General features: G+C 42.9%; 3 protein-coding genes and 1 pseudogene across 4 annotated transcripts in view; 1 reads left to right on the top strand and 3 right to left on the bottom strand.

The window, feature by feature from the left end:
- Positions 1–408: 408 nt before the first annotated feature.
- Positions 409–47,900, bottom strand: LOC129830042 (H(+)/Cl(-) exchange transporter 6-like; annotated as a pseudogene).
- A 2,064-nt stretch (positions 47,901–49,964) lies between these two features.
- LOC129830041 (methylenetetrahydrofolate reductase (NADPH)-like) lies at positions 49,965–62,244 on the top strand. Of its 2 annotated transcripts, none has more exons than XM_055892210.1 (12): positions 49,965–50,185; positions 50,440–50,691; positions 50,822–51,060; positions 53,283–53,393; positions 55,337–55,530; positions 55,995–56,245; positions 56,558–56,692; positions 56,914–57,094; positions 57,264–57,446; positions 57,892–57,993; positions 58,090–58,209; positions 58,676–62,244. In XM_055892210.1, the coding sequence occupies exons 2-12, from the start codon at positions 50,441–50,443 to the stop codon at positions 58,925–58,927; spliced, it is 2,019 nt and encodes a 672-aa protein (XP_055748185.1). In that variant the 5' UTR covers positions 49,965–50,185; position 50,440; the 3' UTR covers positions 58,928–62,244. The 2 variants fall into 2 exon arrangements, with proteins under 2 accessions (XP_055748185.1, XP_055748184.1); XM_055892209.1 differs by having other exon boundaries at positions 49,968–50,185; positions 50,437–50,691.
- Positions 62,245–85,315: 23,071 nt separating this feature from the next.
- Positions 85,316–108,429, bottom strand: LOC129830043 (tyrosine-protein kinase HCK-like). Its single transcript, XM_055892211.1, has 13 exons — positions 108,189–108,429; positions 100,620–100,753; positions 98,723–98,762; positions 98,079–98,175; positions 97,729–97,824; positions 97,535–97,638; positions 97,293–97,442; positions 95,995–96,147; positions 95,662–95,844; positions 95,470–95,546; positions 89,797–89,950; positions 89,341–89,472; positions 85,316–89,218 (listed from the first exon to the last, which is right to left on the bottom strand). Exons 2-13 carry the CDS (start codon positions 100,740–100,742, stop codon positions 89,016–89,018), a joined length of 1,512 nt encoding a protein of 503 aa, XP_055748186.1. The 5' UTR covers positions 100,743–100,753; positions 108,189–108,429; the 3' UTR covers positions 85,316–89,015.
- An 18,881-nt stretch (positions 108,430–127,310) lies between these two features.
- LOC129830044 (uncharacterized) overlaps positions 127,311–144,179 on the bottom strand; it is a 20,191-nt gene continuing 3,322 nt past the window's right edge. The window contains exons 2-15 of the mRNA XM_055892213.1: positions 139,721–139,869; positions 137,821–137,863; positions 137,641–137,736; positions 137,327–137,439; positions 137,119–137,194; positions 134,673–134,860; positions 134,493–134,545; positions 134,293–134,384; positions 133,427–134,177; positions 131,834–131,942; positions 129,168–129,226; positions 128,947–129,070; positions 128,689–128,790; positions 127,311–128,375 (exon numbers count right to left, since the gene is read on the bottom strand). Coding sequence (XP_055748188.1) covers positions 128,699–128,790; positions 128,947–129,070; positions 129,168–129,226; positions 131,834–131,942; positions 133,427–134,177; positions 134,293–134,384; positions 134,493–134,545; positions 134,673–134,860; positions 137,119–137,194; positions 137,327–137,439; positions 137,641–137,736; positions 137,821–137,863; positions 139,721–139,787 — 1,863 coding nt within the window. The 5' untranslated portion in view covers positions 139,788–139,869 and the 3' untranslated portion in view covers positions 127,311–128,375; positions 128,689–128,698. The remainder of the gene's footprint in view (positions 128,376–128,688; positions 128,791–128,946; positions 129,071–129,167; positions 129,227–131,833; positions 131,943–133,426; positions 134,178–134,292; positions 134,385–134,492; positions 134,546–134,672; positions 134,861–137,118; positions 137,195–137,326; positions 137,440–137,640; positions 137,737–137,820; positions 137,864–139,720; positions 139,870–144,179) is intronic.

Here is a 144,179-nt window from a genome sequence, read left to right on the forward strand (position 1 = left end):
CAATCAGTTACGTCACTTGCTCTGAGACTTAAGTAGGGTTTCCCCTTGCTCTGCAAGGGCCTCGGCCTTTGTGGAGCGATGGCTAACGACGCTTCGTGGGTGTCAGTTGTTGATGTGTGCAGAGGGTCCCTGGTTCGCGCCCGGGTCGGGGCGAGGGGACGACGTAAAGTTATACTGTTACACCGGCATGGGCATGGTTGTAGGCCTGCTGTGCTTCCTGGGGGTCTGTGAAAGGTGTCAGGAGAAAAGGCTGGCAGCCATACCCCCTGTCTCCCAGCAACACACCAGAGAATTCACCTGTCAACACAAAATCTCATCATTACTACCTCATAAACACAGTGATATTCTTGACACAGCCATGATGGTTATAAATAGGGGTTGTGTGGCTTACCTTGTGATAGGCACTGATAGATTTCAGAGGCCCGAAAGATTCTGGAGTCATGGACTGAGCCAGGCCATTTTGCCACAACATTGCTGATCACACAGTCAGCATTGCAGACCATCTGAAATCATAAGATGAGGAATATTACACCAATCAATGCACATCACTGGCAATGCAGAGTGTTCGTCAATGGACAATATCAAAAAGTTATGTTCACCTGAACATTAATGCTGTGAAAGGATTTCCTATTCACAAAATCGGCCTCATGGGCACCTGAGGGGGCTTTTATCCTTATGTGTGTGCAGTCCACTGCACCAATGACATTGGGGAAACCTGTCACACAAAGTAATGAGTATCCTACTATGTGTTAACAGTTGTCCTGTAATTTGTAGATCCTCTTACCTGCAATCCTATAGAACTCCTCTTTGATGTCACAGAGTCTTCTGTGGCCAGGGAAGGAGATGAAGACATCTGCTAATGCTTTGATAGCCAGACACACACTCCTTATTGTGCGGCAAATTGTGGCCTTGTTCAGCTGTTCTGCATCCCCCACTGAGTACAGGAAGGCTCCACTAGCAAAAAAGCGCAAGGCCACACAAACCATTTGCTCCACACTCAGTGCATGGCTCCGTGCAGTGCGGTGCTTAATCCTGGGACCCAGTAGTCTGCATAGATACCTGATGCCATCTGCAGAAAACCTGTATCTTTCATATAGATGGTCATCAGGGAAGGCCAGTGGGTCCAACCGGTCCCTGAAGACCCTTTCTCACCTGAAGGCTCTCCTCAGCACAAGTGCTTCTTCATCCACCACATCTCGCACGAATGGGCATGCCATTGTCAGAGCAGAAAGGAACACACAATTTTGGGCCTTCATATAGGCTAGTGGCCACACCTGGTGCTGGGGGGGTGGGCAAAAGAGGGCGATGCCTTATAACGATGACTTGGTTGTACTGATTGCTGGGGAAATAAAAAAAACCTTAGAAAGATGCCACCGTCCTGTGTGCTCACAATAAGAGCTCATATGTCATGGCTCACTTGACTTTACGAGAATATACCTAATTTTTATTTTGAGCTGTGTCATCTTCTTGGAGCTGGGGGAGGAAAGAAAAATAATGATTAATACATTTGTGTTACAGTTAGCATACAGTGTACATTGAAGGCATATCTCACCTCCCTCTCAAGTTTTTTTATTTCAAGGTCCAGTTTCCTAATTGTCCTCTTTTTTAGAGTGCAAGATTTTCCATCTTTTTCTTCTTGTACTGAATGTCTATGTCTGCCAGTTCTATTTGGCGCCGGAGGTGGTTGCCATACAACTTTCTGATAGCTTGTGAGCTCTGTGAACACAATACAATTAGCGCAGCTGGAATTTGGCAGGATGTGGTGTCCTTTTATTAATACGCACTATGTTGCCAGGCTGGTTTTCCCACTGTATAGCATCTGGGTCCTGTAAAATAAATTAGATTTTTTGATTTTGATGAGGACTCCTCACCATTGTAGAGTAAATAGTACTTTCACAGTCTTAACATGATACCTCATGCCTTCTGGAATCCAGAGAGATGGTCTCCTCCTCATCATCGTCTCCATCATGTGCTGTTGCTGCTGCACTGGGGCCTTCACCCTATCACATTTAATTGGATTCATATTGAAGCTAGTAGACAAGACATGCCAGGCCTACAGTATGCCTTTGATGGAGTACTCACTGGATCAGCATCGTCTGGTGCTTGTGCTGGTGGCTCTAACAGGAACACAGTGCTGCCAGACACTGCAAGGCAATAGGTAAACCAAAGTCAGACAGTCCAAATTGATTCAATATGAATGTGGTTGTATCCCATGTAGAGATGGAAGGACATACCTTGAATGAAGCGGGTGGCATCTTGGGAGGAACCTATGCTCGTCTCTTTCCCCCCAGGGATCCCCTCTAAGACGGGCCTGCCTTTATTTAGCTCCAAGGCCATGTCCTCTGCTGGGGTAAGGTCAGCCTTTGGTGACCCACCACCCGTGCCTTGTCTGTGGGTATTCTTTTTCACTGCTAAAACAGTACAGACAATGTGTGAGCAGGCACCTTCTGGGTACAATATATGCTTGTGCTTTGTTAAATATTAGTCAGGGACCATACCATTCTGCAGAATGTTCTTGTATTTGATTTTGACCTGCTGCCATGTCCGTTTTGGCCCGTTCATGTTTAATCTACACACACACACACACACACACACACACACACACACACACACACACACATTTAATGGAGTCACACTGCAAAAAATTACTTGGTATTTTTGTCTTGTTTTCAGTAAAAACATCAAAAAATGTATCATAGCTTTATACAGTGTGATGGAGTTACTCTACACAATTTCACTCATATCTGCAGTGCATTTCAATTAAAAATTTAACCGTTTCATAATTACAGTACAACTGCATTTTTGGAGATGTGAATTAAATATTTGAATTGTAATTGTGATGTTTCAGCGGAGCGGTGACTGTGTAATTGTGCACTACTTACGCATTCAGGCGGTCTGCAATACTTTGCCACGCTTTTTCTCTTTGCTTTATTACTGTGGCGGTGTTGCCTTTCTTCTTAATTATATCTTTTACCTCCTCATATGCCTCCATGAGGATTTGTGCTTCCGACGGGGAAAAGTACGCGGCTCTAGTTGCCATGGTAAATCAGTTAATCTGTGATCTGTGGCGGGGTCTATTTGAGTGAGCCGTGAGCGCGCACCTATCCAGGATTGGTTTCACCTGGCTTAATGAATCCGTGTCTGCTCATCCTGGCTTGGTCTTTGTGCAACCAATTAAGCCTGGACGCACATGTTTTGGCTTCATTGAGTTCAGCTGAGTCATTTATCCCGGATGTCTTAATTCTACTTTTGTGCAACAGGCCCCTGTCCATCATTTATTGTTGTGCTTTGAGCTGTCCTTTGAGTTGCGCTATTTTGTTGTTTCTGAGGTTGCTTTGTGGCGGATATGTTTTGTGCCAACAAAAAATGGTGGTACTTTAAAGGTGGGCATGGTGTGACTGGAAATGTCGCTCTAAATTTGCTCGTTTAAAACAATTGACTACCTTCTGGCAAATAAAACAAAGTGAGCTAGTCCCATCATGCAGTACAAAAAAATACTTGTCTGCCCATTTCTCTTGGAACTTTCTGTGTTCTTCTTGAATCGAACATATCCTCCTCTTAGCCACCGGAGCCGCGTTTGCCAGGTTAGCTACGTTAGCTAGCTGCATTTTCCCGCCGACATCTTCCTGGTTTTCCTGAATCTCCGGTGGCTGTTCGTTCATAGCTCTCACATTGTTCTCCAGCTCTTCCCCCTCATTTTCATTGTCAATAGATTTACATTTCTTTTTTTACAATAAATCGATCCATGTCAACCAGTCTGCGAAATTAGCCAGTAGCAAACTGATATGTGTTGTTCACTGTAGCTGAGCAGCTGCGTTCTATTTCGGCAAACGTTCTATTTCGGCCTTTCTGTTCAACAGCTGTGCTATACTGCCATCTATCTGCCGTCCAGAGAACAATAGATATATTCAATGAAGTTATTCAGGCCTGCATTAAACACATTTAATTGAAATTGTATCAATGTTATGTATTATGCATCAAATATAAGAAAATCACAGCGAGCCACAAATTAAGGGCATGCAGCCCGCGGGCCTTGCAATGAGTACCACTGCCATACACAGTGGGGCAACTTCCTACTTACACACATCAACTTAACAAGACAGCCATTACTGGCTTATCCCAATTTACACCATCCCTTGAGTCATGTGATGATGTCATATTGCGGATTCTACCTTTAAAGTACCACCATTTTTTGTTGGCACAAAACTACTTCCATTCATTTGTATGAGTTACCTTCAGACGATTCCCGTGACACTGTGGTTGGGTCGTAGAGCAAAACGGAGAACACCATAGTGTTTGTGAGAATTTGTAGGCCAAACCATTCGGACGCTATAGACGTTTTCGTGAGAATACCGATTTTCAGGATGTCTCATGGTCTGACAAACACAGCTGTAGCTCGGCCACCTTCAACCGCAGATGCGGAACGCCTGACATAGGCGGGTGTGGTGGATTGTTACGCACCCCATGCAAAAACACAGATATCTCTAGCTTAACCTGACAGATTTTGATGGGATATTTGTGTTATGTTACTTAGATTGACGCACGGGTGCGCCAATAGACTATTAACGATTAATACTGACAACCAAGCGTCCACCCTTTTCTGTCTAGAAAATATGCTGAGCCTTCCTTAGCCCAGCATATTTAGTCAAAATAACAAAAATAAAATGAATAAACTTTTGTCGATTCCATTCCACTCTCATAACCTTGTTGCCTGAATATTTGTGAGAACAACTGTTTGTTGTTAAGCTTTACATATGCAAGTGAAATGATGCATTTTCGTGTTAATGTAGCTCCAAACATATCCATTGATTAGAAATGGTCCCTAATCTTGATCTCTTGATAAGCCTACTTTGATCGAAACCCTGGCAGAACAGTGAAATGGTTTTAATGCAAATATATAGAATAGTACATTTAAAGATACAGTAAACATAAAATAAAAAAATACAGTCAGAAATCTAAACAAAAGTGCTACAGTGATAATGATGATAAATCGTTGGTTGGTTGGTAAAGCACGGAAATTTGTTGGGACACGGAGGATGTCTTTGGGTGATGGAAGGCTCCTCAGCAGACAAAAGTCACCAGCTTTCATTACAAGGGGTGTGTGCCTATTATCTCATACAGAGAATGGATGCCGTGCGGTTGGGTGTGTGTAATGGATAAGACATGGAAAAGCATGGTACAGGTCCAGTTAAAGGGGGGATTGTGTCCCAAGGACAGCAAGACGCAGGCGGCTCTTGTCGGCTTTAAAGGCTGGACTCTGGAGCTCAAATGGTGATGTAGGGCTGTCTGAGTTTCACCAAAAGGAACTCGTGGGTTAAATTGTGTCGTGTGATTATTCCCACAATCTGAAAGAGAAGGTACAGGCAGCGACATCATGGAGCAAATTGCTTCCTCTACTCTAGACAGACTCTCAAAAAGAATTCATTAGCTACAGTAGTTCATTAAGAAAGCAATTTCTCTGCTTAGCGCTTCTATGCAAAATAAAATTCTAGAGCTCGTTTTGACGGATAAAATAAGTTGAGTTACTCACTTGAAGCTGCGTTTATGTCAGAGAGAATGTTGATAATTCATGCCAGTTTAAATTTGAACAATATGGACATTTAATACATACTGTGTCAAGCACTTGGAAAGAGTCTATGGTGTGTCTGTCTTTATGATGGACCAACAGAGACATGTTGTGATTTTAATGGTTGTTATTATAAATCTGGGTTGTATTCATTAGGCACCAAACAGAAGGAAACAAAGGGGGGACTACTTGAACTTGTCCAAAAAGAAACACTCCTTTCTCGTTTCCATTGCAAACCGTTTGGCTACAGTGTTCACTGATGAATACAACCCTGTCCACAGAGAGTAAACAGGAAGTTGAGGAATGGGTCTTATTAACCCTTTGCAGTAACACTCACCTCTCCTACGGCATTGACCACAGGCAGGTGTCGGAGGCCAATGGTTCTGAACAGGTTAAAAACTTGGGACACATGAGTTTTTGGGGACACTGTGTAGGGGCATGGGTTCATGTACAGGGTGACGTCATGAAAGGGAAAGATGAAAAATAATTGTCCCTTTTTCGCATTGTCCATTGTATTGACTCGATAAAGAGATGTCACACATCCATAATGATTGGCTGGGTCGTACCACTATAATGTGGGGTTGTAAGTGCAGTGTTAGCTGTAGATGTAGTATTTTATTAGGATCCCCATAAGCTGTTGCCAAGGCAACAAATACTCTTACTGGGGTCCAAACAGAGATAAAACATATCAAACAAAACATTGTGCATAATACAAATTTACATCGCTATATTATTACATTACAATATTACAATAATACATTACTAAGAAGAGTGTGTGGGTGTTGCGTGTGGGTGTCTGTCTCTTCACAGTCCACGCTGTGCAGTGAAGTGTTTTATCAGTTTTTTAATTTTTTTATCTGGATTTTACTGCTAGCTTGAGTTACGTGGAAGAGAGTTCCATGTAGTTATGGCTCTACAGTTGAAGTCGGAAGTTTACATACACTTAGGTTGGAGTCATTAAAACTTGTTTTTCAACCACTCCACAAATGTCTTGTTAACAAACTATACTTTTGGCAAGTCGGTTAGGACATCTACTTTGTGCATGACACAAGTAATTCTTCCAACAATTGTTTACAGACAGATTGTTTCACTTTTAAACTCACTGTGTCACAATTCCAGTGGGTCAGAAGTTTACATACACAAAGTTGACTGTGCCTTTAAACAGCTTGGAAAATTCCAGAAAACGATGTCATCGCTTTAGAAGCTTCTGATAGGCTAATGGACATCATTTGAGTCAATTGGAAGTGTACCTGTGGATGTAATTCAAGGCCTACCTTCAAACTCAGTGCCTCTTTGCTTGACATCATGGCAAATCAAAAGATATCAGACAAAGACCTCAGAAAAAATGTTGGTTCATCCTTGGGAGCAATTTCCAAACGCCTGAAGGTACCACGTTCATCTGTACAAACAATAGTACGCAAGTATAAACAGCATGGGACCATGCAGCCATACGAAAAGCGCAAATCAATCGCAGAACAACAGCAAAGGACCTTGTGAAGATGCTGGAGGAAACACGTACAAAAGTATATATATCCACAGTAAAACGAGTCCTGTATTGACATAACCTGAAAGGCCGCTCAACAAGGAAGAAGCCACTGCTCCAAAACCGCCATAAAAAAAGCCAGACTACGGTTTGCAACTGCACATGGGGACAAAGATTGTACTTTTGGGGGAAATGTCCTATGGTCTGATGAAACAAAAATAGAACTGTTTGGTCATAATCACCATCGTTATGTTTGGAGGAAAAAGGGGGAGGCTTGCAAGCCGAAGAACACCATCCCAACCGTGAAGCACGGGGGTGGCAGCATCATGTTGTGGGGGTGCTTTGCTGCAAGAGGGACTGGTGCACTTCACAAAATAGATGGCATCATGAGGTAGAAAAATTATGTGGATATATTGAAGCAACATCTAAGGACATCATTCAAGAAGTTAAAGCTTGGTCGCAAATGGGTCTTCCAAATGAACAATGACCCCAAGCATACATCCCAAGTTGTGGCAAAATGGCTTGAGGACAACAAAGTCAAGGTATTGGAGTGGCCATCACAAAGCCCTGACCTCAATCCTATAGAAAATGTGTGGGTAGAACTGAAAAAGCGTGTGCGAGCAAGGAGGCCTACAAACCTGACTCAGTTACACCAGCTCTGTCAGGGGGAATGGGCCAAAATTCACCCAACTTATTGTGGGAAGCTTGTGGAAGGCTTCCCGAAACATTTGACCCAAGTTAAACAATTTAAAGGCAATGCTACCAAATACTAATTGAGTGTATGTAAACTTCTGACCCACTGGGAATGTAGTGAAAGAAATAAAAGCTGAAATAAATCATTCTCTCTACTATTATTCTGACATTTTACATCCTTAAAATAAAGTGGTGATCCTAACTGACCTAAGACAGGGAATTTTTATTTGGATAAAATGTCAGGAATTGTAAAAAACTGAGTTTAAATGGATTTGGCTAAGGTGTATGTAAAATTCCGACTTCAACTGTATATAGTACTGTGCGTTTGCTAGCCTCTGTTCTGGGCTAGGGGACTATGAAGAGACCTCTGGTGGCATGTCTTGTGGGGTATGTATAAGTGTCTGAGCTGTGTGTTAACCGATTTAACAGAGAGTTCAGTACTTTTAACACGTCAATACCTCTCACAAAGACCAGTAGTCAATCTCTCCTCTACTTTGAGCCACGAGAGATTAATATGCATGTTGTTGATATTAGTCTTCTGTGTACATTTAAGGGCCAGACATTCTGCTCTGTTCTGGGTCAACTGTATTTGCCTATGTCCCTCTTTACAGCACTTGACCATATAATGGCGCCGAAGGAGATGGACGCCGTTTTACGAACCTGTAACCAATTGTACTATTGTGTATATTTTTTCATGTTATTTGTAACTTATTTTGTACATAATGTTTCTGCCACCGTGTCTTATGACCGAAAATAGCTTCTTGATATCAGGGCAGCGATTACTCACCCGTACTGAAGGAATCCTTCCTTCCTTCAACGAGTCGGACGGGAAGGATTTACTCTAGACACCCGACAAGACCTTCCTCCCCGGCATTCGCAGGAGGAAAAGACGGCGATCCGGGTGCCTTGTAAGGATCTGTCGCCGAAAGGGTAATCTACCTTTACCATCGGTCCTATTAGCCAATGTACAATCAATCGATAATAAAATAGACGAACTAAAAGCACGTATATCCTACAAACGGGACATTAAAAACTGTAATATCTTATGTTTCACAGAGTCGTGGCTGAACGATGACATGATTAACATACAGCTGCCGGGTTTTAAGCTTTTTCGGCAGGATAGAACAGTAGCCTCTGGTAAGACAAGGGGCGGCGACCTATGTATATTTGTGAACAACAGCTGGTGCACAAAATCTAAGGAAGTCTCAAGGTTTTGATCAACTGAGTTAGAGTATCTCATGATAAGCTCTAGCCCACACTATTCAACAAGAGAATTTACATCTATATTCTTCGTAGCTGTCTATATACCACCGCAGACCGATGCTGGAAATAAGACCGCACTCAATCAGCTGTATACGGCCATAAGCAAACAGGAAAACGCTCATCCAGAGGCGGCGCTCCTAGTGGCCGGGGACTTTAATGCAGGGAAACTCAAATCAGTTTTACCTAATTTCTATCAGCATGTTAAATGTGCAACCAGAGGGGAAAAAAACTCTAGACCACCTTTACTCCACACACAGAGATGCGTACAAAGCTCTCCCTTGCCCTCCATTTGGCAAATCTGACCATAATTCTATCCTCCTGATTCCTGCTTACAAGAAAAAACTAAAGCAGGAAGTACCAGTGACTTGGTCAATAAGAAAGTGGTCAGATGAAGCAGATGCTAAACTACAGGACTGTTTTTCTAGCACAGACTGGAATATGTTCCGGGATTCTTCCGATGGCATTGAGGAGTACACCACATCAGACACTGGCTTCATCAAGATGTGCATCGATGACGTCCCCCCCACAGTGACCGTACATATATTCCCCAACCAGAAGCCATGGACTCAGGCAACATCGGCACTGAGCTAAAGGGTAGAGCTGCTGCTTTCAAGTAGTGGGACTCTAACCCGGAAGTTTATAAGAAATCCCGCTATGCCCTCCGACAAACCATCAAACAGGCAAAGCTTCAATACAGGACTAAGATTGAACCGTACTACACCGGCGCTGATGCTCGTCGGATGTGGCAAGGCTTGCAAACTATTACAGACTACAAAGGGAAGCACAGCCACGAGCTGCCAAGGGACATGAACGTACCAGACGAGCTAAATTACTTCTATGCTCGCTTCGAGGCATGCAACACTGAAACATGCATGAGAGCACCAGCTGTTCCGGACGACTGTGTGATCACATTATTCACAACTAGATTTAGATGAGGTTCAGGGTTTAACAAATTATTTGTCCCAAATACAATGCTTTTAGTTTTCGATATATTACTAGCCACCCATTCTAAAAATGACTGCAGATCTTTGTTAGGGGTTGCAGTGATTTACTTGCTGTGGTAGCTGACGTGTATAATGTTGAGTCATCGGCGTACATAGACACACATGCTTTATTCAATGCTAGTAGTAGGTTATTAGTAAAAAAGGAGAACAGTAGAGGGCTAAGACAGCTGCCTTGAAGAACAACCACACTCTACCTGGTTTACATTAGAGAGGCTTCCATTAAAGAAAACCCTCTGTGTTCTATTAGATAGGTAGCTCTCAATCCACGATATGGCAGATAACACATATGTTTTTTCAGCAACAGATTATGATCAATAATATAAGAAGCTGCATTGAAGTCTAACAACACAGCTCCTGTGTGATGGACTGGGTCGTACCACTATCATGTGGGTGCAGTAGTAGCTATAGATGTGTGATGGACTGGGTCGTACCACTATCATGCAGGGGTTGAGGAGGGCCAGGTCCAAGTTGTGGATGTCTGGGAAACAGCGGTAGTCCTCAGTCATCTCAGTGTATGACAGTCTGGGCTGCGTGGCACTCTGTGTGGACGCACAGACATACAGTCAAAGAGTACAGTGCACAAACACAGACACGCCTTCCCTTCCTTTCTCCCATAGACACACTGACTAACTCCTAGGTCATATTCATTAGTGTATAGTGCAAAACGTAGCAAAACGTTTTGCAATAGAGAACAAAAATGAGAGTGAAGGTAGTTCCTCCACGGTTTCTTCCATTTGGTGCCTAATGAACACTAGGGCTGGGAATTGCCAGGGACCTCACAATATGATATTATCACGATACTTAGGTGGGATACTATATGTATTGAGATTCTTTATGTCACACTATTTTATATATTGCCAATCGATACTCTGATTTTATTTTTGATTCGATGTTCAAACATACTGCTCACTATATGTCTGCTGCAAAGGAACAAAAGAGCCACGAGTAAACAAGTTTTGAGCAGTCATGGAAATAAAAGTGCTAAAAACATGTTGGCTCAACATATAAAAAGAAGATTAAAATCAAGATAAGATTAAGATAATCTTGCAATAATCTATTGTATAAATGTTTTCCCCCCATCACTAACTAATACGACCCTCATGAGGAGTGGGTTGGAACACTAACCGACTGGTTCTCTGTGTAGCAGACGCCACGGATGAGCAGGTTGACCAACTGGGACCGCAAGATGATGCCGTGGAAGGTCAGAGGTCGGAAGCACTCTTCCATGGTCCACTCCTCGCTAGGGGACTGGTCTGGATAAAGGATAGGGTAGGGCACGTGTCTGGAAAGATACACACAGAAAAACACGTCAGCACAACATTTCCTCCAAATAAAAAACACCAGACTGGCTCATCACAGTTAATGGGAACTATCTATGTTTGACCTGCTTCTCCTTCTAAACATGCTTGCTAATTAAATAGAGGATGGGTCATTACCTGGTTTATGACTGCAGTAATGGGGTAAAGACATCAGTGCTGAGATCTGGTTATGACTTCAGTGGTTAGAACATACCATAGTATCTGTTTGAACACATCACCTAGTAGTCAAGCATTGTGTGTCTGCTACGTAGGTAACTGCAGTCTTCTTAGGAACAGGAAGGTATGGGCATCTTCACACTTCTCACGGGAAATTAAGCAGAGATGTAAAGATGTATACATCAAGACTTGGTCAATATGTAAACATATGGCTTCTAAGACAAAGTAATCATATGAGTTTTTTTCCAAAAATGTGGTGTCTTTTCAGAATTGGAAGTTGGCAACAAAAAAAAAATCTAACTTGATTTCACCTAATTTTAACATTCTGTCATAAAGAGCACATGTTCAACTTCATAAAAAAACACATTTTCCCATCTACAAAATGACTATAGTAGTTTCAAGTTCAATTTGTCACATGCACAAGTACAGTGAAATGCTTAACTTTCAAGCCCTTCCCAAAAGTGCAGTATTCAATATCAAAATAGTATAACAAAAATAAAACAGAACAAGTAAGAGAAAGAAAAAAACACAACTAGACTTTATACAGGGTCAGAGCCAGTGCCACATGTACAATGTGCAGGGATACTGGAGTGTTTGAGATAGTATGTACATGTAGGCAGGGATTAGGAGAAAGTGACTGGTAGCAGGATCAATAATGATAATAATAACAGTAAACAGTATGGCAGCAGCATAAGTGGTGGGTGGGTGGTGTTGAGTGTGTGTATGTGTGTGGGTGTTGATGAATCAACAATCATTTTAGCAGAAGCGTAAGTGTGTGGCGTCAGTAATGACTGTGTGACTGAGGGTGTACAGTATGTGAGTGTGCGCATGTGAGTAAGAGTGACAGTGAAGGTGTGTTAGAGTTGTGGCAGTCATGACATTTTGTCAGCCGGTTATTGTCATGCAACAGAATGTCGGTCTCAAGGTAATTGACCGTTAATGAACATAAACACACATTTAGCATCTCCAGGCCTTCAAGCATACAAGCTACATACAAGACGCTGATGCGCACCTTTGGAACACCTACATTTAAAAAAAAAGTATAATAAATCAATTTCATATACACCATCACAATAAATCCATTGTTTATTTTAGTCAGGTCTAAAGAAACATTATAGTATGAGGAAAATGTATTTTCCCAAATAACAGAATATGAGTTGGCCTACTGTTTAGTATCTGGCTATGATCCATGCCATAGGCTGTAGGCTTGTTCATTTCGCTGACAAGATATGCTTATAAGTCCTGTGCCATTATTTTATACTATATGATTTTACTTGAATAAAGATGACTTGAAACTGAATAAAATAGAAAGGATATTTTTCCCATTCTGGAGCGAGTGTGCATATGACGTGGCTATGTTGAGCTAAAAGTGATCATTTGAAACAGGTCCTACATGCTAGATTTAGAGTTATTTGGCAACCTTAGTTGTGAATGATACAAACCTTAGAATGTTTTAGAAATCCAAACATAAATGGGCTGCATGATGCGACTATAGGATATTGATGATTTGAGAAGGTCACAAAAAAAGCTTGCGCTATGTTCCTTGCCTCAGGCTGCACACACTGTTCTCTCACCAAGTGATCATATTTTCACCCATCCGACTATTCTCAATGTAATCTTGACTTTACTAATATGTAAAATCGGTTTCGATTTAGAATGGTCCATTATCAAATGGACAGGAACAGGGGGGAAAATACATGTAAGCTGTATGTACTCAAATAGCGAATGGAGGCCATGTGTTTTCCCACCAGTCCGTTTTTCAATAATGCCTGGTAGGCTTCTTCAGTTTTATAGCAGACCTGTGCTTCATATGAGCAGCTGAGAAATAAATATAACTACCCTTATTTCACTCGACGCGTCAACCACTGTTTGAGGAGCATGCTCTCGCTGCTGGACAGGTGATATTCTGCCCAAACTCTCTATGCCATGGACTCTCCAACCCTGTTCCTGCAGCTACCCAGCACTTAATTTGGGAAACCAAGTGAAATCTGTTTGGGAACAGCGATAGTAACATGTTTATCTCAACAAAACATATTTCACTAAACTGTTGACAGCCCCTCTGCATGCTCAAGAAAGGAATAAAGGAAAGGATATGGAAACGCAGAGATATTCTGTAAAGCTAAAGTTAATGTGCCACCCAATTAATTATGAAAATATAGAAAAATCCCTATTAATAGGCTATTCAAAATCAAATACAAATTCACTATAATTGTAGACTACCTGTAAGCCGCCCTGCACCATCAATGAACCAACAGCATCGCCTCGGGCTGTATGTACGCACGGTAATCTACTTTCATGCACCCTGGGCATGCTTTTTAAAGATTTACTGCGGTAATGACTCATGACTGACAGTGTGGCGGTAATACGGTCACCGCAACAGCCTTAAGGTGTGTGCGTCTGAGTGGGTAGAGACCTGTGGTTGGGCATAGAGTCAGTGTGGTTAGTTTGTGGGAGAGCAGTAGTTGTTATCCATTTAACAGTCTTATGACCAGGAGATAAGTTGTTTAGGAGTCTGTTGGTCTGAGCCTTGATACACTGGTACCACCTGCCGGAAGGGAGCATGAAGAACAGTCCGTGTCTGAGGTGGCTGGAGTCTTAGGTAATTTTTGAGGCCATTTTCAGACACCGCATGGAATGTACGTCCTGGATGGCTGGGAGCTCACCACCAGTGATGCGCTGTGCCATCTACACCACTCTCTTCCCGTCGAGAGTGGTGCAGTTGCCATAACAGACGGTTATACAACCAGTCAGGATGGTGCAGCTGTAAAAGTTCCTAAGGATCTGAGGGGCCATGCCAAATCGTTTCAGCCTACTGAAGGCGAAGAGGCACTGCCATGCCTTCTTCACGACTGTGCTGGTGCCAATTCCTCAGTGATGAGGACACAGAGAAACTTGACCCTCTCCACTGTAGACCCATCAATGTGGATGAGGGTATGCACCCCCCCATTTCTTGTATTCCACGATAAGCTCGTTGTAAATGGCTATTAAGTGCCAAATAAAGTAAAAGTCCAATGCAGTTGTTTTTATCTCAATAGCAAATTATTTCTGGGTAACAATTAAGTATATTACTGTGATTGTTTGCAATTAAAATTGTAAAAAAAAAAATATATATATTTGCTTCACAGCAGAAAGCAATTTCTCAAGCAAGGAATTAGCTACAGTAGGACTGTCTGGGATTAGTCTGAGTGAGGAGGGGAAAACTGAAAACTAGCTATTATTTGGAACTCTTTCTTATAGAGGGTTGCCAGGTTGCGTATGACGCCTCCTAGAAGCCATGTTGGAAGATCACCACGTCAATTCTTCCAACAACAACAGCTGAGTGGCTACCCCAAGCTGCATGATAACAGTGCCTAAAACTAGTTGATTCATCACCATGGTAAATTTCTGTTCAGTATTTGGCTGCTCTAACAAGGCAGGAAAGACAACGGGGAAAAAATATTTTTTACAGATTACCTGCAATCATGAAACACCAAGGAGATAAGACTCAAGAACTGTCTGAAAAACAAATAAACCTTTTTGTCAGTCAAGACCTGAACCCAGACAACTGTCAGTACAGGATCTGTTCCGACCATTTCATCACTGGTTAGTCTGATCAATTTATAGTTTAGTTTAGATTTTATGCTAACCAGGTGATGACAACAAGACTAAGTTAGCCAACATTAGCTACCTAATAGCGTGTAGTCTAGCTATTAGCATGCGTCTCTCTCATAGCCTGCGCATGAGGTTCAGGTTTTGGGAAAGCAATTTTTTCCACCATAAAAATGTAGCTTTATAATAAAGCATTGCATGCATCTATCAACGCATTTGCAGACTAATGTCAGCCTACTATTCCTAATGTGATGATTGGATAGTCATAATTTATTTGGATATTAATATAACTCAATCTAATCCTTGTGCATGGCTGAGCGTGTAGTGGCTTAGGTAAAATAAAAAAACGTTAAAATAAATAAATAAGCCTATAGGCTATATCAAAGATGTTTCTTTTCTTTCCTTTGCACAGGGAAAATGTGGCCTTTGATCAACACATTTCATGCAATTCTACTACACTTTATATGACTGGAGACATTAGCAGAAACTTTTTTAATACGACAAATTACAGGGTAGCCTAGACCTTCTCTGCTGACACTGACAAACAGATCAATAAAAAAACGACCATGTCTTGAATGCAACTAATCTAAGCCATTTAGCCGGGAGGAGGACATTATTGTCCAAAATTTCAGTGGCACTGACACAATGATCACTTTTTTATTTAACTAGGCAAATCAGTTAAGAACAAATTCTTATTTACAATGACGGCCTACCGGGGAACAGAGGGTTAACTGCCTTGTTCAGGGGCAGAACGACAGATTTTTACATTGTCAGCTTGGGGATGCAATCCAGCAACCTTTCGGTTACTGGCCCAACATTCTAACCACTAGACTACCTGCTGCCCCATTTGTTGAGAACTCTATTCATAAAGTGGGACAATGTATGGCCATTACAGCCTAGAACTAAGGCCTCAATGGGATAGGACAACCTGCTATGTTGACTTTTGGTTCTTCCAGCCCAACAATAGATTTCATCTCTGTATGACACTAAATCCCCTCTATGAATTAAACACAACCAATCAAGAGCGCTGATGCTGTAGGTTAATCAGCTATCAAGACGCCCATGTCGACTGGATTCCCTCTGTGAAGATGAGCAATGCTGCAGCAGCATCAGTTTCTACTTCTACTATTTCGCCCTTTTCCAGATGTGAAAGGAGATATCCCTCAGTTAGACAAAATGGCTGGTCAATCTGAATGATTCTGAATGATAATGAAGGGTGTAGCAATAACTGCTGATTAAACAGAAACACAGTTTCACAGTACACATGTATGAATAAATGAATTGTAATTTGGAACAACATGTAAAAGACTATTGTTTTATGACATTGTAAACATACTTTAATAATAGGCAATTGTGTTGTATTGTGTGTCATCTCTGCTTTGCCTTGCCTTATTAAATGAAATGTATTTCTTACAGCCTAACTATTCTTTCTTTCTTTTACAATTTAAACATATTTAGCATAGACAATGTAATTGTTGTGGTAGGCAAACCATCTTCATTATCACAGTGGCACCTCCTGATCTGTTTCACCTGTCTTGTGCTTGTCTCCACCCCCGCCAGCTGTCACCCATTTCCCCATTATCACCTGTGCATTTATACCCGTTTTCTGTTTGTCTGTTGCCAGTTTGTCTTGTAAAGCCTACCAGCGTGTTTTTCCGTACTCCTGTTCGCGTTAGTCCCTGTTTTCTAGTTTTGACCATTCTGCCTGCCCTGACCCTGCCTGCCGTTCGGTACCTTTTGACACTGCACTGGATTACTGACCTCTGCCTGCCCTGACCCTGCCTGCCGTTCTGTACCTTACGGACCTCTGCCTGACTGCCATTCTGTACCTTATGGACATTGCACTGGATTACCGACCTCTGCCTGCCCTTGACCTGTCATTTTGCCTTTCCCATTTTGTTTATAAACTTCTGATTTTTACTGTCTGCATCTGGGTCTTATCCTGAGGTCTGATACCTCCAAGTGCCAATCAGACTTTCTGGGAGAAAAGTATCTGGCATTGAACTTTGTAGAAGTAGTTGTGTCTGTTTTTATGCTAAGGATCCAATCTCCTGCTTCAACATTTCACTGGGGTTGGATTTGCACTAAACAATTTCATATCAGGATAAGGAATGTACAAAATCTAGTATAATGATAATATACATTGTCTATTGGTATCGCTTTTTAATTGAAAACATATAGTTCAACAACGTATTATGTAAACAATGTGTGAGGTCAGCTATTTGCTGCTTCAGATGCACAATGTCATGGGATGCATTGCAAATGCCCATAAGGCTAATGCCGTCATAGTGTAGGCCAGTGGTTCCCGACTCTGGTCTTCAAGCACCCCCAACAATACATATTTATATTGTAGCCCCGGATAAGCACACATTGATTGAACTTGTCAGTTGTCAGTAGTTGACAAGTTGAATCAGGTATGTTTGTCTGGGGCTATAACATAAATGTGTGCTGCTGAGGGGACTCAAGGACCGGAGTTGGGAACCACTGCTGCATTGGCGTTACGTGCCATTATCAGCTGCGAAATGGGCATGACTGACATCCTGAGTGACAAAACTAATTGGAGAGCTTACAACTGAACAAAAAGGTAATGCTCATTTGAGAATACAACACAAACACATGACAGATTCCTTCCACTCTTTATTGCAGGATTGTGATCTGTGATTAATCAACATTGACTAGTTCATCTTGAATAATAGTTAACAATACACTTACCTTCAAAGAATCAGCACTTTATTACATATCACAAAGTGTCCAAGTAAGCTAACTCAAAGGTTAGACATCTTAGTAACAAGTAGGCTATTATTACGAAAGCATAAGGGAAACAAAAGCTGTGTTCCAATACTCATACTAACTGTACTATTTGTGACATGAATTGAGCATATAGTATGCTTATTGGTCATAGTATCGATTATAGTTAGTATGCCAAAAGTTCCCAGATGTCGTATTTAAATTCGCCGAAATATGAAGGGAAATATACACGCAGAGGACAATATTTCTGTACTTTAGGGCCCATAATGCAGTTATTTAGGAAATGGGTGTGGCTTCACATCATTTTCAGGTTTGAAGAAAATGGGGTGCTCAATGGGGTGCTTTCGTAAATTCTCTCTGGCTATCTTCTCGTCTGAGTGTACCAGAGCACAGAATTAATTTACGAGCGCTCAACACCCGTTGAATATGGCCGGTGTCAGTAAACATTGGCAAAAAGGCATAATAAAAGTTGCCAGCAGCACAGTTAGTCACCAACGCTCTGGTTAACATAAACTGCCTAACCAGCTCTGCTAGGGTGAGTAAAATGGTCAGAGTGGTCTCATAGCCAACGTTAGCTTGGGTGCCGTTGTAAGGTCAGGACGCTCAAATCAACCCTACTCCTCGGCCAGAGTGTCCAGTGTGCACTCCGAGAGCGAAACGCTCTTAATTTACAAACGGACAATCTGACAACGCCTTAACATTACGAGCTCACTCTGGCACTCCACATTGAATTTAAGAACACACCCGAAGTCGTAAAATGTCTAACTAGTAATTTATGCTGACTAGCTAGCAAGAGGTTGCACATAAACTTTCGGTAGACAGGCGAAGAGCTAGTACGCTCAACTGAAAGCATACTGTTCATTTACAGTATACTAAAATGAACTTATGTAGTATATACTCATTAAGCATGTAGCATTCAGTATGTTAGTATGGGTATTCGAACACAGCTCTAGTCAATACCAGAGGTAGCCAACCTCGCTCCACTGATCCCTGATCTACCTGGTGAGCAAACTTCTATTCCAACCCAGCAATAGCACACTTGATTATCAACTAATTAGGTTTGATAAATGGAATCAGGTGTGTTAGAGCTGGGCTGGAACTGAAACCTGCACACCCAGCAGGGTTGGCCTACTCCAGTTGTAATAGGTTTATATACATTGTCTTTTTTAAATTGTATTTTTGTTTAAAACATTTGCTAAAGATGTACCCTTATTCTATTGGGACATTCATTGGGACCTTTCTCTTCATCTGCAGACAGGGTTTCACAGCTCTCTGTATCTGAGAACAGAAAACATCACAAAGAAACAGGGTTCATTATACTCAAATCAGAGAGCACTGAATATTACGTTGCTATATCTCTGTCATTTTTTTTGCTAAGGACTGGAACTGAAGAATCTTTTAAAAATGTCCTCCCACAAAGGTACATGCCCTATCCAGAGTAACCTACTCCCCTTCTCTGACAGGTTTAGCTAATAATAATAATGTTTATCATTTTCAAAATATATTTACTTACTTGAATAGCTTCTCCAACTGCATCTGTTTTCTGGGTTCTTAATAATGGGCAATCTTCCCGATATTTCTGGTGGTAGAAAAACGCAGCCAGCCATATGGACGATTGGAGGACTTCCACCAGACTGAATCTGGTCTTCCAACACGGCGTCTGGTGTGGTTGCTAGGTGATTTGTGATGCAACTGCAACCCCTTTATTGGTCTATTAACTAATTTACCGCCTAGTGATGAGACAGGCAGGCAAAAACTCCATCTGACCAAAACAGGCTGACATTTCAGATGTTCTTTTCAAACAGCTCTTACACTAAAAGGGCATTATACATTTTTTTTAAAGTCAGAGTATTAGTCCAACCTCAGCGTGGAAATTTGTGACTCGTTTCAGGAAACTAGGCGTATGTCGCACGTCACTACTTCACAGCAGACATTTTTTGATCAAAATGCTTTTTTTGTCAGAAATGCCTTCTGGAACATGTGAACTTTCATGTGCCTTAATAACAAATGTGTATGCCATCTGTAAACACAAATAAAAGTGTTAAATTACAAGGGTAGTTGGTTTAGCCATGGAAAAAGTCAGGAACCTTCCCACTAGCCATGATTGGCTGAGATTATGGATGGGCTGGACATTCCGAGAGATGAGATAAGATCAGATTGGTCTGCCATGTAGCATGCTTCTGTCGATAACATGAGCTGCACAGTATGTGTAGGTAATCCTTCCTAACAAGGATTTTTTTGAAAGATCGCTCTCCAATTTCTGGAGGACCGAGTTTTGAAATCAGTGGAATGCCCGGTGGAAGCGGAGTATGATAGCTAAGGAGATGCTGAAATTCAGCCGTTTGATTGCAAATATGCAGAGGGAGTCAAAAAGAGAACACAGAAGGTTGTTGTATAAAACACCTGTCTCCAGATTACATCTTCAAACTAAGGGCAACCATGGCATCCGTGACAGAGAGGGAGAAGCGTTCATCCATGTATATGGGTAAGAGAGTAAGAGAGAGACATTATCCGTTTCTAATTTTGGGAGAAAGTCATTTTCATTCCAAGTTAAAGCGTACTGTTTGCTAGCTAGCTAACATTAACTGGCTAACTCCCTAGCTAACATTAGATGTATGGCCTGTGTAGTAATATTATTCATATCGCAGAGCAATTTTCATTGCTAGTTATAGCCTAATGTGAGCTAGCTAGCTAACATTGTACCTAGTTAGTTAGCGTTTAGCTATCTGTTGATTCATGCAGGGTAGTAACCTTATGAGTTGGGATTATGGTTCATTGTTTAGCTAGCTAACATGTCTAAACAAAAAAGACTCCACTATGCAAGTAACCATTTCACAGTACCGTTTACACCTTCTGTATCCTGTGCATGTGACAAATATTTTTTTTATTTGATATAGTGTGTTTACCACAGGAGGCTGCTGATGGGAGAATGGCTCATAATAATGTCCAGAACAAAGCGGAATGGTATCAAACACCTGGAAACCATGTGTTTGATACCATTCCCCTGATACCGCTCCAGTCATTAACACAAGCAAGTTCTCCCCAACTAAGGTGCCACCAACCTCCTGTGGTGTTTACCAGAGATGGTAATGTGAAGAACAAGATGACCTGCAACAAAGGCAAATTAGGATGTAACGTTAGGCCAACGAGACAGTGTCCAGGTTCTAAAATTGTCCGGTAGAATGCCCTGCTTTTATTCCGTCACACTAACAAACCGTAAGCTATTTTCTGTAATTAGCTCGCCATTAACTTGTAAATAATAATCGTGTTGTGATTTATTTTCCTGTAATAATGAATGACAACTGTATACAGACATGTCGATAGACATAGTATGAAACAGCCTTTGGTCTTGAAATCTTTGGTTGTTTAGTACTGTTTAGCACTCAGTTGTGAATCTATAAGGGTATGCGCGAAATGCCGTTGGGGGTACGCCAAATAAAAATGTGATTAACATTTGCAAACAGTCCATTTAGATTTTCCAACGAGGCTATACATTTGGGTGATGTTTTTTTCCTCGCCTGAGTAGCCTCGTTTCACTGCCAACATTTTTTTGTAACCATCTGATGTTCAGTGAAATAACAACAATTTCAAATACAGGTAGCCTATTCAAATAATTAACATCCAAACACATTAACCGTTACTCTCTTGTGGGAATTCCACTAACATTCCGTATGTAGCCAAACGTAGCTGCTGCTCATTTAATTTGCTCGAAAATGGATAAATGGTTAAAAAAGGTAAGGCCGTGTTCATAGAGCAGTACTACCAGCAGTACTACACCTGCACCTGTCAACGACACAAGTTTGTTCTGCTTCCACGAGCACATCCAATGCTAGCATCAGTAATTCTGCATTTGTTGCTAGCCCAGCTAGCATGGACACTGACAGTTGTGAATCTGATGCAGCCAAAGAGCTACTGCCCCCTTACCCGGGAAAGCACCAAACAGACAGGGGCATTGGACCCTCGAAGAGGCGCAAATATGATGAGAACTACATTGATTTGGGGTTCACCTATACTGGGAGTAGTGCCTTTCCTTAGCCACAGTGTGTTATATGTGCAAACGTCTCACAACTCGATGAAACCTTCACTCTTGCGAAGACATTTAGAAACAAAACATGCCACGTGAGTTTTGTGATCGAGAATTAAGACGACTTTCGAGTAGTAAGACATGTATAAAAGCAACATACCATTAATAAGAAGGGGCTAGAAGCGTGTTATATGGTGAGCTACCGAGTGGCTAGAACAGGCAAGCACCATACTACTGAAGAGGACTTAATTCTTCCTACTGCCGTGGATATGGCTGGGACAATGTTGGGGGAAAAGGCCCAAAAATTGCCTTCATCAAACAACACTGTTTCACGACGCACTAGTGACATGGCAGGAGATGTTTTGAAACAAGTACTGCTTTGCATACAAGCCTGTGAATTTTATGGGTTATACAACTGGATGAGTCAACAGATGTGGCGGGCCTGGTACATGTCCGTTACGTTTATGGGGGGGGGGGGGGTCAATTAAGGAAGACATCCTCGACTGCAAACCACTGGAAACCAGGACAACAAGAGAGGATATTTGTACTGGACAGCTTTGTGACATCAAATGGACTTTGGTGGTCAAGATGTGTTGGTATCTGTACTGATGGCGCAAAAGCCATGACAGGAAGACATAGTTAAAATGGTTAACTTCGTTAAAGCAAGGCCCCTGAACTCTCATGTATTTTCTGCATTATGCAATTGTAACGGATGTGAAATGGCTAGCTAGTTAGCGGCTACGCGCTAGTAGCATTTCAATCAGTTACGTCACTTGCTCTGAGACTTAAGTAGTGTTGCCCCTTGCTCTGCAAGGGCCGCGGCTTTTGTGGAGCGACGGGTAACGACGCTTCGTGGGTGTCAGTTGTTGATGTGTGCAGAAGGTCCCTGGTTCGCGCCCGAGGTCGGGGCGAGGGGACGACGTAAAGTTATACTGTTACATTGGTGCCGTGACCCGGATCACTGGTTGCTGCGGAAAAGGAGGAGGTTGAAAGGGGGGTGAGTGTAACGGATGTGAAATGGCTAGCTAGTTAGCGGGTACGCGCTAGTAGCATTTCAATCAGTTACGTCACTTGCTCTGAGACTTAAGTAGTGTTGCCCCTTGCTCTGCAAGGGCCGCGGCTTTTGTGGAGCGATGGGTAACGATGCTTCGTGGGTGTCAGTTGTTGATGTGTGGAGAAGGTCCCTGGTTCGCGCCCGAGGTCGGGGCGAGGGGATGACGTAAAGTTATACTGTTACACAATGATAATGGGCAGCGACCATGTAACGCTTTTACAACATACAGACGTGCGCTGGTTATCAAGGGGCAAAGTATTGACACGTTTTGTTTAATTGAGAGACTTGCTTAAAGTTTTCTTTACTGACCATTTTCACTTGTCTGACCCCTTGCATGATGACGAGTTTCTCACACGACTGGCCTATCTGGGTGATGTTTTTTCTCACCTGAATGATCTAAATCTATTACAGGGACTCTCCGCAATTATATTCAATGTGCGGGATAAAATTGAGGCTATGACTAAGAAGTTGGAGCTCTTCTCTGTCTGCATTAACAATGACAACACACAGGTCTTTCCATCATTGTATGATTTTTTTGTGTGCAAATGAACTCAAGCTTACGGACAATATCAAATGTGATTTAGAGAAGCGCCTGAGTTAGCGCAATTACGCAGGTACTTTACCGAAACGGACAACACAAACAACGGGATTCGTTATCCCTTTCATGCCCTGCCTCCAGTCCACTTACCAATATCTGAACAAGAGAGCCTCATCGAAATTGCAACAAGCGGTTCTGAGAAAATTGAATTTAATCAGAAGCTACTGACAGATTTCTGGACAAGGCTGCACTCAGAGTATCCTGCCTTGGCAAATCGCGCTGTTAAGACACTGATGCCCTTTGCAACCACGTACCTATGTGAGAGTGGATTCTCGGCCCTCACTAGCATGAAAACTAAATACAGGAAATTTGTGGAAATTTATTTAAGACAGACTCTCTCCACTACAACCCAACATTGCAGAGTTACAGTGCCTTGCAAAACTATTCACCCCCTTGGCGTTTTTCCTATTTTGTTGCATTACAACCTGTAATTTAAATAGATTTTTATTTGGATTTCATGTAATGGACATACAGACAATAGTCCAAATTGGTGAAGTGAAATGAAAAATGTCTTTTTTTTTTTTTTAATTCAAAGCTGAAAAGTGGTGCGTGCATATGTATTCACCCCCTTTGCTATGAATCTGCTAAATAAAAACTAGTGCAACCAACTACCTTCAGAAGTCACATAACTAATTAAATAAAGTCCACCTGTGTGCAATCTAAGTGTCACATGATCTGTCACATGATCTCAGTATAGAAACACCTGTTATTTTAAGGCCCCGGGGTCTGCAACACCACTAAGCTAGGGGCACCACCAAGCAAGCGGCACCCTGAAGATCAAGGAGCTCTCCAAACAGGTCAGGGACAAAGTTGTGAAGAAGTACCGATCAGGGTTGGGTTGAAACGATATCCAACACTTTGAACATCCTACAGAGCACCATTAAATCCATTATTAAAACATTTAAAGAATATGGCACCACAACAAACCTGCCAAGAGAGGGCTGCCCACCAAAACTCACGAACCAGGCAAGGCAGGCATTAATCAGAGATGCAACAAAGAGACCAAAGATAACCATGAAGGAGCTGAAAAGCTCCATAGTGGATATTGGAGTATCTGCCCATAGGACCACTTTAAGCCGTACACTATTCTTTCAACATTATTCTTTAAAAAAATTATTCAAGCTCTGTCAAATTGGTTGCTGATCATTGCTAGACAGCCATTTTCAAGTCTTGCCATAGATTTTCTAGCTATTTTAGGTCAAAACTGTAACTAGGCCACTCAGGACCATTCAATGTCATCTTGGTAAGCAACTCCAAGGTATATTTGGCCTTGTGTTTCAGGTTATTGTCCTGCTGAAAGGTGAATGTCTCCCAGTGTCTGTTGGAAAGCAAACTGAACCAGGTTATCCTCAAGGATTTTGCCTGTGCTGAGCTCTATTCTGTTTATTTTTTTATCCTAAACATCTCCCTCGTACTTGCCAAAGACAAGCATACCCACAACAGGATGCAGCCACCACCATGCTTGAAAATATGAAGAGTGGTACACATTGATGTGTTGTGTTGGATTTGCCCCAAACATAACCATTTGTATTTTACATGATTTTTAAAATTCTTTACAGGCTTACTTTTCACTGTCATTTAGGTTAGTGGATCCATCCTCAGTATTCTCTTATCACAGCCATTAAACTCTGTAACTGTTTAAAAGTCACCATTAGCCTCATGGTGAAATCCATGAGAGATTAGGTAGTCATTAAAAAAATCCTATTAAAACACTATTGGACAGAGTGAGTACATGCAACTTATTATGTGACTTGTTAAGCAGGTTTTTACGACCTGAACTTATTTTTAGCTTGCCACAAGAAAGGTGGTTGAATACTTATTGACTCAAGACATTTCAGCTTTTCATTTTTTATTAATTTGTCCAAATTTCCAATTTGACATTATGTGTGTATAGGCCAGTGACACAGAATCTAAATTTAATCTAATTTAAATTGAGGCTAAAACACAACAAAATGTGGAGAAAGTCAACGAGTGTGAACATTTTCTGAAGGCACTGTATGTTTGAACGTTAAATGAATGTTTAACAACATTTCCAGAGAAAACTAAGACCTCTTTAAGCATCCATAGAATTTTTGTGAATTTTTCTTCATAGCATCAATGTAAATATAGCTAGAGAGTAGGCCAGGTCTGACAATCATTTATTTTATTGATTGAAAACTTTTCAATATGCATGGATAACATGTACAAGTAGGCCACCCCAAGTAATCAAGAGCGAAGTGATGCATTTTGACAATTAAATATGGACTCACGATTGGACATATTAACATAGTGCTTGGTAGACCAGTATTTTTGAGGGTTTACTTTGGTCAATCACATTATTTGTATTGACCTGTGGAGCCTGCTGTTGTTCAGCAAGTTGATTACAATTTAGCACATGCAGGTGAACATTATAGTCACCCATTCAGATGGATACATTCAATGCATACAGTACTAGTCAAAAGTTTGGACACCTACTCATTCAAGGGTTTTTCTTTATTTTCACTGTTATTCTACAATATAGAAAATAGTAAAAATAAAGAGAAACCCTTGAATGAGTAGGTGTATCCAAACTATTGACTGGTACTGTATACACACATGTATATACACATTAATTCTGAAAGGATTGGAATCCCGTCCATTTTTCCACATTTTGTTACGTTCCAGCCTTGTTTAAAAATGTATTAAATAAAAAATATATTTTAATCCCTACACACAATACACCATAATGACAAAGGGTCAACAGGTTTTTAGATGTTTTTGCTCTGACAGAGCACCAGAGTTCCTCTGTGGAGATGGGAGAACCTTCCAGAAGGACAACCATCTCTGCAGCACTCCACCAATCAGACCTTTATGGTAGAGAAGCCAGACAGAAGCCATTCCTCAGTAAAAAGGTACACGACAGCCCGCTTGGAGTTTGCCAAAAGGCAAATAAAGGACTCTCAGACCATGAGAAACAAGATTCTATTGTCTGATAAAACCAAGATTGATCTCTGAATGCCAAGCGTTATATATCTGGAGAAAACCTGGCACCATCCTTACGGTGAAGCATGGTGGTCGCAGCATTATGCTGTGGGGATGTTTTCAGCAGCAGGGACTGGGAGACTGGTCAGGATCGAGGGAAAAATGGATGGAGCAAAGTACAGAGACATCCTTGATGAAAACCTGCTCCAGAGCACTCAGGACCTCAGACTGGGGCGAAGGTTCACCTTCCAACAGGACAACGACCCCAAGCACACAGCCAAGACAACGCAGGAGTGGCTTCAGGACAAGTCTCTGAATGTCCTTGAGTGGCCGAGTCAGAGTCTGGACTTAAACCCGATCGAGCATCTCTGGAGAGACCTGAAAATACCTGAGCAGCAACGATCGCCATCCAACCTATCAGAGCTTGAGAGCATCTGCAGAGAGGAATGGGTGAAACTCCCCAAATACAGGTGTGCCAAGCTTGTAGCATCATACCCAAGAAGACTAGAGGCTGTAATCACTGCCAAAGGAGCTTCAACAAAGTACTGAGTCTGAATATTTATGTAAATGTGTTATTTTAGTTTCTAAAAACCTGTTTTCGCTTTGTCATTATGGGGTCTTTTGTGTAGATTAAGAGGGTAAAAACTTTTAGAATAAGGCTGTAAAGTGAAATTTGGAAAAAGTGAAGGGATCTCAATACTTTCCTGTATGCACTGTACATACATACCGTACATATAAACTCAGCAAAAAAGAAACGTCCCCTTTTCAGGGCCCTGTCTTTCAAAGATAATTCGTAAAAACCCAAATAACTTCACAGATCTTCATTGTAAAGGGTTTAAACACGGTTTCCCATGCTTGTTCAATGAACCATAAATAATTAATGATCATGCACCTGTGGAACGGTCGTTAAGACACTAACAGCTTACAGACGGTAGGCAATTAAGGTCACAGTTAAGAAAACTTAGGACACTAAAGGAGACCTTTCTACTGACTCTGAAAAACACCAAAAGAAAGATGCCTAGGGTCCCTGCTCATCTGCGTGAACGTGTCTTAGGCATGCTGCAAGGAGGCATGAGGACTGCAGATGTGGCCAGGGCAATAAATTACAATGTCCGTACTGTGAGACGTCTAAGACAGTGCTACAGGGAGACAAGATGGACAGCTGATCGTCCTCGCAGTGGCAGACCACGTGAAACACCAGCACAGGATCGATACATCCGAACATCACACCTGCGGGACAGGTACAGGATGGAAACAACTGATCGAGTTACACCACGAATACACAATCCCTCCATCAGTGCTCAGACTGTCCACAATAGGCTGATAGAGGCTGGACTGAGAACTGCAAGGCTGCTGGGTTTTTCATCCTCAACAGTTTCCCATGTGTATCAAGATTGGTTCACCAGCTAAAGGACATCCAGCCAACTTGACAACTGTGGGAAGCATTGGGGTCAACATAGGCCAGCATCCCTGTGGAACGCTTTCGACGCCTTGTCGAGTAAATGCCCGACAATTTTAAGGTTTTCTGAGAACAAAAGGGAGTGGTGCAACTCAATATTCTGAAAATGTTCTTAATGTTTGGTATACTCAGTGTATTTTGGAAGAAAACAATCATTTCAAACCTACCATTTGTACATGATAACGTCTCTCTATTATGCGTGGGAATACTTGGGAACAGATTTACAAAATTGAAAAATCACTTGGAGCTGATTTCCTGGTTATCATCATCTTTTATGTCCCACAATGAAAAAAGACCAAAAAATAAAACATGTTTTTTGTTTTTGCTCAGAAAACTTTGAGGGCCAAATAAAACCAATCGCTGCCAGTTGGGGAACCCTGACCCATATTAAGACCTAGAAGCCATGGGTCCATCACAACAAACAAGCTGAACTTCGCACATACCACTGTGTTAACCAATGATATTTATAAACCCCGGAACGCTGATACTATCTATTGAGCAATGAGAGGCTTTGAAGCCACCAGCGGGCCATATTGGCACTCCCCAGAAGAAGCAGTCATCCACAGGAATTAACGAAATTCTACAGTATTTAAATGAAATATTTCAATAACAGAAACACCTGTCTCAACGTCTATTTTTTTTTTATTTAACCTTTATTTAACTAGGCAAGTCAGTTAAGAACAAATTGTTATTTAGAAGCGACTCCGGGATGCTGGCCTTCTCGGCAGAGTTGCAAAGAAAAAGCCATATCTCAGACTGGTCAATAAAAAGAAAAGATTAAGATGGGCAAAAGAACACAGACACTGGACAGAGGAACTCTGCCTAGAAGGCCAGCATCCCGGAGTCACCTCTTCACTGTTGACGTTGAGACTGGTGTTTTGCGGGTACTATTTAATGAAGCTGCCAGTTGAGGACACTAATGTACTTGTCCTCTTGCTCAGCTGTGCACCGGGGCCTCCCACTCCTCTTTCTATTCTGGTTAGAGCCCGTTTGCGCTGTTCTGTGAAGGGAGTAGTACACTGCCGAGAAACTGAAGATCTCGTACTATGCCATTTCTTGCATGGAATAGCCTTCATTTCTCAGAACAAGAATAGACTGACGAGTTTCAGAAGAAAGTTCTTTGTTTCAGGTCATTTTGACCCCGTAACGAACCCACAAATGCTGATGCTCCAGATACTCAACTAGTCTAAAGAAGGCCAGTTTTATTGCTTTTCCCATGATATCAAGCAAAGAGGCACTGAGTTTGAAGGTAGGCCTTGAAATACATCCACAGGTACACCTCCAATTCACTCAAATTATGTCAATTAGCCTATCAGAAGCTTCTAAAGGCATGACGTCATTTTCTGGAATTTTCCAAGCTGTTTAAAGGCAGTCAACTTAGTGAATGTAAACTTCTGACCGACTGGAATTGTAATACAGTGAGTTATAAGTGAAATAATCTGTCTGTAAACACTTGTTGGAAAAATGACCTGTGTCATGCACAAAGTAAATGTCCTAACCGACTTGTCAAAACTATAGTTTGTTATAGATTTGCATTTACCCTTCACTACAACACTGTCAAATTGATTGGATACGGGAGCTTTATGTTTATGACCGTTTGTGGAGTGGTTGAAAAATTTGTTCTAATGACTCCAACCAATTTGTTCTAATGACTCCAACCTATATATACATATATTTATCTCACATAATATAATTTCAAAGTATGAATATAAATAGCACACATAGAACAGATATACCGCTTCTCAGATTTGCTTTCAATCTATAACTCACATTTCTACGTGAATTTGCCCAGGTTGCCCCAAAAGTTACCTACTGCGACTTTAATGGACTGCATGAAACAAATAAAATAAGGAGTGGTAATGAGGTGACCAAAAATGATTGCAATTGAGATTAGCTGTGCCGGTAAATTCATCACAAGAGATCATGAGATCAGCTGCCGATAATCTGGTCACCATCGATGGTTATAAATGGGCCCCATATGTTTCCATATTGGCCACATATGTTTCCAAAGGCTGCGTTTACACAGGCAGACCAATTCTGATATTGGCTGCCTGTGTAAATGCAGCCATGCCGATCATATAACTGATGCTTTTGTACTGACCAATGAGAATGTAAATGTTATGTAAGTTGAAAAGTATAAAAGGCTGGTTGAGACTCATGTATGTTGACATTGTATGCTACGTGTATGCCGTCAATTAAAGCCTTGAATTGGATTCAAGTGTGTTGTTTGTTCTCAATATCTACATTACCATCACAACTCAGAATCCTACACAGTGAATCTATTGATTAGAATGTGTGCAATGTTTATACTAATACAGTTCAGAAGAATGAGGGACTCAAAATCCACATTTGAGCCAAGTCAAAGTTACAGCGATGGTCACATGGTTGATATTGTAAAAAATGGGATGGTGTCAACTCAGGGGTGGGAATGAAGGTGTGTGTGCGTACGGGTGTGTGTGAGCGTATGTGGGTTTCACCTCCTCTCCAGCATCTGCTGCAGCATTTCCTGGCCCTCCTCCACGGCAGCTCGCTGGACGGATACGACTTCATGGACTGGCAGCGCCGCCGCTGTTCCCCTGCCCGCGTCAGCACGCTCGCTTTCTGAGAGGGGGGAGGGCACACACGTGCGCATAGAAAATAATACAAATTATTTGGTGAATGCTCATATTTGTCCTTTTTCACACATGTACAAGTGTGTATCATACACATTTGTGACATGGAAATGTGTTTAATGCATATCCCAACTCTCCCCGAGACACCCTCGGGCAGTGGGGTCATGGCCAGGGTCAGCCATTATCAACAGCAACCCTGGAGCAATTAGGGTTAAGTGCCTTGCTCGTGGACACGTCGACATATTTTTCACCTTGTCGGCTCGGGGATTTAAACTAGCGACCTTTCGGTTACTGGCCCAATGCTCTAACCACTAAGCTCCCGTGTACGTGTACGTGTACGTGTACACACACACACACACACACACACACACACACACACACACACACACACACACACAAATTCCTATTGATTTAGCGTAAAGGTTCTTACAACAAGAGACCATGAACAACTCACTGTCTGTCTGTGCATCCGTTTCCTAAATTCCCTTGATATAACCACTGCCCTGACATAGAAATAGAACGTTGTTTGTTGCCTATCCAATCGTGTGAAATCAGTAAATCCCATGTGATTTACACAGCCCTTTAAATCAACAACACGTCACACCGTGCTTTACAGTAACAACACTACAAGAAGGAAAGGAAGGATAACCTACATTTTCAAACTATTGGAAACAGGGCCAAATTAACAGGCCTATAGAGTGCCTTCAGAAAGTATTCATACCCCTTGACTTATTCCACATTTTCTTGTGTTTACAGTCTGAATTCAAAATGTATCAAATATATTTTTCTCACCCATCTACACACAATACCCCATAATGACAGAGTAAAAATATGTTTTTAGAAAACCTGTATTTGCGAGAACCTGTTACAGAGTGCAAACAATCTTAGACTGGGGCAAAGTAGATGAGTGAGAGAAAAAACATCTAATCCATGGTGAATTCAGGCTGTAATAAGTCTGTAATAAGTCAAGAGGTATGAATACTTTAAGGTACTGTAGATGGCACCAGCCCATGCATTATACAGTATTACAGAGCTCTGACTCCCCCTGGTGGCAGCTTGTGGTATGGCTAGGGCACCTTCACCAAGGGGGGGGATTTCATTAGTTGCAGATAGTAGCAAAAACGTCTGGTCTGTTGCAAAAACGGGAACAATGGAAAAAAATAAAACTAGTTTATTTTGGACAAATTCAGGTAGTTCCCCCCCACCATTTGCTTCCGTTTGGTTCAGTAAACAGTTTCCATTGCAATGCGTTTTGCAAAAGGCCAAACATTTTGCTACGGTCTGCGACTAATGAATACACCCCAGGACAAAACTTTGTGAAAGATAGAAATAAGTTATGTAGAACAAACATACTTCTAACATCTAGAATAAGAAATCATGTCGGCTCTATTCATGATATTTCTATCTGCACGTGGCCCTGGCTCCTACCTTGAAGCGAATGTTGTTGCTGATGAGGATGTTGCCCTTCATGAACTCGTGCTCATTGTCCCTGTTCTTGGTAACCACGGGGAAAGCGTGGTAGACGGTGGTGCACAGGATGCTCACCAGGGACTGGATGCGCGTGTGGGGGTACACGTACGTCGGGTTGGGTTACATGATGTCACTGGTTGTCAGTCTGGGAGACAAACGAGAGACACATACGTTCCAGGGTTAGAGTCCAAATTCATTAATTGAAAAAAGGTAATCTATTTTCAAGGTCTTCACGAAACTGAAAAGCAGGAGCAATTTATATCAAGTATTTATTTAGAAAAAAAATGTTTTATCCCTTCCTGAAATGAGTGACTTGAATTGGAATTGAACACAGCAGCAGATTACACAGTTGGCTAAAGTTGTAAAAGGGCCACACAGCATACTGTATGTGTATACTGAAGAAAAACGTGTTAGCTTGAAGTTAATTTGGATACAAGTGTCTGTTTAATGACTACTGATCTTTACTATCATAAATGTAGTATTTGTTTCTTACTTGTCCATCTCCATCTCTGTTTCCCACTCCAGCATTGGCACTCCTCTCAGATGAATGTGGATGTCATAGATGCCCTTATTGAAGAAATCCCCTGTCCCTGGCCACCTGAGCACACACACCATCCTGTAAGCACCAACACTGACACAAGTGCACTAAATTGTGAATGGAAGTTCAAATAAATGAAGTGTACTTTACCATGAGGGTTATCATAATGAGTAAGCTGTAGGTGATCTCATTGGTTGATTCGAGGAGAATGACAGTCAAGCCTCCCAGGAAGGCAGCTGCTCCAATTAGAGCAAAGGTCCCGGTGTAGATGTCTATCCCCAGAATGCTGTGGCAACAGGACAGCCAAAGGAGCCAATCAGGAAGAGCAGTGTCAGGAAGTGAGCATAAAAGCATGCAGAAGACTCTCAGGCTTACTTCTAGCAGTGTCAACTCAAATTGCATTATCTTCTTGTTCCGAGAAACACAAAACTAATCCATGAACCAATAACTATAAAGATAACTGGCTGCTTATTCCAAAAAAGTTAAGATAACTCTCTCCCACGGACATCCTAGTGTGACACATAGCAGTCATTACCCTCAGTTAAGCAGAACTGAAAATACCCGAGTCTGTCGGGTATGTGGGCTGAAGAGAGAAACTCAGAGAGCGGGAGAGAGAAGCGCTGAGAGAACATGTTCGGTCAGCAGATTCCCTCTCAGAGGATGTCATCTCTAAAAAGTAGCATTTGTAAGCATTTTTCACTTTCCAAGAGATAGAAACTCCATGGGAAAAGCCAACCTATACTTTATAAATACTGGCGCTGGGAAAGTGGGTGAGAGATTTCCAAACCAACAGATTTCAAATCATATAAACCAGAGCAGTATATAGCTACATGTCTATACATGTATATGACTCTGATATACAGTATATCACAAAAGTGAGTACACCCCTCACATTTTTGTAAATATTTGAGTATATCTTTGCATGTGACAACACTGAAGAAATGATACTTTGCTACAATGTAAAGTAGTGAGTGAACAGCTTGTATAACAGTGTAAATTTGCTGTTCCCTCAAAATAACTCAACACACAGCCATTAATGTCTAAACCGCTGGCAACAAAAGTGAGTACACCCCTAAGTGAAAATGTCCAAATTGGGCCCAATTAGCCATTTTCCCTCCCCGGTGCCATGTGACTCGTTAGCGTTACAAGGTCTCAGGTGTGAATGGGGAGCAGGTGTGTTAAATATGGTGCCATCGCTCTCACACTCCCTCATACTGACTGGTCACTGGAAGTTCAGCATGGCACCTCATGGCAAAGAACTCTCTGAGAATCTGAAAAAAAGAATTGTTGGTCTACATAAAGATGGCCTGGGCTATAAGAAGATTGCCAAGACCCTTAAACTGAGCTGCAGCACGGTGGCCAAGACCATACAGCGGTTTAACTGGACAGGTTCCACTCAGAACAGACCTCGCAATGGTCGACCAAAGAAGTTGAGTGCACGTGCTCAGCGTCATATCCAGAGGTTGTCTTTGGGAAATAGATGTATGAGTGCTGCCAGCATTGCTGCAGAGGTTGAAGGGGTGGAGGGTCAGCCTGTCAGTGCTCAGACCATACGTCGTAAACTGCATCAAATTGGTCTGCATGGCTGTGGTCCCAGAAGGAAGCCTCTTCTAAAGATGATGCACAAGAAAGCCCGCAAACAGTTTGCTGAAGACAAGCAGACTAAGGACATGGATTACTGGAACCATGTCCTGTGGTCTGATGAGACCAAGATAAACTTATTTGGTTCAGATGGTGTCAAGCGTGTGTGGCGGCAACCAGGTGAGGAGTACAAAGACAAGTGTGTCTTGCCTACAGTCAAGCATGGTGGTGGGACTGTCATGGTCTGGGGCTGCATGAGTGCTGCCGGCACTGGGGAGCTACAGTTCATTGAGGGAACCATGAATGCCAACATGTACTGTGACATACTGAAGCAGAGCATGATCCCCTCCCTTCGGAGACTGGGCCGCAGGGCAGTATTCCAACATGATAACGGCCCCAAACACACCTCCAAAACGACCACTGCTAAAGAAGCTGAGGGTAAAGGTGATGGACTGGCCAAGCATGTCTCCAGACCTAAACCCTATTGAGCATCTGTGGGGCATCCTCAAACGGAAGGTGGAGGAGTGCAAGGTCTCTAACATCCACCAGCTCCGTGATGTCGTCATGGAGGAGTGGAAGAGGACTCCAGTGGCAACCTGTGAAACTCTGGTGAACTCCAAGCCCAAGAGGGTTAATTAAGGCAGTGCTGGAAAATGGTGGCCACACAAAATATTGACACTTTGGGCCCAATTTGGACATTTTCACTTAGGGGTGTACTCACTTTTGTTGCCAGCGGTTTAGACATTAATGGCTGTGTGTTGAGTTATTTTGAGGGGACAGCAAATTTACACTGTTATACAAGCTGTTCACTCACTACTTTACATTGTAGCAAAGTGTAATTTCTTCAGTGTTGTCACATGCAAAGATATACTCAAATATTTACAAAAATGTGAGGGGTGTACTCACTTTTGTGATATACTGTACACCATTACCATTTATGGACCTTTTGCTATGAGACGGTTGCACTTACGTATTGGAGTACAGATTATGTGAATGCTGGGTTTACATTGAGAACATTTGATTGTGAGAACGTTGGCCTAACATTTCTAGAACGTTGGACTTAGGTTGGCCACCAGGCGTCCGAAAGCGCCACCACAGAGCAGTGAGTGCACAAAGAGGCCACTGTGCACCGACACGCCATACGTCCAGCACGTTAAGAGCAAGTACAGCACAAAGAACACTGTCAACGTCACGGGGCTGAAAGTACCTACAGAGACAGACAGGAAACACAGTAAATGACACATCACATGACAAGGAGGGTCAATATAGCATGGGCTGCACAACTCCAGCCGAGTCCTCAGGGGCCTCAGTCCTGCTGATGTTCTACCTCGTAAACCAACCACAGCAGTAACAGAAAGTGCCAGGGAGAAAAAAGAGCAAGCAGAACTGCAGAGTTGTTCACTCCTGAGGATAAATATATAGCAGGCCACAGAGTTGTTCACTCCTGAGGATAAATATATAGCAGGCCACAGAGTTGTTCACTCCTGAGGATAAATATATAGCAGGCCACAGAGTTGTTCATTCCTGAGGATAAATATATAGCAGGCCACAGAGGTGTTCACTCCTGAGGATAAATATATAGCAGGCCACAGAGTTGTTCATTCCTGAGGATAAATATATAGCAGGCCACAGAGTTGTTCATTCCTGAGGTTAAATATATAGCAGGCCACAGAGGTGTTCACTCCTGAGGATAAATATATAGCAGGCCACAGAGGTGTTCACTCCTGAGGATAAATATATAGCAGGCCACAGAGTTGTTCATTCCTGAGGTTAAATATATAGCAGGCCACAGAGGTGTTCACTCCTGAGGATAAATATATAGCAGGCCACAGAGGTGTTCACTCCTGAGGATAAATATATAGCAGGTCACAGAGGTGTTCACTCCTGAGGATAAATATATAGCAGGCCACAGAGGTGTTCATTATGTTCAGTATGATGATTGACTAAAGTACAGCCATCACCAGCACACTGAAACAAGCACATTTATATCTTTCAGTGTGTATATGTATAGGGAGTGAGACCAGGGGCCGAGGTGCGAATTACGGGGGAGCTCTCCTGAATGAGACATTAGCTCCCCTTAACGCAGCAAAAGTCAAACTTTGGGGTGGTCTCTAAATAACGCTAATTGAACCATTCTCCTATTTGTTTACAAGCCAGGGATGAATATGTTTTACAGTGGTAAATATGAAAAAAAAACTTTCAAATGAAACGAACACCCCCAATTCTCTGTTGTGGTTTAAATCATTTATTTCGACGTGGCTGCACAAACTGTCTCCCTGTCCATGACTGGTACTGTAGAATTCTATAGCTGGCTAGACAGTGGCGCTGTCCACTCAGTATTGCTGAATTTCAGCCTCAGCTGAGCTCCTTTAAAAATGCATAGATTTTCCTTTGTACTTCCTCATTTGCGCCATTTGTTTGCCATGTGTCCTTGATAAAATAGCCTTCATTCCGATGCATTAGATTTATCCGTTGATTTATAATTGTTTGCTTTTGTCAGTCAGCTGTTTAGAGCGCTCATTGCTTTGTATTTCTGGTATTTGTGTTCTCCGTGCCAAGAAGAAGTAGATCATTTAATATTTTCTTTCCTGGCTCAGCTGATCATGGTCTACAATATCACTATACAACTAGCCTTCAGCTCGACACCAATGCGCATCCAATCCATTCAACAAGTATATGTTAATGACAGTCGTTGACTTTCGGGTTAGAAGCATTCGATTTTGCAATGGCATAGTCCTACATTATTTTGTATGTGTACCCTTGACAACAGTTTTCAATGCGAAGCATAATGAACTATTGGGTAGGCATAGTTACACTTACAGTGCACTTTCCGAGATCTCCAAGATCCAGGATTCACACAGGGTTTAAGTTCAATGTTCTAATTCAATTGTTAAATGCTTAATAATGACAAATAACACAGTCATAAATGTCATTACTGTAAGGAAAGGTAGTGTTTTACGTCACATATGTGAAGATTCCAAGCATTCAACTCATGAATTATGGACAACTCATGAACTAGGGTGTACACATGTTTTGATTAATCTCATGTAGGTCTATTAAATTGAATGTAGGTTACCTGTTCTGCGTGTGCTCATGTGTGTAAAATTGCCTCGGCTAAGAGGGTAGGCTACCGGCACTGTAGGTCTGGTGGTGGGTAAACGCAGGTTAACCACCTTTTTCTGAAAAAATGCATTGAAAGTATAGGGAGAGTTACTTTTTTCAACGCGACCAGCAATCAGAGTTTACCCACCTAGTGTTTTTTACCACAACATCACTGGCTACTGGTAGGTCTATTTGAAGATCATGGTAATTCACATTGTAGCCTAGTCTAGTAAATTGACCATGAGTGTGTTTGGGTGACCATCCCAGTTTCAGCCCCATTTCAGGTGTCCTGACTTTTCAGGCTACAAAAAAGGTCAATTTGTCAACAAGACGCATTAATTATGGTAGGCCTAATGAATGGAGGCCTAATCAATGGAGGCCTAATCAATGGCATTAGGCCCACTTTATGTTTTTTTTTATAAACAGATATCTATTTCCATTCATCAGAGTGTACATGCAGTGCACAGTTTGGACACTGGAATTATTTTGGAGTGGACGAACATGCACAGGTAGCCTACTTTTTTGAAGGGATTTGTTTTACAATCAGATGAAAACATCATGACTGGTTGTGTTAATGCCACATTAAAAGGTTAGATGACATCTTTATTATTAGGCCCATAAACAATGTAACGCACGTACACCCACCCAATAGAGACAGCCCTGTTCAAAGAAAACACAGAATAAGCCTGGTCCTGGAACTAAGAAGTACTTTTACATGGAGATTCTTCATTGAGCATGCTGTTTAGTACAGGAGGGGGATAAGTTTTGCCCTTCAGATCAGATGGGAGCCTGTCCATAATCACATTCATTATGGCCTAAAACAGGGCTCCCCAATTACATTCAGCGATGGGACAAATTTGGCCTATTGGGAAACCCTGATCTAAAATGTCAAACTGATCCTAGGTCAGGTCCTGTTTCACCGTCCGGGTGGAAAAGTTGGTGGATGGCCACCTCCTGAGAGTTGGAGAACAGAGTGGCCATGTCGTTGTATGTCTTGTTGGGACAGAAGAACTGGCGGATGGTGGAGTTAATGACGTTTTCGTTGAGTGACACCTAAAAAAACACCATATCCAGATTACAAAAATGACCCAATTACAGATCAAGCTGCACGTGCAGGAGACATGTGAAAAAGAAAAGACTCTAGTCTAACAGAAATTGAATCCTAACTTCAGCTTAAGTTGGTATTTACCCCTAAACTCATAAGTGTGAGTTATTAAGACACATTTCCATCCTTAGGTCTTCATGGCTAAAAGCCATTGAATGGGAGTATGTTTCTATCTATTCTTACATGTATGCACTGCAAAATGTCTGTCCAGTGTGGGATCCATTAAAAATGCTAAATTCCACTTCTGAAGGACCTGAGTGTACACTAGACTAGAGGCCTGGAGAGACTGGTTAGGAATATACCAAAGATCACAGCCAAAGCATTGAAACGTGAAATATTAACACAGTGACTGTGTAATACTGGAGTGGGAGTGTGTTCTGCCAGATTAATTGGTTCATTTACACTAAGCAAGTTGCTACACAGCTCAACCAACTGAGCAGTGGTACTGGGGTATGTTCAATTAAGAGAAATGTTGAAACTGGGGTATGATCAGTGACGCTGCAGATAGAAATGTAATGAGCTGAGCTGACTCGATTCTCTATTCTACATGACAAACAATTATATTGGTTTTAAACAATGCACCCTCCTGAACCGCCCCCCTTGTTTGCAGGGTTGGGATCAATGACATTTCAAGTCATTCAACACAGGCGACTAGTCTGCCGAAAGATGTCAGAGAGACAATAGAAAACACACAAGACAAACTTTTTAAAGATGGCTTTTGTTTGATTATAGGTTGTTTTATGATCATGCTGTGTTTCAATATGCTTTCAGTGCTCGTTTCAGGATGATTATGACATTGTTTTATGGTTGTTCATAACTTGTTTTTATATGCTTCACTTTTTTTAATGAAGTTCAGCTCTACCAAACGTACCGGTGCTGTACTTTTGTTGCTGGTTGTGGGGGAGGCCAAGTCGCGACATTTGCCCAACGTCATGGACGCCACGAATATCACCACCATCGTCACCATGGCGACCCGCAGGCTCTCCAGGACCCTAGAGAGGGAGTAGAGGAAGAATAAGAGATGAAAGATAAATGACAACCTTTTTGAGACGAATGCCTTTCCACTCAGACGAATGCCTTTCCACTCAGACGAATGCCTTTCCACTCAGATGGGAATGTTGATTGATTGAAATTATTTGATAATTAGGCTAAAAGTAGAAGACTACACGACATATATATGTTTCATAAATTAATTATTCGAAAACAATATTTTCAACAACTGCAGCAACTAACACTACAACGACATAGGAGCATAAAAGGTGTGTGTGTTCATGCTTTTGTATGGTACGGTGTTTCCCAGCAGTTACCTTGGGGTGGACATGTCTTATGCGGTACTTGTCCAGCCTCTTGTTGATGTAGTTGAAGAAGGTCCCGAGCAGCCCTTCCACCACCCCCATCAGGACAAAGAAGGCCAGGTCAACCACCGTCCACAGGTGGCACTTCTTATCCCCATCTGAACACTGTGGGAGAGGGAGAGGGATGGACATACATGGAGGTGTAGAACTTAAATTACTTTATCATCATATGCACACACAGAGCCATACAAAACACTGTACCCACATCGCAGCTCTGCCACAAAAATGGAAGAGGCAATTACTCAAAAGAGAAAGGAATGAATTGGTTTGTCTGTGTAACCGGTGTGAAATGGCTAGCTAGTTAACGGGGTGTGCGCTAATAGCATTTCAAATCGGTGACGTCACTCGCTCCGAGAACTTGAAGTAGTTGTTTCCCTTACTCGGCAAGGGCTGCAGCTTTTGTGGAGCGATAGGTAACGATCTTCGAGGGTGACTGTTGTCGATGTGTGCAAAGGGTCCCTGGTTCGAGCCAAGGTTGGGGTGAGGAGAGGGACGGAAGCAACACTGTTACATTATTGGAGCCGTGACCCAGATCACTGGTTGCTGCGGAAAAGGAGGAGGTCAAAAGGGGGGTGAGTGTAACCGGTGTGAAATGGCTAGCTAGTTAGAGGGGTGCGCGCTAATAGCATTTCAAATCGGTGACGACACTCGCTCTGAGACCTTGAAGTAGTTGTTTCCCTTGCTCGGCAAGGGCCGCTGCTTTTGTGGAGGGATAGGTAACGATGCTTCGTGCGAGGCAGTTGTTGAGGTCCCTGGTTCGAGCCCATGTAGGGGCAAGGAGAAGGACGGAAGCAACACTGTTACATCTGCCTCCAATGAAAAACCATGCCAGGCTTAAAACGACTACTATAAAATCGTAAAAAAGGTTGAGAGGTTTGACAACTATTGAAGAGTCAGACCGGTGCAGACTGCCACGAGGAAACATAACCAATAGATCATATGTTTTGTTACTGTCCTTCACTGGCTCGCTTTTGGAGCCAGGTCCAGCAGTGGTTGTTAAGTCATAATGTCTGTGTTCAGATGGACCTACAAACAGTACTGTTAGATCTGAAAAAGCCCAATCAATCAATGGGAAATATGATTATACACTTAGGTAAAATATTTATTTTTACAGCAATCTTGATAGAACTGGTACAAATAGAGAGGTTCAAGACCCTCGCAAGACATCACAGTAAAATACACTATGTAAAATATCCCAGACATCACAGTAAAATACACTATGTAAAATATCCCAGATATCACAGTAAAATACACTATGTAAAATATCCCAGACATCACAGTAAAATACACTATGTAAAATATCCCAGACATCACAGTAAAATACACTATGTAAAATATCCCAGACATCACAGTAAAGTACCAAACATAAGGAACACCTTCCTAATATTGAGTTGCACCCTCTTTTGCCCGCAGAAAAGCCTCAATTTGTTGGGGCATGGACTCTACAAGGTGTCGAAAGCATTCCACAGGGATGCTGGCCCATGTTGACTCCAATGCTTCCCACAGTTGTGTCAAGTTGGCTTGATGTCCTTTGGGTGGTGGATCATTGTTGATACACACAGAAACTGCTAAGTGTGAACAGCCCAGTAGTGTTGCAAATTTTAACACACTCCAGTGTGCCTGACACCTACTACCATACCCTGTTCAAAGGCACTTAAATCTTTTGTCTTGCCCATTCACCCTCTGAATGGTACACATACAATTGTCTCAAGGCTTAAATATCCTTCTTAAACCTGTCTCCTCCCCTTCATCTACACAAGAGGTCTCCAAAAGGTAGTTTGCGAGTTACCAGTAGCTCACAGCCTACCTATGAGTAGCTCGCCAAGCAATTCTAAAGGACGCTACATGCATTTTTTTCATGCGTTCCATCACAAACGGTCATAAACATAAAGCTCCCGTATCCAATCAATTTGACAGTGTTGTAGTGAAGGGTAAATGCAAATCTGATTTTTTCCCCACGACAGTTTACACATTCCTTGTTAACAAACTATAGTTTTGACAAGTCGGTTAGGACATCTACTTTGTGCATGACACAAGTAATTTTTCCAATAATTGTTTACAGACAGATTATTTCACTTATAATTAATTCACTGAATCACAATTCCAATGGGCCAGAAGATTACATTCACTAAGTTGACTGTGCCTTTAAACAGCTTTAAACAGCAAAATTATGTCATGGCTTTAGAAGCTTCTGATAGGCTAATTGACATAATTTGAGTCAATAGGAGGTGTACCTGTGGATGTATTTCAAGGCCTACCTTCAAACTCAGTGCCTCTTTGCTTGACATCATGGGAAAAATCTAAATAAATCAGCCAAGACCTCAGAACAAAAATTGTAGACCTCCACAAGTCTGGTTCATCCTTGGGAGCAATTTCCAAACGCCTGAAGGTACCACGTTCATCTGTACAAACAATAGTACGCAAGTATAAACACCATGGGACCACGCAGCCGTCATACCACTCAGGAAGAAGACGTATTCTGTCTCCTAGAGATGAACGTACTTTGGTGCGAAAAGTGCAAATCAATCCCAGAACAACAGCAAAGAACCTTGTGAAGATGCTGGAGGAAACAGGTACAAAAGTATTTATATCCACAGTTAAACGAGTATTATATCGACATAACCTGAAAGGCCACCCAGCAAGGAAGAAGCCACTGCTCCAAACTGAGCAATCAGGGGAGAAGGGCCTTGGTCAGAGAGATGACTAAGAACCCGATGGTCACTCTGACAGAGCTCCAGAGTTACTCTGGAGATAGGAGAACCTGCCAGAAAGAAAACCATCTCTGCAGCACTCCAAAAATCAGGTCTATAATGGTAGAGTGGCCAGACGGAAGCAACTCCTCAGTAAAAGGCACAAATTCTAAAAACCTGTTTTTGCTTTGTCATTATGGGGCAGGGTGTGTGTAGATTGAAGGGAAAAAATGATTTAACACAATTTAGAATAAGGCTGTAATGTAACAAAATGTGGAAAAAGTGAAGGGGTCTGTATACTTAACAAATGCACTGTATATATAACGCAACAATTTCTTAGAGTTACAGTTCATATAAAGAAATCAGTCAACTGAAATAAATTAATTCGGCCCTAATCAATGGATTTCACATGACTGGGCAGGGGTTCAGCCATGGGTGGGCCTGGGAGGTCCACCCACTTGGCCTATGCTCTCCCAGGCCCACCCATGGCTGAACCCCTGCCCAAAACAACATTGGAGGCAGCTTATGATAGAGAAATTAATATGCAATTCTCTGTCAACAGCTCTGGTGGACATTCCTGCAGTCAGCATGTCAATTGCATGCTCTCTCAAAACTTGAGACAGCTGTGGCACTGTGTTGTGACACAACTGCACATTTTTGAGTGGCCTTTTATTGTCCCCAGCACAAGGTGCACCCATGTAATAATCATGCTTTTTTATCAGCTCCTTGATATGCCACACTTGTCAGGTGGATTGATCCTGTTGGCAAAGGAAAATTCTCACTCACAGCAATGTAAACCAATTTGTACAACAACTTTAGCGAAACAAGCTTTTTGTGCAAATGGAACATTACTGGGATCTTTTATTTCAGCCCATGAAACCTGGGACCAACACTTTACATGTTGTGTTTATATTTTTGTTCAGTAAAGGGGGATAATAAATTATGCAAGTCATTTGATAGACTCCAGCTCTGTCTGCTGGTTTCATAGTGGATCTACAAAAATACCCACATAATACTCTCACACCTCAAACATGAACAATCAATGTCTGTGAATGAGTGCTTGTGCCTTGAACTCTCCAAAGTTGAGCAGGCCGGGTAGCTGGAACGAACCCCATTTGTTGTAGTTTATCTCATAGTGAAAGAAGTTAAGGGTTAATGTAGTCGACATGGAGCAGAAGAGCTGAGGGGAGACACAGGAAGAGAGGGGTACCTCAGAGCAGCAACTGACTTACAATGACTTCAACTAGCAGAAAAATTGCCTGCGTGTGTACGTATGTATGCGTGTCCGTCAAACATACCACTTTCAGGTGAGTGCCTGGTTCCAGAAAGAGGAGCCTTCCTCCAGGCTGAAGAGGGTGCCCCCTATAGGTGCCCCAAACGCTGCGGACACCCCGGCCGCAGCCCCCGCCGACACAAAGTCCTGCTTGTCCCTGTAATAAAGATTAAGCACAGACATTTAACTTATGATGAACTACTGCGCTATTAGCACTTTACACTAGTAGAGTGAGTCCCTGTACCGGTCACTGTGGAAGTAGGGCTCCCACGATGGCTCCGCTGTGGATCATTGGACCCTCCTTCCCCACAAACAGACCTGAAGGATCAAACACGTAGTCAGAGGCAGAACAGACGCATTGGTACTGGATTCCTTTTAGTTTAATCCTATAATGTTTGCATCTGGAAAGTCAGGGTCGTATTCATTAATCCACACCGTAGCAAAATGTTTTGCAACAGAAAACGAATAATAACCGTTCTATTGGACAAGTTCAGGTAGTCTGTTGCAGTCCGTTTGGTGCCTAGTGAATACGACCCAGTTCCATCTATGTTGTAGTACCTCCGGCTACGGTGAAGAGGACTCCGATGGCCTTGCAGAGGAAAGTACGTAGTCGGACTATTCCGGATATCTTTACTCCGTACAGGTAGCTCTTGATCTCGGGGATTCCCGAGCCTGCAGCTACAGGCTAAATGACACAGGAAAGGGACGTTCAGTAGGAGTTGGGACATTTCTAATATGATACCACTAAACAAGCAAATAAAATGTAAAGAACTATCCCACAGTTTGAAAAAAACCCAGCAGTTTTGTAAATAAGCGTATTGTCAGAGGGATTATGAGCATGCACATTACTTCTGAAAATGAAGGTATGGTCAGTACAGGCAGACTACTGATTAGTGCACTTCAGATAAGGGCCAGCTCTTTTGAAGTGCGCTATAGTTTGGTCGTCCCTTTTTAATTGCTTCTGATAACTGCATGCTTTGGTTTAGTGCACGCCATCCCAACAGTCCCAAGCCCCTGCATTTTTCAGGAGTCGACTGTAATAGCATAACAATAGCATGAAAGGACATGTTAGGTATTTGTGTAGATCGGTCTTACCTTGATGAGGACCAACACACTGGCGATGAAGATGAAGGTCATGTTGAAGGCCAGCAGCTCGAAAAGCGACAGTGTCAGGCAGCCTTTCTCACTGCACTCCTCCACAGCTAGCAAACACTAGCAAACACAAGGAAAAACCCTGTCTGTCACACACCTCACTGCTCTAAACTAACTAATATGTTGATTTGTGAATTATGAAAAATGTCATGCATGTTCAATATCAGAAAGACATGATTAATTTGAAATATTGAAGTTTTTGAGTGAAATATTCCATCTTCCAAAAATAGATACATAGCCTTACAAAAAGGTTCACGAAAAGGCCCACCTGAAAGAAAAGAAAAGTGTCAAGAATTTAATGTGCATTTTCTAATGAATGCAGCCATTTGGCAGTAGCACTTGGCATCGTCCATACCTTCGTCATACATTATTTCCAGAGGATGTACAGATTGTCATTGTTTTTTGCTTACCGGTATGTAAGCTAACCAAAAATCAGCATGTCTGATTCTACATGCAGGATAGAAAATGATGACACTTACCAGGACTACTGAAACTCCAATTGCAAACACCAGCATCCACCTCACAGCTTTATACTTTTGGGCTTTCTAATATGTGATAGGAGTACCCATGTTAGAATAAATGTAAATATAGACCAACCCAGCACAATTGCAATATGCAGTTTGTGGAAATTAACTGCAAAAAAACCTTTAACATTTTAATCACTAAGTAACAACTTTGTAACTGACTTAAACCATGTAATTATCACTTAAACAACACAATGTTTAATTTCTTAGTATACCTTAGTGTTCATTCCATCCAGAACTTCAACATATGGTTCATTGATGCACCTGTCATAATCCAGGCTCTGCCAAAAGATAGAGAGAGAACCATTTGGAGATGAGTCAGAGTGTGTTTAATTATATAGATTTTCTAGTATCTTTATCTGACGAGACAGATTTCAATGGTACTCTGGCAACAGATGTGGTCAAGAGCTAGCCTGGTTCCAGATCTGGTTGTGCTCTTGCCGACTCCATTGTCAAGCCAACATCTTGACGTTCATCTGCTTCTAAGGGACTTTCTCACCTCATAATCTTTCCTTGGAAGGATCCCATCTTCCTCATCTTGAGTTTCCCCAAGAATAGTCTGGAAATGAGAAGATTGAAGAATGTGACATTGACATTAGGCCCTATGCATACATAATTTTAAAAAACAATGCAGAACTATGTCTGACAAATAAGGTTATGCCAGTACTGCTTTCCAGTCCTCATTAGAAGATAGCTGGCACTTACTACACATAGTGCCACATAAGTAATACCCCCAACAAAAGAGCAAGCTGTTGCTGAGGTTTCTTCCTGAGTCATCATGCAAGGCTGTGAATAGTTTGAGGGGAATTAACAGCTAGATGTTTTAACTCTCTTTCAACATACACTTCTTCAGACAACTAGTGCCCCCTTGTCAAACTGTCCAATTGGGTGTTTGACAAGGGCCTCTTAAACGATGAACATCATGATCATGCAATGTTTCTTGATAAATGGAATGGGTCGTGCTTGCCAAGCATCAAGCTAGTGTAGTGCCAGTGGCTACTAATCAGCATAGTTTCTAACCACTGTCAGCTAGCTAGCTGTCATGTTGTTAAGTTTGACTCAGTACAAATTTCCTCAAAACAATTATTCAGCCTATTGCTATTCCGACAGCTATATAGCAAACATAGTCTAACTCAATATTTCTTCATTTATCTAGCTATCATACAATATAGCTAGCAAGCTAAACTTCTATTATATAATAATATATGCCATTTTTAACAGATGCGTTTATCCAAAGCGACTAAGTCATGCGTGCATAAATGTTTAGCGTATGAGAACATCACAACAGAAGAGGGTTTAGCTTTCTCCAGCCATGGTGAAGAAGTCAGGACACAGGCTTAGTTTTTCTTGGAAATCTCGCACAAAATATTTAGCAAATGTAGGCATTTCAACACATTATGCAAATGATCTCATACCAGTTCCTCGGGTGTGAGGGTCTCTTCATCCCTGCAGCAGCATTGACAACATAAGCAATTCCCACAGCTCGCCATCTTCGCTGTTGTCTCTTCAGCACCACACTTCCCACAATGTCATGTGATGAATATAGACCGGAGGGAGTAGTTTACGAAAAAGTACTTCTTCTGTGGGGTTTATTAGCAGCTGGCATCCAACGTTATGGAGCATTACCGCCACCTACTGTACTGGAGTGTGGGCCAGAGACAGGGAGAAACTCAAGTCGACCTTCCACCACTTTGCTCTTAAAAAAGATAACAAAATATTTGAGACAATATCTAATAACGTACTGCTCAATATACTCTTAACTCATTTCCTGTATCCCCTTCTCCCTCATACTAGATCTCAGCATCTCTCTTTCCCTCTGATACTGCCCAAATGGTAGCAATACATGTTCCACGGTATCTGTTTCCAGGCAATAATCACACTTTCCTGTTGGATGCTTTCCTATCACATTTAAGGTCTTATTCAACCTGATGTGTCCCACCCTTAATCTTGTAAAAATAGCCTCCTCTCTTCTGTCCCTTCCTGCCGTCCTCCCCTCCCGGACTTTCCTCTGTACTTTAAATAAATCCCTGCACTTAGTATCGCTATTCCACTGTTCCATATCAGTTTGCAAACAATGTAAACAAATATATTTTAAAAATGCAATTGAGTTACTAAAGCCACATACAAACATGGTCTCTTTTTTGCTTTCTTGAGTAAGGCAGCTCCAAAATGCAGGCGTTTCAGCCTAGCTCAGTGCTTTCTGTGGTGGTGGGGCTAGCCAGCAGAAAATACAGAGTGTTGCGCCTGAATGGCTCAGTTTTCTGTCACTCATCGGACAGTACATTATCGCCAAGTCTAAGGTTAGAGCTCAAATGTTAGCCCCTTGGGTTCTGCCATAGAGTTATATTAGAAGTGCCAATCCAAGAAAGCTCGAGGTCATTGGTCAGAATGACATCAAATCACATATCTACAGTAGCTTTGATTGGACTGATCATGTCAACATCTTACTTTCAAAGTCTTAGCCAGCAGTCATCATCAGTTGTCATCAAGTCAAATCAAATCAAATCTAATGTTATTAGTCACATGCACCAAATACAACCGGTGTAGACCTTACGGTGAAATGCTTACTCACGAGCCCCTAACCAACAATGCAGTTAAAAAAAAAATACCAATAAGAATAAGAAATAAAAGTAACAAGTAATTAAAGAGCAGCAGTAAAATAACAATAGCGAGACTATATACAGGGGGTACCGTTACAGAGTCAATGTGCGGGGGCACCGGTTAGTTGAGGTAATATGTACATGTAGGTAGAGTTATTAAAGTGACTATGCATAGATGATAACAACAGAGAGTAGCAGCAGTGTAAAGTGGGGGGGGCAATGCAAATAGTCTAGGTAGCCATTTCATTAGATGTTCAGGAGTCTTATGGCTTGGGGGTTGAAGCTGTTTAGAAGCCTCTTGGACCTAGACTTGGCGCTCCGGTACCACTTGCCATGCGGTAGCAGAGAGAACAGTCTATGACTAGGGTGGCTGGGGTCTTTGACAATGTTTTGGGCCTTCCTCTGACACCGCCTGGTATAGAGGTCCTGGATGGCAGGAATCTTGGCCCCAGTGATGTACTGGGTCGTTCGCACCACCCTCTGTAGTGCCTTGCCATACCAGGCAGTGATGCAACCCGTCAGGATGCTCTCGATGGTGCATTTTGAGGATCTGAGGTCCCATGCCAAATCTTCTCAGAACGCCAAACGGCATTCAATGTGCCTCACCCTAATCATTTGGTCTATTTTCACCTCTTAATTTCACCTACTGTTCTAACTTGGTGGTGCACAAATAGCCTATAATCTGTTTTAGAGACATGTAATCATTGAATATTGTAAGATATTTCATTGTCTGTTTATGTGCCCCATTTATTTATCCTACGGTTCTGACTGGTACAGGGAGTACATTGTAAGAATGGCCCATGTTCTAAATTCTGTCGCTGTAAAGTGCAGAACAAATTATTATGTTGACAACGTCCTTCATCGTTTGCTCATTGTTGTCTTAATCGAAATTACGGAATGCCTCTTATCTGCTTGTTGTCCCCTTATGCCATAATTTGTACAACTCAATTGTCAGTAGAGCAAGTCTGCCATATCAGCTGTTTTTTTAAGGCAGTAAATGAGGCTGAATGAACTGTTTTCCGCTGCCAGACAAGGCTATGCTGAAAGCCAGGTTTAGCAGTGGTAAGGTGTTGTGACTCTGCTGTTGGGACAGCTTTATGTAGGCCTTAACAGCTTGTGGGCACCGTTTGTCACCGTTATAGTGCAATTAATGTATTGTTTCGTGTTGTGTTGTGTAGTGGCTTTGCTGGCATGCGTCAGACTTTTTTTGTTGCGCCACCAAGATTCATGCTAAAATCGCCACTGGTACTGTCTAATGTCTTAAGTAGTTAAACATTACTCCAACCTCGTGAAAGTGACAAACTGACACGTTTTCAGGAGCAGTTTCTGCCTACCTTCATGCTCATACTGCTGTTTTTGACTATACTGCTGCTGGATCAGCCTACCTGTCAATGATGAGTGATTTTGTGGATTTGGCACATGCGCACTTGGTCAAAAACACTACATAATCACAGACAATAAATTTTTTCGGTTGCTTGTACATAATTATTTATACCTTTTTTAGAAGTACATACCGGGCGTGACGGCAGTAAATTAAGATAATTGCTCAGCCAAACAGATAATTGCTCAGCCAAACTCCATATTTGGTTAGTAATTCAAATATGTTGACATTAACATGTGCAGAGCTGTCTAACGGCTCGATCACACCTACAGTGTAAAATGATATGCAACATCTGCTACCATTTCTGTCATTCCATCAATGCACACAACGTGATGTATACGTTCGATAAATCCATCCATCTATGCACCACACATAACGCACTGCAACACATTCCATTGGACATGTATGTACTTCTGGTATACCAAAACGTCAAAACACTTTGTGTGATCGAGGCGTATTTTTTCATAATCATCGTCTGTCTCCCCCTTTTAGCCAACTAAACTCAACGATTACGATGTAGTTGTGCGGTAAGTAGTGTGAGCGGACTGGAGCTCTGACCTCACATAAAATTTTATTTTTGTTTTAAAACGACTTATTTAAGCACCCAAAGAATAGCACACATAACAATGTCGTGACTCGTGTGTAATTGGGCTATTGTTTGAGCGCTGAAAAAACACTTCATTATGTGATGCCGGAGCTCCAGTACTCCTGTACCTCTCAACTCCATTGTAAATCATAGGGTTTCGTTTAATCGGCTATCTCCCCCTCTGCCCAGACGCTGGAACAGGACGAGGAATATAAGACCAGTCACACGTTGTAGCAGCTCACATAGCAGAGGCGAGCCTGTGAGCATATTTAGCTAACGTTACGCCTGCAGAATATTTTGTGGAAGAATTGAGAGAAACAGGTAAGTTAGTTATGCATTTGTTGCCGAATGTTGTGCATGATTGCTCACGTTAACTAACTAGCTAACATTATCTTTGTAACGTTAGCTGCTTTGCTTATTCTTTTCAGTGGATAACGTTAGCTAGCTAACAGTAATACATGCTGGCTAACGTGTCTTTCAGTTTCACATGTTTTCGCCCGTGTGCGAGCGAAAGTGTAAGCCAACTCGTGATAGTTTGACTCCCAAACTTCAAACACTGTTTTTGGCTGTAGCAGCATGGTGAATCAAGTGCAGAGAGTCGAAGACACATGGCGAACATGCAGCAAAAGCGACTCAAGTGGCGCGAGCAACAGCGGTTGCGAGAGTTCCAAGGAAAGCTCTCGCTCCTCGACGCCAGTGTTGGACACCGACCGCACGGTCAGGCTACGGGAAAAGATGCGCCGCCGGACAGAGTCGGGCGACCACTGGTTTTCCCTTGAGTTCTTCCCCCCTCGCACTGCAAGTGGAGCTGTCAACCTCATCTCTAGGTATGTAGCAGAAACTTTGGCTTTGGCTTGTTCTAGTAACTAAACACTTAGTTTTGAGTTAAACTATCAACGGTTGAAATGTATCACCTGCTAATCAATGCAAATTTTCCTCCCATTTATTCCAATTCAGATTTGATCGCATGGGCTCAGGGGGGCCCCTGTTCATAGATGTTACCTGGCATCCGGCGGGGGACCCGGGTTCGGACAAGGAGACCTCCTCCATGATGATCGCCAGCACAGCGGTCAACTACTGTGGCCTGGAGAGCATCCTGCACCTGACCTGCTGCAACCAGACCAAAGAGAAGATCACTGGGTACCTGAGCAAAGCCAAACACCTTGGCCTGAAGAACATCATGGCTCTAAGAGGAGGTAGGGCCTTTTGGCATGGACTAGGGTGACATTGTACCTAGACCCAGTTCTAAGGTCAGTTTTCACTTTCACTTTTTTTTCTTAAAGTGGAACTGACAGCGTTTTAATTACTTTGCAGCTCTGAAACACATTCATATCAGTCAAAAATATCAAATTTGTAGTTTATGCTACAAAACCTACTTTATCAGAAGTTTTAAAAAAAAGTGGTTCTATTTTACTCAAAACTCCATGATGTAGAGTAAGGCATTTTTGGCATAATAGATGGATGCAGCTCAATGCATGATTAATTAGCTAATTCACCAATAGTATTCTTGGTAGTACAACAAATAATGCGATCAGTTTGTATACCAGGCCAGCTGTGATTTACTGTTTACTGCCTCCAGCCCTTCGGGATACATTGTTTCAATTGCAATGACTCAATGTTTTGGACAGAAACCTACAAATGTATTAAATGCTGTACATGTCTATAAAATAATGTCCTTCTGGATGGTTCTCCCATCTCTGCAGCACTCCGCAAAACACCAGTCTCAAGGTCAACGGTGAACAGGCGACTCCGGGATGCTGGCCTTCTAGGCAGAGTAGCAAAGAAAAAGCCATATCTCAGACTGGCCAATAAAAAGATTAAGATGGGCAAAATAACACAGACACTGGACAAAGGAACTGCCTAGAAGGCCAGCATCCCAGAGTTGCCTATTTAATGAAGCTGCCAGTTGAGGACTTGTGAGGTGTCTGTTTGTCAAACTAGACACTCTAAAATACTTGTCCTCTTGCTCAGTTGTGCACTGGGGCCTCCCACTCCTCTTTCTATTCTGGTTAGAGCCAGTTTATGCTGTTCTGTGACGGGAGTAGTACACAGCGTTGTACGAGATCTTCAGTTTCTTGGCAATTTCTCGCATGGAATAGTCTTCATTTCTCAGAACAAGAATAGACTGACGAGTTTCAGAAGAAAGGTCTTTGTTTCTTGCCATCTTGAGCCTGTAATCAAACCCACAAATGCAGATGCTCTAGATACTCAACTAGTCTAAAGAAGGCCCGTTTCCTGATTTCTTTAATCAGGACAACAGTTTTCAGCTGTACTAACATGATTGCAAAATGATTTTCTAATGATCAATTAGCCTTTTAAAATTATAAAGTTGGATTAGCTAACACAACGTACCATTGGAACACAGGAGTGATGGGTTGCTGATAATGGGTCTATGTAGATATTCCATAAAAAATCTGCCGTTTCAACTACAATAGTCAATTACAAGATTAACAATGTCTGCACTGTATTTCTAAAAAAATATATATTTTAATGGACCAAAAAATGTGCTTTTCTTTCAAAAACAAGGACATTTCTAAGTGGCCCCAAACTTTTGAATGTGTGTGGGCATTACTAAAACTCAATCGACCAGTCTACTAATCCATTCAGGTGTATTGTGTGGCTTTTTGTGAACACTTTCTAATGATCTAAAGTCACGCTGTTGCTACTGCCATTAGACAAACAGTCCAGTTCAAAGTGAATGATGGCAGGCCATGTGGCAAAATACTTATTTGTATATAGGCCTACTGTAGCTCTGATTGGCTCCTGAACAAGACTGACATTTTATTTACTTAAGTACCTTATTAATTGTCAAACGAACGGCCGCTTTCCTACTCTATATTGCTATAGAATTTTCACACATGCCTTACTGTCAATTTCAAACATTGTGAAAAATTACTATATCAAAGTGCTTACTTCTCAGAATAGTACCCAAAAAAAGCATAACATGAACAGATTTGAATAAGATTTCATGTTGCTAAAACGCTGTCAGTTCCACTTTAATTGTTAGGATTTGGGGAGGGTGAGCTGATCCTGGTTACAACTTCTACACAGCAAGGTTGGTCCATTTGTAGGAATGTTTGTGTTTTGAGGGTCACCCTGATATTTTGGAGAGAAGTTTCTGTTTGAATGCATGATTGCAGCCTGTTGCGTCACTCTCACTCGGCAAGATCTGTGGTTCACATTGCTGCCCAAGGTCACGTCCTGTCACTTGCATTGGAGCCTCTTGCATCATTCACTCTTCAATATTTTTGGTTTGCATTTATGCTCGTGGTCATATATCGCAGAGTCTGAGTGAACCTTATTTATCCAGGTTTTACTCATTGAGATGACGTGTCTATTTCAAGAGTCTTGGCTAACTAGCTAGGACTCATAGTGACAAATTCCCATTAAACACCATGTTTTCATGATCTCTTTATAGATCCCGTGGGGGCTGACTGGGAAGAGGAAGAAGCGGGCTTCAACTACGCCACAGACCTAGTCAAACACATACGCTGCGAGTTTGACGACTACTTTGACATCTGTGTTGCAGGTACGTTTTGAAGCAAAATGTATTTATTTTTTACAAAGCGTCATCCTATTGTAATTATATCCTTATGTCAGGTAATTTGTGAAAGACTTTAAAGTAGGCTGTTGTACCTACTGATACGATGTGAGCATTTTATCACCCCAAAAACCATTTTAGTGCTACAAGTTGGTATAATGTGACCCACCACCTGGATTCGGTCCTATATAGCAACATTTTGAGATGGTGTTTTTTTTTTTTTACATTGTATAAAAGTAGAGACTGAGAACTAGACAATTGTATATCATACACTGCAGTTGAGGGAAAAAAGGGAAAGTAATTCTGCTTTGAAAGTTGATGAACTTGTAACCCCACTTTTGAGAAACTGGCCATCTGACAGTTTTGGTACACATACTGGAGAGCTCTTTGTCTACGCCGATTCATCATCGTTCACACCCTCTTAAACGTTAGCCCCACCCAACTCTTTAACGATTCACTTGAGACCATGTGCTAAATAGAGTGAATACGCTAGTGTAGTTAACATCCAAAGATTTCAAGACTAAAGTGGGAAAGTAGTATTAAAAATGCATTATCTTGGCCTATATGCTGTAACTCTATTTGAGTCGCTTTGCTTTATCTTGGCCAGGTTGCAGATGTAAATGAGAACTTGTTTTCAACTGGTCTACTTGGTTAAATAAAGGTGAAATAAAATCCTAATCTGACTTTGGTGCAGGTCATGTTTTTCTTCACATTACGGTCTCTGGTAAACACAAACATCAAAAAAATATGTTTGTCACATGCACAAGATGCTGAAGGTGTAAACAGTACAGTTAAATGCATAGTGAAAAATTTGTTAAGACGTCTAGCTAGCTAAACAATGAACCATAATCTCAACTCATAATACCATGCAGGTAGCGAAAGCTAACCAACTAGTTTGAATGTTAGCTAGCTAACATTGGGTTATAACTAGCCATGCAAATGGCTTTCTGAGATACTACTAATATTACTACACAGATCATACAGCTAACATTAGCTAGCTAACAGTAGGCTTTAACTTGCAATGAAAAATGACTTTCTGACAAAATGAGTAACTAATATCTGAAAATTGTCGCTACCTGTATACATGGATGAACGCTTCTCCCTCTGTCATCGATGCCATTGTTGCTCTCTGCCCTTAGTTTGACAATGTCATCCAGAGATGGGTGTGTTGTATAACAGCCTCCTGTTATCTTTTCGACTCTCTCCGCATTTGGGAATCATCTCTCTCTGCTTCCACCGTGCATTCCACTGATTTCAAAACTCTGTCAACTTCTTCTGTGACAATACTGTTAATTGACGTTTCTTCTGATGACAGTGATGGGGGAAGACTTCAATGATTCCCCCCCCCCCCTAAATCAGGGATTTTTTGATAGTCTGATTCATTTTCAGAGTCCTAGAGAGACAGCATGGCATGTCCTCCAAAAAGTAGTCCATCACAACTTTTTCCTGCTGATCTTTGTCGATGGTGCTATTAACTTCAGGGCAGCAATGCAACACTTTCAGTTCTTCATTATCTTTCAAAAAATGCTACGGTAGAAAGGATTATCCACACATACTGAGCAACTCATGTTATAGACTGACGCATGCTACATGGCAGACAATACGAACTCATCTCTCGGGCATGTCCAGCCCATCCACTATCTCAGCCAATCATGGCTAGCGGGAAAGTTCCTGTATTTGTCCGTGGCTAAACCAAATAGGCTTGTAATAAAAGCATCTTATTTACAGATGGCATACAAGTTTGTTAATGAGGCACATGAAAGTTCACATGTTCCAGACGGCAATTCTGCCCCAAAAACCTTTTTTTTGTTGAAAAATGCATCTCCTGTGAGGTAGTGACATGTATGCCTAACTTCTTGAAACTGGTCACAAATGTGACCTCAAACACACACACACACACCCTGAGCATTAAAACCCTTTCATTGTGGCAGGCTACCCCACTGGCCACCCGGAGGCGGAGAGCTACGACGAGGACCTGAGACATCTGAAGGAGAAAGTGGACGCTGGCGCCGACTTCATCATCACCCAGCTCTTTTTCCGGGCTGACACCTTCCTCAAGTTTGTCAGAGACTGCAGGGCCATAGGAATCACCTGCCCCATCCTACCAGGCATCTTCCCTATCCAGGTACTGTTGGATATGGGCCTAAACTGAGGGGGGTGTGTGTGTAAGTAAATGCACTGACTACTGTAAGTTGCTCTGGATAAGAGCGTCTGCTAAATGTTTGTGTGTGGTCAAAGGCTACATTTTTCAAATGTTTAAAGGGAGGGGTAGTTTTTTTGAACAGAACAGTCTTTCTAATATGATAGCACAGGTGTAACAAATTACTAGGTACATTCAGTGTGATTCAAAACACACATTTTCTCATAATTGGACCATTGTCCTTTGGAAATTGTAATTAATTCTACATTGATGCCAGTCAATACAGAAATGTAACACTCCCACCGTGACGTGTGTAATTTGTCCTTTTTCCTTGTCTTAAGTGTGTCTTTGCCATGTGAGAGTATATCAGTTGCAGGGAGACATCATTTGTTCTTTACATTTTGTTTGTTCTGTCAGTACCTGAACCAGTAGGATTTGTGGTTTTCCAGGGCTACCAGTCTCTGAGGCAGCTGGTCAAGCTGTCCAAGCTGGAGGTGCCTGAGGAGATCATGCGTGTCATCGAGCCCATCAAGGACAACGATGCGGCCATCCGCAACTACGGCATTGAGCAGGCTGTGGGCATGTGCCGCGTGCTGCTGGAGAGCGGCGAGGTGCCGGGCCTCCACTTCTACACGCTGAACCGCGAGGTAGCCACCATGGAGGTACTGCGGCAGCTGGGTCTGTGGATCGAGGACCCCAGGTCTGTCAATTGCCCTAGATTGGATATCTTTCAAATACTTTGGGTTGCGCTTGATTTAGCTTACCCAGTATTTAGGGGGAAACCCTAAAACTAATGGCATGTTTGACTTCTGAGATGTCACGTTTTCACACATAGTGTGGGTACCATTTGTAATTGTGTGTGTATTACCGCACTTTCATTAGTCCTGGAACATTTAACAAAGATTTCACCATGTGAAGTGATTTCTAACTGGCTAGGTGTTAGAATGGAATGTGCGCTGTCTTGCCTGTTCCTAGTACTGATGGAGGGTTTGGGGTCTATTTGGATTGCCAGGCGGACACTCCCCTGGGCGGTGAGCGCTCATCCCAAACGCAAAGTGGAGGACGTGCGGCCCATTTTCTGGGCCTCCAGACCCAAGAGCTATATCTACAGAACACAGGACTGGGATGACTTCCCCAATGGACGATGGTGAGCAACACTGGAGAAAAACTTTGAAAAGTCAGAATTTCTCACCGTGGCTAGTTTTTGGGTGTAAATTATGTTGTTCATTCAAGGCTTTTTCACACTACTGGACTGAGCCAAGCTATACTGTGATGTCATTAAGTGATGTATAACGTGAACAAGTACTGTATAATCAGTGAACAGGCAATGTTCCCAGGTCTTGTCAGCTTGGCTCTGTGTTATTTCAGGGGAAACTCATCCTCTCCGGCCTTTGGTGAACTCAACGATTACTACCTGTTCTACCTTAAGAGTAAGTCGTCCAAGGACGCCCTGCTGAAGATGTGGGGCGAGGAGCTGACCAGCGAGCAGAGCGTCTACGAGGTCTTCACCAGTTACATCACGGCCCAGCCCAATGTTGCTGGACACAAGGTGACATCCGGACCTCTACACTTTGGAGTGAAAACAGCCCGAAACGTTAACTTTCATGAGGCGCCTCATAAATACAACCATGTGCATTATGACAACCACTTAAAACAAGAACCTAAACCCTTGACTTGCACTTTGCTCATCTGACGTCTCCTGACCTCTCTTCTTCTAGGTGATGTGTCTGCCATGGAATGACGACCCGCTGGCCCCGGAGACCAACCTGCTGAAGGACGAGCTGGACAAGGTGAACCGCAGGGGAGTCCTCACCATCAACTCCCAGCCCAGCATCAACGGCAAGCCCTCCTCAGACCCCATCGTGGGCTGGGGCCCCCCTGGTGGCTACGTCTTCCAGAAGGTAAAGTTCGGCGTCTGTGGTTTGGTTGTGGGGATGACCAATTATGTCTTATTATTTAAAGCCTCATACATGCTTATATTACTGTACCTGCATGCTTAAAGTAAAGTTTTCCCCAAAAGAATAAGGTAGGCCTAGTAAAAGGAGTGGGCAGGGGGATGTACACTTGGATCACTATTTAGAAATACCCATAAATCCATTAGAATTATCAATGATTACTACTGGTTTAGCAAAATTAAGGCTGTCGGTTTTTCTTTCTTATCATGTTGTTGAGAGTAGGTTGATTCACAATCTTTCCTAGAAATGAAAGAGCATGAATAAATCAGTCTTTTGTGGTATTGTTGATCGACAGTGGAGGTTTTTCAAACTTAACAGCTCTTGTATCACATGCATACCAATCATGAAATGACATGAACCTTATACTGTGCCACGTTTACAAATTCAACAGGCTTATCTGGAGTTTTTCACCTCAAGCGAAAATGTCACCGCTCTCCTCAAAGTGCTAAAGAAGTACGAGCCTCGCGTCAACTACCACATCGTCAACGTTCACGTAAGTTCTCAACTACAGGCATTACATCTACACATATTTTGTGAATTGGAACAGTTTGCTAGAATGATCTACTGGCTGATTTGTATCCATCTACAGGGTCAGAATACTACGAACGCCCATGACATGCAACCCAACGCTGTGACATGGGGTATCTTCCCCGGCAGGGAGATTGTCCAGCCCACCGTGGTGGATCCAGTCAGCTTCTTGTACTGGAAGGTAAGGTCAAAGGTCATCTCATTAAGCTACTGGGCCCCTTCCAGGAATATTACCCCCTATGCACTTGTGTAGATATACAGCAACTGGTTTGGTGTAAGCAGTTCAGTGAAAACACCTATCAGCAAGATGGAGGGTGCTCGGTTGTTTCTGGTTATGGACTGTGCCCATGACTCAGATGAGTTCGTGGCATGGTTGTCATTTAGTTCTCTAACATTTTAGTGGAGTATGGTACTTGAAGTACAGTTTTGAACCCTCCACATCATCTTTTTGAGCTTGAGTGTTTCACACAACAACCTCCCGTGAAGCCTTTTCAAAACCAGAATTTTGTGTGTAACTTCATCAGCAAGCTGTATCAGTTACCAGAGCTGTAAAGATTAATCTTTAGCGACAAGCCTGAACCCCCCCCCCCCCCCCCCTTTCTTTTCTGGAATGTGTTGAGTTAATTGTTCTCGCCTTCTTTTAATAGGACGAGGCCTTTGCCCTGTGGATCGAGCAGTGGGCCAAGCTGTACGAAGATGAGTCCCCATCACGTATGATCATCAAGTATATCCACGACAACTACTTCCTTGTCAACCTGGTGGACAACGACTTCCCTTTGGACAACTGCTTGTGGCAGGTCATTGACGACATGTTTGAGCTGCTTGACAACCCCCCGGAGGAGCAACCTGCAGAGCAACCCAACGATGAGCAATCCGACAAGGAACAACCCGGAAAGTAACCATGGCGACAGTTACTTCTTCTTTTTTTCCTGGTGCTGCTATCGATAACTTTTCACTCAACAAACACCACAAAGTACTTAACTACAGTATTATACCATACAGTATATACTCCAAAAATACATACTTAAAAAAAATAACTTTTATTATCTGGAGGATGGATCTTAATCAAGAGGTACTTCAGTGAATGAATATGATGACAAATACAGTGCATTTGGAAAGTATTCAGACCCTTTCACTTTTTCCACATTTTGTTACTTTACAGGCTTATTCTAAAAATGATAATCAATTTTTTTATTTAATCAATCTACACACAATACCCCATAATGACAAAGCGAAAACGTGATTTTATAAATATTTGCAAATGTATAAACCAAATAACTGAAATACCTTATTTACATACTTGAAATTGACCTCCGGTGCAACCTGTTTCCATTTATCATCCTTCAGATGTTTCTACAACTTGATTGGACATGATTTGGAAAGGCACACCCATCTATATAAGGTCCCACAGTTGACTGTGCATGTCAGAGCAAAAACCAAGCCGTGAGGTCGAAGGAATTGATCTTAGAGCTCTGAGACAGGATTGTGTCAATGCACAGATCTGGGTAAGGGTACCAAAAAATGTCTGCAGTATTGAAGGTTCCCAAGTGGCCTCCATCATTCTTAAATGGAAGAAGTTTGCAACCACCAAGACTCTTCCTAGAGCTGGGCGTCTGGCCCAACTGAGCAATTGGGGGAGAAGGCTTTGGTCAGGGAGGTGACCGAGAACCTGACGGTCACTCTGTCAGAGTTCCTCTGGAAATTGGAGAACCTTCCAGAAGGACAAACATCTCTGCAGCACTCCACCAATCAGGCCTTTATGGTAGAGTGGCCAAACGGAAGACACTCCTCAGTAAAAGGCACATGACAGCCCACTTGGCGTTTGCCAGAAGGCACCTAAAGGACTCTCAGACCATGAGAAACAAGATTCTATTGTCTGATAAAACCAAAGATTGAACTGTTAGGCCTGAAGGCCAAGCGTCACGTCTGGAGGAAACCTGGCACCATCCCTACAGTGAAGCATGGTGGTGACAGCCTCATGCTGTGGGGATGGTTTTCAGTGGCAGGGACTGGAAGACTGGTCAGGTCGAGGCAAAGATGAACGGAGCAAAGTACAGCGAGATCATTGATGAAAACCTGGTCCAGAGCGCTCAGGACCTCAGACTGGGTTGAAGGTGAACCTTCACAACAGGACAATGACCCCAAGCACACAGCCAAGACAACGCAGGAGTGGATTCGGGACAAGTCTCAATGTCCTTGAGTGGCTCAGCCGGAGCCCGGACTTGAACCCGATCGAACATCTCTGGAGAGACCTGAAAATTGCCTTGCAGCGGCGCACCCCATCCAACCTGACAGAGCTTGAGAGGATCTGCAGAGATTAATGGGAGAAACTGCCCAAATACAGGTGTGCCAAGCTTGTAGCGTCATCCCCAAGAAGACTCGAGGCTGTAATTGCTGCCGAAGGTGCTTCAACCATATACTGAATAAAGGGTCTGAATTTATATACATTTTTAATTTTGCGAAAAATAAAATGGTTTGTCATTATGGGGTCATGCGTGTAGTAGATTGATGGAAAAAACAACAATTTAATCAATTTTAGAATGAGGCTGTAACAATGTGGGGAAATCAAGGGGTCTGAATACTTTCCAACTGCATTGTAACACAGGGAAACGTTTTGTACTTTTTAAACCATTTTAATTGTGTGTTTGGTGTATCTATCTAAACGTATGTGGACAACCCTTCAAATTAGTTGATTCGGCTAGTTCAGCCACACCCGTTGCTGACAGGTGTATAAAATGGAGCTAACAGCCGAACATTCTCCTTAGACAAACATTGGCAGTACAATGGCCTTACTGATGAGCTCCGCGACTTTCAACGTGGCATCGTGATAGGATGCCACCTTTACAACAAGTCATTTCGTCAAATTGCTGCCCTGCAAGAGCTGCACCGGTCAACTGTAAGTGCTGTTGTTGTGAAATGGAAACGTCTAGGAGCAACAACGTCTCAATCGCGAAGTGATAGGCCACACAAGCTCACACAACGCGAGTGCTGTAGCGCGTAGAAATCATCTATCCTCGGTTGCAACACTCACTACCATTTTCCAAACTGCCTCTGGAAGCAATGTCAGCACAAGAACTGTTCGTTGGGAGCTTCATGAAATGGGTTTCCATGGCCGAGCAGTTGCGCACATGCCTAAGATCACCCTGCGCAATGCGAAGTGTTGGCTGGAGTTGTGTAAAGCTCGCCGCCATTGGACTGGAGCAGTGGAAACACGTTCTCTGGAGTGATAAATCACACTTCACCATCTGGCAGTCCAACGGGCGAATCTGGGTTTAGCAGATGCCAGGAGAACGCTATGTGCCCCAATCTATAGTGCCAACTGTAAAGTTTGGTGGAGGAGGAATAATGGTCTGGGGCTGTTTTTCATGGTTTGGTTAGGCCCCTTAGTTCCAGTGAAGGGAAATCTTAACGCTACAGTGTAAAATGACATTCTAGACAATTATTGCGACAATTATGTGCATCCAACTGTGTTTCAACATGACAATGCCACCGTGCACAAAGCGAGGTCCGTACAGAAATGGTTTCTCGATCTGTGTGGAAGAACTTGCTTGCACAGAGCCTTGACCTCAACCACATCGAACACCTTTGGGGTGAATTGGAACACCGACTGCAAGCCAGGCCTAATCGCCCAACATCAGTGCCCAATCTCACTAATGCGCTTGTGGCTGAATGGAAGCAAGTCCCTGCAGCAATGTTCCAACATCTAGTGGAAAGCCTTCCCAGAAGAGTGGAGGCTGTTATAGCAGCAAAGGGGGGACCAACACCATATTAATGCCCATGATTTTGGAATGAGATGTTCGACGAGCAGGTGTCCACATGCTTTTGGTCATGTATGTACTTGAGGGTGAGAGAACGTTGGTATATTATTGGAAACGGTTTTTCATTGTGTGAATTTAAGAGCTGTAGACTAGAGCATTTCGTAAGACTAAACTCTCTTTTAAACCAAAGTTTAAATTGAGCAATACAAGGACATTTCACCTGACGAATCAGGGTTACCAGAACACACAAGCATCGACAGACTTGATTTGTGATTACCATTGTAATCTGCCATAGACAATAATTGAAAATAATACAAACTATGAGCTGCTGCTAAGATGTCACCTGAGGCCTTAACTAACAAGCATTTAAGCTACCACTTCACTGCTTTTATTTTTCAGTCTTTCTCTGTATATTTATTACCGTTGTGCAACGTCAATTAAAAAACAAGCATATTTTACATGTTGCAATGCCCAATTGCCACCAGCACAATGTCTGATTTTTATTATTCTTTTAAATTCTCCCTGATGTGTACATGGTGTTTTACACCAGGGGTTCCCAAGCCTTTCACTCCTTCCTGTATTGGGGAACATCCTGCGCCCCCTTTGTGCCCATGCCCCATGTCTATTTCTATGGGCACAAGCACAGTTCTTGAGACAAACTGTTCATACCACTCTTGTTGGTGGAGAACATTTAGCATGTTTTAACGCTTATTTATTCTACACATTTTGTCTTGGGTGCAAATAATAGTGTTTTTTAAAGCAAATTTTCTTGCAATTCTATACATTTTGCCATGTCTAATGTGTATTCATGTGATATTTGAGTTCACATTTTTGTCACTCTGCAATTTTTTTTTTTTTTCTAAAAACCATTAACTGACCTGGGCTCATTAATCTGACAAGTTATAAATGGCTCTGGAAGGTATGCAATGACTGATGATGCACTACACAATGTTGTAATTGCACCTCGTGCATTCTATTATAACTTTCAAGAGTAAGTTTAAAGCTGGTGGACTGACTTCATTTTTAAAAACTTTTTTTTCTGGTGGTGGGTGGTGTTGTGGAGGGGGGACCACCATGCTCCACAGTTTGGGAACCACTGGTTAACTCAGCAATACTGTTTTGCATGATAAGTTAGTACAAAGTCCATGGGATCTCACCACCTGATGGCACAAATGAGGGATTTCCCCTTGGAACATAGAAGCCTGTGACTTGTCAGAAAGGGATTGGATGATCCTTATAGACAGATGTATCACTGCCCCTGTGGCCGATGTGAAGTCAAACCATATCCCACTGCATACATTGGAACAACTTATCTCTTGAGCCTGGTGGCCTATAACCTACATAAAATGTACTGCACTTGCCTGGAGTCTAAGCGTTATCTTATGTACAGTTGAAGTCAGAAGTTTACATACACCTTAGCCAAATGCATTCTAAACTCAATTTTTCACAATTCCTGACATTTAATCCTATACAAATTCCCTGTCTTAGGTCAGTTAGGATCACCACTTTATTTTAAGACTATGAAATGTCAGAATAATAATTTATTTCAACTTGTATTTTATTCATCACATTCCCAGTGGGTCAGAATTTTACATGCACTCAAACAGTATTTGGTAGCATTGCCTTTAAATTGTTTAACTTGGGTCAATTGTTTCGGGTAGCCTTCCACAAGCTTCCCACAATAAGTTGGGTGACTTTTGGCCCATTCCTCCTGACAGAGCTGGTGTAACTGAGTCAGGTTTGTAGGCCTCCTTGCTTGCACACGCTTTTTCAGTTCTGCCCACAAATGTTCAATAGGATTGAGGTCAGGGCTTTGTGATGGCTACTCCAATACCTTGACTTTGTTGTCCTCAAGCCATTTTGCCACAACTTTGGAAGTATGCTTGGGGTTATTGTCCATTTGGAAGACCCATTTGTGAACAAGCTTTAACTTCCTGACTGTCTTGAGATGTTGCTTCAATATATCCACATCATTTTCCTACCTCATGATGCCATCTATTTTGTGAGGTGCACCAGTCCATCCTACAGAAAAGCACCCCCACAACATGATGCTGCCACCCCCGTGCTTCACGGTTGGGATGATGTTCTTTGGCTTGCAAGCCTCCCCCTTTTTCCTCCAAACATAACGATGGTCATCATGGCCAAACAGTTCTATTTTTGTTTCATCAGACCAGAGGACATTTCTCCAAAAAGTACGATCTTTCTCCCCATGTGCAGTTGCAAACCGTAGTCTGGCTTTTTTATGGCGGTTTTGGAGCAGTGGCTTCTTCCTTGCTGAGCAGCCTTTCAGGTTATGTCGATATAGGACTCATTTTACTGTGGATATAGATACTTTTGTACCTATTTCCTCCAGCATCTTCACAAGGTCCTTTGCTGTTGCCCTGGGATTGATTTTGCGCTTTTCTCACCAAAGTACATTCATCTCTAGGAGACAGAACTCGTCTCCTTCCTGAGCGGTATGACGGCTGCGTGGTCCCATGGTGTTTATACTTGCGTACTATTGTTTGTACAGATGAATGGTACCTTCAGGCGTTTGGAAATTTCTCCCAAGGATGAACCAGACTTGTGGAGGGCTACAACTTGTTTCTCTGGTCTTGGCTGATTTCTTTTGATTTTTCCCATGATGTCAAGCAAAGAGGCACTGAGTTCGAAGGTAGGCCTTGAAATACATCCACAGGTACACCTCCAATTGACTCAAATTATGTCAGTTATCCTATCAGAAGCTTCTAAAGCCATGACATTTTCTGGAATTTTCCAAGCTGTTTTAAAGGCACAGTCAACTTAGTGAATGTAATCTTCTGACCCACTAGAGTTGTGATACAGTGATACAATAATCTGTCTGTAAACACTTGTTGGAAAAATTACATGTCATGCACAAAGTAGATGTCCTAACTGACTTGCCAAAATTATAGTTTTTCAACAAGAAATTTGTGGAGTGGTTGAAAAACGAGGTTTAATGACTCCAACCTAAGTGTTTGTAAACTTCCGACTTCAACTGTGTACCTCACCTGAGGGGCGGAAGGTAGCTTAATAGTTAAGAGCGTTGGGCCAGTAACCGAGAAGTTGCCGACTGAAAAATCTGCCAACGTGCCCTTATTTCTCCTGAAAGTCAATTTGGAAAAGAGTGTCTGCTAAATGACTAAAATGTAAGCCTACTGTATTGCTGCCATTGGTAGATGCCAACATGATTTCAATAGAACCCTGTTAGGCATGGTGGCACGGAATCAAAATATTCAACCCCCTCCTGTCAAAAACAAGAGTCCACACCAGAGTCAACAAACTAAAAATAACAGAATTGAAACCTAGTTGGCAGAACTCTTATCAAAAGAGACAGACATGACCAACTGTTCTGGGGTAGTAGGATTCTTCCCCTGGGGGTTTTAGATAGTGAACGCCTGTCTCAGGTCAGTTATGTCTGGCAATGGATATATCCTAAGGGTTACTCTGAAGCTCAGTCATTCGGTCTAATCTAAGATTCCTTCATGCAAGGAAGAGGGTCCGTCTTAATGTAAAAGCGGAGTGTGATTTGTGGAGGGCCCAGGGGGGTCTCTGACCGCCTCAATGAGACATCTAACTTTGGGGGGAGTCTCCAAATAATTCTAATTTAACCAGTCTGTGATTTAAAAAAATATATATATAGAGATATGCTATTTGTACTGCTAGTGGGAATTCTTAAAATGTAAGCTTATTCCAAATGAAACACTCCCACTGTTTAAAAACATTTTCTCCATGGTTGCATTTGTCATGCCTGGATAGTCCCGTCAAAGATGGTTCACTCAGGCCTTTTACCATAAAAAAAAATAAAGATTGTTCTGGTCTGTTTTACTGGGTGTGTCTTCCATAGACACCAATGCATTACGGGCTGGGTCTGGTCTACTTAGTTCATTGACTTTCATTGAACCAGAAATAAACAGTGAGTGGGATATGTCCCTTCTTCTCTCTGGTCCCGTATTACAAACTGTTATGAGAATTTTGTTACCAATGTTCATTAACTTCAATCAATCTACTCAGTCTGCAACCCAGAGTTTGTAAGATTCTGGTTGAATGATACAGACAAGAGTCCCAATTTACAAAAATCAAAGTGTTTATTCACGAGAACGTTCTGACGTCCAAATACAAAAACATCAATTTTATACTGGCTCCTTACGCACATACCTTCACACACAAACAGTAGGTATCCTACGCACATACATACAAGTTCAAATCTTAAGTTAAGATGTTTTTTTACACTATACAGATACATTATTTAATCTGCAACATGTTTCATAATTTTCTGCAAGGCTAACAGTTTCTCCCCTCCACGGGTGGAGACAGTAAGTAACACAGTAATACAACTTGTCTGTCGATAGCTCCTCTTATCATTTGTTTCACACTTGCACCCTGCTTACATACATACTACAAAAAGAACAAAGGGTCCTTGTTCTAATTCTGACTAAAACTACACACCATCAGATTATAGTTTTATGATTCTAATCAATTTCATACAATTATATGGTTTCAGAGTGGAATTATTTAATCATTATCTTTCAACATATAAATTATTTTATCACAAACCCTTTTCAGGTGTCCAAACATTTCTTTCTACAGAAAAGGTCCTTTTTGTCATCAAGAAGCGTCATTTAATTCAGGCTGCAAGGCTGTACACTTTCTGAATGCTGGATTTATTTTGGAGTGGAAGAACAGGTGTAGGTAGCCTTCTTTTTGAAGTCATTTGGTTGGCAATAAGAACATCATGGCTGGTTGTGTTCATGACAAATGAAAAGGTAATAAAACATTTTACTGTTAAATGACATCTACTATTAGGCCCATACATTTTTTCACATGCACACAGAGGTCCAATGGAAAAAATGGAGGCCCCTGAATGTCACGGTATGATTTGCACTCTGTGTAAAAGCATGGGGCAGGCCACATGCTTGAAATATGTTGAAACCTGCACCAAGTCCTATATGGCAACCCCCACCCCCCAGTGCTAGGGTACTAGGAAACCAGATGAACATGATAGTGGAGAGGGGAACCCGGGAACCATGTTACATAAGCATGAACTCACTGTGAACCCACTGACAGATGTCTCCTGGAAAGATTACACAAGGAATGTCTGTTCCACCAGTTTCCATTACTCAGTGAAACACATTAAACATGCCAATACTAGCCTGGAGTTGTCAGTTGGTAAAGGATGAATTATGAGTGTCAGTTGGTAAAGGATGAACTATGAGTGTCAGTTGTTCATTGCTGAGTTTGCAAAATGTGATCTATACTAGCCTATAGGTACTAAACCTAAAACTGTCAGCACGTCTTGCGTGGCTCTTCTTTCACACTGTATGTGTGTAGAAAACTCCCCTCTTGAGATGAAGCACACTCTGCTGCAATTATGTCATACTTCCCAGTCCCATACATCAGCTAAACCTTTTGGAACTTGAACTTTAGACAGACGGGATTGCAGAGAGTTAATTATTCTAAATGTCGATGTAGTACTGGGGTGTATTCATTAGTGCACACCATAGTAAAACCTTTTGCCACAAAAATCGAGTTGCAACAAAAATGTACAGGTCTTATTGGAGAAGTTCAGGTTTGTCCCTCCTCATTTTGGCCTGTTTGCTTCCTAGTGAATAGACCCCTGTACAGTACAAGATCACCTAGAGACTAAGGCTGGAAGAAAGGATGTCCCAGATATCCAACATTCTTGAAAATGCAAGAAGGTTTATTTTCAACACGGAAACCTTAAACTGGTCACTTACTCCATTTAACTTGAGTTATTATGCAACTGAACTGGCTGCAGTTACGATGCATCTGCCTTTAAACTGCTGCAGTTGTAGTGGCTAAATTGTCCCAATACAATTTCCATCCTAATCCTTTAGCCACAATGATGAAATTATAGTCTTGACATATGCCCAGAGTTGAATTTAAATGGAAAAAATAATACATTTACAGAAATGTCAATAAATAAAGAGACATTCTGATTAAAGGTGTAACTAAAAAAACAAACAGAATGGTCAGCATTTCATGGTATGGTCAAACTAGTGTGTGCTGCCATTCCAGCCACTCCCAGTAGGCCTTGGAGCCTATAGGCCTTCAAACTGTATTCCCTGTAGAGGGGGCACACACATACTGTACAACATGAATTCATTATGAATTTGAAACGCCAAAAAATAACATTTAAAATATTTGGCTCATACAAAATGTTTTGTAGATTTCCTTATACATGTCCATCATACATTTATTTTTTAAAGTAAATGTGCGCCTACTTGTAATGTCATCATTCATGAGCCCTTATTTTTGATAGATTTTGCAAATGTTCTGCATATTGATATGGTGGAGATCTCTGAGGTAAAGTGAGTATAGGCTAAATGTAAAGTAGATGTATCCTTGCATTCCTAGACAGAAACTATGCATGCTGGATGTCATTAGTCTATTTTGGTCCAGTGGTATAAGTTATACCATTTAGAAATGGAGGCTGCCAGGTCAAATCGCTGTAGACCTCTGGGGCATTTTTCAGTCATGGTAAAACTGGAGTGAACAACACATATTCAAGTTTTTTTGTTATGCCTGTTGGCATATGAAAACCATAATCGGATGGATAAACACAAAGATCTTCATAATGTTGATTAAATAGAAAATACAGCCACAGGGGAGTCACAATGGGTAATGCTATCTCATTGGGCACACCATGTCACATCAACATGGGTAATTGGGAAATATCTTATTTGGTAGATGCTGTACGTTGATCAATGAGATTCCAACCTATTTTCACCCACTTGAAAAGAGAGCCAAAGGTTTGTTGAAATCCCAATGTGTTATCACTATGCTTTAAACCATCTAAAATCACAACCAAATTCCAATGGAAAATGAATGTTTAATTTTTGGATTAGTTATCACCTAAATGTGTTATCATTGTGCTTTCAACCATTTTGAAAAGCACAACAAAGTTCAAATGGTTATACAATGTCAGATATTTTATATATTTATACAACAACAACCTAGTTTTGTCCCATGGAATAAATGTTGTGAATCTTGATGTTTTTCCTCATAATCCTGGACTATCGGACCACCATTTTATTACGTTTCCAATCGCAATTTATAATCTGCTCAGACCCCAACCAAGGGGCATCAAAGGTCGTGCTATAAATTCTCAGACAACCCAAAGATTCCTTGATGCCCTTGATGCCCTTCCAGACTCCCTCTGCCTACCCAAGGACGTCAGAGGACAAAAATCAGTTAACCACCTAACTGAGGAACTCAATTTAACCTTGCGCAATACCCTAGATGCAGTTGCACCCCTAAAAACTAAAAACATTTGTCATAAGAAACTAGCTCCCTGGTATACAGAAAATACCCGAGCTCTGAAGCAAGCTTCCAGAAAATTGGAACGGAAATGGCGCCACACCAAACTGGAAGTCTTCCGACTAGCTTGGAAAGACAGTACCGTGCAGTATCGAAGAGCCCTCACTGCTGCTCGATCATCCTATTTTTCCAACTTAATTGAGCAAAATAAGAACAATCCGAAATATATTTTTGATACTGTCGCAAAGCTAATTTAAAAGCAGCATTCCCCAAGAGAGGATGGCTTTCACTTCAGCAGTAATAAATTCATGAACTTCTTTGAGGAAAAGATCATGATCATTAGAAAGCAAATTACGGACTCCTCTTTAAATCTGCGTATTCCTCCAAAGCTCAGTTGTCCTGAGTCTGCACAACTCTGCCAGGACTAAGGATCAGAGAGACACTCAAGTGTTTTAGTACTATATCTCTTGACACAATGATGAAAATAATCATGGCCTCTAAACCTTCAAGCTGCATACTGGGCCCTATTCCAACTAAACTACTGAAAGAGCTGCTTCTTGTGCTTGGCCCTCCTATGTTGAACATAATAAACGGCTCTCTATCCACCGGATGTGTACCAAACTCACTAAAAGTGGCAGTAGTAAAGCCTCTCTTGAAAAAGCCAAACCTTGACCCAGAAAATATAAAAAACTATCGGCCTATATCGAAACTTCCATTCCTCTCAAAAATGTTAGAAAAAGCTGTTGCGCAGCAACTCACTGCCTTTCTGAAGACAAACAATGTATACGAAATGCTTCAGTCTGGTTTTAGACCCCATCATAGCACTGAGACTGCACTTGTGAAGGTGGTAAATGACCTTTTAATGGCGTCAGACCGAGGCTCTGCATCTGTCCTCATGCTCCTAGACCTTTGTGCTGCTTTTGATACCATCGATCACCACATTCTTTTGGAGAGATTGGAAACCCAAATTGGTCTACACGGACAAATTCTGGCCTGGTTTAGATCTTATCTGTCAGAAAGATATCAGTTTGTCTCTGTGAATGGTTTGTCCTCTGACAAATCAACTGTAAATGTCAATGTTCCTCAAGGTTCTGTTTTAGGACCACTATTGTTTTCACTATATATTTTACCTCTTGGGGATGTCATTCAAAAACAGATTGTTAACTTTCACTGCTATGTGGATGACACACAGCTGTACATTTCGATGAAACATTGAAAAACAAAATTGCCCTCGCTAGAAGCCTGTGTTTCATACATAAGGAAGTGGATGGCTGCAAACTTTCTACTTTTAAACTTGTACAAAACAGAGATGCTTGCTCTAGGTCCCAAGAAACAAAGAGATCTTCTGTTGAATCTGACAATTAATATTGATGGTTGTACAGTCGTCTCAAATAAAACTGTGAAGGACCTCGGCTTTACTCTGGACCCTGATCTCTCTTTTGATGAACATATCAAGACTGTTTCAAGGACAGCTTGTTCCCATCTGTGTAACATTGCAAAAATCAGAAACTTTCTGTCCAAAAATGATGCAGAAAAATTTATCCATGCTTTTGTTACTTCTAGGTTAGACTACTGCAATGCTCTACTTTCCGGCTTCCCGGATAAAGCACTAAATAAACTTCAGTTAGTGCTAAATACGGCTGCTAGAATCCTGACTAGAACCCCAAAATTTGATCATATTACTCCAATGCTAGCCTCCCTACACTGGCTTCCTGTTAAGGCAAGGGCTGATTTCAAGGTTTTACTGCTAACCTACAAAGCATTACATGGGCTTGCTCCTACCTATCTTTCCGATTTGGTCCTGCAGTACATACGTACACGTACTCTACGGTCACAAGACGCAGGCCTCCTAATTGTCCCTCGAATTTCTAAGCAAACAGCGGGAAGCAGGGTTTTCTCCTACAGAGCTCCATTTTTATGGAATGGTCTGCCTACCCATGTGAGAGACGCAGACTCGGTCTCAACCTTTAAGTCTTTACTGAAGACTCATCTCTTCAGTGGGTCATATGATTGAGTGTAGTCTGGCCCAGCAGTGTGAAGGTGAACGGAAAGGCTCTGGAGCAACGAACCGCCCTTGCTGTCTCTGCCTGGCTGGTTCCCCTCTCTCCACTGGGATTCTCTGCCTCTAACCCTATTACAGGGGCTGAGTCACTGGCTTACTGGTGCTCTTCCATGCCGTCCCTAGGAAGGGTGCGTCACTTGAGTGGGTTGAGTCACTGACGTGGTCTTCCTGTCTGGGCTGGCGCCCCCCTCCCCCCCTTGGGTTGTGCCGTGGCGGAGATCTTTGTGGGCTATACTCGGCCTTGTCTCAGGATGGTAAGTTGGTGGTTGAAGGTATCCCTCTAGTGGTGTGGGGGCTGTGCTTTGGCAAAGTGGGTGGGGTTATATCCTGCCTGTTTGGCCCTGTCTGGGGGTATCATCGGATAGGGCCACAGTGTCTCCTGACCCCTCCTAGCTCAGCCTCCAGTATTTATGCTGCAGTAGTTTATGTGTCGGGGGGCTAGGGTTAGTCTGTTATATCTGGAGTATTTCTCCTGTCTTATTCGGTGTCCTGTGTGAATTTAAGTATGCTCTCTCTAATTCTCTCTTTCTCTCTTTCTTTCTCTCTCTCGGAGGACCTGAGCCCTAGGACCATGCCTCAGGACTACCTGGCATGATGACTCCTTGCTGTCCCCAGTCCACCTGGCCATGCTGCTGCTCCAGTTTCAACTGTTCTGCCTATGGAACCCTGACCTGTTCACCGGACGTGCTACCTGTCCCAGACCTGCTGTTTTCAACTCTCTAGAGACAGCAGGAGCGGTAGAGATACTCTCAATGAGTAGCCAACTGACATTTACTCCTGAGGTGCTGACTTGTTGCACCCACGACAACTACTGTGATTATTATTATTTGACCATGCTGGTCATTTATGAACGTTTGAACATCTTGGTCATGTTCTGTTATAATCTCCACCCGGCACAGCCAGAAGAGGACTGGCCACCCCTCATAGCCTGGTTCCTCTCTAGGTTTCTTCCTAGGTTTTGGCCTTTCTAGGGAGTTTTTCCTAGCCACCGTGCTTCTACACCTGCATTTCTTGCTGTTTGGGATTTTAGGCTGGGTTTCTGTACAGCACTTTGATATATCAGCTGATGTAAGAAGGGCTATAAAAATAAATTTGATTTGATATGATTACATTTGTTTAAGATACCCTTACCATTAGCCTATTTCCTGTCTAAAAAAAGTAATATTGAATTGTGTTTGGTTCACAACACAACCAAATATCAACATTTTAAAGGATAAATATCTGCTGCTTGGATAGTTAGATCTGAGCCACTGGCTTAAACATTTTAGTTCTTTAAAAGGATATTTACTGTATGCAAAAGTGATATTGAATTGTGTTTGGTTAACAACACTACCACATATCAACATTTGAAGAAGTTTCTTCTGCTCGGATAGTTCCATCTGTGCCACTGAGTCTAGCTTTAATTCCATTTTGTCTATAAATTAATAATTGATTTGTTGGATTCACGTCTCCTTTACAACCAAAAATCTAAGTTAAGGAATAGGATTAAATAAAATAAAACTTTAAATACAGTTTGATTTAATCCTATTCTTTCACTTAGATTGTTCGTTTAAATTGAGACATGGATCCACCATTTATTATTAACTTGTAGATTCCATTTTAAATCAACCAAAGCTTGAAACCCTAGTACTATATGAGGGGTCTTCAAGCTTTTCTTGCCCATGGGCCCTCTTCCATGCAAACAGGTGACCCAGGATCCCCTATAATAAATTAGGAAAAAATATGTATTATCAAGTAGAAGTAATCAACATTTTTAAAATTAATCATTTTGGTAGATAGTTTGTCATTATCTTGACCTCCCCACATAATTGGAAGAGGCAGTGTAAACTCTAACATAGCCTATTAGCTAGAAAGGTAACTCAAAACACATTTTCGCTAAGAGCAGCTGTTTAGCTGGTTAAACAAAGGTTAGCCATGTGTTGGCAAAAATGTATGTCCAAGTCAAGAAGGCTTACCAGCGGCACTTGACGCACTGGAGCCTATATGCGGGTGCTTTTTCAAAGCTTATGTCAGATACTCCAGTGAGTGTAATTGCCTCCAATAAGTGTAATTTTCTCAATATTAAGGGTTGAGAAATAAAGTTGACATCATTAGAAAGAAGATATTCTCCCATTTTCAACTTGTTGCTAGCAATATTCATAAAAACATGTAAAATATATGTTTGTGTGTGTATATATATATATATATATATATACTGAAAAAATATATATACGCAACAATTTCAATGGAAAACAACAGGCCTTACTTATGATTCAGTACTACACAAATGTGTTTAATTATTTATTTACTAGCTAACTAAATGGTAACACAGTATAAATATACACACTTAATACATTAAAAACAAGTCCCTAGCGGACTGACACAACATGTCTGCTTCTTACAAAAGAGATGGAGAGGGTGGGCAGAGAGGGACAGAGACATAATACTTTGGTAAATTTAGAAATTACTCAGACAGTAATCATATACTTTGCATACGAACCGCCACCCTCTTTGAGTAAGAAATCATGAATGTACTTACATAATTTATGCAGTTTGTTCGAGAGGGGCGGTTCTGTCAGGCTGACACGCTCTCTGACCTCACTCAGAGGTGTGACTTGTCACTTGTACAAAGTTATGTAAATCTCTTATGGCTCCTAAAATCATGTCCGTCTCAACAAAAACACTTTCATAATTGTTCATATTTCATGCACAATGCATCGGATGGACACTTCACACACAGAGTGGGGTATACTTTCCAAGTTACAGTATTTCCTTTATAACATTTTTAATGACATCACAAAATTACACACCATATGACATTAATGTTCATTAGATCGCCTCTGACAATTCCCCAAGTTCTATGTTAGAAATATTGTTTCAGTATTCGCTTTGGAACGTGTTGGAGTTTCTACGGGAAAAGTCTGTGAAACAACCCTGTCTCGGAGCTCTATGGAGAATTCCTTCGACCTCATGGCTTGGTTTTTGTTCTAACATGCACTGTGGGACCTTAATTAGTTGTGTGCCTTTCCAAATCATGTCCAATCAATTGAATTTCCCACCGGGTGACTCCAATCAATTTGTAGGATGATCAATGGAAACAGGATGCACCTGAGGTCATGAGTCTCACAGCAAAGGGTCTGAATACTTATGTAAATAAGGTATTTCTGTTTTACATTTTTAATACATTTGCAAACATTTCTAAAAACCTGTTCTCGCTTTGTCAATATGTGGTATTGTTTGTAGATTGCTGAGGACATATCTTTTTTAATCCATTTTAGAATAAGGCTGTAACTTGACAAAATGTTGACAAGGGGAAGGGGTCTGAATACTTTCCGAAGGCGCTGTATATAGAGGTACTTTATTAATCCCTAAGGGTAACATAGTAGTGTGTAGCCCAAACAGTTCAGATGCTACAGACAGAAGATACTAGTCAGCTGTACCGTCTCCAGACGAGTCTTCTGACACTTGTGGAGATCGTAGAGCAAAACAGGTAACACCATCGGGAGAGTCTCATCTTTCCATAGAGGGGTAGGCCAAACTGTTCGGACAGTACAGACGATTATGTGAGAAGACCAATTTTCAGGATGTCTCATAGTCAGACAAACACCATTCTAGCGCTGTCAGCTTTCACCGCAGAAGTGCAACAGGCTGATGCGGTGGATTGAGACACATCCAATATCTCCAGCTTAAACTGACAGATTTTTATGGTCATTTTTTTTATTATGCTTTAATAGATTTCCAGGTTTTTATCATTTGAGTTAGAATATCTCATGATAAGCTGCAGACCATACACATTTTTTATTTATTTAACTAGGTAAGTCAGTTAAGAACAAATTCTTATTTACAATGACTGCCTACCCCGGCCAAACCCTAACGACACTGGGCAAATTGTACACCACCCTATGGGACTCCCAATCACAGCCGATTGTGATATAGTCTGGAATCGAACCAGGGTCTGTAGTGACGCCTCTAACACTGAGATGCAACGTCTTAGACCACTGCGCTACTTGGGAGCCCCGATTAGTACTCAGGCACAGCATGCTGCTTTCCAGGCTCAATAGTGTGAAATATGAACAGTGCCTCTATTACTGTATGTCTCAAAGCTGTACACCCTAGTTTCTTCTCATGAGGTATGTAAGAATAGCTGGTAGGGACAAACTTCTGAGAACATTCAAATGACATTCAAACATTCAAGAACATTCGAAGGAGCTCCCCAATGTCAAAGTTTTCAAAACAATACATTACAAAAACTGCAATGACTGTTGCTAGATGACATTGAACCAAGAACACGGCTATACAATTTATATAACAACAATCTGTACAAAGGTTATGGGACCTCACCACCCACTGACACATATTTGGGATTTCCCCTTGGAATCTAGAAGCCTGTGATTTGTCACAAAGGGATTGGGTGAGGTATCATTGCCCCTGTGGCCAGTGTGAAGTCAGACTATATCCCACTGCATACTTTGGAATGACTTCTTATCTCTTGCACTTCATATCGCTCTACACTTGGCTGTAGTCCAAACATAACCTCATTCACCTAAAGTTAACCGGCTGTAGTGCTGCCATTGGTTGATGCAAACATATCAACAAAACCATTAGGCATGGTGCGAGTGGGACAGTATAAAAGATATTGACCAGTGTGGTCACTTTGACCTCCTCCAACCAACAACACAAACATGAGTTGAACTCCAGAGCAAACAAACAAAATGTAACATAATTGAAACCCACTTGGCAGAACTCTTATCAAAAGAGACTGGCATGACCAACTGTTCTGGGGGCAGCAGAAATTTAGGGTCTTTGTCCTATGGACCCTAGTCAAAAGTAGTGCACTAAATATGGACTAGGGTGTCAGTTAGGACACAAACCTTGACTTAATGCCTGCACAGACAATATGATTTAAGCCGTCTTATGCCACAATTTTGCCGTCCCAAACAAAATGTCCCGTCGTCGGCAAATAATTATATATATACAAGCAAAAACTTGTATATATATATATATATATATTATACATTATTGTGAGCGGACCAAGTAATTGGGCGTCACTCAAAAGCAGGAAGGTGGAACAAACGAGTCAGGAGTAGGTTTTCTTGATTGAACATAGTTCTATATTGAGGGCATTTGGACAACACAAACACTCCAACGTAATCAACGAAAATCTCTCAAAGGAAAAAGAAAGCATATCTTCTTCTCCAGATCAAAAACAGGAACACAATATGATTGTCTTTAAACTACAACAAAAAGTCAAGGCATTGTCACCGTCTTAATGGTTCTTCATAGATAGCTCCTCTGTCTCGGTGGCCATCTTCCAGAGATAGTTCCTTTTCTGCTGGTTCCATACTCTCCCTTATAGGGGAAGGAGAATATCTCATTGGTAGTGTCAGCTGTGCTTAATTGCCTCTGGTTACCTTGTCTCCCATGCCTTGTTGGGCTACCATCCGTGAGCCCAGCCTGCCCTCTGGTGGTCCTTCCACATACCTTCCCCCTCAGGACCGAACCGGAGGGTCGGGCGCCAGACGCATAGTCTTGGTCGCGTCGGGACAGCGCGTCTGCATTCCCGTTCCTCGATCCAGCCCTGTGGATGACATGGAAAGAGAACGGTTGTAAAGACAAAAACCATCTGGCTATTCTGTTGTTATTGTTTCTCTTACCAGCCATCCACGTGAGGGGCGCATGGTCCGTAACTAAAGCAAACCTCCGACCCAGTAGGTAGTACCGGAGATAATCGAGGGCCCACTTAATGGCTAAGGCCTCTTTCTCTACGGTAGCATACCTCTGTTCCCGATCGCTGAGCTTCCTACTTATGAAGAGAATCGGCTTCTCTGCTTCGCCTTTACCCTGAGCTAGTACGGCCCCGAGCCCCGTATCCGAGGCGTCGACCTGCACAATGAACTCTTGTGAGAAGTCCGGAGCCTGTAGGACGGGATCAGAACACAGGCCATCTTTTAGCGATTGAAAGGCCTCTTCCGTCTCGTCTTTCCACTCTACCTGATTTGGCAAGTTTTTCTTGATGAGGTTTGTGAGGGGATTGGCAATGGTTGCATATCCCGGGATAAAACGGCGATAATATCCCGTTATCCCTAAGAATGCCCGAACGTCCCGCTTGGTCCGGGGTCGCGGCCAGTCCCGAATTGCCCTGGTCTTCTCTGCCTGTGGGCGTATTTTCCCATTCCCCACGGTGTACCCCAGGTATTCCGCTTCGGACAGACCCAGGCAGCATTTATTTGGATTCGCCGTCAACCCTGTGGCTTCCAAACTCACGAGCACCGCCCGTAATCGCAGGAGGTGACTATCCCAGTCCTCGCTGTGGATAACCACATCGTCTGTGTACGCCGCTGCATACTCTTGATGGGGCCGTAGAATGGCATCCATGAGGCGTTGGAAAGTTGCAGCGGCACCATGCAGTCCAAAGGGCATCCTCACATACTGGAAGAGCCCCTCTGGTGTGGCGAAGTCAGTCTTTGGGCGATCCTCCGGAGCCACCGGCACTTGCCAATATCCCTTCGTCAAATCCAGGGTGGTGATGAACTTGGCCTTTCCTAAGCGCTCCAAGAGTTCATCCACGCGGGGCATGGGATACGCATCGAATGTAGAGATGGCATTCACAGCCCTAAAATCATTGCAGAGTCTCATTCTACCATCGGATTTGGGGACCAGGACTATGGGACTGGACCACTCACTCGTCGATGGCTCGATCACACCCATCCTCAACATCTCCCTTACCTCGTTCTTAGCGATGACACGGCGAGCCTCAGGAATCCTGTAAGGGCGGATATGCACCTTCTTGCCGGGTTCAGTGTGGATATGGTGGAACAGGACATCTGTTTGTCCTGGGAATGGAGAGAATATTCGACCGAAGTTCATAATCAGCTTGTCTAGCTGTCTTAACTGCTCCGGCAGGAGAGTTTGACCACGGCGCACCGGTGGTAGAGCCTCCTCTTTTCCTTTTCCCTCCAGGGCCATCAAAGCCACCTCCTCCTCTCTTCCCTGGTACGGCTTCAACAGGTTTATGTGATAGAGTTGGACCTTCTTCCTTCTATCAGGTTGCTTGATGAGGTAATTGACCGGTGAGACCCTTTTCATTACCTCGTAGGGTCCCCTCCACTGTGCCAGCAAGCGATGTTCGGCCGTGGGCACGAGCATCATCACTTTCTCTCCCACGGTGAACTCACGGGGGGTCGTGGACTTATCATAGGCCCGGCCTTGGGTCCTTTGTGCCTTCTCCATATGCTCCTTGACTATGGGCCACACTGCTGATAGGCGGTCTCTCATCAGGGTAATATGTTCTATTGTGGATCGAAAGGGGCATGGTTGGGTCTCCCAGGTCTCCTAGGCTAAGTCGAGGATCCCTCGACAGGGTCTGCCATAGAGCAATTCAAATGGAGAGAATCCAGTGGATGCTTGGGGTACTTCTCGCAGGGCAAACATTAAGTGTGGGAGAAGCATGTCCCAGTTTTTCCCGTCTCGGGACACCACTCTTCTCAACATGCTTTTAATCGTTTTGTTCAAGCGTTCACACAACCCGTCTGTTTGAGGGTGGAATATGCTTGTACGTATCTGTTGAACCTGATACAACCGACACAAGTCCTTCATCAACCTCGACATGAATGGGGTTCCCTGATCAGTTAAGATCGTCTTGGGGAGGCCCACCCGAGAGAACATCATGAATAATTCCTTGGCAATTCCCTTTGACGACATGTTACGCAGGGGTATGGCCTCCGGGAACTTGGTAGCGTAATCTATGACCACTAGGATGTACTCGTGTCCGCTGGCAGATTTTGGGAGGGGTCCTACGAGGTCCATAGCTATGCGTTCAAAGGGAGTCTCTATGATGGGGAGAGGAATCAAAGGGTTACGTAGGTGTGGCCGTGGAGCTGTACGTTGACATTGATCACATGTCCTACAATACCTGGCCACATCCCGGGTGACCCGGGGCCAATAGAATCTCTGCATGATTCTGTCAATAGTCTTGTCTCGTGCCAGGTGTCCTCCTAGGACGTGGGAATGGGCTAACTGTAGAACTGTATCCCTGTATGGTCTAGGCACCATTAGTAATTCCTGGTTTTCCCCCCTTCGTCGTACGACCCAGTATAAGAGACCCCGCCTGATTGCATAGTAAGGAAGAGGGGGCTCACCTGATCCGTCGACGTTCCTCCCGTCGATCACCTTCACCTTCCTCATGGCCTCCCTTAGGTCTGGGTCTCTATGCTGCGAGGTGCCGAACTGTCTCTTTAATTCCTGGGGCAGATCAACCTCGGTAGAGGGATGTGGAGGATGTTCCCCATCCCCCTCCGGGGTGACCGATGAGAACCCCTTCCAGGTTCCCTCCTCGGATGGAGCTTCAAATATATCCCTTAGCGTCTGGTTGCTCCTTCCTTCCTGTGTAGTGTATAACCCTTCACAGGTGTCTTCATCGGTGGTTTCCCCCGGGTCTACTGGAAGAATCTTGATTTACTCACTTATCCTTGTGTCACTCGTCCACCTAATGCCCACATTCTCCACCATTGTGAGCGGACCAAGTAATTGGGCGTCACTCAAAAGCAGGAAGGTGGAACAAACGAGTCAGGAGTAGGTTTTCTTGATTGAACATAGTTCTATATTGAGGGCATTTGGACAACACAAACACTCCAACGTAATCAACGAAAATCTCTCAAAGGAAAAAGAAAGCATATCTTCTTCTCCAGATCAAAAACAGGAACACAATATGATTGTCTTTAAACTACAACAAAAAGTCAAGGCATTGTCACCGTCTTAATGGTTCTTCATAGATAGCTCCTCTGTCTCGGTGGCCATCTTCCAGAGATAGTTCCTTTTCTGCTGGTTCCATACTCTCTCTTATAGGGGAAGGAGAATATCTCATTAGTAGTGTCAGCTGTGCTTAATTGCCTCTGGTTACCTTGTCTCCCATGCCTTGTTGGGCTACCATCCGTGAGCCCAGCCTGCCCTCTGGTGGTCCTTCCACATTATACACAGTAGTGTATAATGTGTGTATATATATATATTGCTCAAAAAAATAAAGGGAACACTAAAATAACACATCCTAGATCTGAATGAATGAAATATTCTTATTAAATACGTTTTTCTTTACATAGTTGAATGTGCTGACAACAAAATCACACAAAAATGATCAATGGAAATCAAATTTATCAACCCATGGAGGTCTGGATTTGGAGTCACACTCAAAATTAATGTGGAAAACCACACTACAGGCTGATCCAACTTTGATGTAATGTCCTTAAAACAAGTCAAAATGAGGCTCAGTAGTGTGTGTGGCCTCCACGTGCCTGTATGACCTCCCTACAACGCCTGGGCATGCTCCTGATGAGGTGGCGGATGGTCTCCTGAGGCATCTCCTCCCAGACCTGGACTAAAGCATCCGCCAACTCCTGGACAGTCTGTGGTGCAACGTGGCGTTGGTGGATGGAGCAAGACATGATGTCCCAGATGTGCTCAATTGGATTCAGGTCTGGGGAACGGGCGGGCTAGTCCATAGCATCAATGCCTTCCTCTTGCAGGAACTGCTGACACACTCCAGCCACATGAGGTCTAGCATTGTCTTGCATTAGGAGGAACCCAGGGCCAACCGCACCAGCATATGGTCTCACAAGGGGTCTGAGGATCTCATCTCGGTACCTCATGGCAGTCAGGCTACCTCTGGCGAGCACATGGAGGGCTGTGCGGGCCCCCAAAGAAATGCCACCCCACACCATGACTGACCCACCGCCAAACCGGTCATGCTGGAGGATGTTGCAGGCAGCAGAACGTTCTCCACGGCGTCTCCAGACTCTGTCATGTCTGTCACATGTGCTCAGTGTGAACCTGCTTTCATCTGTGAAGAGCACAGGGCGCCAGTTGCGAATTTGCCAATCTTGGTGTTCTCTGGCAAATGCCAAATGTCCTGCACGGTGTTGGGCTGTAAGCACAACCCCCACCTGTGGACGTCGGGCCCTCATGGAGTCTGTTTCTGACCGTTTGAGCAGACACATGCACATTTGTGGCCTGCTGGAGGTCATTTGCAGGGCTCTGGCAGTGCTCCTCCTGCTCCTCCTTGCACAAAGGCGGAGGTAGCGGTCCTGCTGCTGGGTTGTTGCCCTCCTATGGCCTCCTCCACATCTCCTGATGTACTGGCCTGTCTCCTGGTAGCGCCTCCATGCTCTGGACACTACACTGACAGACACAGCAAACCTTCTTGCCACAGCTCGCATTGATGTGCCATGCTGGATGAGCTGCACTACCTGAGCCACTTGTGTGGGTTGTAGACTCCGTCTCATGCTACCACTAGAGTGAAAGCACCGCCAGCATTCAAAAGTGACCAAAACATCAGCCAGGAAGCATAGGAAATGAGAAGTGGTCTGTGGTCACCACCTGCAGAACCACTCCTTTATTGGGGGTGTCTTGCTAATTGCCTATAATTTCCACCTGTTGTCTTTTCCATTTGCACAACAGCATGTGAAATTTATTGTCAATCAGTGTTGCTTCCTAAGTGGACAGTTTGATTTCACAGAAGTGTGATTGACTTGGAGTTACATTGTGTTGTTTAAGTGTTCCCTTAATTTTTTTGAGCAGTGTATATATATATATATATACATTATACACTACTGTTCAAAAGTTTGGGGTCACTAAGAAATGTCCTTGTTTTTGAAAGAAAAGCTATTTTTATGTCCATTTAAAATAACAGAATTGATCAGAAATACTGTGTAGACATCGTTAATGTTGTAAATGACTATTGTAGCTGGAATAGACAGATTTTTAGGCGTACAGAGGTCCATTATCAGCAACCATCACTCCTGTGTTCAAATGGCACGTTGTGTTAGCTAATCCAAGTTTATCATTTTAAAAGGCTAATAGATCATTAGAAAACCTTTTTGCAATTATGTTAGCACAGCTTAAAATTGTTGTTCTGATTAAAGAAGCAATAAAACTGGCCTTCTTTAGACTTGTTCAGTATCTGGAGCATCAGCATTTGTGGGTTCGATTAAGGACCTTGTGAAGATGCTGGAGGAAACAGGTGCAAAATTATCTATATCCACAGTAAAACGAGTCCTATATCGACATAACCTGAAAGGCTGCTCAGCAAGGAAGAAGCCACTACTCCAAAACTGCCATAAAAAAGCCAGACACTGCACATCGGGACAAATATCATACTTTTTGGAGAAATGTCCTCTTGTCTGATGAAACAAAAATAGAACTGTTTGGCCATGATGACCATCGTTATGTTTGGAGGAAAAAGGGGGAAGCTTGCAAGCAGAAGAACACCATCCCAACCGTGAAGCACAGGGGTGGCAGCATCATGTTGTGGGGGTGCTTTGCTGCAGGAGGGACTGGTGTACCTCACAAAATAGATCGCATCATGAGGGAGGAAAATTATGTAGATATATTGAAGCAACATCTCAAGACATCAGTCAGAAAGTTAAAGCTTGGTCACAAATGAGTCTTCCTCAGGCCTTCCTTCGGCTATATCTATACTGTTTTTAATAGGCCTATATATGGATAAAATGCGTTCAGGGTAGAACTATCACATCAAATTTTAAGGAGAAAGCAAGTGCACCACTGATTTTCTGCTCCAGAGTAGAGAATATTGGTATATGCAGGGATCAAAAAGCTGATTGCTAAAAACAGGAGGGGGGGAATTGCATAGAATCAAATTATTCATTTTCAATTATTAACCTTTCAGGAGCCTCTACCCCGGGTCCGGGAGCACCCCCCCCCCCCCCCCCCCCACACTGATTAGCATCGCTAGCATAGCGTCACAATTAAATAGTAGCATCTAAATATCATTAAATCACAAGTCCAAGACACCTAATGAAAGATACAGATCCTGTGAATAAAGCCACCATTTCAGATTTTTAAAATGTTTTACAGGGAAGACACAATATGTAAATCTATTAGCTAAACACGTTAGCAAAAATCACCATTTTTCTTTGTCCACCATTTTCTCTCAACACCAGTAGCTATCACCAATTCGGCTAAACTAAGATATTGATACCCACTAACCAAGAAAAAACCTCATCAGATGACAGTCTGATAACATATTTATGGTATAGGATAGGTTTTGTTAGAAAAATGTGCATATTTCAGGTATAAATCATAGTTTGCCATTGCAGCCAGCATCACAAATCTCACCAAAGCTCCTAGAATTACTACACAGAGCAACGTGTATTACCAATTTACTCATCATAAAACATTTCTTAAAAATACACAGCACATAGCAATGGAAAGACACAGATCTTGTGAATTCAGACAACATTTCAGATTTTCTAAGTGTTTTACAGCGAAAACACAATAAATCGCTATATTAGCATACCACATATGCAAACGTTACCAGAGCATTGATTCTAGCCAAAGAGAGCGATAACGTAATCATCGCCAAAATATATTAATTTTTTCACTAACCTTCTCAGAATTCTTCAGATGACACTCCTGTAACATCATATTACAACATACATATAGAGTTTGTTCGAAAATGTGCATATTTAGCCACCAAAATCATGGTTAGACAATGACAAAAGTAGCTCAGCTGGTCAGAAAATGTCCTGCACCATATTAGACAGTGATCTAGTCTTATACATAAATACTCATAAACTTGACTAAAAAATACAGGGTGGACAGCGATTGATAGACAATTTAATTCTTAATACAATCGCGGAATTACATTTTTTAAACTATCCTTACTTTTCAATACAGGTTGCGCCAAGCGAAGCTATAGCAAACAAAATGGCGACATAAGCGTTTAACATTTATCGACAGAAACACGATTTATCATCATAAATTGTTCTTACTATGAGCTGTTCTCCCATCAGAATATTGGACAATGAATCCTTTCTTGGGTCTAATCTTCTTTTGGTCGAAAGATGTCCACTTGTCCGTCGAAATGCCCACTAACGTACGACCGGGACCCCGAAACGTGCCCGGAGCTTCAAAGTCTATTACAAAGTAATGCCTCAAAATCGCACTAAACGGATATAAATTGCTATGCTTTGCCCGTGAAGGCAGGGTTACTATTGTTTAAAAAAAATAGCAACAGTGAATAGTGAAATGGAGCTCCCTATACAGTCACATCAGAACATTGGTAATAGTCAGTGACAAATATCAAAGCTAAGCAGGGCTTAGTTAAAACCCTGGATGGGAGACCAAAGTGGTGCTTGTAGATAGATCAACTCTCCAGTAGGAGGTGCTGTTTAGCCTATTGTTTATTCTGATGATGGATATAGAGTTGAAGATCTGACGCTGTTTCAAAGGTACAAATTCAACATATTTTATACAAGGTTTGTGTACATTGAAAATTGGTTAACATGATAATCCTGAGGATGCATGCTGGCATTATTCGTGAGTGAGTCTAAAACATGGTCGATCTATAGCAAGTAGAAAATGTTCCCAATTCCCACTTCATTCAGGAACTCAAGATAGCGCCATCAAAACAACTCAGTAACAGACCCGCCGGTGTTTTCAAATCTGCATCAGCAGTCACAAAGACAGACAGACTGACAGCCAGGAGCCAATATTACAGTATATGAACCGTTACCACACGCATTCTGTATCACTTAACTCTCATGTATAATGAGTTTAATTTATAATGACAGCGAAATAAAGGTAACTTCCAAAGTAAAGGAAACAGTTGAGTAAATAAGTGATACAAAGTGTATTGAAAACAGGTGCTTCCACACAGGCGTGGTTCCTGAGTTAACTAAGCAATTAACATCCCATCATGCTTTGGGTCATGTATAAAAGTGCCGGGCAGGCCATTATTTTGGCTACCATGGCTAAGCCCCCATAGAATGAAAATGCTCCCATCCACAGGGCACGTGAGGCCATTGAATGGTTTGATGAGCATGAAAACGGTGTAAACCATATGCCATGGCTGTCTCAGTCACCAGATCTCAGCCCAATTGAGCACTTGAGATGCACCGTCTTGGTGTTTCCTTTATTTTGGCCTGTAGATAGGCCTATTCGTAATGTTGTTGTGTTGCTGTAGTTGTGGATGGATCAGAGTAATAGACTGTAGGCCTACAAAGTGTGCGAGAAGAATTATCAATATCATACGTCATAATTACCTGGAGAAATCTGATCTGCAATTTGTAAATGTAGCTGCCGTACGTATAACTCGTAAAAACTTGGAGACACAAATGGCAAATGAAGCTTTCATATATCCATTTTGAGATATATTCAACAAGAAAGAAAAAGTTCTATTATTAAGGACTGAGTCTGGCTTTAATTCATTTTCTTTATTGCACTTACAAGCATCTAACAAAATATCAAAAAGCTTTTGTAAAAAAAACATTGTTCATATGAAAACATCCCCTATCCAACATTGAATGTCTGTGAAGTCAATTGTTATGGCATCTACCTCAATGCACAAATTATTCAGCCACGTTAGACAAATTTACATTTACATTTCATGTAAATGTAATGTAAATGATAACAGCGGCCTACATAAAAGCGTTAAAAAACAAAGCAAGCAACAAAATCGCGTTTTCTAAACATGTCACATTGTCCCTCACAATATCTCACATTTTTCCCTTGTGTAGCCTATACAGTGATTCGGAAAGTATTCTGACCCACTGACTTTTTCTACATTTTGTAATGTTACAGCCTTACTCTAAAATGTATTACATGGGTTTCCCTCACAGTACCCCATAATGACAAAGTAAAAACAGGTTTTGACATTTTTGCTCATTTAAAAATAAAAAAAAACTGAAATCACATTTACATAAGTATTCAGACCCTTTACTCAGTACCTGTATTTGGGGAGTTTCTCCTATTCTTCTCTGCAGATCCTCTCAAGCTCTGTCAGGTTGGATGGGGAGCGTTGCTGCACAGCTATTTTCAGGTCTCTCCAGAGATGTTCGATCGCGTTCAAGTCTGGGCTCTGGCTGGGCCACTCAAGGACATTCAGAGACTTGTCCTGAAGCCACTCCTGCGTTGTCTTGGCTGTGTGGCTTAGGGTCATTGTCCTGTTGTAAGGTGAACCTTCACCCCAGTCTGAGGTCCTGAGCAGGTTTTCATCAAGTATCCCTCTGTACTTTGCCCTGTTCATCTTTGCCTCGATCCTGACTAATCTCGCAGTCCCTGCCACTGAAAAACATACCCACACTATGATGCTGCCACCATGCTTCACCGTAGGGATGGTGCCAGGTTTCCTCCAGACGTGACGCTTGACATTCAGGCCAAAGAGTTCAATCTTGGTTTCATCAGACCAGAGAATATTGTTTCTCATGGTCTGAGAGTCTTTCGGTGACTTTTGGCAAACTCAGAGCGGGCTGTCATGTTCCTTTTACTGAGGAGTGGCTTCAGTCTGGCTTCTCTACCATAAAGGCCTTATTGGTGGAGTCGTGCAGAGATGGTTGTCCTTCTGGAAGTTTCTCCCATCTCCTCAGAGGAACGCTAGAGCTCTGTCAGAGTGACCATCGGGTTCTTGGCCACCTCCCTGACAAAGGCCCTTCTCCCCTGATTGTTCAATTTGGCCGGGCGTCCAGCTCTAGGAAGAGTCTTGGTGGTTCCAAACTTCTTCCATTTAAGAATGATGGAGGCCATTGTGTTCTTGGGGACTTTCAATGCAGAGAAATTTTTTTGTACCCATCCCCAGATCTGTGCCTCGACACAATCGTGTCTCGGCGCGCTATGGACAATTCCTTTAACCTCATGGCTTTGTTTTTGATCTGACAAGGCACTGTCAACTGTGGGACCTTATATATACAAGTGTGTGCCTTTCCAAATCATGTCCAATCAATTGAATTTACCACAGGTGGACGGACTCCAATCAAGTTGTAGAAACATCTCAAGGATGATCAATGGAAACAGGATGCACCTGAGCTCAATTTCGAGTCTCATAGCCGAGGTTCTTAATACTTACGTAAGAAATGTATTTTTGTTTTCTAAAAACCTGTTTTTGCTTTGTCATTATGGGGTATTGTGTGTAGATTGCTGAGGATTTTTGTATTTATTTAATACATTTTAGAATAAGGCTATAATGTAACAAAATGTGGGAAAATTCAAGGGGTCTGAACACTTTCCGAAGGCACCGTATATACTCTACCTGACTAAAAATATGTGGACACCTGCTTGTCGAACATCTCGTCCCAAACTCATGGGCATTAATATGGAGTTGCTCCCCCCTGTGCTGCTGTAACAGCCTCCACTCTTCTGGGAAGGCTTTCCACTAGATGTTAGAACATAGCTGAGGGGACTTGCTTCCATTCAGCCACAAGAGCATTAGTGAGGTTGGGCACTGATTCATCCCAAAGGTGTTCGATGGGGTTGAGGTCAGGGCTCTGTGCAGGCCAGTCAAGTTCTTCCACACCGATCTCAACACACCGTTTCTGTATGGACCTCGCTTTATGCACGGGGGTATTGTCATGCTGAAACAGGAAAGGGCCTTCCCCAAACTGTTGCCACAAAGTTGGAAGCACAGAATCATCCAGAATGTTATTCTATGCTGTAGCATTATGATTTCCCTTCACTGGAACTAAGGGGCCTAGCCCAAACCATGAAAAATAGCCCCAGACCATTATACCTCCTCCACCAAACGTTACAGTTGGCACTATGCTCAGCCATGGAAACCCATTTCATGAAGCTCCCGACGAACAGTTACTGTGCTGACATTGCTTCCAGAGGCAGTTTGGAACTCGGTAGCGAGTATTTGGTATTTTATTAAGATCCTTATTAGCTGTTGTGAAAGCTGCAGCTACTCTTTCTAGGGTCCACAGAGAACATGAAACATGACGTAATACAGAAGATTAATAGACAAAAACAGCTCAATTACAGAACTACATTTTGCAATAGAGAACAGAAGATTTTTTACAGGCTACGTGCTTCAGCACTCACCGGTCCTGCTCTGTGAGCTTGTGTGGCCTACCACTTTGAGGCTGAGCCGTTGTTGCTCCTAGACGTTTCCACTTCACAATAACAGCACTTACAGTTGACTGGGGCAGATCTAGCAGGGAAGAAATTTGACCAACTGACTATGACGGTGCCAAGTTGAAATTCACTGAGCACTTCAGTAAGGCCATTTGGGGAGGCAGGGTAGCCTAGTGGTTAGAGCATTGGACTAATAACCGAAAGGTTGCAAGTTCAAATCCCCGAGCTGACAAGGTACAAATCTGTCGTTCTGCCCCTGAACAGGCCACTGTTCCTAGGCCATCATTGAAATTAAGAATTTGTTCTTAACTGACTTGCCAAGTTAAATAAAGGTAAAATAAATACAAATCTTTACTGCCAATGTCTGTCTATGGAGATTGCATGAATGTGTGCTCGATTTATACACCTGTAAGCAACGGGTGTGGCTGAAATAGCCAAATCCACTAATTTGAAGGGTTGTCCACATTTGTGTATAGAGAATGGACAGGTACTCTTGGCTAGAATAAATTAATCAAATAGACAAAATGTGTTTTGTAAATTAAAATATTATACTCCAGTGCTTGTTCATTGAATTATAGTGATTCAATGGTATATGCCAGAATAAAAATAACATTTTCCAATATACTGTATGCCCTGGGCATATACATAGGAAATGTACAAATCTTTTTGTATTTCTCATTTTGTGCATTTTCTGGGCGTGTATGAAAAGCAAATTCAAATACATAGTTAGAGCACAGTTAATTCATACAACAAACAAACAGGACTGGCAGAGCTAACTACAAAGGGGAAGGGAAGGTAAAGTCACCTAACAAGATATGTAAAATAAATATAAATTAAAATGTTGACAACGTCTTAGACTCAGCCATTTCATGAATCACTGTAATACATTTGTTAGGTCATACCTTATTAAGTTACAGTAAATGCCATATTTCATAAGGAACCATCTGAAACATGTTCAGATCCCCTTTTTTCTCTGTAGGTTTGTCTGTACACATGTACATTTGTATAAGAGTATGAGAGAGTAGGTTATGTATCTGCCTGAATCATTCTGGCTCATGGCTGTTGCTGGTACTGGCTCTCTGTTGCGGTGTAGAAATCCTCCAGGACACTCTGCAGATACTCAAAGGTGGGCCGGTCCTCGGGCTTGTTCTTCCAGCACTCCAACATGATGTCATAGAGCTCCTGCGGACAGCTGTCGGTGCGCTGCATGCGGTAGCCGGTCTCCAGAGAGCGAATCACTTCTGGGTTTGTCATACCTAGATGATAGAGCCAGCACAGAAACACATCATTACAGGGGGAAAAGGATTAATTGAATTCATCATTCAATGAATATACAGTGCAAGTACAGTAGAGTACATGTTATCATTCAGGTCCTGACCTGGATATGGTGTGCGTCCATAGCTGATGATCTCGGTCAGTAGGATGCCAAAGGACCAGACGTCTGATTTGATGGTGAAGGAGCCAAAGTTGATTGCCTCTGGGGCCGTCCATTTGATGGGGAACTTTGCTCCTTTGAGGGAACAAGAGTAGGCTTTCTTACTCTACCTTCTGCTGCACCCTGCTGTCACTGATACATAACACAGCTTGTCTTTTTCTATTCAAACCCTGTTATTTATTCAGTCCCACAGAACTCACTCTGACACAATGATATATATCTCTCTTCATTGATCCCTGACTTCCCTCTCTCAAATTCGAATTCCAAACCACACCCACATCTAAATGCTCCCTTTCTCTACTACGACTGTCCTAATATTTGCTAAATCAGCTGTTATGTTACAGTTATTAATTAACCATTATATGGCACAGACATGTTCCCCAAGGGGATAATGCTTACCTTCCCTGGCTGTGTACTCATTGTCCTCGATGATTCGGGCGAGGCCAAAGTCAGCAATCTTGCACACCAGAGCCTTCGAGACCAAGATGTTGGCGGCTCGCAGGTCTCGGTGAATATAGTTCCTCTGCTCGATGTAGGCCATTCCTTCTGCAATCTACGGACAAAGACATGGTTAGATGTCGGAAGACAATAGAAAAGGGGGCACTCCAAACATACTTCTGTGTTTGTTCACTTGGCAAAGGATCATAATGAAAGTATTCAGACCCCTTCCCCTTTTCCACATTTTGTTACGTTACAGGCTTATTCTAAAATTTATGAAATAAAAAATGTTCCTCATCAATCTACACACAATACCACATAATGCTAAAGCGAGAAAACTTTTTTTTCTAAATTTCGGCAATTAAAAAAAAAAAAAAAAAAAAACAGAAATACCTTATTTACATAAGTATTCAGACCCTTTGCTATGAGTCTCAAAACTGAGCTCAGGTGCATCCTGTTTCCATCGGTCATCCATGAGATGTTTCTACAACTTGGAGTCCACCTGTAGTAAATTCAATTGATTGGACATGATTTGGAAAGGCACACACCTGTCTATATAAGGTCCCACAGTTGACAGTGCATGTCAAATCAAGTCTGAGCAAAAACTAAGCCATGAGGTCGAAGAAATTGTCCGTAGAGCTCCCAGACAGAATTGTGTCGAGGCACAGATCTGGATAAGGGTACCCAAACATTTCTGCAGGATCGTCATTCTTAAATGGAAGAAGTTTGGAACCACCAAGACTCTTCCTAGAGTTGGCCGCCCGGCCAAACTGAGCAATCGGGGGAGAAGAGCCGTGGTCAGGGAGGTGACCAAGAAGCCAATGGTCACTCTGACAGAGCAGTTCCTCTGTGGAGATGGGAGAACTTTACAGAAGGACAACCATGTCTGCAGCACTCCACCAATTAGGCTTTTATGGTAGAGTGGCCAAACGGAAGACACTCCTCAGTAAAATGCACATGACAGCCTGATTGGAGTTTACCAAAAGGCATCTAAAGGACTCTCAGACCTTGAGAAACAAGCTTCTCTGGTCTGATGAAATCAAGATTGAACTCTTTGGCCTGAATGCCAAGCGTCACGTCTGGAGGAAACCTGGCACCATCCCTACGGTAAATGCATGGTGGTGGCAGCATCATGCTGTGGGGATGTTTTCAGCGGCAGGGACTGGGAGACTAGTCAGGATCGAGGGAAAGATGAATGGAGCAAAGTACAGAGAGATACTTGATGAAAACCTGCACCTCAGACTGGAGCGAAGGTTCACCTTCCCACAGGACAACGGCCCTAAGCAGACAGCCAAGACAATGCAGGAGTGGATTCGGGACAAGTCTCTGAATGTCCTTGAGTGGCCCAGCCAGAGCCCGGACTTGAACCCGATCGAACATCTCTGGAGAGACCTGAAAATAGCTGTACAGCAACGCTCCCCATCCAACCTGACAGTGCTTGATAGGATCTGCAAGGAGAATGGAGAAACTCCCCAAATACAGGTGTGCCAAGCTTGTAGCGTCATACCAAAGAAGACTCGATGTTGTAATCACTGCCAAAGGTGCTTCAACAAAGTACTGACTAAAGGGTCTGCATACTTATGTAAATGTAGATTTTTTATAATTATTATTTTTGATTAAAAAAAAAGAAAGTTAAAACTGTTTTTGCTCTGTCATTATGGGTTATTGTGTGTAGATTGATGAAGGAAGATGTTTTTTTAAATCCATTTTAGAATAAGGCTGTAACAACATGTGGAAAAAGTCGAGGGGTCTGAATACTTTCCGAATGCACCGTATCTGCTGTTTTCACACATTTTTTGATCTCAAGCTGCAAAGTAAGTAGCCTCCCCTTACGAGACAGGATTTTGCCTACTCCTTAGGATCACCTATAGGATGATAAAATAAGCAGTCATAAAAACAATGATATCAATAAAGATAATTGACTTTCAAATAGTAACTTATGTTATTTACAAGCACTGATTACTCCAATACCTACTCAACTGGGACAATATTTCCTTCCCAACATACTGGGACCATCTGGGATCCCTTTAAAATTACAACTACCAGCAGGCTTTATTTTTCACCACTCACACACACGCACGTACAGTGGGGCAAAAAAGTATTTAGTCAGCCACCAATTGTGCAAGTTCTCCCACTTAAAAAGATGAGCGAGGCTTGTAATTTTCATCATAGGTACACTTCAACTATGACAGACAAAATGAGAAAAAAAAATCCTGAAAATCACATTGTAGGATTTTTAATGAATTTATTTGCAAATTATGGTGGAAAATAAGTATTTGGTCAATAACAAAAGTTTATCTCAATACTTTATTATATACCCTTTGTTGGCAATGACAGAGGTCAAACATTTTCTGTAAGTTTTCACAAGGTTTTCACACACTGTTGCTGGTATTTTGGCCCATTCCTCCATCTAGAGCAGTGATGTTTTGGGGCTGTTGCTGGGCAACACGGACTTTCAACTCCCTCCAAAGATTTTCTATGGGGTTGAGATCTGGAGACTGGCTAGGCCACTCCTTCGTTGCCCGGGCCGTGTGTTTGGGATCATTGTCATGCTGAAAGACCCAGCCACGTTTCATCTTCAATGCCCTTGCTGATGAAAGGAGGTTTTCACTCAAAATCTCACGATACATGGCCCCATTCATAATTTCCTTTACACGGATCAGTCGTCCTGGTCCCTTTGCAGAAAAACAGACCCAAAGCATGATGTTTCCACCCCCATGCTTCACAGTAGGTATGGTGCTCTTTGGATGCAACTCAGCATTCTTTGTCCTCCAAACATAACGAGTTGAGTTTTTACCAAAAAGTTATATTTTGGTTTCATCTGACCATATGACATTCTCCCAATCTTCTTCTGGATCCTCCAAATGCTCTCTAGCAAACTTCAGACGGGCCTGGACATGTACTGGCTTAAGCAGGGGGACACGTCTGGCACTGCAGGATTTGAGTCCCTGGCGGCGTAGTGTGTTACTGATGGTAGGCTTTGTTACTTTGGTCCCAGCTCTCTGCAGGTCATTCACTTGGTCCCCCCGTGTGGTTCTGGGATTTTTGCTCACCGTTCTTGTGATCATTTTGACCCCACGGGGTGATATCTTGCGTGGAGCCCTAGATTGAGGGAGATTATCAGTGGTCTTTCTGTACAGCACTTCGAGATATTATCTGATGTACGAAGGGCTATATAAAATAAAATTGATTGATTGATTGATTGATGGTCTTGTATGTCTTCCTTTTCCTAATAATTGCTCCCACAGTTGATTTCTTCAAACCAAGCTGCTTACCTATTGCAGATTCAGTCTTCCCAGCCTGGTGCAGGTCTACAATTTTGTTTCTGGTGTCCTTTGACAGCTCTTTGGTCTTGGCCATAGTGGAGTTTGGAGTGTGACTGTTTGAGGTTGTGGACAGGTGTCTTTTATACTGATAACAAGTTCAAACAGGTGCCATTAATACAGGTAACGAGTGGAGGACAGAGGAGCCTCTTAAAGAAGAAGTTACAGGTCTGTGAGAGCCAGAAATCTTGCTTGTCTGTAGGTAACCAAATACTTATTTTCCACCATAATTTGCAAATAAATTCATAAAAAATCCTACAATGTGATTTTCTGGATTTTTTTTCTCATTTTGTGTGTCATAGTTGAAGTGTACCTATGATGAAAATTACAGGCCTCTCTCATCTTTTTAAGTGGGAGAACTTGCACAATTGGTGGCTGACTAAATACTTTTTTGCCCCACTGTATATAGACACACATTTGACTGACATATGCTGTTATAGAACTTGATTAACCTAATCTGTGTACCAATCTCAGTTTAATAATATAACAAACATAACCAAATCTGTCATGGTAGATTTAAATCTGAACGGACTGATCCAACAATGTCTTCCTGTTGCCCTTCTCTTTCAGTCATTCTCTCTTTCTCTCTCTCCATTCCATTTTGATATCTTCCTAATTTTTCAAACCTCTCACCTACAATCTACATACAACAGATGGCATAAACATACCTAATCACAGATAAGCATACGTTTATACTTTTGACTTTTCTCTAAGGTCCTCTTTTTATTTGATTAAAAAAATAATACTTATGCCCCCTATATTGCCTCTGTAAATCTGCAGCAACAGTTGTAAAAATGCAAATACTGTAGGATCAGGTTCAAACTGATATTTCGAGCTGTGTCCATCTATTCCTTGTAATACAATGTGTCAATAATCATAGTAAAACATATTCTTAAAATATTCAAAACAAACAATTGTTCAACAGCAAACAGTGGCATAAAGAATTAGATTTACAAACATGTGCTGCCACACACCTTCTTCTGCCAAGCTAAAGACAGATTTGAATATTGAAAGGCTACCCACAATAGCAGAAACATCAGCCACAGAACAAAAGCAGGATCGTCACGAGACCACAAATGAGTGGCTTGATGATGTAGGTAAATGGACATAATGAGACCAAAGCATTCTCCCTTTGTTTTGTTATGGCATTAGTCCCACTGTTTTTGTGTCTCATTTTCCCTTCTGCAAAAGAACCGCTGTAGAAGACTTGAAGAATATCAAACCATACAATTCAACAAAACCCGAACTGACAGTTTACAGGGTTTTTTTCAATCGATTTGGTGCATTTTTCAGATGTAAGTGGTGTATTTTCAAAACTCTTAAGTGCAAAACTCTAAACTGATAACACTTATAATGCTGTCTTATGTTCAGAACCTTTGATTGTGCATCCATTTGTGTTCAACACATTTTTGTTTTACATGAAATACCATGATAACATTTTGTTAAGTCACCAATACACTCACCATTTAGCCATTTTAACTAACATTTCATCCAATAGCAAAAAATGCAAGACACATTTTTCAAACGTTTGTTTTTGAAGTGTTGAATAGAAAGAATAGTGGATGGTAAATATACTTTCCCATACAGTATTCAGCTAGTACTTTAACTATTTGTTTTTTCAACCATATTGTTGTATCTAATGGTAGGATGTGAGAAATATGTCAATCTTACAGTTTCATTATCCTTATACAGTACATAAGTAGAACAAATGAGCAGAAATAGGGGAATTCTGGGGGTATTGTAAAGCAGTAGGCTACAGTAAAAACGTATTTGTGTAGCACGGTGTGTGTTGGCCATTTCTACCCCATGCAGCATTGTTGTTCAAGATCACCTTTTCTATGTGACTTGGCAACTGATACAGTATAACCTTTCTCTCTCAGCTTGACAAAATTCATCAATTTACACTATATCAATGAAATTCAGATAACGAGTAGAATATATTGTTATAGTTTTTATCAATCACCATGGCGCTTTTTACAGATGTGGTATATTTTCTAAACTCTTAAGTACACTGATAAGCCCCCTGTATTATGTTCAAAACCTTGATTATGCATTCTCTGGGGTTTCACACATTTTTCCCCCCTGAGTCATTCATTCATACAGTTAATTGAATATTGCATTTTGAAAAGCAGATACTTACAGTAGATTGAATATCTATCCAAATTGAAAGAGTGATTTAGTGCAGTGACCAAGTGACTTTGTGAATTTGTTTTTTGTGTTTAGAGTTGTGAAAATGTACCACATACTTGTGAAAATTGCACCAGTGATTGAAAAAAAAAACTAACTGTGAGATACGGTAGCTGAATCTCACCTGTGCACAGAAGTCAATGAGTTTGGGGAGCTGCACACGGTTGCCCTCATCAGTCTTCAAGAAGTCCAGCAAACTGCCTAAACACGCACACACATACACACAAACAGAATTCAATGACAGAAATAGACTGACAGGAAATGTACTGTACGGTAATGTAAATGTGTACAAAATGTCAAACTGTAGTGTACATACCCTTTTCCATGAACTCTGTAATGATGTAGATGGGTTCCTCTTTAGTTACCACGGCGTTCAGACGGACCAGCTTGTCGTGCTGCAGGGCCTTCATCAGGTTGGCCTCGTCCAGGAAGGCCTCCACCGACATGGTGCCAGGCTTCATGGTCTTCACTGCCACCTTGGTGTGCTTGTTGTATGTAGCTACAGCACAAGACACAAAGACAAACCACATTAGCCATGCTCAGTTCACAGCTCGCAAAAAGCAAGATGTTTTCAGAATACATATAAACTTATTCTGATCTCCCAGTATTGGTCCAAGTATAACCTTCTCAGAATGTTTGAGTAACTCACCCATCCAGACCTCTCCGAACTGGCCAGCCCCGAGCTTCCTATCAAGTTTGAGGGACTCCCGAGGGATCTCCCAGGCATCCTTCTCCCAGGGCTTCTGGGGCTTGGGACTGAGGCAGGGGCTGGTCAAGGCCTGGCACAGACCGTCTCCCTGCTCTATTGGAAGCAACCACATCCAATGAGAGTAAGACATCCACACACAAAGCTCTGAATCATACAGGACATTAACTGAATATATTTTTAACTGTACATAACACACATTAATAAACACATAGAAAGTAAACACTGCTGGAGACCATATAGACTGTGTGCCCATATTCAGAACAGGCAGCCAGCAGAGGGGGCTGTTTACCTCTAACTGTCACCATCCCCTTTAGTAACAGTGACTGCTAGGTTGTATCCATAGAGATAGATAGAGAACTCTAGTTGGATATAACCCACTTTTGCATGTACATTGCCATAGAGTACCACAGTATGAGTCATAATACCCATAAAACCTGGCGGTCAAAAAAGGAAATGGTTCAAATCGTTTTTCTACCATACATTTTTCCCATTGTGGATTTTAGAAACACTTAAAATAAGGGCTGTGTTTCGTGTAGGCTTACCCTGGCGTGTAGTTTTGATAACCATCTAAATCTTCCTAGGTCAAGGTGATTTTTACCAATATGTTCGCCTGTATTTACCCCCCCCCCCCCCAAAATGAAATGCTGATTAGCTGCTAATGTGGCTATCATAAAGGACTACAAATGCCATGATAATCTGGACGAGACTGCCGAATCGAGGCAAAGGTAAGAATCTCTGGATTAACTATCTAATGTTAGCTAAATTTAGAAATGAATAAATTGTCAAAATGTATTTAAATTGACAATTCTGTGAACTGTCTTGTGCAAGTTTTTTACACAATACATTTAATCAAAGGTGGCAACTAGAGATGACGTTTAGGATCTTGCAGGGATTTGTAGTCTTACATGACGCTAATTAGCCATTTTGAATCTGAGAGAAAATAGAGCCGAATACATTGATAAAAGTCACATTGTCTGAGAGAGATTTACATGGTTATCAAAACGTCACGCCAGGGTAAGCCTACACAAACAGCCCTTATTTTAAGTGTTTGTAAAATTCCTGTTGGGAAACATTTATGGTGGAAAAAGGATTGGAACCATTTCCCTGTTTGACCTCAAGGTTTTATGGGTATTATGAGCCTTATGACACCTCCACTGTTGGGCTTGATAGAGGGCTATCTATCTCTATGGGTGTATCCCTGTGTATTATGGTGGTCTGGCCATGCTGTTGGCACTCACTTTTATAGTGGCTGACCAGTTCCTGCAGAGTGGTGAAGGTGATGCGTGGAGAGATGTAGAAGCCACCGTTATCCAGTGTACGAATCTTGTAATGCTTGACTGTGTCTCCTGATTGGGAAACACTGTCCCTTACGGATAAGGAGTAGCTGCCTGTAGTAGGAAGGAGAGAGGGCGTTAGCTTGCTAAATGTGTACACGTTTGTTTGTATGTGTGTATGTATAAGACCTTTTTAACTTGCTCACCCTTGGTTGTCTCACTGTCACGGATCATAAACGATCCCGTTTTGTTTGCTGATGCTAGCAGCTGCCTCTCTGCATCTTTCCTGCTCACTCCTTTATAGAACCACCTGGATGATGGTACATTTATATCACACACTGATTAATTTGAGCAGCTCTACTCATGAACTATTCACACAGTGCACTGATAAAAAACTTACTCTTCGGTTTCAAGTCTGTCTATGGCTACATAGTTATTGGGGATGTAGCCTTCCTTGCCTGTACTAATTAACTGTGCTCTCCACCATTCTCCAGATCTAGAGAGTGAGAGTGAGAGTGAGAGTGAGAGTGAGAGGGAGAGAGAGAGAGAGAGAGAGAGAGAGAGAGAGAGAGAGAGAGAGAGAGAGAGAGAGAGAGAGAGAGAGAGAGAGAGAGAGAGAGAGAGAGAGAGGGGAGGGGGGGGGGGGGGGGGGGGGGGGGGGGGGGAGAGAGGTGGATATAGGTAAGCTTTACACTGCTTTGTGTGGGTAATGATGCATCTTGTTTGTATGTAAATGTCAGATACACTCACTCCTGTAATATTTTAAGCTTGTCTCCCTTCTTGAAGTCCAGGTCTCCATCATTTACAGCCTCATAATCATACAGTGCAATGGCAATGCTCTCAGTACCTGAGGGGGCAGAGAACATAAGTGAGTGTGTGTGTGTGTGTGTGTGTGTGTGTGTGTGTGTGTGTGTGTGTGTGTGTGTGTGTGTGTGTGTGTGTGTGTGTGTGTGTGTGTGTGTGTGTGTGTGTGTGTGTGTGTGTGTGTGTGTGTGTGTGTGTGTGTGGGTACAGGTGTGCGTGTGTGTGTGCATGCACACATATGACAAAGAAAGACTTGTGGGTGACATCGTGTGCAACTTTACATTCTTAATACAACAACAGTGCCTTGCCTGGGTCACATCATGTCTGACTGCTTTACTGTTATAGCAGTGGAGTGATCATCTCTGCTGTCTTGTGTGATCAGGCTCTGAGTGGTCTATTTCAACCCACACACGCTCACTTCTTTCACTCTCATACAGTATGTGGTCTCATTATATGACAACAAACGGTAATCCATTTTAGACACACCGTATGTAGTGTGCTGCTCAAAACAGAGTGTGATACAGTAATAGTTCCTACATCAGACTCAAGTAAGCAATGTGAGTACTGTAACTTTTCTGTGTTATACTCACCATTAGAGGGGACTGGAGGGGCAACGGAGATGGTTCTGTTCTGTAGACAATAGACAATATGTAGACAATATGAGATTAGAGTTTTGAGGAGAACCATGAGAAATGTAGTATGGACCATAGTATATTATTGTTGTAGTATAGTATAGTTGGGAGAAAGTGACAGACAGAGAAGGGGATGTGTGGTCAATGACAGACTAAGCAAGAGTGACAGAAAATAGGAATGTAAGTAAAACAGAAATAGAGGAGAGACTTTTCAATTCAATCACTAAATGTCTGTTCCATTAATCACAAACACATTTCTGTGCTTGTTTGTTGTGCTACTTCCTCTTCCTCATTCTAAATAACAGCCCTGAGTCACATCCCTGCTACTGTAGCACATAACGTTTTGAGAACCAGATGTTTCTTAGAGCTTAGCGAGAGCCTGGTTATCCCATGGTTATTTTGCATACAACCTTCCCACAAATGTCTGGGATTGGTGCAGGATAGTTGCTTGGCTTTGGAACATTTTCAGCACATTTAAGGAACTTGACAGAAAAACGCTTTTCTTGGTATTTCATTACTTTAACAGAACATTTCCTAAACGTTCAAACATGGTTACATTTCAATTTTGGTAATGTTCTAGGAACATTATCTAATTGGTTTGACATTGGGAATGTTCTCAAAAAGTTCAGAGAATGTTACAAAAAATACTATTCTTCTGTGTAAATTTCAGTACTTCAGCAAAACGGTTCTATTTAAAGTCATGTTATCAAATTGTTCTGAGAACATTAAGAAAACTTTCCATAAAAAACATAAGAAATATACATTCCATTCTCATCATCTGTATCCTCTATTTTGTTAAGTGTGTTCAGGTGTGTTGGCTGCGCCCACTAATTGGCCAAACCTGATCTTATTGAGTGCTTTTTCCTTTGAAACAGGGTCTTTTTGAATCGACTAAAATGAACAGCTTTCTATGCTTAAAAAACATGGCATGCTAGCTAAACGCTGGTGGATTAATCCCATGGATAGAGAACAGAAGATTATAGGTTTGAATCTCACTGATGCCATGTCACAATAAAAATAAATGTGTTTGCATGATTAATGCCCAAGTCATTTCCATGCGTCTTATCTGCGCTTGGAGTTCAAAAACGTTTACCCCAAATAAGCTATCAGAGTTATTAAAATAAGTTTTAAGGAAGTCATTCAAAAACCTCCAAATAACCCACACTTTTCATTCTCAGAGCGTTAATAAAGCCTCCCAGGAAGACTTTCAAGGAACCAGACTAAAACGTTCTCAGAACCTCCATGCGATCTAAATATAAACGTTCCCGGAACAGGCAAAATGTTTACTTCTGTTCTCAGAACATTTAAAAAACGTTTAGTTTTCTTGGTATTTCATTACTTTAACAGAACATTTCCTAAAAGTTCAAACATGGTTACATTTGGCTTTTATGGCTTGGGTTTTTATTTTTTTATTTAAAAAAACAACAACCTTTATTTAACTAAGCAAGTCAGTTAAGAACAAATTCTTATTTACAATGACGGCCTACCAAAAGACAAAAGGCCTCTCGTGGGGACGGGGGCTGGAATTAAAAATAAATAAAATATATACATAGGACAAAACACACATCACGACAGGAGAGACAACAAAAACATATGTTCCCACAACTTCCAAGGAACCAGATGTGATATCTGGGTTTACAATTAACACACAGGAAGTAATGACCAGCCCAGACACCAAAGGAAACCGACTTACAGATCAGTATCTTGTACTTGGCAACAGAGGAGAGTCGAGCAGTAATGCAAATAAAAACAACTGGCTAGAAAAGCACTTATTTCTTTAACGCACCTCACAAATTAATTATCTCTTCCTGTCCTCCAACATAATAATACCCCCCCTCCCCAGGTGTTCACTCACAGCCTTGGTCCCTGTGGTGGGGTCTTTGACGTAGTGGGCTGTCTGAGTCTGGTTCGGAGAGTCACCATTGACCACACCTTTGCTGCTGGGATTCTGCTGCTCATTGGACCCCACACAGCCCATAGTGGAAGAACCTAAAAATGTGTTATTTCAAAAAATATCAGTCAGAATACAATGTCTGTTCACTACATTTGGACTGGCAACGCAAGGTGGAGAGAGTGTAAAAATGGCGCCATAGCAGTGCTAAGTCAATGTATTACGAAGAGTTTACTACAAGATACTGTATGGATATACTTGCCTTATACTCTGAGGGTGACCGTTTACTGTAATATTTCCCATACAAGCCTACAGTGCTGTTACACAGCTGTTTAAAAGCTACAAAATGCTCAAAGTCATAATCACCAGAGTGACACCCAACTAGCAACACGCAGCCCTGCCCTTGGGACAGCAGGTTAAAACATTTGCTAATGGTGATTGGTGGCATGAAGAGCTCTTTCTTTTCAACTTAAACCATAACAAGGTAGGGCTATGTTCAGAGTCATAAGGTCTGTGTAAAATATTTACAAGAGGGAAATTAGACAGGGGTAATTCTTATTATGAATAGAGCCTATGTCTGTATGAGAGAGATAGGACCTGTCATTTTATTGTTCATCTGTGTTGAAATTAACAGATGAGCTGCAGTATTGAAATGAAAGGGAAAGGGGCATACCTAGGCAGTTGTACAACTGAATGCCTATAACTGAAACGTGTGAAAGAGAGAGAAAGAGAGATGAAGGGAAGAAGTGGTCTTTATCAGTCTGAGTAATACCCTTACTCCAACCTAACAGAATAAAATGTGTAAATATTCACTTCCCTTTCCATTTAAACTGTATTCCTCATGTCACAGCAGGGCCAGTTTCTTTTTAACAGTTAAAGTTTAACTTGCAGCAAAACCATTTAAGGCAAAATGGTTATTGTGATTGAACCTTTTCCAATCTATCATATTATGCTTCTCCATGCCAGTAAGCCAGGCTACAGGTATAGGACTCCCCCCCCCCCTCTCCGGTTCTCAGGAGAAGATGCTTCTTCCAAACCATCAAGTGTTGTATCATGACAAATTGTCTCTGGTGGTTGGCCAAACCTTTCTCATCCATTTACAAACCTCCTCAGCCTCTTATCAACCACTCACATCGTCCATTTATCTCATCAAACCATGCCACACATGGCATGTACTTCCTGTACAGAGGAAGTTAACTGGAGGTGATGATCAGACCATAGAGGCAGAGAACTACCCTGCTCTTAAGAAAGTGCCCCCGCATCCTTATCGTCTCCATCCATCTTTCTATCCACGTCACTTGATCCAATCAGCCCCTAATAACACCCCAACCATCCTCCTCCATCTGTCTCTGGAATCTGGCAATGTCTGTCTGTCTATAACCCATCATATTACCCACAGATGCAAATCTAGTTAGCTGTGAGAGCCTTGCGCCATGTGTGCCTCTGGCACTAACCGCTATCATTGCATCTGCTGCAGGGCAGGCGGCGGGCGGCTGGGACTGGGAGTGTACACCATGTGAAAAACATCACTGCTAAACCTCCTCTGCTAGTACTCTCACAAACTGCCATGCCATGGAACCAGGAACCATACACACACATAACATATTAAACTTATGGAAGCAAGTTTCGGGTGTGATGTGACCATTTACTGTTATTTTTAGATTTTTTACAAAATCCACAATTACTACTTTCCAATCAGGGGTTAGAACCTAAATTATTTTCTGAACAGAATGCATATTTATTTTGTTCCGTTGCAGGGTTCTGAACCATTAAAAGAAAAAAGCTAACAGTTTATATAGTTCCTTTTCCTTATTTTTTTTAAAGCCTGTGAAATCGACAGTTTTGAAAAAATAGCTCATTAATTTACTCTACCAATTAGCACGGATAGAGAAGCTTGTTATGGAATGAGTAATAATTGTTTAGTTTCAAGTTATGTATGTACAGGATACAGATGTACACCGTCCAAATAAATTCTCACTTGCAGGTTCCTTCTTGATTATGCAACAACAATAAGAAATAATAAAATATTAGAATACAAACCTAAAGTAAATGGTTCAATAGAATAGAATAAACATTGTAGCATAAGTATAATACGGGAAGGCACAATTTATTGCACAATATTTACACGTGTTTTGGGGAAGAGGGATTGGGGGTCAAGTGTTTAAGCTGTGCAGTATTTAGCAATAATAAATAAGAATCTAGTGGCAGCAGTTGGGATGTGTGTGTGTGTGTGTGTGTGTGTGTGTGTGTGTGTGTGTGTGTGTGTGTGTGTGTGTGTGTGTGTGTGTGTGTGTGTGTGTGTGTGTGTGTGTGTGTGTGTGTGTGTGTGTGTGTGTGTGTGTGTGTGTGTGTAGCATGAATGTATATGTGTGTGTGTGTGCGTGAGTGAGTGTATGTGTGCTAAGGTGCAGAGAGTCAGTGCAGGTGGTAAGTCCATGTTTTTGGTCAGAGTGCTATTGCAGACTCAAGATACTACTCCATTGGGGAGAGAGTGAGAGAGAGAGAGGGGTGGACATGGAAGGGGCTTGGCTTGAACCGGTTCAAACCCCTGGTTTCCATCAAAATATAGATTACAAGCCATGAAGAGGCATTGCATCTACAGTGCATTCGAAAAGTATTCAGACCCATTGACTTTTTCCACATTTTGTTACGTTACAGCCTTATTCTAAAATGTATTAAATAGTTTCCCCCCCCCCTCATCATTCTACACACACTACCCAATAATGACAAAGCAAAAACAGGTTTTTAGAAATGTTAGCAACTGTATTAAAAATTTAAAACTGAAATATCACATTTACATACTGTAAGTATTCAGACCCCCACCTTTGGCAGCGATAACAGCCTCAAGTCTTCTTGGGTATGACGCTACAATCTTGGCACACCTGTATTTTGGGAGTTTCTCCTATTCTTCTCTGCAGATCCTCTCAAGCTCTGTCAGGTTGGATGGCGAGCATTACTGCACAGCTATTTTCAGGTCTCTCCAGAGATGTTTGTTTGGGTTCAAGTCCGGGCTCTGGCTGGGCCACTCAAGGACATTCAGAGACTTTTTCCGAAGCCACTCATGCGTTGTCTTGGCTGTGTGCTTAGGGTCGTTGTCCTGTGGGAAGGTGAACCTTCGCCCAAGTCTGAGAACCTGAGTGCTCTGGAGCAGATTTTCATCAAGGATCTCTCTGTACTTTGCCCCATTCATCTTTGCCTCGATTCTGACTAGTCTCCCAGTCCCTGCTGCTGAAAAACATCCTCACAGCATGATGCTGCCACCACCATGCATCACCGTAGGGATGGTGCCAGGTTTCCTCCAGACGTGACACTTGTCATTCAGGCCAAAGAGTTATATCTTGGTTTCATCAGACCAGAAAATCTTGTTTCTCATTGTCTGAGAGTCCTTTAGGTGCCTTTTGGCAAACTCCAAACAGGCTGTCATGTGCCTTTTATTGAGGAGTGGCTTCTGTCTGGCCACTCTACCATAAAGGCCTGACTGGTGCAGTGCTGCTAATATGGTTGTCCTTCTGAAAGGTTCTCCAATCTCCACAGAGGAACTCTAGAGATCGGTCAGAGTGATCATCAGGTTCTTGGTCACCTCCCTGACCAAGGCCCTTCTCCCCCAATTGCTCAGTTTGGCCAGGAGGTCAGCTCTATTAAGAGTCTTGGTGGTTTCAAACTTCTTCCAGAATGATGGAGGCCACTGTGTTTTGGGGGACCTTCAATGCTATAGACTGGCTATTTCCAAACTGGCTATTGCCAAACTGGCTATTCCTAAACATTGCGCGTGATTCACATTTTCAAACAGTCCATTTAGATTTTCCAATGGGGCTTTGCAGCCAAAGAGCTACTGCCTCCTTACCTGGGAAAGCACCGAACAACAGACAGAGACGTTGGGGAGCTACTGCCTCCTTACCTGGGAAAGCACCGAACAACAGACAGAGACGTTGGGGAGCTACTGCCACCTTACCTGGGAAAGCACCGAACAACAGACAGAGACGTTGGACCTTCGAAGAGGCGCAAATATGATGAACTACATTGATTTGGGGTTCACTTATATTGGGACTAGTGCCTTTCCTCAGCCACAGTGTGTTATGTGTGCAAAAGTACTATCTCACAACTCGATGAAACCTTCACTCTTGCGCAGACATTTAGAAACGAAACATGCCAATTTGAAAAATAAGCCACAGGAGTTTTTTGAGTGAGAATTAAGACGACTTTCGAGTAGTAAGACATGTATCAAACCAATAGGTTCCTTTAAAATAAGAAAGGTCTAGAAGCGTCTTGTATGGTGAGCTACCGAGTGGCTAGGACAGGCAAGCCCCACACTATTGTGGAGGACTTAATACTTCCTGCTGCCATGGCTGGGACAATGCTGGGGGAAAATGCAAAAAAAAATATACAGACAATTAAGGAAGACATCCTCTTCTGCAAACCACTGTAAACCAGGACAACAGGAGAGGATATTTTTTAAGTGCTGGACACCTTTGTGACGTCAAATGGACTTTGGTGGTCAAGCTGTGTTGGTATCTGTACTGATGGCGCAAAAGCCATGGCAGGGAGACATAGTGGAGTGGTAACGCGTGTGCAAGCTGTTGCTCCCGACGCCACTTGGGTACACTGCAGCCTCCATCGAATGCCTGACAGCTTGAAAGACGTTTTGGACAATGGTTAACTTTGTTAAAGCAAGGCCCCTGAACTCTTGTGTATTTTCTACATTATGCAATGATATGGGCAGCGACCATGTAATGCTTTTAGAACATCAGAAGTGCACTGGTGATCAAGGGGCAAAGTATTGACATGTTTTTTTAAATTGAGAGGCGAGATTAAAGTTTTCTTTATTGACCATCATTTTCACTTGTCTGACCGCTTGCATGATGACGAGTTTCTCACACGACTGGCCTATCTGGGTGATGTTTTTTCTTGCCTGAATGATCTGAATCTAGGATTACAGGGACTCTCCGCAACTATATTCAATGTGCAGGACAAAATTGAGGCTATGATTAAGAAGTTGGAGCTCTTCTCTTTCTGCATTAACAATGACAACACACAGGTCTTTCCATCATTGTATGATTTCTTGTGTGCAAATTAACTCAAGTTTACGGACAATGTCAATTGTGACAGCGAAGCACCAGAGTGAGCTGGGTGCGCAATTACGCAGGTACTTTCACAAAACGGACAACACAAACAACTGGATTCGTTATCCCTTTCATGCCCTGTCTCCAGTCCACTTACCGATATCTGAGCAAGAGAGCCTCATTGAAATTACAACAAGCGGTTCTGTGAAAATTGAATTTAATCAGAAGCTACTGCCAGATTTCTGGATTGGGCTGCACTCAGAGTATCCTGCCTTGGCAGATGGCGCTATTAAGACACTGATGCCCTTTGCAACCACGTACCTATGTGGATTCTCGGCCCTCACTAGCATGAAAACTAAATACAGGCACAGACTGTGTGAGGAAAATGATTTAAGACTGAGACTCTCTCCAATACAACCCAGCATTGCAGAATTATGTGCATCCTTTCAAGCACACACTTCTCATTAACCTGTGGTGAGTTATTCACCATTTTTGATGAACAAATAAGATGTTATATGTAAGATGGCTAAATAAAGAGCAAAATTATTTATTATTATAATATTATTATTTGTGCCCTGGTCCTATAAGAGCTCTTTGTCACTTCCCACGAGCCGGGTTGTGACAAAAACCCGCACTCATTCTTATAGTTAATAAATGTATCTTATAGAGCGTGTGTGAGGCAGGCTTACAATGATGGCAGAAAACAACATTTGAGAGTGTGCTGACCCTGGTGCTAGAGAGGGTACGCAGCGGGAGGTTGAATGTTTGGAGGGGTACGGGACTATAGAAAGTTTGGGAACCACTGCTGTAGGCATTTTTTGGTACCCTTCCCCAGATCTGTGCCTCAACACAAACCTTTGTCGGCGCTCTAAGGACAATTCCTTGGACCTCATAGCTTGGTTTATGCTCTGACATGCACTGTGAACTGTGGGGCCTTATGTAGACAGGTGTGTGCCTTTCCAAATCATGTCCAATCAATTGAATTTACCACAGGTGGACTTCAATCAACTTGTGGAAACATCTCAAGGATGATCAATGGAAACAGGATGCACCTGAGCTCAATTTCACTTCTCATCGCAAAGGGTCTGAATACTTATGTAAGTAAGGTATTTCTGTTTTAAATGTTTAATACATTTGCAAAAATTCCTTAAAAACTGTTTTCGCTTTGTCATTAGGGGGTATAGTGTGTAGATTGCTGAGGATTCTTTATTTATTCAGTACATTTTAGAATAAGGCTGTAACGTAACAAAATGTGAAAAAAGTGAAGGGATCTCAATACTTTCCTAACGACTCCTGTATAGCCTGTGAGCGACGTAGAGCAAAACAGGTTACATGTGCGTGTTCGTGAGAGTCTCAGCTTTTCATAGACAGCTGTAGCTTAAACCATTCAGACTCTACAGACATTTCGATATAAAAGACCATGTCCGGGTGGATTCGGGATCCGCCCCTGTCTCACAAACCAATAGTATAATCTAGAAGTCTGTAGCTCAAACACATGGTTTTTAAATGGAGTTAGAAGTCCCAAACACTCGGGCGTTATGGTAGGACTCATTGGGTTAAGGGTTACGGTTTTGTATAGGGTAAACCATTACGTTTAGGCTTTCATTCCGAATGGAAAGAGAAGGTACGGGGTTATTCTACATAGAAGTTCATAGGAAATCCCAGGACATAGTGTCTATAATACTGTAATAAACTCACATAGTTGCTGTTGCAAACTCCAAACACCACACAGTTGCTTACTAGTTGTATATTCATTTCCCAATGAGCAAACAATTTCTGTACTTACAGCATTCATATACTTTCATTTTATCCGCTTTTTGCTTTGGCAGACCTTATTTTTTAATTGACATTTGTCAATAAAACTCATGAATGCAACTGCAAATTGTTTTGTGTTCTCCTTGTAGCCCAATGTTGTGTTGAAAATAAAATGGTAAAACACTTCATTGTGAGGATAAATATAAGGGCTGGACATGCAGGTAAATGAAAGTTAGATAAATGAAAAAACGATTTCTGATGGAATCTCGTGTCTGATACGGTTAACTTAGAAATGTGAAGCTTAGAGAAATTGAATGATGCTGAGCAGGAGGCAACCCAGGGTGTTAAAAACACTTTGAAATGTAACATTTGGAGCAACTTTGAAATTTGACGTTTGGAGAAACATGGATAAATGTCAGAATTTGAAGTCAAATTGGTAAAACCGTGAGATGTTGTTGAGTTTACATATATATGTAAAGCATTAGCAAACACTTCTGCAATACCTAGGCCTACATTAGCCTATAACACAGTAATAACCCTTTAATGAATGACCCAGATGGGAAATGCTTTAATAAGACAACATCCATCTGTTCGTCATCTGCTTTTATTCTTTAAGAAATGCTTATTGCCTATGGTATGAATATCAGTGAGTATACATGTTCCCCTTGTAGTATAGGTATAGGTTAGCCGTCTAGAATAACAAATTAGAGGGAGTTACCTCGTTCCAACCAGCTGTATATTCCACGTATGTTCTGCTATTTGGTCCTCAACGCTGAATTTTTTGTATTCTTTAGAAAGCGCTCCTTGTTCTTTTATGTCGGCTCTTCCATCCCGGGATTATCGTTCAGATAGATAGAGCTGAAGGGTGCGTTCTAGTTGTATACGAGGAAGTTAGTACCTCACATCTAACTGCGCACGACGAACTTTCTCTCTGTCTCTGTCACATCTATCATAATCTCGCCCACCAGCCGGGTCTCTCTCTGTCTATGTGTTGGTCTATGGGTCATTAATTCGAGCCCGGGGACTAGGTTACATCAATCATGACACTGCTATCTTTGCGGGCTGGATGTGTTTTTACACTCTTCCGGAAAGTAGCCTACTAAACCTAGACATGGTCTGAGTATGAACACTTAAAAATGCACATACAATACAAATAAGAAAAATAAGAAAAAACACATTATATTTATTGTAAACAAATTCAAATTCAAATATACTATAGTTAGCCTAACTCTTTTGTGGTCTTAAAAATATTATTAAAGTGCCTCTAAACTTCTACAGTTTGTTTTGCCACCTGCTGGAAGAGATTATCTTTGTTGAATATCTAAATTGCACATAACTGCTGTATCAATTTTCAACAGCCCTCCTCTTTGAAATCATACCACATCTAACAAAAACGTACAAATGCAATATGTTGTAATGGGATCACGAATGGCATGGGGACAAATTAGCCCGAGCAGAATACTCCGCTGGAGTCACAGACAACATCCCACAGTCACTGAGGGCATGGAGCATGGCGGCATGGGCGGATCGGGCCATGCAAGGACATCAAACAAATAATCTGTCTCTTTAACTAATCCTTAATCAAATGTCAGGATTAAACACAAATTTCTTCTGAGCCACGGCTTGAAAGAGAGACTCAGAAGTAGGGTCTTAGATTAAATGCAGAAGACACATTTCAGTTAAAGGCATTCCGTTGTACAACTGACTAGGTATCCCCCTTTCCCTTTCTCTTTTAGATGGGGCCAGTGGTGTAGTGGAGGGTATACGCAGGTACACACTTTATACCCACTTATTTTTCAGTGGGCATTGAATATACTCACGTCTTAATCCCCACCATGCGCATCAAAGTCGTGTAGTGGAGGTATACAGCATATACACCATTATTAATAAGGCATTTGGAACAGATAAGAATGTATAACTTAACATTTTGATAAACAATTATTTATTCAAGTTTTAGGGCAGCAATGTGCTCATGGTGGTACGTGCGAATGTTCCAAAATACAATTTGCAGGAATACACCGTTCTAAAATGCGCACGTCACACGCAAGCGGTTTCGTAGACAAAGATGGAAATATCCAGGGTTGGACTGGACACCAGGCAGGATTAGGCAAATTGACTAGGGCCGCATTTCCAAGCGTAACTGACCAAGACGCACCTCCAACAACACATAAAACCTCACAGAATTCTGCCTGAAACAATGACAATATCTCTCAACCAGTGGCATATGGGCTTTTTAGGTGAGCGCTCAAAGGCAGGGGTGCAAAATATTTTGCTTGTCCATTCCCAGCACAGTTCTCCAGAGAACTGGAGAGACTCATCACTGCGGCGCTCCACCAATATTCCATCAAAAAATATTATAACATAAATCATGTAGCAGATATACCCTATGCTAGAAGTATATGGTATTTTCTGTTGCCTACAGGCTGGAGATAAAATGAATGACAATGTAATCAGGACACTTTTTACATCATGCACGTTTCTCCAATCAAATAGCCTAAACTCAATGGCGCCCAATCAAATATAAAATGCTCTGACATCTTAATTAACATAATGTCCTAAAAACAGCACAGGTCAAAGTAACTATGGACTATATCGAATGGAGGCTTCTCACAACTGCTGTCCATGAGTTTTACCCCTTGTGCTAAACTGTCAAGATCAGTGGTTTCAAGAGTGTATCAGTCTATTTTTTGACGAGCTGGTCATAACGAAATAAAAAATACTTCTGCATTTCCCACTGTGTTAACACATTGATTCCCATTGCAAATAGGCTCAGGATAACTCCTCATAACGTTGGGTAGCTGATCTTCAGAGCTTAAATAGACAAATTGATTAGTCACAGCAATCAGGACTAATAAAGCCAATGCAACGGCCTGTTTTACACAACTAGCTCTCACAGTCTCAGGTCCGAATTAAGCATTAAACCATGTATCTCAAACGTCACATTGTGATGTGTTTAAGGTTACATTTAGGCATTAACTCAGAATTCTGAAGGTTCGGGATAAGTTTAGTCGTTAACTCTGAAATGTTAAGGTTAAGTATTAACTCCGAGTTAAGGTTTGGCATAGGTTTAAAATAAAAATCTAAAAACAACTTTCAATGGTTGGATTAGAATTTGCAACCTTTGGAATCCTAGTCAGATGTTTAGGCATAGACGTCTTTGTTTGGTTCAGATTTGGTTCAGTCTGGACTGGCCTTGATTTGGTCCAAAAACAGATATCTATAAAAAACGTATTTTCAACTTTTATTCAGAGCCCGAAAATGAACCTGATTTCAACATCTGGAAAAAAAGGTATTTTCGATCATTTTCAACGTTTTTTTGCCTACTTGGATTTTTCTAGATTTACTGGCAGAATTATGTTATGATTATTTGCATCAATCCAGTGGCCATTTGTTTTGCAAACTACATATCATGTGCTACACAAACACTGCCAACCAAACAGTGCCTGTGCACTTAAATTAAATAGTAACTACACTCAAAAATCGACATTTCTTAGATTACTTACAAACATCAGTGGTTAATGCATACTGCTAAATTAAATGATGTGAGTTAATATATACACAATAAAACATTTAAATATCACATTTGCATAAGTATTCAGACATTTTACTCAGTACTTTGTTGAAACACCTTTGACAGCGGTTAGAGCCACGAGTCTTCTTGGGTCTGATTCAACAAATTTGGCACACCTGTATTTGGGGAGTTTCTCCCATTTTTCTCTGCAAATCCTCTCAAGCACTGTCAGGTTGGATGGGGGGCGTCGCTGCACAGCTATTTTCAGGTCTCTCTCTCTCTCTCTCTCTCTCTCTCTCTCTCTCTCTCTCTCTCTCTCTCTCTCTATCTCTCTCTCTATCTCTATCTCTATCTCTATCTCTATCTCTATCTCTATCTCTATCTCTATCTCTATCTCCATCTCTATCTCTATCTCCATCTCCATCTCTGTTCGACCGGGTTCAAGTTTGGGCTCTGGCTGGGCCACTCAAGGACATTCAGAGACTTGTCCCGATGTCACTCCTGCTTTGTCTTGGCTGTGTGCTTAGGGTCGTTGTCCTGTTGGAAGGTGAACCTTCGCCCCAGTCTGAGGTCCTGAGTGCTCTGGAGCAGGATGTCATCAAGGATCTCTCTGTACTTTGCTCCATTAATCTTTCTCTCGATCCTGACTAGTCTCAAAGTCCCTGCCACTGAAAACATCCCCACAGCATGATGCTGTCACCACCACGCTTCACTGTAGGGATGTTGCCAGGTTTCCTCAAGACATGACGCTTGGCATTCAGGCCAAAGAGTTCAATCTTGGTTTCATCAGACCAGAGAATCTTGTTTCTCATGGTCTGAGAGTCCTTTATTTGCTATTTGGCAAACTCCAAGTGGAGTGTCACTTTTGCTAAGGAGTGGCTTCCGTCTGGCAACTCTACCATAAAGGCCTGATTGGTGGAGGTTATTATTTATTTTATTTCACCTTTATTTAACCAGGTAGGCCAGTTGAGAACAAGTTCTCATTTACATCTGCGACCTGGCCAAGATAAAGCAAGCAGTGCGACAAAAACAATAACACAGAGTTACACATAAACAATCGTACAGTCAATAACACAATAGAAAAATCTATGTACAGTGTGTGAAAATGTAGAAGAGTAGGGGCGTAAGGCAATAAATAGGCCATAGAGGTGAAATAATTACAATTTAGTATTAACACTGGAATGATAGATGTGCAGATGATGATGTGCAAGTAGAGATACTGAGGTGCAAAAGAGCAAGAAGAGAAATACCAATATGGGGATGAGGTAGTTGGGTGTGCTATTTACAGATTGACTGTGTACAGGTGCAGTGATTGGTAAGCTGCTCTGACAGCTGATGCTTAAAGTTAGATAGGGAGATATAAGACTCCAGCTTCAGTGATTTTTGCAATTCGTTCCAGTCATTGGCAGCAGGAAGGAAAGGTGGCAAAAGGAAGTGTTGGCTTTGGGGATGACCAGTGAAATATATCTGCTGGAGCCCGTGCTATGGGTGGGTGTTGCTTTGGTGACCAGTGAGCTAAGGTGGGGCTTTACCTAGCAAAGACTTATAGATGACCTGGAGCCAGTGGGTTTGCCGACAAATATGTAGCGAGGGCCAGCCAACAAGAGCATACTGGTCGCAATGGTGGGTAGTATGTGGGGCTTTGGTGACAAAACGGATGGCACTGTGATAGACTACATCCAGTTTGTTGAGTAGAGTGTTGGAGGCTATTTTGTAAATGACATCGCCGAAGTCAAGGATCGGTTGGATAGTCAGTTTTACGAGGGTATGTTTGGCAGCATGAGTGAAGGAGGCTTTGTTGCGAAATAGGAAGACGATTCTAGATTTCATTTTGGATTGGAGATGCTTAGTGTGAGTCTGGAAGGAGAGTTTACAGTCTAACCAGACACCTAGGTATTTGTATTTGTTCACATATTCTAAGTCAGAACCGTCCAGAGTAGTGATGCTAGTTGGGCGGGCGGGTGCGGGCAACAATCGTTTGAAGAGCATGCATTTAGTTTAACTAGCATTTAAAAGCCGTTGGAGGTCACAGAAGGAGTGTTGTATGGCATTGAAGCTCATCTGGAGGTTAGTTAACACAGTGTCCAAAGAAGGGCCAGATGTATACAGAATGGTGTTGTCTGCGTAGAGGTGGATCAGAGAATCACTAGCAGCAAGAGCGACATCATTGAAGAAAAGAGTTGGCATGAGAATTGAACCCTATGGCACCCCCATAGAGACTGCCAGAGGTGCGGACAACAGGCCCTCCGATTTGACACACTGAACTCTATCTGAGAAGTAGTTGGTGAACCAGGCAAGGCAGTCATTTGAGAAACCAATGCTATTGAGTCTGCTGATAAGAATGCGGTGATTGACAGAGTCGAAAGCCTTGGTCAGGTCGATGAAGATGGCTGCACAGTACTGTCTTTTATCGATGGTGGTTATGATATCATTTTGGACCTTGAGCGTGGCTGAGGTGCACACATGACCAGCTCTGAAACCAGATTGCATAGTGGAGAAGGTACGGTGGGATTTGTAATGGTCGGTGATGTGTTTGTTAACTTGGCTTTCAAAGATTAGAGAAAGGCAGGGCAGGATGGATATAGGTCTATAACAGTTTGGGTCTAGAGTGTCTCCCCCTTTGAAGAGGGGGATGATCGCGGCAGCTTTCCAATCTTTGGGGATCTCAGACGATACAACAGAGAGGTTGAACAGGCTAGTAATTGGGGTTGCAAAAATTTTGGTGGATAATTTTAGAAAGAGAAGGTCCAGATTGTCTAGCCCAGCTGATTTGTAGGGATCCAGATTTTGCAGCTCTTCCAGAACATCAGCTGTCCGTATTTGGGTGAAGGAGAAGCGGGGAGGGGGGGGGGGGGGCTTGGGCAAGTTGCTGCAAGGGGTGCCGAGCTCTTGGCCGGGGTAGGGGTAGCCAGGTGGAAAGCATGGCCAGCCGTAAAAAATGCTTATTGAAATGATTGACTATCATAGATTTATCGATGGTGACAGTGTTTCCTTGCCTCAGTGCATTGGGCAGTGGTGGTGTTCTTTTTCTCCATGGACTTTACTGTGTCCCAAAAGTTTTGGGAATTAGTGCTACAGGATGCACATTTCTTTTTGAAAAAGCTAGCCTTTGCTTTCCTAACCGACTGTGTATATTGGTTCCTGACGGTGTAAGGTTCCTAGGCACCTGCCCAGAGGTAAGCTACACCTCTTACCCGTTCCACAGCGTCCTTGACACCTGTCGATGGATTTTCTGACTGATCTTCCACTCTCACAGGGTAACACCGCGATCCTGGTTGTTGTGGATAGTTTCTCTGAGTCCTGTCGTCTCCTCCCTCTGCCCTGTCTCCCTACGGCCCTACAGACTGCGGAGGCTTTGTTTACACATGTCTTCCGGCACTACGGGGTGTCTGAGGATATAGTGTCTGATCGGGTCCCCAGTTAACGTCTAGGGTCTGGAAGGCGTTCATGGAACGTTTGGGGGTCTCAATCAGCCTTACTTCAGGTTTTCACCCCGAGAGTAATGGGCAGGTGGAGAGAGTGAACCAGGATGTGGGCAGGTTTCTGCGGTCCTATTGCCAGGACCGGCCGGGGGAGTGGGCGGCGTTCGTGTCCTGGGCCGAGATGGCACAGAACTCACTCCGCCACTCCTCCACTAACCTCTCTCCCTTCCAGTGCGTACTGGGGTACCAGCCGGTTCTGGCGCCTTGGCATCAGAGTCAGACCGAGGTTCCTGCGGTGGACGACTGGTTCAGGCACGCAGAGGAGACATGGGAAGCTGTCCATGTTCATCTTCAGCAGGCCGTGATGCGCCAAAAGTAGAATGCAGATCGCCACCGCAGTGAGACCCCGGTGTTCGCACCGGGGGACCGGATCTGGCTTTCGACCCGAAACCTGCCCTGCTGAAAGCTGGGTCCGCGGTTTGTGGGGCCATTTAAAGTCCTGAGGAGAGTGAACGAGGTTTGTTATAGGTTACAGCTTCTGCCCGATTACCGTATTAACCCCTCGTTCCATGTGTCTCTCCTCAGGCCGGTGGTGGCTGGCCCGCTCCAGGAGTCTGAGGTGCGGGAGGTTCCTCCGCCCCCTCTGGACATCGGGGTGGCCAAGGCGTACTCCGTTCGTTCCATACTGGATTCGAGGCGCCGGGCGAGGGGCCTTCAGTATCTCGTGGAGTGGGAGGGGTACGGTCCGGAGGAGAGGTGCTGGGTTCTGGTGGAGGATGTGTTGGAAAGTTCAATGCTGCAGGAGTTCCACCGTCTTCGTCCGGACCGCCTCTGCGCCTCGCCCCCCGGGTCGTCCCCGAGGCCGGTGTCGACGAGCTGCTGGAGCCGCGCGTCAAGGGGGGGAGGGGGGTACTGCCACGACTTCCGCCAGAGTTGGTCCCTCTCCTTGTTTGGGCGGCGTTCGGCGGTATTTTCCATTGGTTTTGTCTTGTCTTCATCACACCTGGTTCCAATTCTATCATGTTGTGTATTTACCCTCTGTTCCTCCACATGTCCTTGTCCGTAATTGTTTTCTTGTAGTGCTTGTGCACGGTATGCTGGTGATTACCGGGTTTTGTTTGACCCATTTCATGTATTGTTCTGTTGACGGTGGTTTATGTTTATTAAACGATACCGTTGTAAATCCGTTTTCGCTTTCCTGCGCCTGACTTCTCTGCCGCCAGTACACCCCGCATTACAGGGTGGCTACTTTGAGGAATCTAAAATCTAAAATATATTTGGAATTATTTAACACTTTTTTGGTTACTACATGATTCCATATGTGTAATTAATAGTTTAGATATCTTCACTATTATTCTACAATATAGAAAATAGTAAATTAGTATGTGTGTCCAAACTTTTGACTAGTACTGTATATATAGACTTTATATATACTGTACATACAAAAGTATTAGAAAGTATTAATTAATGTTACTGTCTCCACTACAACAAAAATACTTAAATACATGTAATTCTGTCCTTGAAATCTTTGATTGAAATACTGTAGAATTCCATTCATTCTAATGGAGGAGGAGTGCCAAAATGTGACTAGTTTCAGGAAAATAGGCGCATGTCACACATCACTACTTCACAGGAGAGGCATTTGAGAGGCATTTGAGAGGCATTTGTTTTTTTGGGGGGGCAGAACTGCCTTCTGGAACATGTGAACTTGCAGGTTCCTTAATAGCAAACTTGTACGCCATCTGTAAATATGAATACATTTGTTAAATTACGAACCTAGTTGGTTTAGCCACGGAAAAAGTCAGGAACCTTCCCGCTAGCCATGATTGGCTGAGATAATGGAGGGCCTGGACATGCCGAGAGATGAGTTTGGATTGGTCTGCCATGTATCCTGCTTTTGTTTATAAGTATGTGAAGGTAATCCTTTCTAACGTGTTTTTTTTTAAACATATCATGAAGAACTGCAACGGGTTAACCGAGTTTTGAAATCAGTGGAATGCCCAGTGGGAGCAGAGTATGATAGCTAAGGAGATGGAGAACATTCTGGCGTTTGGATTGCAAATATACGGAGGGAGTCGAAAAGAGAACACCTTTCTCCAGATGACATCTTCAAACTAAGGGCAACCATGGCATCCGTGACAGAGGGGGAGAAGCGTTCATCCACGTATACGGGTAAGAGAGTCTAGCTAACTACATTTTCAGATATGATATGTTTCTAATTAAGTCCGAAAGTTGTTTTCATTGCATGTTAAAGTGTACTCTTAGCTACCTGTATGATCTGTGTCGTAATATTATATCTTAAAAAATTATCTGGTAGAATGCCCTGCTTTTATTTCATCACACTCACAACAGTAAACTATTTTCTGTAATTAACTAGCCATTAACTTGTAAATAATGACCTTCTGTGGTTATTTTCCTGTAATAATGAATAACAATTAGCTATGATATGGTCATTATTTGAACTGGCCTGCCAGCTAACTTAACCATAGCTCGCTAGAAACTAACCAAAACAAGAAAGTTGCTTTTAGTTTCCTGGTTTGCGAGATTGACATATCCTAAATACATTTTTTAAATGGATAGATTTTTTGGTGTTAAAATACACCAGCTATGCTATTTTGAACTACCAGACTGTTGTCATGCAGCCTGTCATTTTTATGTTTATACTTTTTCATTACGACAACGACAAGTTTGATGTAGGACAGAAATAAAATGTTCATGTTGTCACTGGGTCTGTCACGAATCCCGCTTCCTGAGTCTGTGTTTGCCTGTGTTTCTGTCCTGGAGTGTGTTTCCGGTGTCCTGGAACGCACCCTGTCTGGTTGCCGGGCGAATTAGCTTGTTGGGAGATTGATGTTCACCCGCACCTGTATCCCATCAGTAATCTGCACACCTGTCCTGATCATCACCTCTCCCCTTCAAAAGCTCTGACCTGACATCCATTCCCTGCCGGATCGTTAGCCATGAACAGTATGTTGTGCCATAGTATCAGACTCAAGTTGGATAGTATTCGTTTTGTTGTTTTGTTTTACGTATTGCTTGCCTTGAACTTACCTCCGTTTGTTTTGCCTTCAGTTACTCACCCGGATCATTCACCCCATTCCCGCCTGGTCGACGGAGGATTCCGCTACTCCATTGGAATCACCTATTTACTCCCATCAATCCACCACCGCTGCCCGCTACGCCACCTGGATATATTTACCCATTCACATTCACTTGTAAATAAATACTCACCTTCTTCCTACGCTCCTTGTCCTGGTCTGCTTCTGGGTTCGATTTTGAAAGAACGTGACAGAACGATCCGGCCAAGGATGAACCCAGCGGACCTGGACTCCGTTTGCCATGCCATTACCCAGCAGGGGAAGACATTGGGACAACACAATACGGCGCTACAGGAGATAGCGAGTTCAATCCAGAACTTATCTGCTAGCTTGACACAAATCCAGGATCAGCTCAGTTTGCCGGCGATTCATTCACCACCTGTTTCACCTATCTCACCTGCCGTGTCTGGAGCGGTTTCCTTCCGTGAACCCAAGGTACCGACGCCTGATAAATATGAAGGGGATTTGGGAAGATGCCGTTCGTTTCTTATGCAGTGTGGGTTAGTGTTTGATCTGCAGCCCCATTCTTACGCCACTGACAAGGCTAGGATAGCCTTTGTTATTGAACTGCTGCGTGGAAGAGCTCTGGAATGGGCTTCAGCCATTTGGGAACGACAGGGAACCTGCACGGCTTCATATCAGGAGTTCACGGGAGAGATGAGAAAGCTTTTTGACCATCCAGTCCGAGGTAAGGACGCAGCTAAACGTTTGTTCTCTCTTCGCCAAGGAGCTCGCAGTGTGGCAGATTTTATGATCGAGTTCAGGACATTGGCTGTGGAGAGTGGTTGGAATGCGGAGTCACTACAAGCGTTTTTTTACAAGGGGTTGTCGGAGGAACTTAAGGACGAGCTGATATCTTATCCAGAGCCTAGTGACCTAGACAGCTTGGTCACTTTATCTATTCGGGTAGATAATAGAGTCCGAGAGAGAAGGAGGGAGAAGCAGTGGGGCCCATCCAATCAATCAGCAACTCGGTTACCGTTCGGTTCAGGAAGTGAACCAGAACGTATTGATCGTTATTCCCCACACGGGATTAGTGGAGGGGTCTTGCCACCAGATTCTGAACCAATGCAAGTGGGGCGACACGGGCTTACTAAGGAGGAGCGCCAACGTAGACGTGAGACCAACAGCTGTTTCTACTGTGGTAGCTCGGGACATTACATCTCCGCTTGTCCACAGCGCCCGTTAAACTGCCCGGCTCGCTAGTTTTGGGAGTAATTTTAGCGAGCCAGTTTCAATCTCTCAAGGATCCTGTCAGACCCCGTTTTCCTGCGACCCTTATGAATAAGGATCAGAGATTAGAGATGAACGCTCTTATTGATTCAGGTGCCGATGGCAGCTTTATTGATGCCGACTTGGTGGAACAGCTGGGGCTTTCCAAGGAGCAATTGCCGGAAGCCATTGAAGCAACCACTCTGAACGGCAGTAGGCTGGCACGGATCACTATGAGGACTGAACCGGTTAAGATGTTGGTGTCAGGGAATCATTCAGAGTTTATCTCCTTCTTCATTCTGTCCTCGCCCCATGTTCCTCTGGTTCTTGGTTACCCCTGGCTGAAGGAACACAATCCCTCGTTTGATTGGGTGACGGGTAAGGTAACTAGTTGGAGCATTGAGTGTCATGCTAACTGCCTTAGGACTGCCTGTTCTCCTGCTGTTTCCAGTCAGGTCAGTGACTCTGCTCCTCCTGATTTGTCCCTGGTTCCAGAAACATATCACGAGTTGGGTGAAGTATTCAGTAAACAGAAGGCTCTGTCTCTTCCTCCCCACCGACCTTATGACTGTGCGATTAATCTGTTTCCTGGAGCTGCCTTTCCCAAGGGACGGTTATACAGTATCTCTCGACCTGAACGTGAGGCCTTGGAGACCTACATCAAGGAGTCTCTAGCTGCAGGTCTCATTCGGCCCTCGTCATCACCTCTGGGAGCAGGATTTTTTTTTTGTGAGCAAGAAGGATGGCTCTCTTCGACCGTGTATTGATTATCGGGGGTTGAATGATATTACGGTCAAGAACAAGTATCCCCTGCCCTTGATGAGCACGGCTTTCGATTCCTTACAGGGTGCTACGGTTTTTACGAAGCTTGATTTACGTAATGCTTATCATTTGGTTCGGATCAAAGAGGGGGACGAGTGGTTGACTGGGTTCAATACTCCGATGGGACATTTCGAGTACCAGGTGATGCCGTTTGGACTGACCAACGCTCCGGCTGTGTTCCAAAGTATGGTGAATGACGTTCTGAGAGATATGATTGGTATTTTTGTGTTCGTTTCCCTGGATGATATCCTCATCTTCTCGAAGGAGCTTTCTAGCCACGTTCTGCATGTCAAGCAGGTCCTGCAGCGGTTATTGGAGAACCGTCTGTTCGTGAAGGCTGAGAAGTGTGATTTTCACGCCCACACGACGTCATTTCTCGGGTACATCATATCCAGGGGAGAGATCAAGATGGACCAAGAGAAGGTTCGGGCGGTTGGGGATTGGGTCCAGCCCGGTACGAGATTGCAGCTCCAGAGATTTCTGGGGTTTGCGAACTTCTATCGGAGGTTTATCCGTGATTACAGCCGGGTGGCCGCCCCTTTAACTGCCCTGACGTCTTGCACCAGAAAGTTCTGTTGGACTCCTGAGGCAGACCAAGCATTTCTGGACTTGAAGAGCCGATTCACCAACGCCCCGATTCTCTCTCAACCTGACACTTCCCGTCAGTTTGTTGTTGAAGTGGACGCGTCTGATGTGGGGGTGGGCACCATCCTGTCCCAGCGTAGCTCCACTGACGGTAAACTCCATCCCTGCGCTTTCTACTCTTGTCGTCTTTCTCCAGCTGAAAGAAACTACGATGTGGGTAACCGGGAGCTTCTCGCTGTGAAGCTTGCCTTGGAGGAGTGGCGTCACTGGTTGGAGGGAGCGGAGCAACCGTTTGTGGTCTGGACTGACCACAAGAATCTGGCTTACGTGCAATCGGCTAAACGTCTCAACGCCCGTCAGGCCAGGTGGGCTTTGTTTTTTGGACGCTTCAATTTTTCCCTGACGTTCCGACCTGGGTCGAAGAACGGGAAGGCGGACGCTCTGTCCCGGATATTCTCTAAGACGGAGGAGAGTGGGACCAAGACTGAGACGATTCTTCCCCAGAAGGTTGTCGTGGGAGCCGTTACATGGAGGATTGAGGAGGATGTGATGGCGGCCATTCGGACGCAGCCCGGGCCCGGTAACGGTCCACCCGGTCGGTTGTTCGTGCCCGAGTCGGTCCGTTCTGCTGTCCTTCAGTGGTCCCACGCCAGCAAGATAGCTTGTCACCCTGGCGTTGCTCGGACTATGGCGCTACTGCGCAGACGATTTTGGTGGCCTGCTATGGGAGAGGATGCCCGGAGGTTTGTTGCCGCTTGTCCTGTTTGTGCGCAGAATAAGAGTACCAATCGGCCCAGCTCTGGGCTTCTTCACCCTCTACCTATTCCCCGGCGACCTTGGTCGCATCTGGCCCTGGACTTTGTCACGGGGTTGCCCCCTTCTGATGGTAACACGGTTATTCTGACCATTGTGGACAGATTCAGCAAGTTTGCTCACTTTGTTCCCCTCTCCAAGCTGCCTTCTGCCACTGAGATGTCCGAGATCCTGGTTAGGGAGGTTTTCAGGGTCCACGGGTTGCCCTGTGACATTGTTTCTGACCGTGGTCCTCAGTTCACCTCTGCTGTCTGGAGATCTTTCTGTTTGGCCATTGGAGCTACAGTCAGTCTCACTTCTGGATTTCACCCTCAATCTAATGGTCAGGCGGAGAGAGCCAACCAGAAGATGGAGTCCACGCTGCGCTGTCTTGTCTCCTCTGATCCCACCTCTTGGTCCTCTCAATTACCCTGGGTCGAGTATGCCCATAATACTCTCCCTTCATCTGCTACTGGGATGTCTCCCTTCCAGTGCCTGTATGGTTACCAACCTCCTTTGTTTCCTTCTCAGGAGAGGGATCTCTCGGTTCCCTCTGTCCAGACCCACATTTGTCGTTGCCACCGGACCTGGCATCGGGCCAGGAAGGCTCTCCTTAGAGTTTCTGACCGGTATCAGATCCAGGCGAATCGTCGCCGTATTCCTGCCCCAGCTTATACGGTTGGAGATAAGGTTTGGTTGGCTACACGGGATCTTCCTCTACGGACTGAGTCGAGGAAATTGTCACCGAAGTTCATTGGTCCGTTTGTAGTGGAGAGAATCATTAATCCTGTTGTGGTTCGACTCAAGTTGCCTGCAACACTTAGAGTTCATCCCACCTTTCATGTCTCCTGTCTCAAGCCGGTTCACCTCAGTCCTCTGCTGCCTCCTCCTCCTCGTCCTCCTCCTCCTCGGATGATCGGAGGTGGTCCTGTCTACACGGTGCGCCGCATCATGGACTCCAGACAGCGGGGTCGAGGGTACCAGTATTTAGTGGATTGGGAAGGATATGATCCAGAGGAGTTGGATTCCTCGGCGTCAGATCCTTGATGACGACCTGCTTCGTGACTTCTACCGCCTCCACCCTGGCGCTCCAGGTAGTCCGCCCGGTGGCGTTCGTCGGAGGGGGGGTACTGTCACGAATCCCGCTTCCTGAGTCTGTGTTTGCCTGTGTTTCTGTCCTGGAGTGTGTTTCCGGTGTCCTGGAACGCACCCTGTCTGGTTGCCGGGCGAATTAGCTTGTTGGGAGATTGATGTTCACCTGCACCTGTATCCCATCAGTAATCTGCACACCTGTCCTGATCATCACCTCTCCCCTTCAAAAGCTCTGACCTGACATCCATTCCCTGCCGGATTGTTAGCCATGAACAGTATGTTGTGCCATAGTATCAGACTCAAGTTGGATAGTATTCGTTTTGTTGTTTTGTTTTACGTATTGCTTGCCTTGAACTTACCTCCGTTTGTTTTGCCTTCAGTTACTCACCCGGATCATTCACCCCATTCCCGCCTGGTCGACGGAGGATTCCGCTACTCCATTGGATTCATCTATTTACTCCCATCAATTCACCACCGCTGCCCGCTACGCCACCTGGATATATCTACCCATTCACATTCACTTGTAAATAAATACTCACCTTCTTCCTACGCTCCTTGTCCTGGTCTGCTTCTGGGTTCGATTTTGAAAGAACGTGACAGGGTCAACTGTCTACAGACATGTCAATAGACATAGTATAACCCAGCGTTTGTATTTAAATCTTTGGTTGTTTAGCACATGGCCTCACATGTGAATCCTTAAAGACATGGGTGGAGCTAAGGTTTAAGAGGGTGTTAACGATGCTGAATGGGTGTAGACAAAGAAGAGCTCTCCAGTAGGTGTACCAAAACATTCAAGGGCCGTTTAATCAAAATAGGATATAGCATTTTCTATCTCTGAGTCTCTACTTTGATCCAATGTAAAAACACAATTGCTGCATAGGACCGAATCCAGGTGGTCGGTCACATATGGCCGATCGGTGGCTTCAAAGCTTCTCATTGCCAATATGTATCATCAGCAATCCAGGGTTTATATACATCATTGGTCTGCAGCGGTTATTCAGAAATGTACTGTAGATGTAGGACTGACTGTTGGGTTTGATATGAAAATGATATCTCTGTAAGGGCTGTCTCTCTCCTCATCCTCGGACGAGGAGAGGAGAGAAGGATCATCAGACCAAAATGCAGCAGTAGGGAAATAGGCCATCTCTTTATTTGAAAAAACTATGATGGCAACACGAAAAACAAAACACTTTCAAATATACAAAACAAGAAAACGACGTTGACGAAACCTGAACATAAACTTACATAACTAAACGTAAACTCACGGACAGGAAACAGACGACATCAAAATAAATGAACAGCCAAACAGTCCCGTATGGTACATACATTACACGACACAGGAGACAATCACCCACCAACAAACAGTGAGAACACCCTACCTAAATATGACTCTTAATTAGAGGAAAACGCAAAACACCTGCCTCTAATTAAGAGCCATACCAGGCAACCAAAACCAACATAGAAACAGATAACATAGACTGCCCACCCAAAACACATGCCCTGACCATAAACACATACAAAAACAACATAAAACAGGTCAGGACCGTTACAGAACCCCCCCCTCAAGGTGCGAACGCCGGGCGCACCAGCACAAAGTCCAGGGGAGGGTCTGGGTGGGCAGTTGACCACGGTGGTGGCTCCGGCTCTGGACGCTGTCCCCACACCACCATAGTCACTCCCCGTTTCTGTCTTCCCCTCCCAATGACCACCCTAAAACTAACATCCCCTAAATAAACGGCCAGCACCAGGAGAAGGGGCAGCACCGGGACAAGGGGCAGCACCGGGACAAGGGGCAGCACCTGGACAAGGGGCAGCACCGGAACAAGGGGCAGCACCAGGATAAGGGGCAGCACCAGGATAAAGACCAGCACCGGGACAAGGGGCAGCACCGGGATAAGGGGCAGCACCGGGACAAGGGGCAGCACCGGGACAACGGGCAGCACCGGGACAAGGGGCAGCACCGGGACAAGGGGCAGCACCGGGACAAGGGGCAGCACCGGGACAAGGGGCAGCACCGAGACAAGGGGCAGCACCGGGATAAGGGGCAGCACCGGGACAAGGGGCAACACCGGGACAAGGGGCAACACCGGGACAAGGGGCAGGTCCCGGCTGATATACTCTGGCAGATCCTGGCTGAGGGACTCTGGCAGATCCTGGCTGAGGGACTCTGGCAGATCCTGGCTGAGGGACTCTGGCAGATCCTGGCTGAGGGACTCTGGCAGATCCTGGCTGAGGGACTCTGGCAGGTCCTGGCTGGACGGCTCTGGCAGGTCCTGGCTGGACGGCTCTGGCAGGTCCTGGCTGGACGGCTCTGGCAGGTCCTGGCTGGACGGCTCTGGCAGGTCCTGGCTGGACGGCTCTGGCAGGTCCTGGCTGGACGGCTCTGGCAGGTCCTGGCTGGACGGCTCTGGCAGGTCCTGGCTGGACGGCTCTGGCAGGTCCTGGCTGGACGGCTCTGGCAGGTCCTGGCTGGACGGCTCTGGCAGGTCCTGGCTGGACGGCTCTGGCAGGCCCTGGCTGGACGGCTCTGGCAGGCCCTGGCTGGACGGCTCTGGCAGGCCCTGGCTGGACGGCTCTGGCAGGTCCTGGCTGGACGGCTCTGGCAGGTCCTGAATGGACGGCTCTGGCAGGTCCTGAATGGACGGCTCTGGCAGGTCATAGCAGGACGGCTCTGGCTGGTCATAGCAGGACGGCTCTGGCTGGTCATGGCAGGACGGCTCTGGCTGGTCATGGCAGGACGGCTCTGGCTGGTCATGGCAGGACGGCTCTGGCTGGTCATGGCAGGACGGCTCTGGCTGGTCATGGCAGGACGGCTCTGTAGGGAGGAGAAGGAGAGACAGCCTGGTGCGTGGTCTAGGCACTGGCTGCGCTGGAGAGGAGGAAACAGCAGGAGAGAGAACCCGGAGAGACAGCCTGGTACGGGGGGCTGCCACCGGAGGACTGGTACATGGAGGTGGCACCGGGTCTACCGGACCGTGAAGGAGGACACGTGCTCTTGAGCACCGAGCCTCCCCAACCCCACCAGGTTGAATGGTCCCCGTAGCCCTGCCAGTGTGGCGAGGTGGAATAGCCCGCACTGGGCTATGCAGGCGAACCGGGGACACCACCTGTAAGGCTGGTGCCATGTACGCCGGCCCTATGAGACGTACTGGATGCCAGATACGTTGGGCCGGCTTCATGACATCCGGCTCGATGCCCAACTTAGCCCTCCCAGTGCGGCAAGGTGGAATAGCCCGCACTGGGCTAAGCACGCGTACTGGGGACACCGTGCGCTTTACCGCATAACACGGTGTCTTACCAGTACGACGCCTTCTACCTCCACGGTAAGCACGGGGAGTTGGCTCGGGTATCCTACCCGGCTTTGCCACACTCCTCGTGTGCCCCCCCCCAAGAAATTTTTGGGACTCCCAACCGCGTCGACGCGCTGCCTCCTCATACCAGCGCCTCTCAGCCTTCGCTGCTTCCAACTCCTCCTTGGGACGGCGATATTCCCCTGACTGAGCCCAGGGTCCTCTACCGTCCAGGATCTCCTCCCAAGTCCAGGAGTCCTTTTTGCTCTGTTGAGCACTCCCTTGCCGCTTGGTCCTAGTTTGGTGGGTGATTCTGTAAGGGCTGTCTCTCTCCTCATCCTCGGACGAGGAGAGGAGAGAAGGATCATCAGACCAAAATGCAGCAGTAGGGAAATAGGCCATCTCTTTATTTGAAAAAACTATGATGGCAACACGAAAAACAAAACACTTTCAAATATACAAAACAAGAAAACGACGTTGACGAAACCTGAACATAAACTTACATAACTAAACGTAAACTCACGGACAGGAAACAGACGACATCAAAATAAACGAACAGCCAAACAGTCCCGTATGGTACATACATTACACGACACAGGAGACAATCACCCACCAACAAACAGTGAGAACACCCTACCTAAATATGACTCTTAATTAGAGGAAAACGCAAAACACCTGCCTCTAATTAAGAGCCATACCAGGCAACCAAAACCAACATAGAAACAGATAACATAGACTGCCCACCCAAAACACATGCCCTGACCATAAACACATACAAAAACAACATAAAACAGGTCAGGACCGTTACAATCTCTCTATCTCTTTCACCCTCCCTCTCTCTCTCCCTCTCTACTGCACCTGCTGTCTCGACCTCTGAATGCTCGGCTATGAAAAGCCAACTGACATCTACTCCTGAAGTGCTGACCTGTTGCACCCTCTACAACCACTGTGATTATTATTTGACACTGTTGATCATCTATGAACGTTTGAACATCTTGAAGAACGATCTGGCCTTAATGGCCATGTAATCTTATAATATCCATTCAGCACAGCCAGAAGAGGACTGGTCACCACTCAGAGCCTGGTTCCTCTCTAGGTTTCTTCCTAGGTTCCTGCCTTTCTAGGGAGTTTTTTCCTAACCACAGTGCTTCTACATTTGCATTGCTTGCTGTTTGGGGTTTTGAGCTGGGTTTCTGTATAAGCCCTTTCTGACATCTGCTGATGTAAAAAGGTCTTTATTAATACATTTGATTGATTGATTGATTCTGCGTGGGTGATGAATCTCATCAGTGTTTAAGGTATTCCTTACTAATCTGACAAAGACCACAAAGACCTACAGTACCATTAACGTTTCTCTCTTCTTCCCTCTCTTTCTCTCTACTGAAGTTTTCCTCTTCTTTATCTCCTTTACCCCCCCCCCCCTCTCTTGTACAGACACAATTTGCACCGTCAACATTTCTGCTAGGATATGAGGGTGGTAATGCAGAGATTTGCAACAGCTCGGTAATGTCTGATCGATATTAACACAATGACTCTTTTCTTCCAGGACAAAATTCTGCCAGCGTGGGCCCTCCATATGCAAACCAGACAGGCGAATGAGGAACTTCACCAATGTGATACAGAGATAGCTTTAAAATGACTCATGCAATTATGTGTGTTGTTGTCTGTATACAAATCTTACTGTGACTGTGCCAATAATACCTACACTATTTATTATATTTGACGTGATTGACGCGAGATGTCCAATTTGAACAGATATCTAACATGTTAGAAAATTTGAAATATTTCCACCATATGAAACTATCATACATTGATTTGAAAAAGACCTGGTGATGGAAAAGCCAGAAAGCCCACATGTCTGTGTTCACTGTGGTGTTGACTTCCTGTGACTGGGTTGGGGTGTCGGCTTCCCGGATGATCACAGCATCATAGGAGGGATTTCCACACTGTTGGTCTGGTCATGACAACATGGTCACTTTGCATAACATCCTGGACCAAAGACATGTTTCCAGACAGTTTTATAAAATAATAATGTTTTATTTTTCATCACATTGTTAAGGTATACTGCATATTCAGACTGCTTTTTTTTATTACAGATTCAATATTGATTTTATAGCTAGTACACAACAGTGTCTCTAAGAGTTTGAAGGTTATTTACCTTCATTGGAAAAACAAAGTTGAACCATAGCATAAGTGTATAATATCCCAATGTCACATATTGAGAACAAATTTTTATGCGGCGTTAACATTAACATGGTAGAGCAGTGTCTCCCAGAGCTTTCTCCAACGCTGAGTGCACTAAGTTCACATAGTTGCCTACTGACAATGAACATCGTGGACTCTAATGAGATTAGTGAAAAAGCAGAGATCAACGAGAGTCCATAATGGCTTCAGAACAGTCGTGTTGTCCTCCCCTCCACACTCTTACCCCCCACATCACCCCACCACATTAACACATACTTTTTTGGCAGCTGCAAGTGGAAAGTTAAGACTTGCAAGATATGTGCTTTCTGAAAAACAAAAAGAGGAAGAAGAACATTTGGGGACGTGGTGAAGAACAATTTGTGACAAAAATAGCCAGGCGGAGTTGACAGTTCTGCCACGAAGTAGAAATGTATGAATATGTATGAGAGAACAAGATCAGTGTGAGAGAGAAGTAGAGATAGGTGTTACAGAGAGAGAGAGCGAGAGATAAAGTAGGTGCTCTAGTACAGTGTCAACTGCCCCTGTTTGGCCTTCTGAGACAACAGCAATGCTGGGAAGTCAGCGTGAAATACATTCTTTATCAGTTGGAGGATAATTGAATATTAATCACAAGGTTATTATCTAGCTTGTCATTATCAAGGTTATTCCATTGAAATGCATAACGCCCACTAGCAAGAACCCTCTACTGAAAGGACAACAGTCAGATGGAAGAAGTTCTGTTCAAGTCTTTGACACTGTCTGTCCCTCTGCTCCAGTTCCAGCGAGGCAGACATCTTCATTGCACTGAGGGCGGATGAGGAGGGTGGAATACAGCCGATAGAGGTCCTCCTGGGGACCACAATGCCTTGATCCTTTTTTACATCGAACGTCACATGACTGAGGGAAGAGGAACAACAAAAAGAGGTTGAGGTCTAAGTGTAGTTCTTCTTTTACTCTCTTAATACATGTCATTCAACCCGTGTTTCAGCAACACAGAGCTACAGGCCAAGGGGTTTATATGAAGACAATATTTTGATGCACAGTTTGTCTCACTACCCCCACCCTCTCTTTTACTCTATTCTTAGGTGAGGGACATTTCCTGTGAAAATAACACATTCAACTGACAATTATGTGTTTGCATCTCGTTGTGACATTCTGGCAACTTCTCAGACATTCAGTAAGCACAGTATAGTGCGTGTGAGCTACAGACCTGTGTGATTTTATCCTTGACCGGTCATCTGTGTCACTTCTGTGGGCTCTTGCCCAGTTACTGTACTGACAAGGTTGATCCTCTTTTCCTTCTGATGAGGAACTAGAGGAGAACAAGAGAAAAGAAACCCACAGCTTGATACAAGACACACATTTGACTTCATGTGTGATCTTTCTATCTATTTCTCTTTCACTTTCTCTCTCGCTCTCTCTCCCGCCTTCTCTTCCCCTTCTCCTCCCTCTCTCTATCCATCCTTACCCTCTGTGTCTGTGTCCAGCCTAGTCCACTTCCTCTTGGAACTCTGGCTGCTCTCTGACCCAGACAGACTGCTCTCCACTTCCAGGTCGTCTGAGTTGCTTCCTGCAGCAGTGCCTTGGGCTGACTGTAAATGTCAAACAATGACAAGACACTAACTGTCAATAACCTCAAATCAGTTTCAGTTTACAGACTGTGGACATATAGGGAGAGTAGACACTTGCCTTGCCGTTGGAGTAAAGATTATTCTGTAATCCATAATTCAGAGCCTCAAGGAGCACCACTGTAATTACAGAGAAACATATCAAACAAAAAAATTGTTTCTCCCAGTCTTCACCCTGGTACACACCCAAACTACGTACCACGAAGGCTGCCGGCCACCAGCTGGAATGGCTGGATAAGAAAATAGGGCTCACAGTACATACATATAAGGAACGTGTCTCAAACTACAAAGATGCTCTCCACAAGACCAAGTCTACCCACTACTCAAACATAATCAGTAAAGGTCATAATAACCTGAGAGTTTTCTTCTCCACAATCAAAAAGCTACACTACTACAGCCACAGAATGACTCCCCCCTCAATGCTTCAGCTGACCTCTGTCATCAGTAGCTGGACATCTTCCAAAACAAAATAGACACTAAAATAGATACAGCTCAAACAAAGTCCACTGAGTGAGCTCCCTCCATAGCCTCGACTCAGCAACTATTTCCTCCCTCTCCGCCTTCTCCCCTCTTGATGTTGAGTTCATCTCTGGTCTAGTCAGCAAATCCAAAGCTTCAACCTGCTCACTTGATCCTATGCCCACTTCCCTAGTCAAGACATGTCTTCCTGCAATCTCTCCCCTCACGGTTGTTAACGTGTCCTTCTGTTTTGACACTGTTCCTCCTGATCTCAAACTGGCTGCTGTCCCACCCATTGTGAAAAAACAAGGACTTGACCCAGCTAACCTCAACAACTACAAGCTAATATCCAACATTCCCTTCATGGCCAATGTACCTTCCCAACTCCATTAGCACATGGCTTCCAATAACCTCTTTGAGCCTCTTCAATCAGGGTTTAGGGCCAATCACAGCATGGAATCTACTAGTAGATTACTCTGGCTGACTCTAGCAATCTAAACCTCCTCACCCTACTGAACTTATCGGCTGCCTTTGACACAGTTTTCCATTCCATCCTCCTTGAAAGAATGGAGAGGCCTCGGGTAATTATCGGAACAGCTCTAGCCTAGTTCAGGTCCTACCTGTTGGACAGGCAGCAGTTAGTGACCCTGGGACACTTCAAATCCGCCCATTATGCTGTCCGCCAGGGAGTCCCCCAAGGCTCAGACCTAGGGCCTCTCCTTTTCATCATGTACATCCTACCCCTCGGCCAAATCATCCATCAATACGGTCTGCAATCCCACTGTTACGCTGATGACATGCAAATCTATGTTCACTCCAAACCCACCTCTGACCTCCCCCATCATCACTCAAGAAATAAAATCATGGATGAGTTCAAACTTCCTGAAGCTCAACAGCGATAAGACAGATGCCATGTTGGTGGACCCCAGATTTCTCCTGAAGAAGGTGGAGGAGTTCGAGCTTAACATCGACATCTGCTCTATCCGTCCTGCCTCCTAGGTGAAGAATCTGGGGGTCATTCTCGATTCTTCACCCTCCTTTGATGCCCACATTAAAAACTCACAAAATCTGCCTTCCACCATCTCAAGAACATTGCCAGACTCCTCCCCTCCCTTGGAAACTCAATTGCTGAAACCATTATACAGGTGTAGTATGTTAATTTGATCACCCTGTTGTAGGATAACTTTTAGTGTAATTGAGGTTTTAAAATGCTTTTGCATTATGTAATTTCCACTCCGAAATGTCAGGTTTGATTTTCCCTTACAAGAAATGTAACAACCCCTACAGAAAGAGCCATTAATTATAATCCACATAATAATTCACACTTCCTGTTGCTGCAGGATTATTGCCCTGCCGTAGCAAACTGGCTCGAATTAAGATCTTACATCTGTACATGCCTATTTTACCTCACACCTGGACTGTTGCAATGCTCTCCTGTATGGACTCCATACCAGCTCCCTCAAAAAACTTCACTACATCCAGAACTCAGCCGAGAGATTCCTCACCTGCACCCAGGGGCAGACTGGGCAGACGTGGCAATTGCCTCAGGCCTTACATCATTAAATAATTTCTCCTTTTGAGCCCCCCTCCCCCACCCCCCCCCCATGAGCCGCTCGAGGTCCTCATATCAATATTCTTATAATCTCATAATAGTAGAAACAAGTATCATTAATCACCCACGGACTGGTTCATAATAATGGACTATTCCACCCTGACTGGTTCATAATAATGGACTATTCCACCCTGACTAGTTCATAATAATGGACTATTCCACCCTGACTAGTTCATAATAATGGACTATTCCACCCTGACTAGTTCATAATAATGGACTATTCCACCCACGGACTGGTTCATAATAATGGACTTTTCCAACCTGAGTTCCCACACGTTGTTTTACATGATATGATTGCAAGCGTGACTTTCCTTGAAATTAAGTTGTGGCAATGAGGTGGTTCCAGAATGAGGCAGAGAAAAGAAAAAGAAGGTCAGACGATTTAATTTCAACAGTGTTAATAGTGTTTTTTAGAAATTCAAGGGTTTGACAATTCAAGGAGTTGGTCTGATGGTGCAGTCTGATGTCATCGGCCTCCCCCTTGATTGCAGAAGATTACAGAAGCAAGTGAGGACAAAATAGGAACTTTTTTGGGAGCCATGCTATTTTATTATTTCCTTGTGTATCTTGAAAGGTGCAAATAAAATGTATTATTATTATTATATGTACTTGTACTTCTACAAATACACATTCAGCCTTGTCGCAGTGTTCTGTACCTGGACGCATTGAGATGGTCAGAACAGGGTCTTTCCTGTCCTCAGAGTCCTTTCCTGTTCTTTTATCTGCTTTCCCGTCAGCTTCCTCCATCTCTGATTGCCCGCCCTCCTGTGGATGGGGTTAGACATATCACATTACTAAATCACACACGTGTGTGTCAGTAGGGGGTCCTCAGAGGAGGAAGGGGAGGACCATCCTCCTCAGTGAATTTCAAAAAAATGTAAATGGTAAAATATTGAAAAAGTCATCCTTTTTAGATAAAACTATACTAACTATACTATACTAACTATTCACACATCACCAAATAATTTATTAAAACACACTGTTACACTGTAGCATCAACAGCACTCTGTAGGGTAGCACCATGGTGTAGCCGGAGGACAGCTAGCTTCCATCCTCCTTTTGGTGCATTGAATTCAGCACAAATCCTAGAAGGCTCATGCTTCTCATCCCCTTCCATAGACTTACATAGTAATTATTACAACTTCTGGAAGACATCCTCCAACCTATCAGAGTTCATGCAGCATGAACTGACATGTTGTCCACCCAATCAAAGGATCAGAGAATTAGTCTAGAACTGAAAGCATAAGCTACAGCTAGCTAGCACTGCAGTGCATAAAATGTGGTGCGTAATTGACTCAGTTTCACTTACTTAGCTAGCAAATGCAGCTGGCTAGTTTAGTTACTCAAACACCCGGCTCAAACAGAGGGATGCTATGTTAGCTAGCTGGCTATGACTTTCCAGTCAAGTTAAGCTTTTGGTTTAATAATTTATTTCCACCGGGGTTAGCCGGTGTAACTGCTTACTGCTTATATACACTGTAACGTTACTGCATGATTGTAGCGGGTTTACTAACACATTAGTTCTATTTGCTATGTTAACTAGGACGTTACTTTAGCTAATATGGGGACAACGATGTAGGCTGTGTGTAGCGGTTATGGCATGATTTGGCTTGGAAAGTTTTTTTTCTGGTGACATACATCTGATGTGTTGTTCATTGAAGTCCACAAACAAAGGGAAAAGGTGAGAGGAGGAGAGCGCATAGAGGCGAGAAGGAATACAATGTGGCTGCTATGAAAGTGAACTGTGTTTATGTGTGATCAGGGATGTATTCATTCCGCCGATTCTGTTGAAAAACGTTTCTTAAACGGAAGCAAACGAAACGGGGATAAAAATACCTGCATTTGTCCAATATAAACTTGCGTTTGCAACTGTTGGACTAATGATTACACCCTAAATAAGCTAGATGTAGGCAAGAGTGTGCAAGGCGGTATTGAATGTGTCACTGTCTGTCCATGTGTCACTGTCTGTTATCTCAAAAATTCTCTCGACCTGTGTGCACCTACGTTGTAAACTTTCATTCATAGGCTAGGTTGTAGCAACCTCATGATGGGTATAGGGTAAATTCAAGTATCCTGTAGTAGCCTAAACCTATCAATGTTACATTGAAATGGGTGAATGGAGTGTGAATGACAGTCATACAACATGCTGTAATAGATAGAAATAATGCCATGGTCATGAAAAAAACCACTGGTGTGTGTTGGCTTGTCTATTTCATGCGTTCATTGAGAGGATTGCTTCCGTAAAGTACCTTGAGGTTGTGATCACTGGGGCTTTGCCTCTGTTGGCTGGAGAGAGGTGTAGAAGAGGAGGATGAGGGAGGAGCAGGTGGAAAAGAAGAGGAAGAGGGAGGACTGTCCTGGATCTGTGGGGAGGAGTCTGTCCTCGTGGCCCTGTTAGATGGCTCTCCCTCTATGTACACATCCTGCAGTGTGGGGCTGGGCTTGCTGTCCTGTGGTGACTTACTGCTTTTGAACCTCCCAGGACCAGACAGGTCCAGAGGAGAGTCAGCCCCTTTCAGTCCCTCCCCAAACACCCTCTCTGGCTGCACCACCACATCCCGACATGGGTGCTGCACCCCCTGCCTGTCCTGGTCCTGGACCCGTGCGGCTGAGCTCTTCCCAGGCTTGGGCCAGGCCTGCCCAGTGCTCTGCCCCCTGCTCTGGGTGTTGCTGCTGCTCTGCTGGTGGAAGGTCTGGAAGTTGGAGTTAGGGTTGGGGTGGACCACCAGGCCATCGCCAACAGAGGTGGCCAGGATGCCCCAGTCAGAGTGCTCGGGCAGGGGCCAGGGGACAGAGAGATGGGCACTCTTGATAGGAAACGGACGGTAGGGGACCGGGGCATGGACCAGGTCACATTTTTGCTTCTCATCTCCAAGTAGAGAGGAGGAGGATAAAGAGGAGGAAGAAGGGAGAGGGTTGTTCTTCAAGACAAACAGGTGGGGGGGAATGTAGGGAGCGACAGGGTAGCGCTGCTGGCCAATTGTTTCCACACTATGGACTCTAAAAGAAGGGAAGGATGGGGAAGAGGAGAAAGAGAGGGAAGAGAGGAAAAGGTTATAAGGTAAACGTGCTTCTCTTTTCTCTATCTTTTGCTGTTATTGCCTCACTTGCTCACCTCTTTTCCCCAGTGTTGCCTCTGGCTGTACTTTGCTCTGGCCTCAATGCTTGTGGGATGGGAGTGGACATGGATAGAGGCTTATGGGATTTCTGTGTGCGTTAAGAAGGGAGATGGTGGCTGAGAGGGGACATTTTGACTTGTTCTATATTGATCCATTCAGCTAATGATTTGTTTTTAAGACAAACAAAATCACTTACATAGGATTGTTTTCCATTCCATCCCTTCACATGTCTATGTTCAAGTAGTGTCTCTATTTTGTCAAAAAGACCAAAAAAGAAAATAAATCCTGATGATTATACTGGTGATAATGATGAGTTATCATTAATTGACTCTAAATACTTTAAGTTCATGATGAGAAGTGTATTCTTTCCTCTCACCGTCAGCTCCAAAGGAACGTCTGTGGCCCATCTCAGTATTGACTATGGACAGCCCCGCAGTGGCGCCCTCTGGTGGCTGGCTGAGAGACCTGATGGCTGTGGTGTGTGGCACAGCAGAAGGTGAAATGTCAGCAGACGGCCTGACCTCCGGGGTTGCATCCTGGGAGGAGGAATGTCCACTCTGACCTCTGAAATGACAAGAATGTTATGCTCCAACTAACAAGACAAAATCACATGTATTCACACAAAGTTACACACAACAATAGGCTCAGTTGTAATAAAACATTGGCTGTGTATACAAAACGATAAAATAATCTTCCTAATATTGATTTGCACCTCCACCCCCCTTTTGCCCTAAGAACAGCCTCAATTCTTCGAGGCATGGACTCTACAAGGTGTCGAAAGCATTCCACAGAGATGCTGGCCTATGTTGACTCCAATGCTTCCCACAGTTGTGTCAAGTTGGCTGGATGTCCTTTGGGTGTTGGCCCATTCTTGATACAAACGGGAAACTGTTGAGCGAAAAAAACTCCCAAGTATTGCAGCTCTTGACACAAACCGGTGCGCCTGGCACCTACTACCATACCCCGTTCAAAGGCACTTAAATCTTTTATCTTGCCCATTCACCATCTGAATGGCACACATATAGTGTGTTCAGAAAGTATTCACAACCCTTAAACTTTTCCACATGTTGTTGTGTTAGAGCATGATTTTAAAATAAATGGATTCAATTGAGATTTTGTGTCACTTGTCTACACACGTTACTCCATAATGTCAAAGTGGAATTATGTTTTTAGAATTTTTTACAAATTAATTTAAAACGAAATGCTGAAATGTCTTGAGTTAATAAGTATTCAACACCTTTGTTATGGCCTAAATAAGTTCAGTAGTACACATGTGCTTAATAAGTCACATAATAAGTTGCATGGACTCACTCTGTGTGCAATAATAGTGTTTAACATGATTATTTTCTGACTACTTTATGTATGTACCACACACATAATTATCTGTAAGGTCCCTCAGTCAAGCAGTGAAATTCAAACACAGATTTAATCACAAAGACCAGTGAGGTTTTGCAATGCCTTGCAAAGAAGGGCACCTATTGGTAGATGGGTAAAACATTTAAAAGCAAACACTGAATATCCCTTTGAGCATAGTGAGGTTATTAATTACACTTTGGATGGTGTATCAATACATCCAGTCACTACATAGATACAGGGGTCCTTCCTAACTCAGTTGCCGGAGAGGAAGGAAACCGCTCAGGGATTTCACCATGAGGCCAATGGTGACTTTAAAACAATTACATCGTTTAATGCCTGTGATAGGAGAAAACTGAAGATGGCTCAAAAACACTGTAGTTACTCCACAATACTAATCTAAATTACAGAGTGAAAAGAAGGAAGCCTGTACAGAATACAAATATTCCAAAACATGCATCCCATTTGCAATAAGGCACTAAAGAAATAATGCAAAAAAAAATGCTAATAAATGTACTTTATGTACTCAACACAGAGCATTATGTTTGGTGCAAATCCAACAACACAAATCACTGAGTACCACTCTTCATATTTTCAAGCATGGTGGTGGCTGCATCATGTTATGCGTATGCTTGTCATCGACAAGGACTAGGCAGTTTTTTAGGACAAAAAGAACTGGAATGGAGCTAAGCACAGGCAAAATCCTAGAGGAAAACCTGTTTCAGTCTGCTTTCCAATAGACACTGGGAGAAAAATTCACATTTCAGCAGGACAATAACCTAAAACGCAAGACCAAATCTAAACTGGAATTGTTTACCAAGACAAAATGGAATGTTCCTGAGTGGCTTAGTTAAGGTTTTGACTTAAATCAGCTTGAAAATCTATGACAAGACTTGAAAATGGCTGTCTGGCAATGATCAACCACCAAGTAGACAGAGCTTGAAGAACTTAAAAAAAAATTATGCAAATATTTTACAATCCAGGTGTGAATAACGCTTAGAGACGTACCCAGAAAGACTCACAGCTGTAATTGCTGCCAAAGGTGATTCTAACAAGTACGGGTGTGAATACTTATGTAAATGACACATTTCTGTATTTCGTTTTCAATATATTCTCCAAAATGTCTAAAAACATGTTATCACTTTGTTATTATGGGGTATTGTGTGTAAATGGGTGAGCATTTCTGTTGTTGTTGTTGATTTCAGGCTGTAACACAACAAAATGTGGAACAAGTCAACGGGTATGAATACTTTCTGAAGGCACTGTACACAATCCATGTCTCAACTGTCTCAAGGCTTACAAATCCTTCTTTAACCCGTCTCCTCCTCTTCATCTACACTGATTGAAGTGGATTTATCAAGTGACATCAATAAAGGATCACAGCTTTCACCTTGATTCACCTGGTCAGTCTATGTCATGGAAAGAGAAGGTGTTCATATTATTTTGGACACTCAGTGCATATAACTCACTCTTGTGCTCCTCTCAGATGACTGATCTCTTCTTGCAGTCTCTGGTTCTCCTTTTTCATTTTGTTCATCTTTCCTACTACAAAATAACCCACAGTCCATGGCTAATGTTTAAGTACTATACTGTAGCTATAAAATAAACATTATTGTTGGATCTTTACACAATGCTTGAGATGCATGTGAAGGAGGTGTTGATGTGTTAGCTAGCTACCCAGGATGGAAATATGATGGAGGCTCTGGATCTGGGAGGTCTCATACTCCTGCTGCCTCCGCTTGGCCACGTCCTGAGTGACAGTACACCTGTCACAGAGCCCTGCCCTCAACCTGCAGCACAGAGGTCACCAGGGGGTCAAACATTGACACACATTCAGCTACAAATTGTGTTAAGATAGCACACACACACCCTATTTTTATATTTCTCGTGGTTTCAAGTTAAGAATTTCACTGTACATGTGAAAAATAAAACGTTAAGCTAAAAATACTAATATAGAATACCAAAACACAGAGACATACAGAGGGACCCACCTATTTTCCAGCTGTTTGATGTTTTCTGTAAGTAACCGCTGGTGCTCTTTCAGCTGTTGGTTCTTGTTAAACAGCTCTTCCATTTGCTTTGTTTCACTACTCAGAGTAACACACCAAGATCTGCCATCACTACACCTCCCATATATCAACATATCACCTCTAATAAAGTGCTTTACTCACCAGCTGTTTCTATTGTTCAGCTCCTGAAATTTCTCTAGCCATCCTAGAGGGTGAGAGAGAGAGAGAGAGCGAGAGAGAGAGAGAGCGAGAGAGAGAGCGAGAGCGAGCGAGAGAGAGAGAGAGAGCGAGAGCGAGAGAGAGAGAGAGAGCGAGAGCGAGAGCGAGAGCGAGAGAGAGAGAGAGAGAGAGAGAGAGAGAGAGCGAGAGCGAGAGCGAGAGAGAGAGAGAGAGAGAAACATGTCAAATAGCTGTTTTCACATGTTGAGATTCAATTTTACTTGTGGAACCACATTTTTAACATGTATTCAATTTAGTGTTCACATGTTTACACCACCTTTTCACGTGAGGAGAATTACATGTCTTTCACCTCACATGTGGAATTGCACGTTCACATGCAAAAAACAATCACATGTAAAAATCTAATTTGCAGTTTCATATGTGAAAAATGTTCAAGTGAACTTGCAATTCCAGACATCAAAGTGAAAATCTAATTGAAAGTTTCACATGTAAAAAAACTCCACATATATTCCGAATTTTTGAAAATGATGTAAATGTAAACAAACACTGTATAGCCTAAAAACATTGTTAAACAATCATTTTGATATCATGGATTGTCAGTCCGTTAATTGTAGTCTATGGATTTGAGTTGTTGCGTTTGTAGAGCGATGGGTAACGATGCTTCGTGGGTGACTGTTGTTGATATGTGCAGAGGGTCCCTGGTTCGCGCCAGGGTATGGGCGAGGGGACGGACGTGAACTTATACTGTTTTTCAGCCCCATTGCTTTTTACCGAAACTGAGGCGGGGAGGGCACTTTGTTAATGTTTCAATTAAGGATTGACACTTTAAACACCTTTAATATAGTCATAGTGTTATTATATTGTGCAATCCTCAAGTGAGTGAGTTACTTTTGTGCCATTAATATCCAGTGTTGGGGAGTCGTAGATCAACTAGTAATTTAACAAAATTCTGCAGTAGCTTGGTAGTATTTTCGTTAGTTAATTAAAAACAATTGTCATGTAGTGGTGTAGCTAACTACTGGAACTATACACTACTTTTCTTTGCTAAAATAAACTAAAACATGGGTGAAGACGGCATCAGACCTGCCTAATTCTCACTTGAAACATAGTTGTGTTCAATAGGCTAAATAACACATCCTGTTAACATCTGCCTCCAGAGTCATCTATTCTTGCAATGTGTAGTGTGTGACATTTCATATTTAGATATGATCATTTTTCACTAAGTACTTTGGATGTAACTTTAGTGTAGTTTAACCTTTTCCAGTGTGAAATAATAGAATGGTAAACCATATTTTCAGAGTGGCTTCCCCAACACTGTAAATAGCAAACAACACTTCTGATGTCGAGATCAACATTCTTAGTATTGCAAACAAAAATAATGATATTGAAAGCAAAACATAAACCCAAAAGTATTGATTTTTTTCCAGTTGTAAGTTTTGGCTCATTCATTCTAGCAACATAGAAACATACCACCACCCTTCATCCCATTGCTGATTTGCCTAAGCAGGTTCGGTCCTGGATGGGAGACCAGATATTGCTGGAAGTGGTGACAAATAAATGTGTGTTTGTTTGTTTTTCAGGTGAAAAATGTACATGTGAAACTTCACGTGTCAAAGAAACACATCTTACTTGTGAAAATTTCACAGGAAAAAATGAAAAAAATCTAATCACGGGGAAATCTTCGCGTGATTTCCCGAGAACCACATGGCTATACTTGTATAATTAAGGGCTACACATTACAGACACTCAGCTTCCAGTATTACAAAGACATTATTTGCTCTTACAAAGACATAATAAAGTTGTTAGTCCATTCCCTCTTTTGTTTTGACTCACGTCTCAGAGTATCAGTGACACTGATACTGCTGGAGGATAGCTCACTCACCTTTGACTTCTCTCTCATGGGCCTCCCTCAGTTTGTGGAAGAGCTTGTTGAAACCCTCCAGTGCCATGGTAATACTAGGCTGTCACAGCTGACCTGGACACAGAGCCCCTCTATCGCTCAGCTGTCATCCACTACAGCAATGCCATCAACTGGGGAAGATATTCCAACCAAAATAGTTAACTGTACATTCAGATCTACAGAAGAGCATGCTAGGGTGCATTCTGCACAGCAGCCCTTATGGCCGTGCCCTGCACAAACATGAGGGTAAACTTGTACAGAGATATGAGAAACTATAACGTTTTCCGAGAACTGCGCCCAAGGCCTCAATTTGTGTGTGTTTATGTGTGTGTGTGTGTGTGTGTGTGTGTGTGTGTGTGTGTGTGTGTGTGTGTGTGTGTGTGTGTGTGTGTGTGTGTGTGTGTGTGTGTGTGTGATAGAGAGAGAGAGAGAGAGAGAGAGAGAGAGAGAGAGAGAGAGAGAGAGAGAGAGAGAGAGAGAGAGAGAGAGAGAGAGAGAGAGAGAGAGAGAGAGAGAGAGAGAGAGAAGCACTTGATAGCAGTATACTTCCCTCTCCTATGTTCTAGAATCTAGACTAGAGGTCGATATATAACTCATAGAATATGAAACATTCTTGGTGAAATCTCAATATTGCTGTAAGGTGACAATGCAATCCTGTCATGTGATATCCTCACAATTGGGCCATGAAGCATAACATGACTGAGGGAAGTAGTATTCCAAGGACATTCATAGGGCATGTGAAGTTGTTGTTGAGATATTGAAGTGGGCACAACTCTAAAGTCACACACATTATTATAATATAAAACATTTGTAATGACTACTACATTCTTCCCTTTTTCTTTTTCTTTGTACTTATTTTCACCCATATGACCAAGAATCTCAGTACTAAAATGAGATGTTTGGGTGTGTCTACACATTCGAAAACACTATTTTGAATTTCGATCAGAGCCGTTCTCTCGGCATGTTGGGATACGTTGACTAACTGTCCCAAACGTTGCAGCGAAGCAAGAGAAGACCTGCCTGTCTTCCACTGCTGGCTGGCTTTCATGGCTTCTTTACTGCACGTCACAAGCTCTCAGTTCAACGGTAACATACACACTTATACAACACTGTATCTACAAGAACATTAAAAACACAGTATATTACACACAACTATATTAGGATTTTGACTAAAACCGCTTATTTGATCTAAGTAAAGGTAAATTTGCTCTTATTGATAATTCAGGAAGTTCACAGAACAATAGGCCTGATTTACCCATACAAAAGTACATGTATCTAATGATACAAATATCTGTAAATGTCTGTTTGTTTGCTGTAAATGGATACTGACTAGCTGTATTACTGTGTAACTGTGCACTGCATAATGGTGTTTACACAACAAAGTAGGAATTGCAGAGCTCTAGACACTTAGAGAAGAGAATGTTGGGGTACAGTATAAGGACACAGCGACGAGGTTCAAGAGTCTGTGACACACATAAAGAAATGCAGTCTCAAAGTGTGAATGAAGCCTGAAAAATCAAAGATTTAGCATGCATTTACTGAAATGAGACACAATGGCACTCACACATAGACACACACACATGCATGCAAACAGCAGGTGGCGGTAACAAGGCTACATTTTCTATATCAATAGAAATATAGACTCAGCTATATGGTACCTACTAGTGATGTACGGGTTGACTCATAACCCCCAGTCCCCGCAGCTATATGGTACCTACTAATGATGTACGGGTTGACTCACAACCCCCAGTCCCCGCAGCTATATGGTACCTACTAGTGATGTACGGGTTGACTCATAACCCCCAGTCCCCGCAGCTATATCCACGTGGCGGACCGGTTTAAGGTCAGTAAATAGTGTGTGGCTGAAGGGTTGAATAAAAAGAAAAAAGGCTGGTTGAATAAAAAGAAACAATACCTTAAAAAAAACATGAACGTATAATTCTTGTGCATTTTATATAGGCTACATTGAGTTTTTTTCTCTCATTATTTTAGGCTATCTGGTATTAGTGCATAAGCCAAAACTTTTCGGCTTAACTGTAGGCAAGCCACATAGCCCACACAGCCAATCGCCAAATAATGCTTTTGGGAAAGGGCAGAAAAAGCTAACGTCAAACCACAGAGCAAAAAGGACATTGTTGAAGTTTAATTCAATAAGAGAAAAGCTGCGAAAGGAGAGTTGAAAATAAAGAGAAGGGAAGGCCAGAAAAGTATTGTTAGGAAAATATCTGTTGAAGTGATAAAAGAGGATGATCGTTGTGCCAGCTACGTTATGTATGATGATTGTGATGATTATGTGACGATTACGTGATGATTGTGAAGCGCTATACAAGACGGGACTTCAAATAGGCCTATGGCATATCAAGGGAACTGTAGCCAACTGTTTTGATGGGCAGTCGTGGCCAAAGGTTTTGAGAATGACACAAATATACATTTTCACAAAGTCTGCTGCCTCAGTTTGTATTATGGCAATTTGCATATACTCCAGAATGTTATGAAGAGTAATCAGATGAATTGCAATTAATTGCAAAGTCCCTCTTTGCCATGCAAATGAACTGAACCCCAAAAAAACATTTCCACTGCATTTCAGCCCTACCACAAAAGGACCAGCTGACATCATGTCAGTGACTCTCTTGTTAACACAGGTGTGAGTGTTGACGAGGACAGGGCTGGAGATCACTCTGTCATGCTGATTAAGATTGAATAACAGACTGGAAGCTTCAAAAGGAGGGTGGTGCTTGGAATCATTGTTCTTCCTCTGTCAACCATGGTTACCTGCAAGGAAACACGTGCCATCATCATTGTTTTGCACAAAAAGGGCTTCACAGGCAAGGATATTGCTGCCAGTAAGATTGCACCTAAATCAACCATTTATCAGATCATCAAGAACTTCAAGGAGAGCCGTTCAATTGTTGTGAAGAAGGCTTCAGGGCGTCCAAGAAAGTCCAGCAAGCGCCAGGACCGTCTCCTAAAGTTGATTCAGCTGCGGAATCGGGGCACCACCAGTATAGAGCTTGCTCAGTAATGGCAGCAGGCAGGTGTGAGTGCATCTGCACGCAAAGTGAGGCGAAGACTTTTGGAGGATGGCCTGGTGTCAAGAAGGGCAGCAAAGAAGCCACTTCTCTCCAGGAAAAACGTCAGGGACAGACTGATATTCTGCAAAAGGTACAGGGATTGGACTGCGGAGGCCTAGGGTAAAATCATTTTCTCTGATGAATCCCCTTTATGATTGTTTGGGGCATCCGGAAAAAAGCTTGTCCGGAGAAGACAAGGTGAGGGCTACCATCAGTCCTGTGTCATGCCAACAGTAAAGCATCCTGAGACCATTCATGTGTGGGGTTGCTTCTCAGCCAAGGGAGTGGGCTCACTCACAATTTTGCCTAAGAACACAGCCATGAATAAAGAATGGTACCAACACATCCTCCAAGAGCAACTTCTCCCAACCATCCAGGAACAGTTTGGTGATGAACAATGCCTTTTCCAGCATGATGGAGCACCTTGCCATAAGGCAAAAGTGATAACTAAGTGCCTCGGGGAACAAAACATAGATATTTTGGGTCCATGGCCAGGAAACTCCCCAGACCTTAATCCCATTGAGAACTTGTGATCAACCCTCAAGAGGCGGGTGGACAAACAAAATCCCACAAATTCTGACAAACTCCAAGCGTTGATTGTGCAAGAATGGGCTGCCATCAGTCAGGATGTGGCCCAGAAGTTAATTGACAGCATGCCAGTGCGGATTGCACGGATTGCATATATGTGTCTTGAAAAAGAAGGGTCAACACCGCAAATATTGACTCTTTGCATCAACTTCATGTAATTGTCAATAAAAGCCTTTGACTCTTATGAAATGCTTGTAATTATACTTCAGTATTCCATAGTAACATCTGACAAAAATATCTAAAGACACTGAGGCAGCAGACTTTGTGAAAATTAATATTTGTGTCATTCTCAAAACTTTTGGCCATGACTGTAGTTCTATAATAAAAGTATTTCAACCACATAGGCTTAAAATATGCATCCAAGCTGAACTGAAATCTTCTGAAAATTTTCACAGGTTTATTTTCCCTTACAACCGGTCAAACTGGTGTCATTTGTCATTTTGACAGAAAATCTTTCCAGTTTTTTTGTTGCACTATTCTATTTTCTCCCCAGCCCCTAAAAGTCTTTGCTCTGCGAAAGATGACAGAGAAACCTTACAGATGCATTAATTCTGTCGATCAATTACATTATTCTGTTGACCAGGGCGATCTATTACATTATTCTGTTGACCAGGGCGATCTATTACATTATTCTGTTGACCAGGGCGATCTATCACATTATTCTGTTGACCAGGGCGATCTATTACATTATTCTGTTGACCAGGGCGATCTATTACATTATTCTGTTGACCAGGGCGATCTATTACATTATTCTGTTGACCAGGGCGATCTATTACATTATT

The sequence above is a fragment of the Salvelinus fontinalis genome, chromosome 31 (genome assembly GCF_029448725.1).
Source record: "Salvelinus fontinalis isolate EN_2023a chromosome 31, ASM2944872v1, whole genome shotgun sequence".
Taxonomy (NCBI): domain Eukaryota; kingdom Metazoa; phylum Chordata; class Actinopteri; order Salmoniformes; family Salmonidae; genus Salvelinus; species Salvelinus fontinalis.

Bases quoted from the DNA above. Each gene is read 5' to 3' on its own strand.
- LOC129830043 (XM_055892211.1), bottom strand. From the start codon at position 100,742: ATGGGCTGTGTGGGGTCCAATGAGCAGCAGAATCCCAGCAGCAAAGGT. The intron at 97,825-98,078 runs GTGAGTGTATCT...CTCACTCTCTAG, and splicing joins AAGCTTAAAATATTACAGGA to ATCTGGAGAATGGTGGAGAG. The intron at 89,951-95,469 runs GTGAGATTCAGC...CTTTGTCCGTAG, and splicing joins TCATTGACTTCTGTGCACAG to ATTGCAGAAGGAATGGCCTA.
- LOC129830041 (XM_055892210.1), top strand. From the start codon at position 50,441: ATGGTGAATCAAGTGCAGAGAGTCGAAGACACATGGCGAACATGCAGC. The intron at 51,061-53,282 runs GTAGGGCCTTTT...ATCTCTTTATAG, and splicing joins CATCATGGCTCTAAGAGGAG to ATCCCGTGGGGGCTGACTGG. The intron at 58,210-58,675 runs GTAAGGTCAAAG...TTCTTTTAATAG, and splicing joins TCAGCTTCTTGTACTGGAAG to GACGAGGCCTTTGCCCTGTG.